Source organism: Chionomys nivalis, chromosome X, assembly GCF_950005125.1.
Source record: "Chionomys nivalis chromosome X, mChiNiv1.1, whole genome shotgun sequence".
Taxonomy (NCBI): domain Eukaryota; kingdom Metazoa; phylum Chordata; class Mammalia; order Rodentia; family Cricetidae; genus Chionomys; species Chionomys nivalis.
Window position 1 is genome coordinate 18039779 of NC_080112.1, and position 144179 is coordinate 18183957.

Sequence of the window (144179 nt, forward strand, 5' to 3'; positions counted from 1 at the left end):
CAAGGCTAACCCAGACTAAATAAGACCCTGCAAAAATATCATTTTACTCCTGTTTCAAACCAGTCAATTCCAGTTATAGCAAACACAGTGAGACAGTGCATTTCAAGAGTATGCGCACTGGATGCAGTCTCCCGCTTTAAAGACATTGCTGTGTGGAGTACCCTAATGGTCAGGAGGTCATTTTTTAGGTCTATGAGAGCTGGTCTTCTCTTGATACTATGTCTGGGAAAGGAAGTCTGTGCCTTCAACAAATATCTGTGTAACTAAGAACAAATCTGCCCTTCTCCTTTTGGTCATTTTCCAAAACCATTGGCCTGCCTCCTGGAAGCCAAGTACTCACTCTGGGATGTAGTACCCTCTGTGGTCTCAGGGTCATTTCCCCTGTTGGGGGATTGGGTACTGAGCAGTGCAATTGATCTTGGAGGTTAATCTTCAAAGGCTAGCGTGTGATATCCAACCTGACACCATGATCACGATGTCCTGTCACAGTGTTGAAGCTTTAAGTGCACCAAAGGTGGATGGCTGTGGTCCTAGTAGCTTACAATGTTGTTTTGTCGTGCACACGACCTTAGGAACTTGGACCTGCCCCTAACCGGCATGAGCTTGGAAGTGCTTTTGGGGGGTCACCAGTCAGTCAGGGCTTGACTGAAACCTCAACTTTGGTTTTGTGAGATTCCCGACAGAGCCCCACAGTGCTGTTCATTTTCAGATTGTGGTGGTGCTTTAAGCCGTTGGGTGAGAGTAGTTTGTTATGCCGTAGTGAGGAAACTAATGAGGTGCTGCCTACGTGTTGTTGGTGATTAAAATCACACAGGATTTTTTTTTAGTATATTTACTTTCTTGTTTTCCTTATCAACTGGCCACAGAGAACTATTCCTGAAGCCACAGATGCTATACAAGACAGACTTCTTTTTTTCTGGGCCCTATTCCAAACTAGCAGATTCTTGCTCAACACTGCAGCACACAAGCCTGAGGTAAAGTGTTTCGGTGTCCTCTTTTTAAAGCCAAGATGTGGGTATTTGTTCATCTTACAAACACTGTCTCGGTATGCCTTAGATTAGGTGATCACTAAAGTGTCACTCATTTCAAAGGCCCTGGTTTTGTTTGGGAACGATTTCTCATGCTCTGTCCAGCAAGTATGCTGCCAGGGGGTCTGGACTGGTTTCCATTTCCGCATCAATGGGAATAATGCCACCAATTCAAAAGAATGGGGCTATATGTTGGTAATCAAGATCCCTAAGAACTACTTAAGGATGTAAACCTGAGGTAAGAAGTGATACTGGGGGATGGAGAAATGGCTCTATGAGTAAAATGCTTGCTGCACAGACATGAAAGCCTGAGTTCAAATCCCCAGAACCAACACAAAAAACCAGGCCCAGTGACTTACACCAATGATCCCATTGCTGTGTCCGTGGAGACAGGAGTATCCCTGGGGCTTTCCGGCTAGCCAACCCAGCTGAATTGGCAAGCTCCGGGTCCAATGAGAGATGCTGTCTCAAAAACTAAGATGGAAAATGATTGAGGAAGACATACATGCACACACTCATGAACATGTACATACACACCTCAATATTCTTGCATACACAAAGTGATGTTATGTCGCCCTTCTCCTTGTGACAGTCAGGTGCCCAGGAACACATTGATTGTGAAAACAAGGAAGTGTCACAGAGAATCACATTGGTTTCTGGAGTAATCATCTGATTACAATGACCACCACTGCAGTCATTCTCTGAGATGCATGTTATGAGCATCGGCAACCTGCATCTTTAATTGCCAACGGTGTCACAAACCGCTCTATGGCTGGAGTGTCATTTTCAGTTTGCTATTACTATAGGTATGCACTTCTAGTGGTTTCCACTAGGCCTTTCATATTGCAATAGCCCTTTCCCGGAAGGTCAGAGAACCAATGTGTGATAGCTGCCATGTTCTGAACGTCTATTCTAACGATAGCTTTCTGACTATCAGGCTATTAGGATATAACTGAAGGGTGAGTTCGGGAGGCCGAGACGGATGTAAGTGAAGCTGGACTGATCATATGATCTCTACTCTTACCCGTGAGCCACAGTTACATTGTGCTTCCCCAGAAATGAGTGTCACTTCGGGGATGGTATTAAATAATCTCCGAATTCTGATGACTTACCATGATAATGTTATTTCTGTTTGACTGCACTGGGGGGGGGCATCCAGATTCTACATTATTTCTGAGTGTATCTATCTGTCATAGTTTTGAACTAGATTAGCGAGTGGGTTGCCCTGTCTTATACCTTTTTTTTTTTCTTCCTTAACAGAGTACTTAACACTGGGAATTTTAGAAGGAGCTTAGATTTTTTTCTTACAGGTTTAAAAGCTAACAAGACCAGGGTCAGGAGCTCATATCGGATGAAGTCTTTCTTGCTATGTCACAACATGCCAGAGGCAGCATCTGGCTAGAAGAATTGAAAGACAGCCAGCCTTACTCTATTTTGTTTCACTTTATTATATCGAGACAAAGTCTCATGATCTCGTGATGTAGCCCTGGCTGGTCTGGCATTATGTGGACCAGGCTGGCCTTAACTCAAAGAGCTCCCCCTTCTAAGTGCTGACACTGAAGATGTGTGCCATCACACCGGGTCAACCTCACTCTTAAAGCCAACCTGCCCTGCTGATTACTAACTCGCTCTAACATTGGCAGTCCGTCCAGGAATGGAGATCCCTCACGATATAATCATGTTTTAGAAGCACTACATCTCTGCTCTGGAGATGTTGCTGGTTGTACAAGGCCCTCCGCTCTATCTTCAGCATTAGGAAGTAAACCTCAAGGGACACATTCAAACTATAGCATCTTCTTGGCATGGGTTGGAGTCATTCAGTCATGCTGAATAAAAGCTATCAGCTTTGGGGGCTCATGGGGGCATACTGTGGCAGAACAGCCTTTTGACTATTGACTTTACTAAAAGATTATTAACGCCGTGGACATATAGACAACCAGTGGCTCAGTCAGGGCCTAAGCAAAGTTCAGCTCCAACACCGCAGGTAGGCGGACAGTACCGTGGGAAGTCGGATTAAAGTTTAGGCCTACAAGGCAGAGTTAAGCGGGGAGCTCCTTTGAGGTATCAGAGGAGGCCGCAAGGGTTTTCAGCATGAACCTACAGCCAGGCTGTCCTGGACTCCCCACTACCCAGGATGTTCATGTCTTGATTCTATTTCTCTGGAGACACCTGAATAATTCGCCCACCTTTATAGAGCATGGTTGGTTTCTCTAGTGACGGATCAGAGATCCACTTGGCAAAGGTTGGGACAACAGTTAACAGAGGAGTCATTTTGCAGTATAGCATGTATGACTGTTCCTCAAGGGCAAAGCCACAGCCATGTCTGGCAAACACAACAGTCACTAGAGAGGTGCCTAGGCTCTCCTTAGGAAATCAGTTCTAAAGTCACATCCTCAGGGCATACCAAGGTGGCCAAACAGTTCTTTGTGCGGTCGTTTACACTAACATAGAAGTCTCATTTCGGCTTCAGACGTCTTTCGGTGAGTAGGCCACACCCTGTCTGAGATTTGTCCTTAATTTAGAAGAAATCATCCTTGGGCTGTATCTCAGCTCACTGATCAACAGGCTGTAAAAAGCTCCTGTAATCTCTGGAATGAAACCGACTCCAGAGCCTTGCTATATTAAGCCCACACCAATGTTTAATTTAGCCTTGTTCTGCATAGACTCCCGGGGTCCTGCCTAAACACAGAGGGGGACATCCTGGAGATCATTCGGTAAAACACTGACACTCTTCTTGATTCCTTTTGGGGGCCAGTGAGAGACGGCGGTGCGCTGCGCCTTCTGATGAGGGTCAGCAGAGTTTCGTGAGCCCTCTACTCCTCTGAGATGACTGAAGCTCCTCCCAGTGATGAAGTGACCTCGTTGGACAGGAATGAAGGCTGCATTTCTGCTAATGAGACACCAGAATATTTAGAATATTTATGAGTCAAGAGACTGTGCTTCAGCAGAGTTTGAACATATGTGTTCCATTCCAATATTTGAAGGATGTTAAATTTACTTTTCTTTTCATAGACTAGCTTTATTTTTTATTTATTTTAAATTACTTTTTGTAATTCTTTTTTTTTTTTTAGACAAGGCCTACCAGTATCGCTTTGACTGTCCTGGGATTTACTATGTACAGCAGGCTAGCCTTGAACTTACAGAAACCTATCTGCCTCTACTTTCTGAATGCTGAGATTAAAGGCATGTGCCATTATACCCAGGTTTAAATGTATTATTTATGATTTACCAGTACAATTATATTCATTTATGATACACAATGTAACTATATATATGTACAGATTTGGAAATGATTAAATGAAGCTATCTATTACCCCCATATACTTGGGGGGTCAGAACATTTCAAACCTCTTCTCAGAGTCATTGCTGTAACCCCGACACTCAGAAAACCTAAGCAGGGGGATCTCCAATGTCATTATATGCTGTACAGCCAGACCCTGTCTCCAAAGTACAAAAACAAAAGCCACACTTTGAGCATTTTTTTTAGTGTATAGAATACAGTTATTACAATGTTTTATCACTAGCTGTGGTTGCCAGGTTACATCCTGGAACTCTTGCACACATTCCTCCTACGTAAGCACCTTTATAAGGCCTAACGAGCGTTCATCCCTTAACCTCGGGCCCAGTCCTTAGCAACCACCATTCTTTTCTCTCTGCTTCTATGAGGTCAATGCTATTTTTTAGTTAGAATCCACATGGGAGCGAGGTCATGCAGTATTTGCCATTCACTTAGCACAGCAGCCTCTAGCTTCACCCATGTTGTGGCAAATGACAGAAGTTCGTTTTCTTTTTCTTTCTTACAGAATTTCTTCTTTTGTCTCTCTATTTTTTTAAGGCAGGCTCTCACTTGAACTTACAATGACCCTTCTGCTTTCAATCCCTGACTGCTGGGGTTACAGCACCCCACCAAATTTCCTTCTTTTACAAGTCACAAGCAAAGTCCACTGTGCGTGTGCACCCATTTTCTTTATCCGTTCACTTACTAGTAGAACGCACTTAGACTGATTGTGGAGCTTGGTCATTGTAAATAATCCCACAGGGTTGCTAATTTCAATTCTTCCCGAGACAAACACAGCAGTGAGATTACAGGATCGTAAGATAGTTCGGTTTGGTGCGTTTTTGTTTGTTGGGTTTTGTTTTGAGAGCTCTCCATCTTGTTTTCTGTAATAGCTATACTGATTTACATTCTTAACAACAGTGTGTTCTTTTCCAAAAGTTCCCATTTGTGAACATCCTTGGCGACAGTTGTGTATGTGTATGTAGTCGGGTGTATGGGCACACTGTATGCACAAACATGTGGAAGCCAGAGGTCAACCACAGGTTGGGGGTGGAGTTGTTCATTAGGTGCCATCCTCCTTGTTGGGATTTTTTCAAAGAGTCTCTCACCTGGTTAGGGGAGGCTTAGTTGGCCAGTGAGTTCCCGTCCCTGTCTGCCCAGCAGAAGGATTACAGCAGGCACCCCCACACCTAGCTCCTTGGCGTGAGTTCTAAGGACCAACCTTCCATCCTCATGCTCTCGTGGCAAACGCTTTACCGACTGAGCTGTCTCCGAGCCCTGCATTTTTTTCTTTTTGCTTTTGTTATTTTTATTTTTTTTTTAATTTTTTTTTTTTTGTTTTTCGAGACAGGGTTTCTCTGTGGTTTTTGGAGCCTGTCCTGGAACTAGCTCTTGTAGACCAGGCTGGTCTCGAACTCACAGAGATCCGCCTGCCTCTGCCTCCCAAGTGCTGGGATTAAAGGCGTGCGCCACCACCGCCCGGCTATGCTTTTGTTATTTTTAAATAAGAGCAATTCCAATAGGTACTTAGTGTTGCAGTTTACCTGATGGCACGATTAAACTTGGGACTTCACTTTCTCAAACTCAGCTCCTGCTATCCTAAAAAGGTTCGGCTAACTTTATGTGGATTCTTTTTTTGTTTTTTACATGGAGCCTGGACATGACCACATCATTGTCTCCCTTAAGCCATCCAGCAGATTCCGAGACACCCAGTCATCAGTAATCGCTTCCTTAATCTGACTTCAGTGTTTGGAGAGAGCTTGATCGGAAGTTTGAACTCTGGTCCTCTTGAAGAGCAGTCAATGCTCTTAACAGTGAGCCATCTCTCCAGCCCCCAGTTTCAGCTTCCTTTCTGGGAACTTCTGGTAGCTGAGCTTTCTTTGGTTTTGATGCTTTTATCTCCCAAAGGGAATGCAAGATCCATGAGTACAATGTTCCGTTCACCATGTGTTATTATCCCATCTTTCTTTCAATGTGACGTCTCCAGACCACACACCCTTAGGTTTCCCCTGACCCAACTTATTGGGACCTGTTTCTTAAGTGGCCCCAGGATCCAGAATATTCTCTACTAACCTGTCTTTTCTTATAGGATCTTCCAGGGGAAATGATAGAGGGTCTTAGTCTGGGTGCCCGAACTGGCCATCTACTATAATCAGATTGGTGACGACCCTAACTGTCATCAAAGTGCCTTTATTCAGTAACTTATGGAAGCAGATGCAGAAACCCACAGTCAAGCACTGGGCCGAGCTCCAGGAGTCCTCCTGAAGTAAGGGAGGAGGGATTGTACCAGCCGGGGGAGTCAAGGCCATGAGGAAGAACCCACAGAGACAGCTGACGTGAACTTGTGGGAGCTCATGGAGTCTGGGCCAACAGATAAGGAGCCCGCATGGGACTGACCTAGATCCTCTGCGTGTGCGTGACAGTTATGTAGCTTGGTCTGTTTGTAAAGCTCCTAGCAGTGAGATCAAGACTGGTCTCGGGTGCCTAGCTGGCTTTTGGGAACGTGTTCCCCGTGCTGGATCACCTCACCCAGCATCTTTGCAGGGGGAGGAGCTCAGTCCTACCTCAACTTGATGTGCCATGCATAGTTCAAGCCCCTGAGAGGCCCGCCCTTTTCTGAATGGAGATGGAGGAGTGAATGGGGAAGGGGGTAAATGGGAGTGGGGGGTGGGAGGAGAGGAAGGAGGGGGAACTGTGGTTGGTATGTAAATGAGAAAATGTTAATGAAATAAAAATTAAATTAAAAGAGAAATTATGACAGGGCAGGAGAGATCAGCAGTTAAGACACATGCTTCTCATACAGAGGACCTGGGTTCAATCACCAAAATACACATAGTAGTTCCCAACTGACTGTAACTCCAGTGCCAGGTGCTCTAGCACCCAATTCTGGCCTCCAACGATGGTGGCTATAGGGGTGGCGAACCAACATTCATGCAGGCAATACACTCATCCGCACAAAACAAAAGGCAAAAGCTCACCTTATAAAAATCTAACATCACGTTTCTCACACTGACCGTTCTAGGTGGACCATTCAGCAGTATCGAGTGCCTCCTCATTGTGTCAAGGCCTCGAGACCCATGATATGGTTGTACCATTTTCTGTTTACATTGTCACTCCAGGCTCTGTGATTCGCTGCCTGCGACATCTGTCCATTTCTTACAGAAAGGGGCATGAAGGTCTCTCATAGTGGTAGCGGTTTACCTGTTTTTCTTAGCTATTCTATGAGTTTCTGCTTCGCATGTTAGGACTCTAAGCTGCCGTGTGCAAACACATTGAGGGCTGCTACGACTACAATTCCCCCCTCCTTCGATATACTTCCACTGCGTAGCCCTGGCTGTCCTGGAACTCTCTCTGCACTCCAAACTGGCCTTGAACTCCCAGAGATTCACCTGCCTCTGACTCCAGACTGAAGGCATGGGCCACCAGCCCTGGCTTGTATGTTTCCATTTAGAACTGATCCCATCGTCAGTATGGAATGCCCTTTTTGACCATGATAAATTTCTCTGCTCTAAAGTATGCTATTTGAAAATCACTACTGCTATCTTGGATTATTGTTAGTGTGGGATATCTTTTCCCCTCTCTTTACTTTCACATTCCATGTGCCTTATATTTAAATTAAGTTTCTTTTAGGTAATATGTAATTGTTTGATCCTGTCAACCTCTTTTAATTGTTGCACTTAGCTCAATGATGCTAAATATGATTACTGAAATATTTTCATCAATATTTAGCATATTTGCTACTGTTTCTTGTTACCCTTGCTGTTACACTGTCTTCTGGTTTATTTATCTGTCTATCTATCGTGTGTGTGTGTGTGTGTGTGTGTGTGTGTGTATGTGTGTGTGTGTGCATGGGTGAGTGTAATGGAGTTTTTTTTTTTATGTAGCCCAGGCTGGCTTCAGACTTGCAATCCTGCTTCAGTCTCCAGAGTAGTTAGTACAGCAGGCAAGTACCACCACACCCAGTCCTTGTGTGACTTTTCTTAAATTGTGTGTGTGTGTGTGCAGGTAAGAGGCTGACACTTGATATTTCCTCTGTAGCTCTCCATCTTGTTTCTTTTGAGGCAGAGGCTCTCACTGAACCAGGAGCTACTGACTGGCCAAGCTCATTGACCAGTGAGTTGCAAGATCTGCCTATCTCCCTCCCAGCCTACACAGCACTAAGGTTACAGATAAGAGCCACCACACATGGTTTTTTATATGGGCTCTGGGGATCTGAACTCATGCATGAGCAGCAGACGCTTTACCCACTGAGCCATCTCCCAGCCCAACTTTGAATATTCTTAATTGAAGTTCTCATAGTATTCCCCTTATTTCACCTCTCTGAGTATGTTCATTGTATTTCCTAGAGTTGGTAATAAATACGACAAATCTTTGTCCACTTGCAAATATCACAATATATTTTTCAGGTCATATAAATGTCTTATAGTGGGGAAATATTCCTAACCCCTCCCTCCTATTCTTTGTATCATCTCAACTCTACTAGTTATTTTTCTATAACTGTGATAAACACCATGACCAGAGCAACCTATAAAAGAAAGCCACACATTGGGCTTATGGTTCAAGAGGATTAGAGTTCATGATAGCAAAGAAAAGACATGGTAGCTGGAATAGCTGAGAGCTCACAACTCAAGCCACAAGCAAGAAGCAGAAAGAACACTGGGGATGATGGCAAGAATCTTTTAAAACCTCAAACCTCATTTCCAGTGGCACATCTCCTCCATCAAGGCTACACCTCCTAATCCTTCCCCAACAGCTCCACCAACTGGGGACCAAGCGCCCAAACATCTGAGCATAGGGAGGCCATTTTCCTTCGCATCCCCACAGCAACCACTCATTTCACTCCCACTGAACATACAAACATGAGTATACAGTTGCTACTGTTTTCTCGAACAAAAACGCTATCTGGTTTTTATTAATAATAAAATAAGAAAACTGACTTTTTATCTTGCTTTTGTGTGTTCCATAATCAGTCATCTTCCTTTTATACAGCTGAGTTTCTAACCTATATCATTTTCCTTCTCTCTAAAGAACTGATTTTGGTGTTCCCTCTGAGGGAACGGAATTGGCAATGCAGTCTTCCAATTTAGTTTGCTTGTGAAAGTCTTTAGTTTTCCCCTTTTGAAGAATAACTTCCCAGCATGCTAAGATCTAGATTATACTTTTCTCTTAGTATTTTAAACATGCCATTGTACTCTTGATTACACAGGTTTGGAGAAGTTAGATACAATGCCAGTCTTTGCTCACCAGCAGCTAAGGAAGATTTGTGTGTGTGTGTGTGTGTGTGTGTGTGAGAGAGAGAGAGAGAGAGAGAGAGAGAGAGAGAGAGAGAGAGAGAGAGAGAGAGAGAGAGAGGGAAAATGCAATCTTTGAGAATTCCATACATGTATACATTATATTTCAATCATATCTGTCCCCACTGCTCCTGAACTCCCCCAGATTCCTCCCCCTACCACTTCCTCTCAAATTTATGTCCTCTATTTTTTCCATTGCTTTTGATAACCCCAAGAGTCCAGTTAGTGCTGCTGGTATGCTCATGGGTATAGGACCATCCGCTGGAGCGTGAGTAACTTACCAGTGGCCACATTCCCCCATTAGAAAAAAGTGACTTTCCCTCCCTCAGCACCCATCAACTGCTAATAGCTCCTTAGTGAAGGCGGGGGGGGGGGCGGAGGGCTTCATAAGCCCCTCCCTTCCCTATGCTGGGATTTTGACAGGCTTGATCTTAACCAGTTAACCACTGCTACTGTGAATTCGCGAGCACAACAGCAGCGTCAGACGACAGCATCTCTATTCCCCCACTCTTCTACTCTTTCAGTCCGTTCTTCTACAAATGTTCCCTGAGCCTGTCCCATTTAAGGCTGGGCACTCACAGTGACTTCTCCTTAGCACTGAGTAATGCATCTCTGCACTGACTGCTGCCCACCACAGACAGAGGCTTCTCTAGGGGATTGAGAGCAGCATGAATGCAGTTTAACAATATGACCAGTTAAGAAAACAACTACGGGGGGGGGGGGGCTGGAGAAATGACTCAGTGTTAAGAGCACTGACTGCTCTTCCAGAGGTCCTGAGTTCAATTCCCAGCAACCACATGGTGGCTCACAGCCATCTATAATGAGACCCGGCGCTCCCTTCTGGCCTGCGGGCACACATGGAAGGAATGCTGTACACATAATAAATAAATAAATAAATCTTTAAAAAGAAAAAGAAAACTACAGTAGGCTCCTCCACCATGACTCTCTCTCTCTCTCTCTCTCACACACACACACACACACACACACACACACACACACACACACTGGGCTAATGACCAGGTTTAGAGTGATAGCCATGAATTCCTTCCTTTGTGTTTTTCCTCAGTCTTTGCTTCTGTTCATATATCATTTCCCTGATTTCATTTTGTTGTCTCTTGGTTCTCTAATTCATTGAGCCCCTTAGGATGGTGACTTGTATTGTCTGACAAGCAACTCATATCTGCCTATTTTTTTTCTCTTGTAAGTTCTGGTTTCAGAAGTTTCACTTACTGCTTTAGGGATGGGGGTGTAAGTCTGTATAGTGTGCTTGCCTAGTGTGTGCCAAGCTTTGCATCTGTCTCACGGGGTGAGGGAGAAAAGAGAAGAAAGAAGAGAGTAGAAAGAGAGAAGAGAAAGAGCAAGAGCGAGCGAGTAAGAGAGAAACAGACAGACAGATAAGAGAGAAGTGGTAGTGCTTTAAGTGCATCATATATCCCTGTTTATCTGTCCTCTTAGCTTTATTAGGATTTCAGCATCTAAAGTATTAGCTACCTCTCCAAGACCTTCTAGTCTGGTGTTGTTCAGGGAACATTTTAGCTATTCATGCTGGATAGAGTTTCTGGGTATCTCTCAAGCTTGTTTCTCGTTTTAATCCTTCCTGGGCTTGTAGTGTTCTGTCACAGGCTTCCCCCTGGTGTCTGCCTGTAGTATGGTAGCCACAGAAACGCTGTGCTAATTTATAGTCCTGGGCTGCCACCTCGTGTTACTGCACATCCCGGTGCCTGTATTTTGTTCAGTGACATCCTTATCTTGGACATTATTCTCATCCATGCTAAGATGGATGAGAATGGGAGAAACTAGTCCCTTAGTGAGCCCACCTTAAGAATCAGGCTCTAATATCTACATTATACTGTTTGGTCTCCCAAGTGGGAACTGGTTTTCTCCCGACTGTACTGTATTGCTCGGCTGGGGTGGGAAGAAGGTATTGGGAAGCTGGTCTCTGATGAGAGCGAATTTCATGACCTACTAACCTTAATTGCAGTTGCTTTATGTCCACCTGGGTGCGGAGCCTAACTGCTCTCTATACGTTTCAGAATAATTGTTCTTTATATTGTTCTTAATTCCACAACTCTGGGAGAGGCTTCTCTAGGATGTCCCATTCACCTTTTCATTTTGGCTCTTTTGGTTTTTTGCTTTTTTTTTTTTTTTTTTTTTTCTCGAGACAGGGTTTCTCCGTAGCTTTTTTTGGTTCCTGTCCTGGAACTAGCTCTTGTAGACCAGGCTGGTCTCGAACTCACAGAGATCCGCCTGCCTCTGCCTCCCGAGTGCTGGGATTAAAGGCGTGTGCCACCACCACCTGGCGGGTTTTTTTTCTTTGTTGCTGTTGTTATTGTTTTGTTTTGTTTTGTTTTGTTTTTTCAAGACAGGGTTTCTTATCCCTGGCTACCCTGGAACTTGGCTCTTTTGGTTTTTGAGACAGGGTCTAATGTAGCTCAGACTTGGCCTTATACACAATATGTAGCCAAGGATGACCTTGAATTCAACAATCCATCTGCCTTTACCTCCCAAGTACTAGATTACAGGTGGGTACCGCCACAGCCTGCTCCCATTCTGTAATCCTCATGACATAACCCAACCATCCACTCTATTTAGCAGAGAGAATATGACACCAGAGAGCTGTTGTTGATGCAATGTGGGAATTTTTGATTTAGGAGTGTGGTTGTGAAACACAATAATGACTACCGTTTACTTATTAGAGCACCTATTGGAACTATTGCTTTGAATGGTCAGATTAAATTCTCTGAACTGTTCTATAAAGCAAAAGCTAATAGATTTTTCTTTTTAAAAAGTTTAACCATTTTTTTAAATTACATTTGCCTGTGTGTGTGTATGTGTGTGTGTGAGTGTGTGTCTGTGTATACACATGTGGAAGTCAGAGAACCATTTTTAAAAATTAGTTATCTCCTCCTACCATACAGGTCCTGGGGACTGAACTCAGGCCATCAATGTTAGCAGCTTTTCTGCTAGAGCTAGCTGACTGGCCCTAGATTAGTTTTTGCACCCTTGCAGGGTGGGGTGCACATACCGCTGCATGCACACACAGAGGACCACGTGTGGATCTTAGTTTTCTCCTTCTACCATGCGGATCCTGGGGATTGAATTCAGGTTATGTGACATTGCAGCAAGCGCCTTTACCCACAAAACCATCTCACTGGCCCTGAATTCTAATTACAAGAAAGTAGAGCTCCAGTCACTGACTTCATAGGTTCATAGAGCTTCTAAAAATAGAGCCTTTCTGGTTGGAGAGTCTGGGTTCTTTTGCACTACCCTAGGGTTCAGGTGGAGGCTTCACTCCAGCCCCTAGTGTCCATGTACCCAAAGAGTCTAGAATGTTTGGATGGAAGCCCCACCACAAGTCCCCTCCACTAGAGTTGCCTCAGTCCACACTAGGCCCCCGAGAAAGCCCACCATTGGAGGCTCCACCCCCAGAGGACATTAAAGAGCCCCCCACCTCGTGAGTTCCCCTCGTGGTCTTCTCAACTTCTCCTGGAGCCACCCAGAAGTGCTTTGCTCAGAATAAAGCGGAATTTATTAATTCGGTTTGACTGGCTTCTGACGTCAGCGGTGATAGATTTCCATTAACACCTAGTCAATGCCAGGTTCACAATTTACATGCCTTGTTCCCCATGTGCTGGGCTCTAGACAGTGACTAAGAACTGTTTTTGAAACAGGAATTCCAGCAGAAGCCTGCCTTGCTATCCACTTTGAGCTGTGTGATAGGATGGTGATGGATGGAAGGCCTGATCTCCCATGTGATGAGACTTAGGGAAGTGATTAGGTTTAGATGAGGATTTGTTTTCTTGGTGTTTTTTTTTTAAATTGATTTTTATTGAGCTCTACATTTTTCTCTGCTCCCCTCCCTGCCTCTCCACTCTGCCTTCAACCCTCCTCCAAGGTCCCCATGCTCCCAATTTACTCAGGAGATCTTGTCTTTTTCTACTTTCCACTTCCCATGTAAATGCCCCTTGACGGAAGAATGGATAAGAAAAATGTGCTCCATTTACAAAATGGAGTAGATGGCTCAGTGGTTAAGAGTGCCGTTTGTGGCCCGATTGTGCTGAGATCCACAGGACCTGAGTTCAATTCCCGACTCCCACACGGTGGCTCGTAGCCATCTGTCCTGAGCTCCTGCGAAAAAAAAAGAAGCAGAAATATCTGGGCAGTGGTGGATCCCGGTACTTGGGAGGCAGAGTCAGGTGGATCTCTGTGCATTTGAGGCCAGCCTGGTCAATGGAGCGAGTTCCAGGGGAGGGTGAGGGGGGGAGGGGGAGGAGAAGCAGGAGGGTGAGGGGGAGAGGGGGAGGAGAGGGGGATGATAGGGGAGGGGTGGGGGAGGGGAAGGGAAAAGAGCTTCCAGAGTGTCAAAGCTCCAGAAGAAAGTTATGCATCACATTTTCTCGGATGATGTGGGGTGGCCAGCTGACAGCCAGCATGAAAACAGGGCCATCACCTTAAGGAACCATGAACACCAGACACTCAGCCAACCAAGAGCTTTTGGACTGGTAACCCCCCCCCCCCCACCGCTGAGATATGATACCATCTGTGTGGGCGCTGTTATTCAGCAGTATAAAAAAGAATGCGAGTAGTGACACCTGTTTTGCAGTCCAAGCTGTAGCTCAGGCCCTAGTTGGATTTCCTAGGTACCTGGATAGAAGGACTGGCCCTTGAGCCCGCGGATAAGAGAACTCTTCTCGGCTAGAAGTAAAATCAGCAGGTTATTATAGTAATTGGCAAATAGGTCACAGTGGTTAAAAAAATTGGTTCAAAACATGTAAGGACTACATATGAGCTGGAGTTATAGACAGGCTATTGTAAGCCACATGCTGTGGGTGCTGGGAATCGAACCCAGGTCCTCTGCAAGTGTTCTTAACTGCCAAGCCACCTCTCTGGCCCTGTCATCAATTTAAGCAGTCACTAAAGATGTTTACTAAATTGTGAACAAACACAATGTCATCTTATGACCGGGGCACTTAGCTTCATACACCTACTGTGTGTTAAAGGAAACTGGGAAGCAACTTGACAAAGGAACGTTGATTTACTGATAGTTTGGGCCAGTCCACAAAGAAAACTGTCTGGTTTCTCCAGCCTTCTCCAGGAACGCTGTTACAATTTTATTGAAAAGATGAAACAAAGTCAGAGAATTATGGGACTGTGAATTCAAGCTTGCTGAGCTGTGTGGATTTCCTGGCCTTCCCCTCCCAGCCCCAGCCTGAGATTCTTAGGGAAGTTTATAGCTCTTTGGGGAACCATTGTTTTCAGGAGTCCCATAGAAGAATGGAGCAGAATGTGTCTCTCTTCAGAATAGTTCCCAGTCTTGCAAGATTGTTACAGTTCCCCTGGTTTTGTGAAAATGTTTAAAATATGCCCGTGTCTGAAGCAAATATCATACACATTCTACATAAGATTCAAGATTAGAAGATAATGGGTTAGTGTCAGGGAGCCATGCAGAACCACCTCTCTGGGCTTCAGTTCCCTTTAGCAGGGCTGCCATAGCAATTCCATTCGGGTTGCTAGTTTCGAGACAAGGTCTTACTACATAAGTTCCAGGCTGAACTGAAACAAACCTTCTTGCTTTAATCTCCCAAATACTTGGACGATGGGCAAGAACCACCCCCCACCATGTCTCATTTAATTTGTTTCCATCCTGACAATTGCCCTCCTTCTTCAGGGGGAAGCAAGCAGGCACCACTACATGCTCCTTGAATCTCCTTACATCTGGGCGACCTTTTGGAAGGTGCCACCCCCCCCCGTTTTTTTTAGGTTTCAATATTTTATTCAAGTTTTATTTTAAGTGATATTAATTACAGCATTTGAAGGGGAGGAGCTAATTCCACACAAAATGGAAGACTCTCTAATGTACCCATTAAAGTGCTAAAAAAGAGTGGTGTGGTTTTAAAAGGTCACTTTAGATCCCTAGTGTTGTCATGGTGACCACAATTACCTGCCCAGCTTAAAGCTGTCTCATACTCTAGCGCAATGGAGGGGGGGGGAGGGAGGGAGGGAGGGAGGGAGGGAAGAGAAAAGAAAAAAAACCATGCCACAACACAAGGAAGAATGAAGTCCTAAATGATGGCTCCATTGGCCCACTCTCTCCACCCTAAAATGCACAAAGGAAATAGCTAACCAGAAGAGTGCTTTTGGTGTAAAACAGGAAACTAGGCAAGGACGGGAACAGGCCACAGAGATCTGCCTAAGAAAGGCCCTCTCACACAGGTGTGTGTGCACATGCTTCTCAGCAGTTAGCATGGAGACACCAAGGTTGCTCAGAAGGTCACAATTTCACTTGTGGACTCGATACAGATTTACAAAGGGCCCGCATATTCCGAGCTTCCACTTATGGCCTAGCATCTCTAGAGGGTCTCCTCCCCAGCCCACGTCTACAGCTAAAAGGACCCTTTCAGGAATGGGGTGTCTGCTGTACCTCTGAAATGGTAAACACCGGAAAGCCAAGTCATCCTTAACTTGGAGATCTAATATGGTATTTATCGATTCTTGCATCCCCAACATACAACATTAAAAACTTCACTAAATTCTGAAGGTAGCTATACTGCAAAATAGTTTTAAATTAACAATTGTACAATATTCATTTATGCTTGAAATTCTAGTCCTAGACCAAGCTTGTGGCCACCTGCATTGATGTTCTTGCCATCCAGCAGAGCTGACAGCGTCAGCTTGATACCTGGCTTGAGGGTCTGAGTGTACCCTAAGCCGATCAGGCTAGAGTTGTTCAATTTGGCCGAAAAGCAGGCATCAGGGTCGACCTGGTACTCGGCTGCTATCCCAAAGCCAGTGTTACTGTTCCCCGCTGTCCAGGCGAGATTGACAGCGGTCTCCAACTTCTTGTTCACCTTCTGGTAGATGGGGCCACCAAACTCTGTCCCATCATTCACATTACTATGAAGCTGGAATTCATCCGTCTTGTAGCCAACTGCAAAGTTGCTCTGGGTCACTGGGGACTTGGAGGTCTCAAAATTCATTTGGTAGCCAGCGAGCCAGCCCTCATAGCCAAGCACCAGGGTACGCCGGATCGAAGGCCCAACAATGTCAAAGTCCACATCACAGCCCAGGCTGATATGCTCCCTCTTGTACCCTGTCTGGATTTCAGCATTTTTTCCCAGTGTTAGGTGAGAAGGATGAGTCAAAGGTCAGCTTCAGCCCACGCGCGAGCTGGTCTTCCACAGTGATCTCGGTACCCAGGGTGTTGTCTGTGTTCCACTTTTCTGTAAATGTCAGGTGATACTCAGTCCATTGATACTTGGTTTCCAGACTGCCGTTCACTTTGGTGGTCTCTGTGTTGGCGGAGCCTGAGCTGGTAAATTCCAACCCATTCTCCGACTTCATTTTCAAATCAAGTTTTATTAAGCCAAAGCCATAGCCCTTGGGGAAGACATCCCTGGCAGACTTGCCAAGATCAGCATATGTGGGAGGCACAGCCATCTTCTTGGAGGGGTGCCACCTCCTTTGAGGGTCAGTCTCATTCCACCCCTGCCACAGTGAATCCTCTTGTCAGAAAACAGGATATGGAATGTACTAGGAACAGGGTGGGGTAGGGGAGCTGGAGGAAAGTACTAGGGTCACATTAAAAGAAAAACAGTTCATATGGAGGTCATTACAAGGCTTAAAATAAAACAGATAGTTAAATGAACCCCGACTTTGTTAAGACCCAAATAGTCAAAACCTGACAAAATCAGAGGAAAACATAAGCAATTGTCTTAGCTGATTGAGATGATTCCATGGGGCAAGATGTCTGCCACCAAACCCGAGGACCCGAGGATGATCCTCCAGACCCACGTGGGGAAAGAGAGAACCGATACACACAGGTTGTCCTCTGACCTCCCTGTATGTACCAAAGCAAACGTATGTGCATACACACAGGAGCAACGCTGTAAAAAGGAAAGCCTCGCTGGGCCAGCGAGGTGTTTCATAGGTAAAAGCACTTGCTGCACAAGCTTCGTCATCTGATCTATGGGCCCTACACTGGAATGGGAAAACCCACTTCTGAAGGTTACTGTCTGACTTCTGTATGCATTCTATGGTGTGTATATGGATTGCACCTATACACATGATAAATAGAGCTAAATAAGATGGGAGGTGGTGGTGCACGCCTTTGATCCCAGCACTCGGGAGGCAGAGGCTGTCAGATCTCTGTGAGTTTGAGGCCAGCCTGGTCTACAGAGTGAGTTCCAGGACAGCCAAGACTATACTGAGAAATCATGTCCCCCCCCCCCAAAAAAATAGAGCTAAATAATAAAAATTGGAAAAATAATGCCTTGTTAGACACAAAGAATTGGGCCTGCCCTAGTTTGACATAAATGCACTGAATTTTAACCATAGAAAATCCTCTAATTAAATTTATACTTTGTAACATATTTTAGAAACATTTTTTTAGAATAACAACAATGAACATAAAAGAACTTATCTATTGATACATGAGAATACTTCACATGTGCTGGCCCTATTTAATCAAAGTTATAACATGGCCATCAAAATACATCAGCCTAAAGAGAAATTTTTTAAAAGATTTATTTATTTATTATGTGTACAGTTTTTTCTCTGCATGTATGCCTGCAGGCCAGAAGAGGGCACCAGATCTCATTACAGACACTCGTAAGCCACCATGTGGCTCAGGACCTTTGGAAGAACAGGCAGCTCTTAATGGCTGAGCCATCTGTCCAGCCCCTAAAGAGGAATTTAAGTGAGCTCCCTGAGTCTGTTAAAAGCCTGACAAATTTACAGGAAACATAAAACATTAAGCATCTTTTAAAATTAAGCACTTTTTAATTTTTACTAAAAGTAGATCATCATTTTAAGAAAGATTATGCCTTGAACATAAAGCATTAAACAAACAACTTTGTAAGCAATGTCTTAGCCAGGCACTCAGGAGGCAGAGGCAGGTGAATATTAGTGAGTTCCAGGCCAACCTGGTCTACAGAGCGAGTTCAAGGACAGTCAAGACTGCTACATAATAAAATGCTTTCTCGAAAAAACAAAAACCAATCAAACAAACAAACAAAAAATGTCTTGGTTATGGTCAACTTTACCACCGTAATTTTATAATGCACATATATACCGAATTTGATATTAAGATATCTAATTTCCTACCATTATTTATAATACAATGTATTATCTGTTAACAATGGATTGATGATGAATGGTGGAAACAACCGATCTCAACACTGAGAAAAACGTATGTCTATTTCATAGGGTGCAAAGCCCAGACACTACTCAAAAGTATCTACATACAAGCCAGCAAATTAATTTTTATGGTTTAAATTTACATTTTAAATTGTCCTTCTATAAAGCAGACTATAAATTTTCTGTGCCTGTAAAATTTAATCAACCTTTAAATGCAAGACATTATCTTCCTGGCAAAACCCAATAAGATAGGCCTTTGTCTATCATATAGGCACCTAAATATTATATATAAAGGCATATCCTAATATTACTATGTGTAGGTGTTCGAATATCTTGTGATCCAAAGGAACTTAGAGAGATTTGACAAATGTATTGTCTTAGGGTTTCTAATGTTGGAATAAAGCATCACGACAATAATCAACTAGAAGAAGAAAGAATTTTAATTTACTTACACTTCTGTATCACAGTCCCTCACTGAGGGACATCAGGGAAGGAACCCAAGGATAGGATCTTGGGAGAAGGAACTAATATAGAGGAGTCCTACTTGTTAGCTTCCTTTCTTCCCTCCCTCTTTCCTTCCCTTCTTTCCTTCTTTCCTTCTTTCCTTCTTTCCTTCTTTCCTTCTTTCCTTCTTTCCTTCCTTCCTTCCTTCCTTCCTTCCTTTCTTCCTTCCTTTTTTTCTTTCTTTCTTGTTTGATTGTTTTCTTCGAGGCAGGGTTTTTCTGTGTAGCTTTGGAGCCTGTCCTAGAACTCACTCTGTAGACCAGGCTGGCCTCGAACTCACAGAGATCTGCCTGCCTCTGTCACAGGATTAAAGGCGTGAGCCACCACTGCCCGACTTTCAGCTTGTTTTCTTATACAACTCAGGACCACCTCTCCACGGTTGGTACCAACCTTTGTGGGATGGGCCCACCCACATCAAACATTAATTAAGAAAATGTGTCACAGAGTTGCCCACAGGCCATTCTGGCATCAGCATATTCTCAACTGAAGTTCCCTCTTCCAAAATGATTCTAGCCTGTGGCAAGCTGACAGAAAAACTAGTCATCACACATGTGCTATCTTTGTTTGTTTTACAGCCTGTATTAGTCGGGGTCTCTAGAAGAACAGAACCAACAGAATGAATATAGATAATATATCTTAATAGAATTTATTAAACCTGCTTACTTTGAAATAGTAACAACAGCTGTAATTGCTCAATCTGGGTGGCCCTGCCATCTGAGTCATCCCCACGAGGCTGACTCACACTAGAGAGGCTGACAACCTAATAGTTGCTAGGTCTGCAAGGCTGGATGGCTCGCACTCCCAATCTGGTGGCAAACATCTGGTGGGTTCCTGGAAAGCCACCAGTCCTCAGTCAACAGTAGAAGCCTGCAAGCTCCGGTTCTGACAGCGATGAAGGAATTAGCTACAGTAGCAACAGGGTAAATAAGCTTGCGGCAACAAGGCTGCCCTCAAAAGGCCATAATCTCCCGTCATGCCCTCTCTATCTGGGCTGCTGGTTTTCTCCGGTCTATTAAAGCAATCGGGGCAATTCAATGGCTTCCTACTAAGGTGATTCTAATTCGTGGCAAGTTGCCATCAAAATCAACTAGCACAAAGTTGTAATAAAAATCTCATCGTTAAGCCAGGTGTAATGGTCCATGCCTTTAATCCCAGCCTGGTCTGTTTAGTGGATTCCAGGATAGCCAGAACTACATAGTGAGACCCTATCTTAAAAAAACCAAACAGAACCAAAAAGCAAAGAACAAAGAACAAAACAAACAAAAAACCCAAGTCATTGTTTCTTAAACTTCTCTTGAGGAGATGCAAACTTTTACTCACCTGATGCAAGGCATCAACAACAGATCAAAGTAAATGATTCCACCAAAGTCTAGCTCGGCAAAACAATAAGTTTACTGCACATTCTTGTATAGCATGGATGCAGAGTCCTCACAGGAGCCTGGGTGATTCCCAAACAGCTGCCTCACTGAAGCATCTGATGATGGCTTCTCCACATCTGTTTAGATGCCTTCAGTTACCTTCCATTTTAGCACCTCCTGGGACCACATGAAGCTTGGGCAAAATGTCATAGCACTGGGAGGGAGGTAGATAGGAAAGAGCGGCTGGAATCTCCATCGAGGGTCTAATGACTTTCCTGAACTCCTTATACGAAGGACCATCAACGGGCTGGATCTTGAAGGTCTCTTGAAAGTAGTCATGACTTCTCTGATGAAGGTGGTGACATGGTTAGAGGACAGCATTCTACAATAGTAACATTTTACTCATATTGAGTAGAATAGCATCATACAAATACCGGGAAATTCCATTCATATTTATCATCAGTATATTTGAGACCTTCAGAAAAAGTAGCAATAGCCATAAGACACTTTCATTTTGTGACAGTCTCCCAATATTTCAGGTTGACCTTGAACTCTCTTTGTAGCCAAGGACAGCATTGAGTTCTTTTTGTTTTATTTTGCTTTTAGAGACATGGTTTCTCTCTGTGTGTAGCCCTGGCTGTCCTAGAACTCCTCTGTAGACCAAGCTGGCCTGTCTCCCAAGTGCTGGGTTTAAAGGCATGTGCTGCCACCACCTGGTGGCCTGGAATTCTTGATCCCCTTTACATCCATCTCTTTCTTGAGTGCTGAGACTTCAAGCATGTACCTCTATGCTATTACTTAAGAATCTTAATTTTTATCCCACAACACAGGCACCAACCAAATGACTATTTGGGCCTCAGATAGCATAGATAATTTATGTCATATCAACTGCTTCTACAAAGTTACTCCGGGACCAGAGAGATAGTTCAGTGAGGACGTAAGTATGATTGTCGCCAAGCCTGACGCAACTTGAGCGTAACTACAGAACGATGTGGGTTACCCTTCTGTATGCTGTGCATCTGTTTTATTATCATTGGTTAATAAAGAAGCTGCCTTGGCACGTGACAGTGTAGAATATAGCTGGGAAATCCAAGCAGAAGGAGAGAGGGAGAAAGAAGGTGGAGTCTGGGAGACACCAGCAGCTGTCAAAGAAGGAAGATGTATCTTGAGGTAACAAGGCACGAACTTCATGGTAAAATATAAACTAACAGAAATGAGTTCATTTAAGTTGTAAGAGCTAGTTAATTATAAGCCTAAGCTAATAAGCCAAGCAGTATGTAATTACTATTAAGCCTCTGAGTGGTTATTTTAAAAAGCAGCTGCCAGATCAGGCTGAACAAGAACCGTCCAGTTACAACAGAACCCAGGTGATGGGAGGGGAAAGCTGACTCCTACAAGGTGTCCCCTGGCTTCCACACATGCACTGTGTGACACTCCCCTGCATTGTCTCCCAAATAAATGTCTCAAACATATTATTATGCTTATTTAGTGTTTGTGGGGTGTATGTGTGTGTCTGAACCATGCACACACATGAAGGTCAGAGGACAATGTTTGGTTTTCTCTTTGTCCTAGGTAGGACTCAGGGATTGAACTCAGGTTACCCGGCTGAATGGCAAGTGCCTTTCCCCCTAATCCATCTCAACAGCCTCCAAATCATTTTTTTTTAATGACTTTCACTTCCCAAACATGGAAATAAATATTAAAGTAAAACCTGTCTAAGATTTTGGGAGATAAAAGTCATCACCGCACCAACTGTAGACTCTACAAGCTTCAGTGTTGAATTCCCTGGCAAGATATGCACACTGACGCAATAGCAGCATAAAGATTCTGAGAGTGACCGACTGTTTCCTGATTGGAGCTGAGGCCTGCTGCGTGGGAAGGAATACATGCCTGGCACCGTTGAACTAACCAAAATCCTATGGTTAGGGAGGTCACGGGCCCTATGAGGGAATTTCCTACTGATGTTTTGTTAAATGGACATGTTATCAAATTGTTCAGTGTCTCAATGTCTATAGACTGTAGCATGGTTAATAAAAACCCAGAGACAGATATTGGGGTTCAACCTGAAGATCAGAAAAGCAAAACAGCCAGCCGCTGACTCTTACCTCGACCTAAGGCCAAAATTGCAATTCTGCCTCCAGGAATCTCAGAATAAGACTGTATCTGAGAGCTGTCTCCTCCATCTTATATTCCTCTCTAGGGCTGGGATTAAAGGCGTGCACTAAATAAATAAAGGCATGCACTGCCTGGTTTCTATGGCAACTAGTGTGACTACTGGGAGTAAAGTTGTGTGTTACCACTGCCTGGTCTGTAAGGCTGACCAGGGCGGATGTTTTACTCTCTGATCTTCAGAAAAGCTTTATTTATTAAAATACAAATAAAATATCACTGCAGTAGACTAATGTAGCTCTCAGTCTTGGTTAGAGAAGTCTCTTTCGGCAGCAGATAACAGTCAAATAGGAATCCATAACTGGCCAAAGTAGAGATAAGTGACTACTGAGTACTTGGCTCCAATGAGACATCTCTGTCATGCCTGCCATGGCCCAGGGGACACTGAGGAATGGGGCATGTGGAAAGACACCGGGAAACAAAGGCTGGGGAGTAACGCAGTAGGGTACTGTCTCCTGGAAATGGCACGGCCATTGCGATCATGACCTCACAAGGCAGCCGTGGCTGCCTGCAGAGGGCCTAACAATTTAAAAGAAAAGAGTGAAAGAGGAGAATGACAGACATGATGACGGGAAAAGGACAGACTTGAGAGTGGGAGGGAAGAAGGGAGTCGGCAGGAACGGAAAGAGGATGGGAGGGGAGGATAAATGTCACCACCATGCATTGTATACAAATAGCATATGGTCAGAAACTATTTTAAATCTTAAAAAATAAAAATAATTTAAAATCTCATAGACATATAGTAGAACAAAATCTACGTAATCCTCACAACAAATGTGACTTAAATAGTTTATACCAACTGAGTTGTGACTGACAAATGAAAAGCATGGGGGCTGGAGACATGGCTGAGTGGTTAAGAGCACCGACTAGTCTTGCAGAGGCGGGGCTGGAGTCCTAGCATCTACATGATGACTCACAACATGGCCTTCTCAGGCACTGACTGCATGCATGTGGTACACATATATGCAGACAAAATAGCCACACATAGAAAATAAAAATAAATAAACCTTTTCAACAAATTTTTAAGCTCTAACAGTTGTAAAAGGAAAAGAGTAAACAAAATCTGGACTTTGTTGCCATGTAGCTAGACATTCAGCAAGCAGAGGCTGGAAAACAGCAGGCGTCTGTGGTTGTTTGTTTCTTTTTTACTCTTTTGGCTCTTCGGGAGGTTCTGTCACCCAACTTCCAAATAAATACATGGAGATTTATTTTTCCTTATGAATGCCTAGTCTTAGCTTGGCTTGTTTCTAGCCAGCTTTTCTAACTTCAATTACCCTGTCTACTTTTTGCATCTGGGCTTTTACATTTCTCTATTTCTGTATATCTTTTATTTCCTTCTTAATTTGTGACTGGCTGTGGGGCTGGCTGTCTGGGCCTGGCATACTCCTCTCCTTCTCCTTTTCTCCTTGATCTTCTCTTTTTCTCCTATTTATTCTCTCTGCTTGGCAGCACCACCTGTCCTTTCTCCTGTCTCGCTTTGGATGTTCAGCTCTTTATTAGACCTATCAAGAGTTTTAGACAGACAAAGAAACACAGCTTCACAGAGTTAAACAAAAGCAACATAAAAGAATGCAACACACAGCTTGACGGTGGTGGTGCAAGCCTTTAATCCCAGCACTTGGGAGACAGAGGCAGGCAGATCTCTGTGAGTTCGAGGCCAGCCTGGTCTACAAGAGCTAGTTCCAGGACAGCTACAGAGAAACCCTGTCTCAAAAAATCAAATAAAAAAGAGAATGCAACACAATCTTTGCATTATTAACCAGATGTTCCACAGCATAAAAAATGTAACACATCTTTAAATAATATAGGCATATTACACATACATTTACAAATTGGGGCCCAAAGCACAAAGAAAATCTTGTACTGTGGAAATTCAACCATCCAAATTATAAAGCTGAACACCTAGAGTGCTCTTCCCAAACAAGACCATATCAGCATCCCCAAAGTCCCTTTCGTTTATCATCAGCATGTATCCATAGGCAATTGATACCCAAGGATCAGAGAACCAGGACTATTGTCCTGCAGCTCGGAATTCTCCAGTACCTGAGGTTAACCAGTCATAGGTTTACTTCCTCTCTGCCTTGACTAAAGTTGTTACAGCAGTACTTAGATTTTTAAACCTGCCAAATCTTAAAAGAAATTCAGAAGCAAACTGGTAAAAAAATTATTTATTTACTATTTAGCTAAGCCAGAGACAAAGTCTCCTAGTTCCTCTTTACCTTTTCTTTAGTAATGCTATAATTCTATAGAAAAGATAGACTAGAGGCTAACATACATGTGTGCTAAGTTGTAAGAACTGTGTGAAGTCTCCCACTGGGAAGCAAAGTCATGGCTGACATGGCTGACGTCAAGGCTTTTCCTTCCACTAGAGTGAACTTCCTGGAAAACTTTACTTCTTTGGAGTTCATTGTTTCAATAGTAGAATAGTTGAAGGAAGGGACACAAAGGGCTCTTTAAAATTATCCCCTCTCCTGCCCAGTGTAGTTACAATTCCTGTTAGTAATTTTGTTTTTGAAAATATGGTTTGGAGGACTGGAGCAATGGTTCAGTGGTTAAGAGTACTGGCTGCTCTTGCAGGTGGCCCAGGTTCTTTTCCCACATCCACATGGTGGTTCACAACCTTCTGTCACTCCAATCCCAGAAATCCAATGCCCTCTTCTGGCCTCTGAGGGTACTGCATACACATGGTGCACAGACAAAATTCAGGCAAAAATACCCACACATATAAAAATTAATTAAAATAATATATACATGTATAAATGTGATTTTCATAAGTCATATGAAATTGCTATTTTGCAGTGCATTGTTCTTTTTCAATGAATTAAATATGTTTGCATCTCTGTTAATTTCTAATATAAAAAAATAAGTACAGCACAGATACAAAACTTCCAAGGGCTTTATTCCAGTTTGATAATGTAAAGAGGATTCTGGGAAAAATAAGTTTGAGAATTGCTGGTGTAACACAATAGAAGGGGGATATTTATAGGCCAAACTTGAATTGATATGGCATTCTTGTGCATATTTCAGTGACTTTGTAATTTTCATATGTAGCAGCATTTACTGTATATGTATATGTAGATTTGGGTATAAATGTTACTAGTGTCTGGTGGGAAATTTTTGAACACCATTCATTATTTATACTATCAAACATAATTTGTGGTAAACTGAAGTCCCAAATGTTTTTATACCTTCACCATTGAGCTGTTAGGCTACACACACACACACACACGACATCAGCTTTAGATTTCTGAAGGGGATAAAAAAAAAAAACCAAGACCCCTAACCCCATGGAAGTCAGGAGCAACACAATGTACCGCTCTGCAAAGTTGGCAGGATCATGGAACACACTTGGGGAACTGTACCGAAGTGAGAGCGCCATTATAAAGGTGACTATGTGTTCTACCCTGTAGTTTTCATTGCTTTGCCACTTCCCTTGGCTGAGCTCTAGAAAGTTCCCCACTCTTGAAAATGTAGGTGACCGAGTCATAGTCTTCTATCTTTTGACTCTTCACTTTTTCTTCCCCTTTGGTCCTTGATTAAATTTTCTTTGCCCCCAGGAGTTCTTATTGGTGATACAGTAAGTCATACCATTTATCCTCTTTAAAAAAAAAAAAAGAATGATTCAGGTTCACCCAAATCTGTTCTGATTTGTGGCACCACCGAGGACTTGAAGGATGAAGGTAATTATCATATCATCCATTTTACCTTACTTTGGTCCTGTGCAGAAACAACTGATCCTAGAGATGAGTAAGGGGATTGCCATAAACCCAATCTGATGACTGTCCCAGTGATACCTGCATTTCTGCTTGTGGTTTTGGTGCTTTCATGGTCAGCACAAGCCTGGCTGTCTAGCACAGAGCACCCATGGGATGAACGCTTGTTTCTCTCAGTAACAATCGCCACAAGGAATGCTTTGGTTCCACCTGAGAAGGGCAACAGTACACCATCACTCACTGTTTTATGGTCATCTCAACTCTCCAGACTTGTGTCTTAAGTGAGTCTTTAGAGGCCTGATCACCTTTGCCTTATAGCACACAGGACGCCATCTGTTGTACCAACGTCATGATTCTAAGTGAGAAAGATGGAGAAAGTAACCCAGGCACACTAGCAACACACTCACAAGACAAGAATGCGAGAAATCGATCCTCTACAAAATCGGGATCTTAGAAGAAAGTGAAAATGTGAATGGTCAAGTGTTCTGAGGTGTGCTCAAATCATCCTTGTGAGGCTCGATTATTATAGCCCAGTAAGAACTGCTAACAATAGGTGGGAGGGGCCCACAAGAAGTTAGTTGGCTTACTAGAAATTGCTGACAGCATGAACATTCTATTCTATATTTTGAGACAGAGTCTCATCGAATTGCCCAGGAAGACCATGACTTTTCAATCCTCTTGCCTCACCCCTTCCAAGTAGTTGGAATTGTAGGTCTCAGCCATCAGGCCTGGCCACACAACTTCTATTCGGTTTCTATTGCTACAAAACAAAGGATCAAAAGTTCAGCATCCAGCATCTTACAAGAGCACGAATGTGTTGTTGAACAGTTCTGTAGGTCAGATATCACAGCAATTATTTCTTCTGCCTAAAGTCTCATAAAATCAGTGCCAAGCTGCAACCATGATGCTGATTAACTGCATATTCAGTATTCTGGTTGATTTGGGGTGTCAACTTGACCGCTTAAAGAACACTCAGAATAGCCAGGCATTAACTAGTCTCAGGACTTCAACAAGCACTGAACTCAGCTCTTCCTTGCTGTAAGGGAAATCCAGGTGGTTTGGCATTCTATTTGGGTTTTGTCGTGAAACAAGATCTCACCATATGTTCCTGGCTGGCCTGGCATTACATATGTAGACAAGACCAGCCTCAAAGTGACTAAGGTTCACTTCTCTATGTGTCCCAAGTGCTGTTGATATTGGATTTAAATATTCAAGATGCTTCAGGTGTGTCTGTCTATGGGGGTGTTTCTGGGGCAGACTACTGCCTGTCTGTCTGTGGATACAGGGAAGAGGATTAACCCTTACTGTGGTTGAGTACCACGCAATTTAGTTAGAGACATGGATTGACTAACAAAAGGGATATGGTTCAGCGGGTAAAGATGCCATCAAACCAGATGACCCGAGTGAGTTTGATCTTCAGAACCTGAATAGTGAAATAGTGAAAGAAGACTCTCTCTCTCTCTCTCTCTCTCTCTCTCTCTCTCTCTCTCTCTCTCTCTCACACACACACACACACACACACACACACACACACACACACACTGTAATAAAAAAGGGGGAAGCAGAAAGGTGAAGTATTTGTCACATTTTCTGAGCACTGCAGTCCAGGCTCTCACTTCCACTCTTCCAATCAGACTCTGTGGCCCTTGATATTGGACTAAGAATCACAACTTCTGTGATTCTCACTAGATCCCGTGATCTCCACCTTGTTGTGGGACTTTTCAGTTTCCATGATCAAGTGAGTCAACTGTTCTACTAAATCTCCTTTTACACATCTCTCTGTATATCATTTTTGTTCTATTTCTGAAGAAATGGCTGAGACACGAGGCGAGCTGCTTTTTACCTTCACTTGGGTCATTAGACAGGTCTCATTTCTTACAGCTTGTGGGGCTCATTTCTTTGCCTTTTCACCTTAAGGCAACGTTGAGCGTCTAGGACCAAGACCAGCACCCCATGCATTTCTATCTATCTATCTATCTATCTATCTATCTATCTATCTATCTATCTATCTATCTATCTATCTATCTATTATTTAAAGATTTCTGCCTCCTTCCCGCCACCGCCTCCCATTTCCCTCCCCCTCCCCCAATCAAGTCCCCCTCCCTCATCAGCCCGAAGAACAGTCAGGGTTCCCTGCCCTTTGGGAAGTCCAAGGACCACCCACCTCCTTCCAGGTCTAGTAAGGTGAGCATCCAAACTGCCTAGGCTCCCACAGAGCCATTACGTGCAGTAGGATCAAAACCCAGTGCCATTGTTCTTGACTTCTCAGCAGTCCTCATTGTCTGCTATGTTCAACGAGTCTGGTTTTATCCCATGCTTTTTCAGACCCAGTCCAGCTAGCCTTGGTGAGTCCCCAATAGAACATCCTCATTGTCTCAGTATGTGGGTGCACCCCTCGTGGTCCTGAGTTCCTTGCTCCTGCTCTCTCTCCTTCTGCTCCTGATTTGGAGTTTGGGATTTCAGTCCGGTGCTCTGATGTGGGTCTCTGTCTCTGTCTCCTTTCATCGCCTGATGAAGGTTAATATCCAGGAGGATGACTATATGTTTTTCTTTGGGTTCACCTTATTTAGCTTCTCTAGGATCACAAATTATAGGCTCAATGTCCTTTATTTATGGCTAGAAACCAATTATGAGTGAGTACATCCCATGTTCCTCTTTTTGGACCCAGCAATACCACTCTTGGGAATATACCCAAGAGATGCCCTATCATACAACAAAAGTATATGTTCAACTATGTTCATAGCAACATTGTTTGTGATAGCCAGAACCTGGAAACAACCTAGATGTTCTTCAATGGAAGAATGGATGAAGAAAGTATGAAATATATACACATTAGAGTACTACTCAGCAGTAAAAAACAATGACTTCTTGAATTTTGCGTGCAAATGAACAGAAATAGAAAACACTATCCTGAGTGAGGTAAGCCACACCCCATCCATTTCTAAGATGCAATGCGGCATCTTTGTCACATGGTGAGAGATGGAGGTTATTTATGCATAGGCACGTAGAAAATGACTTTTATTCACTAGGATTGATGGCATAGTCACTGCCAAATGTTCAGTATGCCAGTGGTAGAGCCAAACTGTGAACCTTACATATGGTTCTGTGTCCCAGAGTGATTAATCAGCTTCTGAGTAGCAGGTTGATTATTTTGGCCTGCTTCCATCAAAGGAAAGGTAGCTATTTACACTTGAATTGACACTTATTCTTGTTATGAACTTTCTTTTTTACAGTATTTATACTTTTTAAAATGTGTATGTATGGGGGGGGAGGAAGTGAGGGAGAGAGAGAGATGTGTGTGTCAGTGCTCATGGAGGCCAGAAGAAGGGAAGGAAGTAGGGTTCTGTGGAGCTGGAATTTCAGGTGGCTGTGAGCTGCCCTTGGTGTTGGGACCCAAACTCGGGTCCTTGTGGAAGAGCAGCAAGTGCTTTTGTCCAGCTCTCCAGTTCTTGATATGAATTTTAATTCCCATCCACTGTATTATGAGAAAACCACTTGTGGTCTTAGAAAGGTGATAATGGCCATCAAGATATCCCTAATTATATCACTTTTAGACATGTAACTCACAAGAAAGGAAGCCCAGCAATGAGCATGTTCCCAGCTGTCACCGGTTTTTGTTACCATACTCCTGAGCTGGGCAGCTCGGTGAGCCGCGGAGTTAGTTACCTTCGGATACATCATTTATAGTTCTGCCTCGGGAGGCCAGGTTGAAAGAACCTGGAAGGTGGATGAAAGTTTCCTTCTAGCATCCAGGATATCTAATGGTTTCTTCAATAATCTAGTTCATGTCCTCAGCAAACAGTGTGGGGTTTCTGTCAGTGTTAATCCTTTTAACTGCTGTTTTGTTCAGACAGGTTCTTCCTGTGGAGACCAGGGTGGCCCACTGCTTACTTTATGTACAGAATGATCTCAAATTCAAGAAAATCCCCCTGCCTCATTCTCCCAAGTTCCAAGATTACAAACATGTGACATCATACCTGGCTTCAATATGAATCGGTTGTGAATTTTACTTAGTTTTGGCTTTGTATAGGTCACTACTTCAATAAATATTTTCACCAAGGAAATAAAAAAAAATTCACTGGATTCGTGCATGGTAGGATTTGACTATAATTCTATCATCACTTTGGAGGACTAACACAGGAGAATTATTAAATTGAAGTCAGCCTAAGTGATGTGAAAAATTTAAGGCCAGCCTAGGTTACATACTAATGCTAACTCAAGAAGAAGAAGAGGAGGAGGAGGAGGAGAAAGAGGAGGAGGAGGAGGAGAAGCAATCTTTACAGAAGTGCTCATCTGAACATTTTTGAAAGACCTAATCTATCTTTATCACAGTCATAAATGTGTTACTGTAAGTCAAAGAGTGAGAATATTTTTTCATATGAGACCGGATGCTACTATACAAGGAGCTAGGGAGGCCTGTGTGCAAGGTGTGGAGTCCTTTTTAGCACTCTTAGACTTTGTGACTAGAGATGATGGACATTTGCAGCAGTCAGATTCACACAGGACACTCACTGGCCCGGATGTTCAGTAAAGAGGGCTGGAGACAGCCCATAAAGCCAAGCACCATGACCTATTGAGTGAATATCTCTGGGCAATGGGAATACGAAATGGCTGGGAAAAAAAGATAGTTCTAAATACCAGAAATGACACTGGTGACGTGCTGCAAACAAGAGACTTGTCGTGATATTTCCACAATGAGACAAAAACATCAATCAGCAGAGGCGAGAGAAAAAGTCAACAAACCAAAGGTTATGCTTTTGAACAAAACACAAAGGACAAAAGCTTATTTTTAATAAGTGTAGTTTGAAGTAGTTTTCTTAACTATAGTTATCTTAGCAAACACGTGTTAGGAGACTTCAGCGTCCTCCTACTGTATTCTGGAACATACTAAACTATTTGTTCTATCTTGCAGACCGCAGTAGTAGCTGGATTCCATCTCAAGTGGTGGATCATTGTTGCAGAGAAAGCTGAAACAACATTTCTTCATGTTTCTTCTCAAGGAATTGAATTAAGTGGCGTCTTTTAAACCTGAAAATAAACATACATATCATGTAAAAAGAGATACCCAAAGAACCTGCACAGTAGGAAGTGCTGTGTGATTCAAAGCAGGGGCTCACCATCTGTGGGCATAGTCAGTACATCCCGGGTACCGTGTACTCTAGCCAATAGGAAAGGTGTCTACTGAGGATCAGTGCCCAGATCAAGACTACTGTGACAAAGGAAGGTTGAGTAGGCCTGGAAGGATGTGCCGAACACAGGTGACATCAACCTAAATATCTATGTCATCAGCCTGAACTATAAAGTGGGGGGCAGGGACTGAGCAACTCCCAGTAGGCGCTGTTCTCCACCCCTCAGCCAACCACTGCAGTGGGTCAACAGCTTGAAGACTTGTGGTCCCTCTGGGCACCCACCTTGCTGCTTCCTTGATGGCAAACTCAACAAACTTTATCTGGACTTCCAGGGGTCCCTGCACTTCTTCAAGCAGCTCAAAAAGCCTTCCATATTCTGGAGAGAATACAAGAAGACTTCAGTATTTCACAGAAATGAAGAGAATGGGTCTCGGTGGATCTGTGTGTACCTCAGTAACAAGCTTCATGGTCACAGATGTTCAGTGGTGTGTGTGTGTTCTAAATGCCTGTGCACAGATATGGATGCAGTTGTTACGAGCACTAACTAAGCAACACTGCAAATGCAAGATGGAGTCTATTGAGCTATTTTAGTCGAAGTAAAGGGTGACTGTACTCAATTAAGTAGAACACCTCGGTTGTGGCCAAGGCTCTCTCTCGTGGGGCAGTTTCGGGTTATTCTAATCATACAACTGGAGAAGCTTCAGAGAAGCCCCTCCCCCGTGGCAGAAGATGGGAACCGATGCGGAGACCCACCACTGGACAGTGGGCAGAGAGTGAGAGACTTTAGCACCCTCAGTCCTGAAGTTGATATATTTGTCCAAACCCTCCCGACAAGGCACAGTGCTCTCTGCAGAAGAGGAGGCAAAAAGAGTGAAAGAGACAAAGGTGGTGGATGACTCCAAGGAAACAGAATTTTCCAGACCCACCAGGACTGATGCACATTTGAACTTATGCATAAGACCTGCACAGGCCCTAAGCAGACGACATCCCTGTCTGGAGAGGGATAAGTAGTTACAAAGTTCTGCCCTTAACAAAGAAGCTATGTGTAACTAATTCCTTCTAACAAGAGGAAACTCACTTTTCTTCAGTGGAGTGTCACAGGGTATACCAACCACATTCCATGGAAGGCCCCCGACACAAAACAGATTCCATATTTTGTTTGTTTGGTTGGTTTTGATGTGGGCTGTGTGTGTACAATTGCTTTTTGTTTTGTTATTCCCTGTCTTATTGTTTTGTTCTTATTTTTTGTCTGAATTCTTTGTTTATTGTTTGAGAGACAGAGAGATGGAAAAATGTAACAGAAACAGGGATACTTCCCTTCTCCGTGTGTAGCCATGGTCCCAGTACTTACTCCGTCCATATCGCCGAATTTCCTTCATTAGCTGACGTTTTATTTCAGCATTAAATTTCTCACAGCTTATCAGGTTCCCAGTGGGCACATCTTCACCCCCAGGCAGGGCTGCAACACTGGGAGCACCTGCAGGGATCTCACTGCTAACCATTAATCCTGTAAACATGGCATCACCACCTTCAGGAAAGAGCCTGGCACGGCTAAGGTAAATGGATTTGTCAGAAGGAACCCACTTTGGGGAGCCTTTGATTGCTGTTGAATTGCCTTCCATCATACTGTCCTGGGCCTTCAGGCTGACAGTAGCACCTGGAAAGCAAAGGGAAAGGCTGAGCTGTGAAGTGGGTGGGCTCTGTCCCCCGACACAAGCATCCCTGTGCTCCCTGGGGTCTAAACGTATTTCAGAGGAGGAGAGAATACCGGAGAGAAACCTCACCCATAGCAGACCGATCCCAGGATACAGTGTAGCTTCTGGATTCCTGAACACACACACACACATACATACACACAAAAAAAATAGCTGGACAGGACAATGAAGAAACAAAATGTACAGATCTCTGGTGTGCATGGTTTAGTCTCACCTTGATGTACTTTAGAGGGTGAAAATATCACGTGGTGTGAACATGTAAGGTATTTCTAGGGGCTAGAGAGATGGCTCAGCAGTTAAGAGTGCTTATTTCCTTTGCAGAGGTCACAAGTCCAGTTCCAGCACCCACACTGAGTCACTCACCGTCACCTGTAACTCAAGCTCCAGAGGATATGAATCCTCTGGTTTCCGAGATCACCTGCATTCACACACACACACACACACACACACACACACACACACACTAACCAAAATAAAATAAAAAATAAATCTAAAAGAGATATTGCTGGGCGGCAGCACACACCTTTAATCCCAGCACTTGGGAGGCAGAGGAAGGGGAATCTCTGAGTTTGAAGCCACCCTGGTCTACAGAACGAGTTCCAGGACAGCCTGGATTGTTACACAGAGATACTCTTCCACGAAAAGTCAAAAAAGAAAATGAAAAGAATTTTAAAAACAAGCAAGCAAGAACAACAACAACAACAAAAGATATTGCCACCCCTTTACCCCAAATCCTAATCTGTGAATGATTTTTCTCTTCCTTCTCTTCTATGTGAATCTTCCCCTCCTACCTTGACGTTTGCTCAACTCCTGTGGGCCAGCCACCAGGCAGGATGTGGTGATAGCAATGACATAGACAAACAAGATCCCCCCTTGCCCTAGCAGAACTCGGAGTGCCATGAGGACATCAGGGAAGAACTGCGCTCAAACTTAATCATTGGGACTGGAGAGATGGTTCAAAAGTTAAGAGTGCTTGCCACTCTCCCAGACGACCTCAGCTCAGTTGGGAAGTTCACAACTACCTGTAACTCCAGTTTCAGGGGATCTAATCTCCTTTTCTTGTCTCCACACACACTGCCACAACATAGGACACACGTAAACTTAAAAAAATTAAAAGAAGTAGACAACACCGAGAAAGAGAAAGGGCAGAGAAGGCATTTTTGGTCCTTTGTGGTGGTCAATCTGGCCCGAGTAGACTACAAAGCAGTATACAAATGGTCTGGTTCAGAAAGCATTGCACGCTTAAGCACGTAAATAAAGAAAAAAGGAGAAAAATAGTGGCAAAGAGTCACCAGTAAGGAACAGAAATACAAAGTAGATCATGGAAACCCTGGTAAATGGCCATAAAGGAAGATGTGAACAGCTATGTGAAAACATGCTCCACATGAACAGTAATGTCATCTCAGAGCACTTGATGCCATGCACAGCAGTCTCTGCTGTAAAAGACGCGGAGTCAGGAGACCATGCAAAGTACAGTGTGAAGGAGAGGTAAGGACAGGAAAGAAGACACATGACTAGGTGCTGCGCGCAGGCCACGAGACACAGCACCTCCACCCTCTGCTAGAGTTTATCCCATCCACGGGCAGGAAGCTGCTTTAGATGATCTGTGTTGTGTAGGGCATGACATCGTGGTCATCTTTTCACATATGTCCCCTTCCACTTGCAAACACACTGGAATCTGTCTAGCCACAGGGGACCCGATTACCTTCTCCCTTTGCAATGACCAAGGCCTTAAGATGGGGTTCTCCCTCTTTTTCTTCTACTGGCTTTAGGGTCACAAGGCACCGCATTTTGTTTAATGGAGGATCCATGGCTTCTCCAGCACGGTCCTCTTCTTCTTCAGAGCATATAGCAAGCACCTCGCCTTTTTCAGCCATCATCTTTGTGTAGAAAACATAATCAACAGCTTTATTCCATCAGTTACAAAATCCAACCACACAACAAGGAAAAGGAAAAGAGAAAAACAAAGCGTCTGGGCTGGAGAGAGAGTTATGTGGTTACCTTTCTAGAGGACATGAGTTTCATTCCCAGCATTCATATGGTGTCTCCCAACTGTCTGGACCTCCAGTTCCAGAGCATCTGATGCCCTCATCTGGCTTCTGCCAGCAACAGGCATACAAATGGAGTACAAACATATATACAAGCAAAATACTCACACACATACAAAATAAACTAAACTAAAATACAATACAATAAACTAAAGCGAAGGTTCTGGGGTAACACTGTAGCTTAGAAGTTTCCTTTGTGTGATTGATTCCACAGTGAGAACAGTCAGGAAAACACAGGAACTCCAAAATGTGAAAAAAAAAAAACAACAAAAAAAAACAAGGCTATGTGGTTCATCTAAAGCTTATGACTCCTTGATTTTAAAAAAAGTGAAAATATTTAACCATTTAACTATTTTCAGTGCAGAAAATTTCATAATTTCAGTGTTAGATGGCCTCTGAGCTCAAAGGGGTCACAAGAAATGGAAGAATGAAGGAAAGAAGTGAATTTCTGAGGCAGGTTGAAAACTTTGGCAATGAGAGAGAGATCCCTCTGGGGGTGTGGTCGGGGAGTCAAACAGATACCATGGAAATGCAACAGTTAATAAACCAAACAAACATTTAACGGAGAGCATCTAGACCAAGCATAACAAAGAATTCCAGGGGTTAAATACAAGATAGAAGAATTATTGCACTCAAATAGCAAAAATCAAATTAAAAGAGCAGAGTCATCATGACCACAGCGTTCAGGGAACACTGGGACATGATCAAGAGATCAATCCTGGCTGGAGAGATGGTTCAGCTATCAAGAGCACTTGCTGCTCTTTCAGAGGACTCTGGCTTGATGCTCAGCATGCAAATGGTAGCCCACAGCTGTCTATAGCTCCAGTTCCAGGGGAGAGCGAATGCCTTTTCTGAGTTCTGTGTGCAGGTCCACACCTGATGCACATACATACATGCAGGTAAAACATTCACACACAAAATAAATATTTTTAAAAGACAACCATCCTATGAACTTTGGCCTTAAAAAATGAGCCAAGTTATAGTCTAAACACATAAACTCTATTCCACCAAAGTCCAGCAGAAAAATTTCCAAACCTTGGGAGAGATGTGGAAGAATGTGCAACCCTGACTAGACATGCCCAGAAAACCACCTCTCCGTGTCAGTTTATGGTTTTAATGAGGATGGAGCCAAACAAAGAAAAAAAATACTGAAAGCTGTATGGCAGAAGCTCCAAGTCAGGTACAAAGGTAAACCCATCAGAAGCAGAAGACCTCTGTGAAGAAATGCTAGAACCAGACCAAATACTGATAAACTTAAAGCCCTGTTGGTTTTCTTCTTCCACCACATGAGTCTCAGGAATCAAACTCGGGTCATCAGGCTTGGAAGCAAGCAAGCATCTCTGCTTACTGACATATCTCTCTGGTCAATATTTCAACTCTTGAAGTTAGTAACTAGCTGGGCTCCGTGGTACATGCCTTTAACCCCCCCATGCGGAAGATAAAAGCAGAGTGAGTTTGAGGCCAGCCTGGTCTACATAGTGAGTTCCAGGACAGCCAAGGCTATATAAAGGGACCCTGTCTCAAAAAATAAACAAAAAGCTGCATGGTAGTGGTGGCAGTGCTTGCCTTTAATCCCAATACGTGTGGGGGCAGAGGCAGGAGGATCTCAGTGAGTTCAAGTCCAATCTGGTTCAGGACATCCAGAGCTGTAAATCCTGTCGAGAGAGAGAGAGAGAGAGAGAGAGAGAGAGAGAGAGAGAGAGAGAGAGAGAGAGGAGAGAGGGAGGGAGGGAGGGAGGGAGGGAGGGAGGGAGGGAGGGAGGGAGAGGGAGGGAATTAAGGAAAGACTTCCATGTCATTATGTGTATATTCTCTCCCTCATTTTCTATCCTTAAAATCAGAAGAGAAATAAAGCCCTTCCATAATAAAGATGAACTTTAGCAATTCATCATCACCAAGATATTACCACTGAAGAGAGTTAATAGAATATTATACATAGAAGATAAGATATGCATCAATATAAAAGCCTGGGGAGTGAAAAACAGAAGAATAGAAATCTAAGTGGGAATTTTGAAAGGGGCAAATATTTTTATCTCAATAACCCACAAAGCTTTGAGATGAATATGGGAGAAATTAATACATACCTTATAAATAGAAATGATCTGAACTCTTTAACTACAATATGCAAATTGGATGAAGGGATTAAAAATAAGATCCAACTATTTCCTGTCTCAAGGAACTTCACTGTCAAGGATAAACAGAGACAGTGAACGTGAAAGTATGGAATACCACATTCCCAGGCAAACAGAATCTATGAAAGATCAAGAGTGGCTGTACTCATATCTGAAACACTGACCTCAAGGTGAAGGCTATCAAAAGAGATAAAGAAGATCACTGCATCTTAAGAAAGAGAACAATCCATCAAAAACCATGTAACAACTGTAAGTACACGCAGCAAATGTTGGTCACCTGATTCCATAGACTCAAAACTACCTACTACAGGTAGGTCCAGATACAATCAAAGTGGTTGTTTGAATACAGATTCTCATCAATCCATAGATCCATGAGACAAGAAAACCAATGAAGAAACTTCAGTGTTTAGCTGCACCACGGCTCAAGCCAGCTTTACAGACATGTACAGAATATTCCATCTAATAGCTAGGAAACACATTATTATTTTCAACAGCCTATGGAACATTCTACAAACAGATCACATTTTCTGCCATAGAGTGAGTCTTAATAGATACAAGTCTTACGTGTTATCAGAGAGTGGTGGTGGGAAATTAAAAGGCAAAGCAGAAGAAACAGTTACCCAAGAGGGAGCAGCCAATCTGGCCCCAGGGTTCATGCTTCTTAGAGCAACACACGGAAGCCAGACAGTAGGATTGCTACGGCAAATTCAAGGTCAGTCTCCTCTACTGATGAGACTATGGCTCAGAAGCAAAGCTCAGCAGACAAAAGAATGAAAAGACTACATAACCAGAAAACCAGAAGGCAGGGGTGAAATAGCAGACATTTTACTTCTGGTGTTTGAAGTGAAATAAAAATCAATACAATATAGAAAAAAACTACCTAATAAAATCTGTCCCTTCTGGGACACAAAATCAAAATGTCTTTTATTTGGTAAAATTTCTTAAAGCAAAATTGAAAACTTTCATATCCACAAGGCTTTTGTTAAGGAGTCCTCTTAAGGGGGTATAATATTTTAGGTAAAAATTCTAAAGGGGGTATAATATTATAAGCAAATTCTATCACAAACAGAAAAAATGAGTCAATTTTAAAGTATTTTGTGATGTCGATAGAAAGCTAATGACAATCAACATAAAATACATTAGAAGGAAACAAAACCATGGGGTACAATCTCTCCTGAAAATGGAGACAAGCATCTTAAATAAGCGATTAGCAAGCAAAATCCAAGCGTGGGTGGAAAGCCCGCAGCATGTCACGGTACAGTTCCGTGCACAGGCTGCTTTAACCTCAATCAACTTCAAGTGCAGGAAAGGGTTAGGGAAGTAGCTGCTCATTTAAAAGATGCCTTAACCTTCAAATCCTCTTCACGACTTGAAAGCAACTGAGAATACAGAACAACTTCTGTAACCCATTGAAGTGTTTCGACAGGAGACAGAATAGCCTGCTTTCTCTCATGTGACAGTCTAGACTTAGCAGTTTGTGTACACAACAGGAAGCAGCAGCAGGCTCATTTGGGTGGAAGAAGTGCAGTAGCAGGGGGGAAAGAGGGAGAGGGGAAGGGACTGCATGGAGAACAAGAGTAATGTGCAATAATGCATGAGGGATGCCATCTTGATGACACCCATTATTGTAGCACAAGCCATTGTCACAATTAACTAATAATAAAGTGTGTCTACAACAGAAACAAAAAACTAATCTGTGACAACATCAAATTCCATTTTAAAATACTAAGCAATTTCTCCCCCAAATTGCACACAATACAAGAATGCATACTCTCTATCCAACAATATGTTAAATATTCTAATAATATGGCAGTCAGAGCAATATGAAAACATAAAGGTCAGAAAAGAATTAATGCAAATATCATTACCCAAGGGACATTTATAATTGGACAGACCTTTTAAAATGACACAAAACCATTGCAGTTACTAAGTGATTTAGCCAAGTTTCTAGACCTAAGGACAAGAATCACAAGCCACCTGTATTTCTGTAGAGTAAACACGAACAGTTAGTAAATACACATCCAAGTATCAATGAAAGCATGCCCCAAATCTTTACCACCTAGTAATATACTGACAGACATGCTAATGCATTACATAGAAAGTATAAACCATCATTTACAGAAAGTGGATATTTCAGTAAATTGAAAAGAATAATCTTTACATGGAGTAGAAGTCAGTCTTTAAAACTCATTAACATCTATTCCTTCTAGAAAGATAATATCACATCTTTAGTCTGTCCATTTATTATTTATTTATTTATTTATTTATTTATTTATTTATTTATTTATTGCCCAGGCTGGCACAAAATTGCTAGGTAGTCCAGACAGTCCTTCAGCTTGCAATATTCCTCCTGCCTCAACCTCTCAGGTAGCTAGGAGTATAGTCTTGTACTAAAAGGCAATCCTAACTAAAGCTTTTCTTTTGAAGAAGAAGACCACTGGCCACAAAGATTGAATTTTAATTTTCATTCAACTAGAAGACATTAGTTCCACAGTGTTACTACTGGGCATGTTGACACATTCTTGCAATCCTAGCATTGGAGAGCCTATGGCAGGAGAATGCAGTTTGAGGCCAAGACCCCAACTGAAAACAGAAATTTAAAAGCAGAAAGGAGACAAAGAAGAAATTTAAAATTCTCTCCTTGGATGTGTGCATATATATCAATGCACATATGTCTAGAAAAAGAAGTGGAACTGTCCAGATGTGGTAATGTACATCTGTAACTTCAGCCCTAAAGAGGCTGGGGCAAGAGTGGAGTTGATAGCTCAGCTCTAAAGCAAATCTGAGGCCAGCCTGAGGGATATGAGAGCCTGAATCAAAAGAACTACAACAATAACAGCAGCAGCAGCAACAAATGAGCAGATTTCAGGATAGATGCAGAACCACAAACTACATTTTCAAAGACAAACATCCCAACAAAATTAGTGCAGGAAGTCAAAAACACAATGGTTCTCAGTCTCCCTCGTCATCAGAGAATTGCAAGTCCCGACACAGCGAGTGATCTATACCCTGCCACCTCAGTGGCAAAACTGGAAAACTGAGGGACAAAAAATCAACACACTGGAAGAAATAGGTGGCACCGTTGGAAGTTTCCCAAATTACTGGATTCAGGTGCCCAAGACAACAGCTAAAGGCTTATATAGAGCCCTTAGGGAAACATTCCCTCTGGACCAAAAGGATCCAGGTGGAATCTCCCACTCCATGGCTTAAGCTGAGCATCCTGGTATCTTTCTCTACACACAACCAACGTTCAGGAAAAGTGTTCACCTAAACCCCTAGGTCATAGCCACAGTTCTGAAGCTGGGTCTCTTGCATGACTGAGGTCAAGAATTCAAACAAGCTCTTTGGGCACATAACGCCACCCAGCTCAGCCTGCCTGGGCGCTGGGGTCGAATCCTCGGGGCAAGCGGGCCAGGCAGGAGTTCCTGTGTGTCAATAACCTGCCTGCACCAAGCAAGGTAGGCGCTTTGTTTACGAACTACCCAACCAGCACCGAGATCTGTTCTCGGCGCCAGGAGAGCCATCTTTAGGCATGGAGATCTGATCTCAGCACCAGGAGAGCCATCACTGGAGCACCAGGAGAGCCATCACTGGGGAGTACCATCACTGGGAAGGTACATCAGTAGGCAAGGAGACCTGATCCTGTAAAAGAAGATCCATAGGGGAGCACTCAGAGGAAGAGATGGGCAGGGGCCAATGCAAGAATTCACCCAACAATCTGAAAAACAATATGAAATCACCAGAACCCAGTGACCTCACAACAGGAGGACATGAACACCTTAATCAAGAAGAAGTAGAAAAAACTGACTTTATGAAAGTGATTGACGCCCTTAAACAGCATGTAAAAAATGCCCTTATAGAAATGGATGAGAAGTATAACAGAAAGTTTGAAGAATTGAGTAAATCAGTAAATGATACCCTAGGAAACCAAGGAAAAACAATCAAACAGATAATGGAAACAGTTCAAGACTTGAAAACTGAAATGGAGACAAAGAAGAAAACACAAACAGAGAACCGGCTGGACATGGAAAATCTAGGTAAACGAATAGAGACTACAGAAACAAGCATAACCAACAGAATACAAGAGATAGAAGAAAGAATCTCAGATTCTGAAGATACCATAGAGAAAATAAACACGCTGATCAAAGAAAACAGCAAGGCCAACAATCTCTCATCACAAAACATTCAGGAAATATGGGATACAATAAAAAGACCAAACCTAAGAATAATAGGAGTAGAAGAAGGGGAAGAAGCGCAGCTCAACGGTCCAGAAAATATATTTAATAAAATTATAGAAGAAAACTTTCCCAACCTAAAGAAAGATATACCTATGAAGGTTCAAGAAGCATACAGAACACCGAATAGGCTGGATCAAAAAAAAAAATCCCCTCGCCATATAATAATCAAAACACAAAGCATACAGAATAAAGAAAGAATATTAAGAGCTGCAAAGGAAAAAGGCCAAGTTACTTATCAAGGTAAACCGATCAGACTTACACCTGACTTCTCTATGGAAATCATGAAAGCCAGAAGGTCCTGGATAGATGTATTGCAGAAACTAAGAGACCGTGGATGCAAGCCCAGACTATTATACCCAGCCAAGCTTTCGTTCACTATAAATGGAGAAAACAAAATTTTCCAGGATAAAAACAAATTTAAACAATATGTAGCCACAAATCCAGCCTTACAGAAAGTAATAGAAGGAAAATCACTAACCAAGGAGTCCAACAATGACCACAATAACTCAGCTATCTAGAGACCCTTCACCAGTGCAACTCAAAGAAGGGAAACACACCAGCTCTACTACTAAAAAAGTGACCAGAGTTAACAACCACTGGTCATTAATATCACTTAATGTCAATGGACTCAACTCACCTATAAAAAGGCACAGGCTAAGAGATTGGATACGAAAACAGGACCCAACATTCTGCTGTTTACAAGAAACACACCTCAACCACAAAGACAGGCACCTACTCAGAGTAAAGGGCTGGGATAAGGCTTATCAAGCAAATGGACCTAAGAAACAAGCAGGTGTGGCCATACTAATTTCTAACAAAGTTGACTTCAAACTTAAATCAATCAGAAGAGATGGAGAGGGACATTTTCTACTCATAACAGGAACAGTTCATCAGGATGAAGTCTCAATCCTGAATATCTATGCCCCTAATATAAAAGCACCCATGTACGTAAAAGAAACATTGCTAAAACACAAGCCAGACATCAAATCGCACACACTAATAGTAGGAGACTTCAACACTCCTCTCTCACCAATGGACAGGTCAATTAGACAGAAACCTAACAGAGAAATAAGAGAATTAATGGAGGTAATGAATCAAATGGACTTAACAGACATCTATAGAATATTCCACCCAAATAGGAGAGAATATACCTTCTTCTCTGCAGCTCATGGAACCTTCTCAAAAATTGACCACATACTCAGTAACAAAGCAAACATCCAGAGTTACAAAAAAAATATTAGTAACCACCTGTATCTTATCAGATCACCATGGATTAAAGCTAGAATTCAACAACAATGCTACCCCCAGAAAGCCTACAAACTCTTGGAAACTGAACAGTCAACTACTGAACCATACCTGGATTAAGGAAGAAATAAAGAAAGAAATTAAAGTCTTCCTTGAATTCAATGAAAATAAAGAAACAACATACTCAAACTTATGGGACACTATGAAAGCAGTCCTAAGAGGAAAGTTCATAGCACTAAGTGCCCACTTAAAGAAAACAGAGAAAGCACACATTGGAGATTTAACAGCCCACCTGAAAGCTCTAGAAAAAAAAGAAGCAGACTCACCTAGGAGGAGTAGAAGACTGGAAATAATCAAACTGAGGGCTGAAATCAACAAAATAGAAACACAGAAAACAATTGAAAGAATCAATGAAACAAAAAGCTGGTTCCTGGAGAAAATCAACAAGATTGATAAACCCCTATCCAAACTAATCAAACGGCAGAGAGAGAATTTGCAAATTAATAAGATCAGAAATGAAAAGGGGGACATAACCACAGACACAGAGGAAATTAAGAGAATCATTAGATCTTACTACAAAAGCCTGTATGCCACAAAACTGGAAAATGTAAAAGAAATGGACACTTTTTTAGATAAATACCATATACCAAAGTTAAACCAGGACCAGGTGAACAACCTAAATAGACCTGTTAGTCGCAAAGAATTAGAAGCTGTTATCAAAAACCTCCCTTCCAAAAAAAGTCCAGGAACAGATGGTTTCAATGTGGAATTCTACCAGATCTTCCAAGAAGACCTAATACCTATACTCCTTAATGTATTTCACAATATAGAAATAGAGGAGTCATTGCCAAATTCCTTTTATGAAGCTACAGTAACTCTGATACCAAAACCACACAAAGACTCAGCCAAGAAAGAGAATTACAGGCCTATCTCACTCATGAACATCGACGTAAAAATCCTCAACAAAATACTGGCAAACCGAATCCAAGAACACATTAGAAAAATTATCCATTATGATCAAGTAGGCTTCATCCCAGAGATGCAGGGCTGGTTCAACATACGCAAATCTATCAATGTAATCCATCATATAAATAAACTGAAAGAAAAACCATATGATCGTTTCATTAGATGCTGAAAAAGCATTTGACAAAATTCAACATCCCTTTATGATAAAAGTCTTGGAGAGATTAGAGATACAAGGGTCATACCTAAATATAATTAAAGCTATTTACAGCAAGCCAACAGCTAACATCAAATTAAATGGAGAAAAACTTAAAGCCATCCCACTAAAATCAGGAACACGCCAAGGCTGTCCACTCTCTCCATACCTCTTCAATATAGTCCTTGAAGTTTTAGCAATAGCAATAAGACAACATAAGGGGATCAAGGGGATTCGAATTGGATAGGAAGAAGTTAAACTTGCATTATTTGCAGATGATATGATAGTGTACATAAGTGACCCCAAAAACTCCACCAAAGAACTCCTACAGCTGATAAACACCTTTAGCAATGTGGCAGGATACAAGATCAACTCCAAAAAATCAGTCGCCCTCTTATACACATAGGATATGGAAGCAGAGAGGGAAATAAGAGAATCATCACCTTTCACGATAGCCACAAACAGCATAAAATATCTTGGGGTAGCTCTAACCAAGGAAGTGAAAGATCTATTTGACAAGAACTTTAAGGCATTGAAGAAAGAAATTGAAGAGGATACCAGAAAATGGAGGAATCTCCCCTGCTCTTGGATTGGGAGGATCAACATAGTAAAAATGGCAATTCTACCAAAGGCAATCTATAGATTCAATGCAATCCCCATCAAGGTCCCATCAAAATTCTTCACAGATCTTGAGAGGACAATAATCAACTTTATATGGAAAAACAAAAAACCCAGGATAGCCAAAACAATCTTATACAATAAAGGAACCTCTGGAGGCATTACCATCCCTGACTTCAAACTCTATTACAGAGCTACAGTAATGAAAACAGCATGGTACTGGCATAAAAACAGAGCAGTCGACCAATGGAATCGTATAGAAGACCCGGATTTTAACCCACAAAACTATGAACACCTCATTTTCGATAAAGGAGCTAAAAGTATACAATGGAAGAAAGAAAGCATCTTCAACAAATGGTGCTGGCACAACTGGATGTCAACCTGTAGAAGAATGAAAATAGACCCATATCTATCACCATGCACAAAACTCAAGTCCAAATGGATCAAAGACCTCAATATCAATCTGAACACACTGAACCTAATAGAAGAAAAAATGGGAAGTACCCTACAACACATGGGCACAGGAGATCGCTTCCTATGTATAACCCCAACAACACAGACATTAAGGGCAACATTGAATAAATGGGACCTCCTGAAACTGAGAAGCTTCTGTAAAGCAAAGGACACTGTCACTAAGACAAAAAGGCAGCCTACTGACTGGGAGAAGATCTTCACCAACCCCACAACACACAAAGGTCTGATCTCCAAAATATATAAAGAACTCAAGAAACTAGACGTTAAAATGCTAAATAACCCAATTAAAAAAATGGGGCACTGATTTGAACAGAGAATTCTCAACAGAAGAAGTTCAAGTGGCCAAAAGACACTGAAGGTCATGCTCATCCTCCTTAGCGATCAGAGAAATGCAAATCAAAACAACTTTGAGATATCATCTTATACCTGTCAGAATGGCTAAAGTGAAAAACACCAAGGATAGCCTTTGCTGGAGAGGTTGCTGGTGGGAATGCAAACTTGTGCAACCACTTTGGAAATCAGTGTGGCGGTTTCTCAGGAAATTTGGGATCAACCTACCCCTGGACCCAGCAATAGCACTCTTGGGAATATACCCAAGAGATGCCCTATCATATGACAAAAGCATTTGTTCGACTATGTTCATAGCAGCATTATTTGTAATAGGCAGAACCTGGAAGCAACCTAGATGTCCTTCAATGGAAGAATGGATGAAGAAAGTGTGGAATATATATACATTAGAGTACTACTCTGCGGTAAAAAACAATGACTTCTAGAATTTTGCATGCAAATGGATGGAAATAGAAAATACTATCCTGAGTGAGGTAACCCAGATCCAAAAAGAAGATCATGGGATGTACTCACTCATAATTGGTTTCTAGCCGTGGATAGGGGCCACTGAGTCTATATTTTGTGATCCTAAAGAAGCTAAATAAGAGGGTGAGCCCAAGGAAAAACATATAGTTATCCTCCTGGCTATGGGAAGTAGACAAGATTGCTGGGCAAAAAATTGGAATCTTGGGGGTGGGGTGGGATGGGGGTAAGGGGAGATGGGGAGAGAAAAGTGTGAAGGAGAGGATGGGGGGAACTTGGGGAAACGGGATGATTGGAGATAAAGGAAGGTTGGATAGGTGAGCAGGGAAGCACATATCTTAGTTAAGGGAGCCACCTAAGGGTTGGCAAGAGACTTGAACCTGGAGTGGCTACCAGGTGCCAGGGCAATGTCCCCAGGTATTTCCTTGGGCAGCTGAGGATAGGGAACCTGAAATGACCCTATCCTATAGCCATACTGATGAGTATCTTGCACATCACCATAGAACCTTCATCTAGTGATGGATGGAGATAGAGACAGAGACCCACACTGGAGCACCGGACTGAGCTCCCAAGGTCCTAGCAAGGAGCAGAAGGAGGGAGAACATGAGCAAGGAAGGCAGGACCATGAGGGGTGCACCCACCCACTGAGACAGTGGGTCTGATCTATTGGGAGCTCACCAAGGCCAGCTGGACTGTGACTGAAAAAGCATGAGATAAAACCGGACTCTCTGAACATGGTGGACAATGAGAGCTGATGAGAGGCCAAGGACAATGGCACGGGGTTTTGATCCTACTTCATGTTCTGGATTTGTGGGAGCCTAGACAGTTTGGATGTTCACCTTCCTAGACCTGGATGGAGTTGAGAGGACCTTGGACTTTCCACAGGGCAGGAAATCCTGACTGCTCTTGGGGCTGGAGAGGGAGGAGAAGTAGAGTGGGGGGAGGGGGAGAGGGGTGGGAGGAGGAGGAGGGAAATGGGAGGCGGGGAGGAGGTGGAAAAATTTTTTTTCAATAAAAAAAAAATTCAAACAAAATCAACACCTAAGGGTAGTTGAGACATCCCCCCCCCCCAATATTACAAATTCGAGTCCCCAAGAAAAATCACTAGCCCTGGGTAGTTAAGTCAGGGTCCCAGCCTGGTTGAGTTCAAAGATCCAAGGAAAAGTGCCACCCCTGAGTAGAGCTGGGTCCATCATAGCTGGCGGTAAGGACCCAAGAAAAAACTGACACCTCTAGGGCCCAACATGACTCAATTCCATGACACAAGCAAAACTCACCCCCTCTGTAGCTGAGTCCAGGTCCTAGCTTGGCTGACTTTGAGCACATAAGGAAAACTCCCACCCCTGGGTTGATGAGATGCAGCCCAACATTGGCTGACTCAGAAAAAACCCCACCCCTTCTCAATAGACTAGGCCCTTCTCATAGTTAAGAACCCTTCTTCCAAGTGGAGACTTACGATGAAATCCTTTCCACTTTTAAAAGTAGCAGAAGAATCACGGAGAAGATAGCTGAAGAGAGGCTGAAAGGAACCCGTTGGGCCTCACTGACTCTCCTCCCACATCACAGAACTCTATCCTCCTCGGGATTCTGTGTGCATGCGCAGAGACAGAGCGTGCCACGAGCCGAGTGGTTACTGATTGGGCAGAAGTCCTTGAGAGATATGAAGGAGAACCCCACCAGAGGGAAGACCACCCAGGCCTACAAAAGAGTTGAGAGCTTGCAAGAAAGCCATTCTCTAGCTCTCAGAGGTGTCCTCAGAGAGCCATCGTAAATATCCTATGGCACAGGACCCCATGATAGACTGAGAATGCCCATCTTGGAGTTGCGTTCCATGCTAAATAACAGGGTACAGTGTATGCACCTCGGCGTTGAAATCCTGATACGGTGGAGCAGGCCTAGGGATTGTACAGTTGTGTTCAGTGTGGTTACCTGGAACTTTGTAGAAACCCATACTCTACACACTGGCCACTGGAGAACGCTCCCCTGGTGCGTCTGGAACCGAATGAAACGAGCAGCAAAACGAGCAGCACTAGTCTTGTCAAAGGACTCTGATTTATTAGTGGCCCAGAAGACCAGAAAGAAAGTTAACTGGCCAGCTACTGCTGCGGGGCTACTTGGGCTCTGCCCCGGTTGGGCCGTGGAGAAGCCATGGGCTACCGATTAAAACTTGCTACACATAAGCCTGGAGATCAGAAAAACTGGCTACTATCAGCCAAGAAAACTAGGAAGCTGGGCTTTTTTGTGTTCAGGAGCGCTCTGTAGACAGACTTCAGTGGCAATTGCCACAACAAGTATCTTTAAAGGAACCAGAATCTTTTTCACTGCGCAGGACAAAAGGGTGGTTTTGGAGCTGGTGATCAAAATTAGCTGTCATCCAGATGGATGCACAGAATGCGATAAACTTAATGGGTGGTGTTCTGTAGGTACGTCGAATATAACTGTGGTTTGGTTTGGTTTAGCACTCACTGTTCAAGAAGTCCTGTTTCTTTGATCATCTTCTGAATAGTTCTTCCTAATGGTCTGCAACTATCATTGTGGAGTTCTTTATCTTCATTCTCTCAATTTTTGTTTCATTTCCTTTTTCTCATTTACTGCATGTGTTTGTAATTTTCCCATCTTGGTGAATTGTCCCATTTATTAATACAGCAGGTCATTATTTGTTTCATGTGACCATTTCTGGCTTCATACCTATTTTGTCTTGTATTGTCAACAACCTCATTGTTGACGATCATATGCAACAAAGTAACTGTTTTTACCTTTTCATTTCCAATCTGCCTGTGACTTTGAATCTCAAATGTGCCCCTTGCACACAGCATATGGGTACGTAACGTTCTTTCATAAACCATCCCCCCAACATTCAACCAACATCTTGACACATAACTCTCACTATGCTATCCATCCACTTTAAGTCACACTTCAATGGCTTTTGGTAGCTGACATTTTCAAAATCATGCTTAAATATGTATAACATAAATTTGCTATTTCACCCATTTTCAGTGTGCAATTCAGTGACTTTGCATGCGCACTATTGTGCAACCATTATGACTCTTTCCAATTGTGTTTGACACACCAAGAGAAACTCTGGACTCTTTACCAACTCTGTATTATCCTCGCCTCCCAAGCCTTAACCTAAAAGCTAAAGGGAACCTGTGAGGGACCTTCACTGGAGTTACCTTCTGAGGATTTCTTTATATCTACCAGTTGCTGCGTTGTGTACGTGTGTTCCTTTCAGCCTGGAGAATGGTGGTACTGCAGGCAGTCCCGTATGTTTTTGTCTACCTGAGACTTTCTTAAATTCTCCCTCATTAGTTGAAGGTTTGTTTGGCTGGAGATAACATTCCTGATGGACAGTACTTCCCTTCCACTGCTCTAATCCACCCCCCCTCTCCCATTTCTGTGCAGTGCTGGGAACAGCACCCAGGGCGTTGTGCAGACTAGATAATACTCTCCCAGAGCTACATCCACAACTCCTTTCTCTTTTTAGCGTTTTCAGTGTTATTTTATTGCTTTTTGTCTTTCCATGCTTCTGATAAGAAAGCAAACTTTAAATTAGGGTGGGTCTCTTGTCTGTAACAAAATACTCTGGTGGTCTTCAGAATCTTCTGTCTCTTAATGGTTTGATTATGTCAGCGGCTCTCTTCCTCTGCTTTGCAGTTCCCTGGGTTGGATAGGTATACAGATAAACATTTATTATTAAATTGTTTATAAATGTTCTTTTACATTTAAAGGGGATATGATATAGATATAATTTCCATTGATATAAATCTTGGTTTACTAATACTAATTTAAGGTCATGCATATTTCTTATCTTGATTAAGATATTGTGATTGTGTAGTTCATTTAAAAATGTAATGTATAATTTAAAAATATAGGTTAATAGATAATCATCTATAATAGTCAAGCTTGTAGTCATGTTGGTTAGATTTTCTAGATATATGGAAATATATTTCAGTTAGATAGGCATTCTTCATATCTTTCAAATGCTACAGAAAATGGCATTTAAAATGTTTTAATAAGTTATGTTTTTTCATGACAATGAGACATGTCTGCTCCTGGCAGCACCAATCTACTTCAAGAGGAAGATGAGCATCGAAGAGGCTCCTTATGGAGTTTGATAGTCACTTGCTAAGAAACTGTTCTTGCCTGCACTGTTACATAAACTGGATACAAAGAACCCGCAGAGAGAGGACTGCTGAATTTGCCTAAAGGTGAGATGGTCCTTCGGGGTTTCTGATTCATGAAGGAGTCTGCGAGACATTCTGCAGGACACAAAAGAAAGTGACTGAACTGTCTTTAAAATTTCCTGCTTCATGAAAATGTTTGCTGGATACTATGGGCCTATAGGCTGAAGATGGATGCCCCAATGGTACAGAAGAACTTTGGGTGACTGTCCAGGCAGCAAGATATCTCTGTCATTTCTAGAGTTTTGGAAATTACTTACTTCTTGTTTACTTAGGTAATATTATATCCTTCTGGAGTCTTTGATGGAGTTGAAGAAGAGTTATAGTTTTCCTTTGTTATAATAAAAGATAAAATAGATATAAATATTGTAACTGTAATTCTTGCTTGATAACTGTTTTGTTATATGTAATTTTACTATGTTAAAGTTAAAGCCTTCCTTTTTGTTTAAACAGAAAAAGGGGAAATGGTGTAGGAGAGTCTTCTTTCTATGTGTTACTTTCATTAGTTGAATGAAGAAACTGCCTTGACCTTTTGATAGGGTGGCATTTAGGTAGGTGGAGTAGACAGAACAGAGTTCTGGGACAAAGGGCAGAGTGGCAGACACCATGATTCTCTTGCCTGAGACCGACGCTGGTTAGACTCATATGGGTAAGCCACAGTCAAGTGGCGATACACATTAATGAAAATGGGTTAGATCAAGATGTAAGAGTTGGCCAAGAAGAGGCTAGATATAATGGGACAGGCAGTAATTTAATTAATAAAATTTCTATGTGATTATTTCGGGGGCTAAGCTAGCCGGGTGGCAGGATGCGGCCCGCTCCTCTTATTACAGTTTGGGATTACTGGATCTTTAAATATTTTCTTTACATAGTCTTCACACTGCTTTCTCATCTTTTCTTCCATTAATCCTATTAACGTACACTATGGTGGTTTGAATTAGAATGGTTTCATAGGCTCATATAGGTAAATATTGGTCCCCATCTGGAAGAATTGTTTGGGAAGGACTAGGAGGTGTGATCTTGTTGGGACTGTGTTACTAGGGGTGGGCTTTGAGGTTTGCAAAGTCTACACCATTCCAGATTAGCTCTCTGTGCCTCTTAGGGAAGATAAGGATGTAAGCTCTCAAGCATTGCTCCAGTGCCATGCCTGGCTGCCTGCTGCCATGTGCCCACCATGATGGCTATGGGATTACCCTCTGAAATGGTAAGTCCCAATAAACGCTTTCTTCTATAAGTTGCCTTGGTCATAGGGTCTTGTCACAGAAAAGAAATGCAACTAAAACATACATTGTCATGCTTGATTGTGGCCCATAGGCTATGGTGAGTCTGTTAAACTCTGCTTACTGCTTTTCATTTTGTTTCGTTTTTGTAGTGAGGCTAGGAACCCAGGTCTTTGGACAGTTATATCCTCTGCTCTTTTCATTTTTCTTAACCCCAGTTTCTTTATGCTCCTCACACTGGATGATTTCTAACAAGTTTCTTCTGTCTTCTAAGATCTGCTGTTGAACTCTCTTCGGGAATTTTCCATGTCAGGCTTTCTACTTTTCAGGTCCATACCCTCTATTTGCTTCCTCTCTTTTTGTTTACCTATTCATTATCTTTATTTAACATAATCTTCCTGCTTTTATGCAGCTTTTTATCCATGTTTCCTTTAGCTCTTTGCTGTCTAAAATAGCTAACTTAAAGTGTCTCTATATTAAATCCAGTTACTATGCCATCTTAAAAACCATGGCTATATCTTGAAAAGGGTTGCACAAGTGTACACTGAAGCACCACCAAGCTCTCCTACTATGTTTCCATAGCTTTTCACGTTATTCCACTTTCATTTTGGTTATTACAAACCCAGAACAATACTCCAACTAAACACCCCATGCTAGCAAATAATGTGTTGCTGCTGTGTGACAAGACTTTTCCTAGGGAGAGTCTACATCTCTACTCACCCCAGGCCAAAGTAGAAACACCACCAAAGTCCAACATGATGAACCTTTGAGTTTTATTGAGATTATTTACAGAAATATGGATGAGGGGTTACTTACAGGAGCAGAAATGACTCAAAGACAGTGGCATTGCCAAAGCCCACCCCAGCATGGTTGACAGTTCACAAAGTTGGGAACCTGGAGCACACCACACAGCCTGCAGGCATCTCAACAGGTTGAAAACTGTCCATTCCAAGTGCTTCAGTCTATCTAAACCTTTTCCAGGTAGCTTCGCTGGTCTGTCTCTTCCAGGCAGCTGATCTGGTCTAAGGGTCTTCTTTGCAGCTTGTCTTTTCAGAGATTGACTCTTATTTACTCTGATGAGGAAGGGCCTAGTCAGTCTGGTCAGTTTCAGGGACTGCTTGAAGCTATTTTCTTTGTTTACCTTCTTTTAAGGAGCTTTCCTGAATGATGGAATTTTTTTCAATCTGGAAGGAACCTACTCAACAGCAGGTACTGTTTTTGTTGTTTCTCAATGGGGTGACATAGACTTCCAGGCATTATAGACTAGTGTTAATACTTGGCCATCCTCCAGAACTTGAAAATAAGATTCCATTCTTAAAGTAAGTCACAGAACATGGAAAAATCAAGCTGGTACTTACTTGGGAGCTTCATCCCTATTAGCTAGCATCCATGGGGCTAGAAGATGCTATGCATGTTGACGGAAAGTAATCCTCAAATCTCACTTAGATGCGAACCCTGCAAACTACAACAACGGGTGTGACAAGATGTGCCCACTTATGTAATAATGGCATGCTGTGGGAGTAGTCAATCACTTTCTGACTGGACCCAAGGCCACTCCATGAGAAGTAACCCATGCCCAGTACTGTGCAAGTAGCCAAGGACCTATGACTGGATAAGTCAAAGGTCCTAGGGAAGAAACTAATACTATTATTCTCCTCAATGGACATAGTATAAAATTTCTTACTAATGCCATGCTATACCCGTAGATCAGTGCACCCTCTCACCTCTCATCAGAGAAGCTTATTGCAGCAGATGGCACTTAACAGAGCTACTCCACTGCTCAACATGCAAAAAATAAGAGACTGGAGTACTCAGTCCTAAATGATAAATAATATATATATATATATATACATACATACATACATATATATATATATATAAAATCACTCCCCACAATGCTCAGGGATCTTTGGGGAAAGGGGAAAGAAAGACCATGAAAGCTAGAGAATAACACCAAGGAAACTGTCTTCCAGACGTAAAGAGCAGATACACAAATGAGTTAACAGCAATTGCAATAGCATGCAAAAGACCTGTGCAAGCTCCAACCAGACAAAATCCCAGCATGGAGGGGGAAAGGTAGACACGAAATTCTACCACTAGCTGAGGAGCTACTGGGCATCTGATAGTTGCTGGCACAAGAAGCGTCAGTTTTCTTTAAGGATGGGACTCCTGGGTAAGTTGACCACACACCAGGTCAGGCTGCACTCCTATGACCATCTGGGCCACACATACTGTACTTGATGGGTAAAGAATTAAAAAACGAAATCTCAAAGTTGGGTGGGAAGAGATGTGGGGTGGAAAGGGTAGGAATGGGAGGGCTTGGCAGGGGTGAGTATGTTCAAACTATATTTTATGAAATTCTCAAAGGAAAAAAGAGAAAAACCCTTTGGCTTTATTTCAGAGTTCCAATGAATTTGATTTTGGCAGTTTTCTCTCCCCAGTTACTTGCAATTGGGAGGGCCTGGCCTCCCCAGACCCTTCTGATATCACCATTCAGTCCTGTGAGTTACACTTCCAAGATCAACTCCTTTAACATTTAAAACAAATATACATTCATTTATGTAAATACATACATGTGCTTGTACCAAAATGTGCATTAAAAAAGTGAGTGGACAACAATTGGGAATTGGCTCTCTCATTTTACCATGTGAGTCCCAGGGATCAAATTTGGGTGACCAAGCTTGGTGGCAAGAGCCTTTACTGCTAAGCCATCTTATGGGCCCTCTTGTTAACATGTTAATTTGTTTGATAGTGTGTTGTAGAATATTTGTTTAAGTATGCAAAGATATGCTGCATTTGTTTAACTATGTAAAAAAAATGTGTTGCTGTTTTACCTTAATTGCCTAAGACACCTGATTGGTCTAATAAAAAGCTGACTAGGCAATAGCGAGGGAGAAGGTATAAGTGGGCAGGGAAAGTAAGTAGGAGGAGGAATTTAGGACATAAAGGAAGAAAGAAAAAGGGACACCAAGGAAATGCCAGGAACCAACCAGCTACACTTGGAGGAAGCAGAAAATTGGGTCATACATAATGAAAGAACGGTAAAAAGGCCCGAGGCAAAATGTAGATTAATAGAAACAGATTAAACTAAGTTAAAAGAGCTAGTGGGATAAGCCTAAGCTAAGGCTGAGCATTCATAATTAATAAGTCTCTATCTCTTTATTTGGGAGCTGGTTGGCGTACCAAAGAAAATTCTAACTACAATAATGTGCAATTGTTTTTCTGAAAGGAATGCCATGACAAGAGACATACAACTAGAAATGTATTTACCAATAAACTTTTGAAAATCAATAAAAGGATTTTATTTCATATATGCAAAGTGAAAATCTCTTTGATCACTTACATTTTTACAAATAAAAACAACAATACTGCTCCATATAAATTTTTATATAAACATCAAAGAAAATATACATATTATTTTTCCTTTTAGTGCTTCCAAAGCACAAAATGTCCAAGTCTACCTGAAGACTTTCTGTTGCCACATGCAAGAACAAGTGTCAGAGGTCAGTGCAGCCTCAGGTGCACTCTGCAATCTTTCTAGATCAATGGAAGAGCACTGGAGGTAGATTGCTTGGTTACTCTCCCTGCCCCTTCCCAGAGACAAATAAGTTACCTAAATAGCAGCTTTTTACTCTTTGATTCCAACTATCCTGAATATTGCATGGTTTAAAAGGCACAGCTAGAAATTGTGGAAAATTCTGTTGAGCATACGATGACCACTTCGATTCTACACGCCTACTTGTTCTACTGGACACAATGAGGACACTAGGCAGTGCTCTCCTTGCGGGTGGCCCCTGCCCACTCGGAAAAACGTCTGGAATGGTAACGCTCCAATGAGAGAACTCTATTAGCTGTAGGAGGAGCAGCAGTGCTGTGTGATTTCACAACGCTTTTCCTAACTGGAAAAATAAACAATGAAATAAAAAAATACTTTCGATTATAACTCTTAAGGCAGAAGCCCAGCTTTTACTTCCAGATAATCATTAAAAGCTCTAGTCAAGCGCTTTTCTTAGCCTGAGTTAGGTCATTCATTCCCTTCACTCAAACATTCTAGAGGGCTTCAGGAAGGTCCCATTCCAGCCTACAGCACAGAAAAGGTGTTTCTTTTTCCTCACTTGTCTTGGTATTAACATGATGATCTGCTGTTGATGTGATTCACATTGTTAAGAAGGGGATGGGAATCTATTTTTTCTAGTACCTTCTCAAGGTACTGAATTAAGACTCTTCTCTTAAACCTGAAAATATAAAGAAATATTATTGACCATCATAGAAGACTTGACAGTGTGCAGAGTGCTCTGTAGCGTGCAACCCAAAGGGAGTGTAAGTCACCATCATGCAAAGGTATGGCTTAGCAAATACGAGGGTCATTCTATCACACACACACACACACACACACACACACACACACACACACACACGCACACACTAGCTAGGAGCCATGAATCAGGACTCTGGTCTTTCCATCTGAACACGGTAGGAAGCAGCTTTAACTCTGAGTGGGGACAAGTGTTTTTTTTCACAGATTAAGGCAAAGCCTATCCCTCTCTTTGTCTTTCCGTGGATCCTACAACTAAAGTAAACAAAAGAAAAGAAAAACAATACCCAAAACAATTAAAAAACCTTTAGAAGTTTCGTTTATACCCACCTTGCAGCTTCCTTGATGGTGAACTCAACAAACTGTTTCTTCGTCTCCAGAGGTCCCTGCACTTCTTCAAGCAAAATGAAAATCCTTTCATACTCTGGTGATATTACAAAATTCAGTATTATAAAAATATGAATGAGAAATAAAATTCAATCATGCATCCTTAGAAATCATTCCTCATAGGTAGAAAGTCATAAGCACAGCTGGTATGTTAACCACTAAAATAAAAATGTCTACATACATTCATGAGAGAAATTCTTATAAACAGTACTCAAATGAGGTACACTGAACACCGGTTGCCCCAAACTGCCCTAACCCATGAAGCCTGTGAATTTATTACCATATATGCTTTATATGCTGATGGAATTAGATTATGGATATTGAGTTTGTCCTGGTTTATGCACAAGGGTTCAATGTAGCCGTAATATCCTTTTAAGATGGAATAGTATAGACATTTGATTGCTTCTGGAAGAGGGAGAATCAATTTGTTTGAGAGTATTGCCCATGGCAGTGGATGATCTTGTACCCAGGAGTGCATGGTAGATTCAACCAGTTACTAAAAATAGAGGAGAGGAAGTTGAGGGGGTGGGAGATGGAGTGGATCTAGAAGAGAGGAGCTGGGGATAAATATGATCAAAATATATTGTATACAGATCTCAAAGATTAATCTAAAATTATAATTTTTCCTTCCTTTTTTTTTTTTTTAAAAAAAGATAGGGTTTCTTTGTGTAGTCCTGGCTATACTGGAACTCTCTCTGGCCTCGAATCAGAACTCAGAGATCTATCTGCCTCTATCTCCCCAGGGCTAGGATTAAAGGTGTATGCCACCATCACCTGGCTAACAAATGGAATCTTAAAGGTCAGAGAGCTTAAGAACAGAAGTGGAAGCCAAAGGGAAAAAAGCATTCTGCTGCTGAGTTGATGCAGGAAGGGACCATGGGCCCAGCAAAGTGCAGCCAGTCTGCAGAAGCCAGAAGAGGCAAGGAAACAGACTCTGCCTTTATCCCCGAGAAGCAGCACTGGCCTGCCAGCTTGCCTTCACTTTAGTCCAGTGAAAAATAGTCTGAATTGCAGAGCTGTGAAGTAATAAGCTTGTGCTGTCTGAAGCGATGGGCATCTGGCAACTTGTTAAAGCAGCAAAACGAAACCACTGCAAGTTAAGGCCAGAAGAATCACTTTAAGTCATGTGAAAGCCCAAGACTGACCAAAAATTGTATGGCCAGACTCTACTCTGGGACTTAGGGTAGGGCTCAGTTGGTAGACCACCTGCCTAACAAGCATGAGACTCTGGGTCCAATCCTTAGCGGCGCCTTAATTGACTGTGGCAGCACATCCCTGTAGTGTGAGCACTATAGAGTGAGTTAGAGACAGGAAGATCAGGCAATACCAGCAGTCTGGACCACATAGAGAGTTCGAGGTCAGCCTGAGCTGTATGACAGCCTGTCTCAAAACCAATAGTAGAAATCTCTCGAGAATGATACAAGAGGGATTCTCCCATTGCATTTCTTAGAGATATTCCATCGTTACTTACTCCGTCCGAACTTTCGAACTTCCTTCATCAGCTGGTGCTTGATGTCGGCATTGATGCCTTGTGCCATCGCAGGAGTGATTTGCATTGAATTTGGCACAGTTTCCAAAGCAGACGCCATGGTGATTTTTCTGTCATCTACAGAAAGACTGCAGCTTTTGTCTCCTCCTAGGAGTAAATTATTACTAGGTTTGTGAATGAGTCCATCTTTCCTGAGACCAGTAAAGTCATCAGACAGTGAATCCAATTGGTTGGATATAAGGCCATGTTCTGCCACATTCATAAACTCTGCCGGAGCAGATTTTAATAAGAAGCCATCGGCTGCGCTTTGCCCATTTTCCATCTTCTCTTCATGGAGATCATGAATGACAGTGGCATCTGGAAAGCAAATTAAGAAGTTGAGCTGTGAAGTGAGCACATCGTATCAATCCCACAGGTACACCTCCATGATCCTCAGCTTCAAGGAAATGATGGCTTCCACTGATGAGGAGGACAGAGCAGATGGCGCTCTGAGACTCTTCCCACTATGAATGCATACAGAAATCAAGATGCTAACTAAGCACTCACAGGTCCCTGGCGCTCAGGGCTTAATGTCAACCTGTACACTTCGAAGTCACATATAAACTGCTACCCTTTCCTGAGTTTGAAGCCCTATGAATTGTGCATACCATGTGCTTCCTGGGTAAAGCAAATATTCTGAGATGCTCTACTAGGACGGAACAAATTCTCTGCCCCTCATCTGCTAAGCAACTGCCTATCTGTAGATGATTCTGCCCGGTTCCCTTTCGATGCCCTCCTAGGACGGAACAAATTCTCTGTCCCTCATCTGCTAAGCAACTGCCTATCTGTAGATGATTCTGCCCGGTTCCCTTTCGATGCCAGAGTAATTATTTTTCCGTTCTCAGGCCAATACCTCTATGCCATTTGCTTATCTTTTGCTGTGCCAGGCACCAGGGCAGCAGCTGAGAATCTGCAGTGAACAAGAAACAAAGGAACTGACCCTGCCTGCCCTTACAGAACCTACAGTGTCACGGGGCCATCGGAGAGGAACTAAGAATGAGCCAGGGCACCCTCAAAACTGCTTTCATTTGAGGAAAAACAGAAATAGGGCACGAGAGAGGGCTGCCAGGTGGTGGCAGGATCTTCTGGAAGGATGCCAAGTTGTAGCGAGGGCAGGAGTAAGCCAGGGGCAGCAGAGTGAAGCATGAGGAGGATATCTCTGGAACTGGAGGTAAGAGAGGATGGTGGTGTCAGGCTATGTGGAGCTGTGTGGACCAGGGTGAAGAGTCAGGCTGTATCCTGAAGGTTCAGAAATACGAAGGATGCATTTTCTGTATGAATGTGGCATGCTTGTATTTTTCTGTTGACATCTTCACTCGGACTTCAAATCGGGAGAGAAGATAGGTAGGAACTAAATAAGAATTAGATGCAGAGAGGCCATCTAAGAAGAGAAACTTGGTAAAACTTCATGGAAGTGAAGGAATGGAGAAAAACAGTAAGAAGCAGGAATTGGATTGAATGTCAGATTACCTCACCCTTTTAATGGGAGAAAGAGAATTTTAAAAATCATGGTCGTATGTCCAGGTGCCAGCATGAGAGTACGTGATACTCAGATCTTCCTGATTCTGGCTCAGTCACTTTAAGTTGGTCACTCAGCACCGACAATACAGTATGAGCAACACTACATTCTAATATAAGGTTTTTCAACTCTACCAATTCTTAAAGGTGACATAGCTTTTCCAGTAGAGTGAGAGATAACTTCACTAACTGCCATGCAGAAAGATGCCAGCAGAGCTCCTCTAGAGAGATGCAAAGCAGGCGTTTACTTGTACGACATCAAACATTATTGTCTGTTAGACACTGTCTGTGCTTAAATACAGGCTTGAGAGCAGAGGAACAAACTGTAATCTAGAGGTGTGAATATTAGGAGTTGTTCAAATAGAAATAGAGGAGGGCATGAGCAACTGAGCCCAAAACAATCGAGAGGGAAAGGCAATGTACGGAAAACACGAGTGATCTTGAGAATTGTTTCAGTGGGGTCAAGGAGAGAGACTCCAGATTTACCAGTTGAGTCACGAATAGGGGGCAACATCACAGAGAGCTCTTAATAGTGAACCTACTTAGACACTTAGTTTATCTTCCTATCTTTTGAAGTTGATGCAAATGGTTACAGCAGGCATGCTTAGAACTCCTCATTTTTGTACCAACATGTATTAATCACTAATTATGACATTAATACCACTTGTTAATTACTATAATTATTCATCTTCTTCCTCCACTCATATGGCTAAGACCACTGAGTCAGGGTCTCTGTCCTGGAAGGCCTGTTGTGCTTACCACAGATGCTCTAATTATGGTTTACTTAATCAACAACAAAAAAGGAGCCCAGAAAGACAGATAAAGGAAAAACAACCACTACTCTGTACCTGGATGTACAAGGGTGGGTTTCAGGAGGGTTGGACAAGATGGGAACCATGAAGCTGAGAGTGGTCCCTTTCCGCCCAGATGGTTGGTGATAGGAGGAGGTGTTTGTGGTTTCCTCAACAGCAGGGACATGCTCCGCCTTCTCTTAGATGACATAGGACTGTTGGGCTCTCCAGGACGCTTCACTTTGTTTTGTGGCCCCACCACAAACTCATCTGCTTCATCAATCATCATTCCCTAAAAAAAAACAATGAACATATTTCATTTAAAACACCAAGGCCTACTATGTACTCAAAAATGACAGTTATTATTGTATTCAACTAACACAACTGTGTACAGTCACACAACTCATGGAAAGAGCCATGTAGGCCTGGATGCCACCTTCAAAGAGTCTGCGCCAGCATAAGTCAGGGGGCTTCCCACCAATGCCTCATTTGCCTCTTTTACTGAATATGTTCCAGAACATTCAACAGTACCATTATGGGAAACAAGCGAGATCCATCTACACATAGGTCCTGATGTCATTTTTAGCTCAGATTTGTATACATCAGGCTAACAAGGATAGCGTTACAGTGAAAGTATCACAGACACAAAAATGGGTATACTACCTTCTTATCTTGCTTAAATGGATTGCCAAAAGTATGCAGTCTTTTTGGTTGATCCGGATCAATCTCTCGGAGTGGAGAAGCCAGCATCTTTAGATACTCCTGATAGTTGCCCATTTGTGCAACTGGGACACTATGAAGTGAATCTGCAAAATCAGCAGCAGAGAAATTAATACTTAGAGCTGAACTATATGGTCCTTTTGAAAGGACATTGTCATAGCTGGTTCAGCAATGTGTAGTTTAGCATTATCATCTGAAATCTCAAATCTAGTATCCCGGCATCTACCACCACCTTTAGGATCTAGCATCATCGTCATTTATACCAGTCAGTGGTCTACAGTCACTATACTGCCTACAGGCTCACTTCACAAGGACTAGAAACTCCTCTACTTCCCAACACCGCATAAAAATGGGCTGGCCTCCCGCATGCCATCATCTGAGTTCAAAACCCTGTGGACAGGGCAGGGAACCCTGACTGCTCTTGGGGCTGGAGAGGGAGGAGAAGAGGAGTGGGGGGAGGGGGAGAGGGAAATGGGAGGCGGGGAGGAGGCGGAAAATTTTTTTTCAATAAAAAATAATAATAATAATAAAAAAAAAACCTGTGGACATTCTGCACTCTGAAGCACTGAGGCTCCATGGTGTTCTAGTGTTCTCTGTTTTCTAAAAAAGATTCGTGTTCATTTTATGTGTCTGTTTTGCTTGCGGGTACATATGTGCACTGCACACAGGCCTGGTGTCTGCAGAGTCCAGAAGAAGGTGCCAGATCCCCTGGAACTGATGTCATGGACAGTTGGAAGCCACCCAACATGTAGGTGCTGGGAACTGAACCGGGGTCTCTTGTAAGAGTAACCAGGGCTCTTCAAGAGTGGGCCACTGCTCCAGCCCCTCTCTCTGTATTCTGGAGCAGGTTTGCATTCTTTAACCCAGGCTGGACTCAAATTCATAGACTCCTCCTGCCTCAGGCTCTTGAGTACTGAGCAACCATGCCCAGCTCCTCATGGTACTCTCTCGTCACAAAGAGAATGTTACCCTCTGAGGATTTGATTAAATACAAAAGTTCTCTTGCTAGGAAGCCTCTGTTCACACACACACACACAAAGTATAATATCAGAGAGTTGGCTAGGGGGTTGCTCATTTTTTTGTGGATAAGTAACCCCATTCAAAATTAACAAAATAAGATGAAGAAAAATTGCAAACCATCACAATATTCCTGTTTATCTGGAGTTCATGACTTTCGCGGGGAGTAGGTATTTGCTGCTGACTTTTTCCAAAGCCAGCTGGGCATGATCAATGTCTGAGTGTACAGGCTTGGAAATCTGACAGAACTAGGTTCCGCCACTTTGTAATGGGCTAACCCTGCCTGAGCAAGCTACTACAGTGCCCGCTCTTCATGTCAGTGCCTATCAGCTGAGCATAAAGTCAGTGTCTAGCTGAGAGTATGAGATTTGCAAGAGTGTGTACGCAGAACAATGGCAATGGCGGTATGGCATGCTGAATAATACACACCTGAGGGGAAGAGAATCAGGGAGATGGGGGGCTTGAGTGAATGGGAACACTGTGAGCATTAACACATTACAAAATAATTCTGCAATAAACGCTGTTATGCAAGTCATGTCTGCTATTAGCCTAAGAGCATTCCACTGTTCGGTTACCTTCATCTTGTCCAACAATAAACTTCCGTGTTCTCAATAGATTAGATCTCATTCTGGTCAGCTGGTCTAAAAGTCCTCTACGTGGAATATCGTAAGCATTTCTATATGTCTGAGGTTTCAAATCCTATGTTAAATGAAACAATCTAGGTTACTCCTAAGGCTTTTAAATAAAGAAATGTAATACCTAACCCTCTTAAAATCTTATTGAAGAGAATGATATTTAATACAGCTGATTATTGCTAATTTTTCCAAATAGAAAACCTTCTATTTCTTGTTCTGAATAATAACACATCCAGAAGTCATTAAAGTCACTGGGGAAATAATTTTCAAGCCTATCATTTAAAACTCCAAATCCCAAGGTTTAATATGCCTGTCTGTAGCTGTTTGGTAGGACTGCTGCTTGTCACCTAGATTGATTCCCCCAGCAGGCAGGGAGGTAGGCTGCAAGAGTCTCACTCCAGGATGACAACTGCAGACTGCACAGCCAGTGACATTGGCTGTGGGCCCAGCTGCAGTGCCTTTGGAGTCTGCTGCAGCCCTGAGCATGAGCCAGGCTGCTGATGGACAGGGCCTGAGAAGTACAGCATGGAGGCCAGCTCCGATCACACTCGCTTTCTCTGCGAGAATGCACGGGGCCAGGTTTCCTGCAGTCTGGCTGAGGCATTCTCTAAGGTGCACGGAGCCTACTTGTTACTAGTCTGTCTGTCGTAGGTGCTAGATCTACATGGTGGCCTGCCTACTGGAGTTTCCTTTCTAGTTTACTTTTTTTATAGCTGCTTACTTCCCATTCCTACCAACCAATGTATTTAGTACGCTTAATTTCATGTTGGTATCTGCTGGCAGAATAATCTCAAGATAGTTTCACTAAGCCGGGCGATGGTGGCGCACGCCTTTAATCCCAGCACTTGGGAGGCAGAGGCAGGCGGATCTCTGTGAGTTCGAGACCAGCCTGGTCTACAGAGCTAGTTCCAGGACAGGCTCCAACGCCACAGAGAAACCCTGTCTCGAAAAAACCAAAAAAAAAAAAAAAAAAAGATAGTTTCACTAATAATCATTAATTCCAAGCTGTGCATGGTAGTGCACACCTTTAATCCTAGCACTCGGAGGCAGAGGCAGGCGGATCTCTGAGCTTAAGATCAGCCTGGTCTACAAAGCTAGTTCCAGGACACACAGAGAAACTCTGTCTCAATAAACCAAAATACAACTACCAAAACAACAACTACTACTAAAGATGATAACAACTCCAAAATAGGCCATTATTTCAAACTAAAGCAACACAAACAGTGAACGGACCAGGCAAAGTCAGATTAAGGACGCCTTTTAGTGGCACAAGTTACCTTGTTGAAGAGCCCTATTTGGAAGCCAGCAAATTCTTTGGTAGTCAATTCCATCAGTCTCGGTGCATTTTCCCCTATGATTTCTTTCAACAGTTTTCTAAAGTTTTTATTGTGAGCCAAGGTCAGGCCACTTGCAGAATGATTTTTCACTTTGATACCAATCTCCTGGGGGGGTTTCTTCCCCACTGATGCTAGTATTCGCTCGGACTCTATTTTGGTCTAAAATGAAAGGACAGAACATGTTATCCAAATATCTACCACATCGTCATCATTTTATTATTTAAGAAAAATACTTTAAGAACCACACTGAACACTTTTCATGTGCGAATCACAGCACAACAGTTAAGTGAACAGTTCCCTATGCTTTCCTGTTCTACCACGGCAAACACAGAGGGGACTGGAAAGACAAATGGTTCATGCAAATTGTCTTTGGTAGTGTCAAAACTATGAACGAATCATGGAGTAAATAGAAACCATGGGCAAGAATTTCATTCATAGACATGAAAAAGCACATATTGTTACTGCAAAATCTAATCTAAATCAACACATTTGGTTTGGATCCAGACACAAAGGTTTAAAACTCTATGTTCATACATGTAACTTATTGCTTAAATTCAGATCATATAGACTGGCATTGTATTTGAAAACATTAAAAAATGATGTTTTTTTAAAAAAATTATATTATCCAATAAATCTTATAAAAATAAAGCTTAATTTAACAAATGTTACTAAGCAAATATTTTTAATGTCTACTCAGTAAGTTTATCATTAACAAACATTGGGAAATCCCCTTAATAGACATTGTATCAATTAATTTTCCTTGAATAAGTTAAAGCAGAGCATTTGGTATATTTTGTGTTTTAGATACATCTGAGATGGTTCAAGGAACACCGGTGATACAGATATTAAATTAACAATAAGAGAAACAGAAATTAGCAATAATCTTTTCTTTTTCTAAAAGACAAAATTCCATCAATGTTCAATAAGCTTAATAATTTTTTATTTCTTATGGATTGGCCAGAGATATTTATTTTCCTAAGTAATTATTTGGAATATATAGTATATACATATATATCTATATATATGCTTAAGCAAATTCTTAAGTCATGAAATATGAGACAATAATAGATACAGGGTCTGTTTCCTTGAATGACTTTGAAAGCTCATTCAATAAAAGAATACAGTTGTCCCAGAAGGTCCCAGCACTTGGATTAGTTTCAACTCTGTTCACTTTTCTTCCTTTGTGGCCATACCCTGACAAAGCCTTAAAGGCCAAACATAAACATCAAATTAAAAAAAAAATCAATAGATCAATAAAAAGATAAATAACCAAAGTCTTTACAACAACAACAACAAAAATCTATTAGCAGAGAGGAATGCGGGTTAGGGGGACTTGTTAGGTCAAAAATCTGGGCTTGCCTTTATTTTCTTTTGCACTTATGAGCACGCTGGACTAGTATGCTTCTGTAAGCTTTGGAAGGTGCTTTAAGGTTTTGGTCATTCCTAGCAAGGCCTGCCAGCATCCCAACTATGTAGGCCTATAGGTCCCTTAGGAAAATTTGAGATACTTTGCGTAATATTCAGTTTTCTAAAGGCCAAACTTGCAAACAGACTCAGCTGGAAATGCTGTGGTTGCTGCAAATGCTACTTCCTACTTAAAAAAATGTATGTGTGAATAAGAGCGTAACACTGCTGCATTAATTTATCACAGAACACAATTGTATGCAGCAGCGCTCTAACTCGGTAGTTTCCAATTATCTCCATCCTACAAGAATGGTCTAGGTACAAGTGAGAAATATGATAAGGAGGGCTGAGTGGAAGATGAGGTACTAATTAAGAGGGGCAGGCAAGGGACAAGGTGAACAATGGTGAATGAGGTGGGGTCTAAAGGAATAGACGAAGGGCAAGAGAGGAGGAAGAACTCCACTCTCCTGCTCCCCTCGGGGTCTATCACCCTCCAGGTTGAAGAACATTGGTCTCATGTCCGCCCTGCCGCTTCTCCAGGGAAAAGCAGGCAGCTGTTTATCTAAGGGCTGGCATGTGAGTTTAAGAACTTAACATGCTGCCTGAAAGCGATTTCAGGGAAGGCGTATTGAACCACACCAGACCTTGGTGTGCTGACTCACAAAAGGGGGAGGCTCTAGGCAAGTGAATTGAGGAGAGACTAGTTGGAGCACAGACAAAATATGACCCACAAGAGAACCCTGTGAAGCCTCTGCCCCTCTTCGGCCACAAAATATCAGCCAGCATATGGGCAGAAGAAACTGGCAGGCAGAAGGAGAAATGGTACAGCATCAAATGATACTGACAGACCCTTAACTGCATTTAATGGTGAAGCTAGAAGCCATAGAGAATCACATTATTACTAATCCATAAAGTGTAGAGATATATACACATTTAAGTTGAAAAGTTACAATTACACTAAAGAATAAGGAAATGCACTTCTGAGGGCAAAGGATTTTGGTTTGTTCGTTTTTACCAATACTACCTGTTGGCTGAGTTTTTTAAGGTAAGAGATAACACTGTAACTAAGTCCACAATCTAAATTATCTGATATCAGATTTGGAGCTCCCATCATCCTTAGTGCTTTCTTTAATGGCTATAAGGAAACAAAATACACAACAGTAAGAATAGAATAAATCTTAAATACTCAAAAGTTCAGTTATAAGGGGCAAGGGGACATGATTCATTTCTTAGAAGTCAAGGTGCTGCACATAAAACCAAACATGGAACATTAAAAAGTGGCAATGAAAATAGCAGAGAAGTAAGGAGCAGAAAAAAAAATCAGAAGAGACTGGGTAAGAAGAGCAACTAGCAGCCAATTCAAATAAGTACATTGCTTTCGGTCTTAACCCCCATCATTGACTCACTTCCCATAGCATATGATTGCAGAGCCCACACTTGCCATGGTAAATAGCAACACAGCCCACTTTCCCCTCCCAGCAATACCAATGGTCCCCTCGAAGACTCTGCCTTTTCACCTCTAGAAACTTGGCATTAAGTTAGGACAGCAACCCCCGAAACGGCCTCGATCGTCTCGATTAGGATTATATGACGAGTTCAGATCATTAGGCATCATTTTCTCAAAGTAGAAAAGCCAGAATGAGGCCACAACATGCTTTCTTCTTTATCGCCAACGCCCCCCCCCCATCAAGTGGTGTCAGGATGTAATTTAACTTCTTCCAAGTTTTGTTTATGTACTGAAAAGCCACATTGAGTTTCTAGAGCTCAAAAGGGAAGGTGATGTAACATGAATTGAGACATATTTGCTTTTACATTCCAGAACTACAGTTTTATAAGCTTAGTTTTTAATAAGAGAAACATAGATGTGCTTATAACAATGACCATGGCAGTTAAAACTAAAGGAAACAGAAACACAATGCTCTTTTGTGCGGCCATGTCATCTCCATACTCTTTCATATGGCTTGAGAAGACAGTGGCGACACAAATATTCGTAAAATAAGAAGAGTTAATCTTCTTGCAGGGGTAAAACTTTAAACTCCTTATTTCTTATGACAAGAATCATCAGTGACAGTTAATATATATGTACACACACAAATACATACTATTAAGTAGTATGGAGGCAGGGTTTTTAAGTAGCCGTCAAAAGCCTGTCGCCACTTCACATTTGGCTTAAGCTTGTGAACTTTAAACAAGTCATCTGTAACACAAAACCAAGGGATCATGTTAGTCCAGAGCCAGCTTACAAGATCTAAAATCAAGCAACTAACATGTAGAAATAGGAGCTGATTCAGGCCATATGAACATTTCATCGCAATTTATCTGGCTGTCCTTCCTGGTCGTTGTAGCTACCAAAGTTCCATATAGATGGTCTTCAAGTTACAATAGTTCAATTGAAGGCTTTTTTAAACCTAAAGATCGTGGGATACCCTGCCCTCTCTTAGGACTGGAGGGGGAAGAGGGAGGGTGAGTGGAGGAGTGGGAGGAAAATGGGAGGAGGTGGAAATTTTGAATGGTATTACTTATAAAGCAAAAAATAAAATGTTTGAAAAAAAAAAGATCGTGGGGCACCACCACAGCTGGCTTAATATGACTCTTGAACACCATGGACACCAATATAACTCAAGATATTTCCCTTAAATATGCAGACATTGCCTATCTTTTAATATATAAATATAATTATTTTAGTACTCTAAAAATACATATTATACATATGGCATGAAAACTTACAAACACCCTCTTTATTTCCTTCCAAGTGTGAGAAAAAGATTTCTACCTTACTAATTCAAACTGGTATCCCCAGCTATCAAATCTACCTGCCATCCATCCGTACTGTAAAGACAGCAGATAGTATCAGGTCATCCTCTATTGTTCCTCTAAGCTCCATTAGGGAAATATTTTACTTACAGAGGAAAAGAATGCATATGTTCTCTCCAAATAGGTCTATTCTTTAAAAAGTACTTTGGTTAGGAAAAGCAACCGGATATTTTCTTCTTTTTATTACCCTAATAAATTATTTACTCCCTGGGAAACAAATTCTAATAAATTTACAGTCATAAAAAGCAGGTCTTTTGTTCTTTTTAATTTTTGGCAGTAGAAAGCAAAAGAAATCAGAAGGTGTCCTTGATGGAAGCCCTCAGGCTTTTGACACACCACTCTTGTCTTGACAGGAAGCAATGAAATGCTACAGAAAGTCCCTGCTATCCTGTGCTGGTTCTTGAAGTCTTTTGAGAATTATGTGGAGGCTTGAAAAGTCTACAAGAGCTGGACTGGAGCTCAGTGGTATACCACTTGTCTAGTCTATGAAACGGCTTGTTTTTGATTCCCAGCACTGGGGAAAAAATGAGACAAGACATAGACTAAATCAGCTTCGACGCAAAGCGTTTGCCATTGCTCAGTGATGAAGAACACTAACTCGCTCCTCTTACAGAGGATCCGGGTTTGAGTCTCAGCTCAGAAGAGCATACAACTTTCCATACATGCAGTTCTTTTTTTTTTTTTTTTTTTTTTGGTTTTTCGAGACAGGGTTTCTCTGTGGCTTTGGAGCCTGTCCTGGAACTAGCTCTGTAGACCAGGCTGGTCTCGAACTCACAGAGATCCGCCTGCCTCTGCCTCCCAAGTGCTGGGATTAAAGGCGTGCGCCACCATCGCCCGGTCGATACATGCAGTTCTAGGGGAATCTGAAGTTCTCTTTTTGGCTTCTGCAAACATTAGGCATGCATGTGGTACATAGACAAACATGCAGGCAAAACACCTCTTATACAGAAAATAAATTCTCTTTTTCTAATTTATTTATTTATTATGTACACAGTGTTCTGTTTGCATGTATGCCTGCAAGACAGAAGAGGGCACCAGACATTCAGGCAAAACACCTCTATACATAAAGTAAGAAATTCTCATTTGTTTGTTTATTTATCTAGGATGCAGTGTTCTGTCTGCATGTATGCCTGAAGAGCAGAAGAGGGCACCAGGTCTCATCTCATTACAGATGGTTGTGAACTATCATGTAGTTGCTAGGAATTGAACTCAGGACCTCTGGAAGAGCAGTCAGCGCTCTTAACTTCTGAACCATCTCTCCAGCACCGCCCCTCCAGCTGCAAACAATAAATTCTTAAAAAGAAAATAAAAACTAAAGGTATTACTTATTCTGTTTTTCTGATCTGTTTACATCTAAAAGTCTCTACTATTTCCATCCTTGTCCACACAGAGAGCTTGAGGCCCGCTGGCAATAAGCAGTACTATAAGACAGAGAAGAAGCCTATAAACACTATCGTGTATTATTTGTCTTTCTCCTTGGTTTCCTAGCATGACATTCTCCAGCACAGTGCCAATAGTTAGCAAGAGTGGTTTGTACATAAATATTTTACTCGGGGAATAGGTCTTACGGCATATACTTTCATTATAAAAATAACAATAAAAGGGAAACTTTGGAAAGACATGAATAGGGCGTGTTTAGGGCAAAAATTGGAGTGATGTTTCATTGGTGTACACTCATGAATACTGCAGATTAAATATGTGTAGCTTTTGTATGCCAATCCCAGGGCAATAAAGTGGGTCAAAAGGACACTGAAAAATAGAAAAATAACAACAGTCTAAATGAAGATTACTCTGTTGTCTTTACTATGTATCGTGGAAATTGAGGACATTTTGGAAAAAAAGGATAGATTAATACATAAAATAGAGACATATTAGTAATTTAAGAAGGATTTATTTATTTCTATTTTAGGCATCTGGCTGTTTTGCCAACATGTATGTCAGTGTATCACATTCATGCAGTGCTCTCAGAGGCCAGTAGAGGATGTCAGATTCCTTGGAACTGGAGGTCAAAGTAGTTGTAAATTGGTAAACCTGTGTCTTCTGGAAGAGCAGCAAGGGCTCTTAAAGACTGGGCCACCTCCCCTGCCCTTTTATTGTAATCTTACTATCCTCTAACGTACAGCCTATACTCTTAGAAAGAACTTATGTTCAGGCTGGACTAAGAAACAAAATAACTTAAATATAAAAAGCAACCACGCTGATATATTTATGATGACCTACTTTCAAATTTCTTAAATAGGAACTTAAATACTGCCTTTTAAATACATCGTACATTAATAGTACTGTGATCAAATTTTTTAAAGGTTTCATCTTTTAAGCAAAAACTTAGAAACCCTCACATCCCCCCCAAAAGACCCTCAAAACTTTACAACTAGAAGGATGTAAAGAAGTATATTACTCTAAAAAGATACCGCTCTCCAAATGAAGGGTACACATTTTTAACAGCATTGAGTAATGGCTGCTTAAGTTGTTCCTTTAGAATTTTGTCATGGAATCAATCCATAACCTCTAAACCTGCTTAGTTGAATTGACTCTTGTACCTTTCTTTCTTCCTCACTCTGTTTTTAAAGTACGTAATATTCTGTGGAGGAAGGAGTGTAGTACAGTCAGTAGCCTCACAGAAGCCCTGGCTTCTAACAAAAGCCATCCAATTCCTCTCCAATAGCCTCACAGAAGCCCTGGCTTCTAACGAAAGCCATACAATTCCTCTCCAATAGCCCTAGTTTTGGAGCTAGAGAGACATTTGAGAAAGTGCTGTGTTTAGGGTTCCAGATAATCTCAGCAAGTTCCAGATAGACCAAGACACTGAGTTTCAAAAACAAAAGCGGAAGGTGATTCACAAACCCATCTGACATAGACCTATGGCCTTCACACATACACACACACACCACCTAGTTTTCTGAGAGCATTCAAACTCATCTACAGAAAAGCCAAGATTCTCAAAACTGGAGAAGAGAGGGTAAATAATGGAGTTTGCAAACGTGAGGAGCAGTTAAGGTCAGGTATCTAGCTCATCTATTTCAATTATAAGCAAAACAAGAAGAAAGTCAAAGAAAACAAAGTTCTATCTATCCAAATCAGTTTTCACACATTTATTTACGCTAGTATTGGTTATTCTTCGATGGAATTTGAACTTCTCATTAGTCTCCTATCTACTGGGTATTTTATTTTTTTTGCCATATTTTAAAGGTGACTAAGTAGCACATATATTTTACTCACCTAAAAGAGGAAGTAAAACTGGGTAGTTGTAAGGCATCACAAAGAGGTTTACACAAGTTAAAGTCGTACTAGCTTTTAAATAACCAAATGGATATCCAAGCTCATTGTATTTCCCACTGCTGGTGACAAACACCTAGGAAGAACAGGGAACAATGTACAGTTATGGCAGTCATTATTTTCTGTAAAGCCAAACTTACGGCAATACTCCACAGCAACATCTGTGGGCCAGCAATTCAGAAAATAGAGGAGGTATTTTTGCATAGGGTTATGTAAAAATAACATGCTAAATGGGCATATTCAAATTATAGCTATTCAATTATCTTACAAATTAAACCAGGTGATACAACAGCCACTCAGAGGCCACAGGGCACATCAACAATACCCAGAAATTCACTTGGTAGTGTAATGAAAAATGATGCTGAAATAGTATTAAGAATGCCAGCTTCCCAAAAGAACAAGGCATGATTACAGTAGACCTAGAAAAAAGGGACTATGGTTCCATGCCTAAAGCATACATTCCAAAAAGAAAGGCCATTTAAAAGACTGCGTAAAGAGTCCTCATGTGTACTGCTATTAAATCTTGCTGTTTCCTTTAGTCATTTTTCACTCAATAAGTAATTATAACCTATTACAAGACAGAAACTATTGCAAACTTTCTGAGGCAGCAAGGAGATGCTTCGCTTCAACCCCAAATGCATTTTCTTGGCTACATCAACTTAAAAGACTAGGACATGGGTTATACTCACATAACCATTTTTTGATTTATTTACTAGTACTCCTGAGTTGGTATGTACTATTTGTCAGCTTCCTTACACTTTATGCGCTGTGCCAGAGTCCTCCAGTCACCATGCTTTCTCTGTGTTCTTTGTGTAGACCCTGACTCAAATGAGTATAAGCTTTTAGAGGCCCGGTTCTATGCTTCCCAAAGTCCTTTGGTAGGATTCCTTAATGACAGCAATTCGTCATGCTTGTTTTTTGTAATGGCTATATAACCTACTGTTCAGGAAATTCCTCTTAAATCTATTTATTATGAAAATGTGCCAGTTATTGTGGCACATATCTTTAATTCCAGCACTTCGGTGGCAGAGGCAAGCAGATCTCTGCAAGTTCGAGAATAGTCTGGTCAACAGAGTGAATTTCAGGACAACCCGGGCTACATAGTGAGATCCTGTCTCAAAAAACAAAGAACCAAACAAACAAAAAAAAAAAAATAAGAGAAAGAAAAAGAAAGAAATCATAGCCGGGCGGTGGTGGCGCACACCTTTAATCCCAGCACTTGGGAGGCAGAGGCAGGTGGATCTCTGTGAGTTTGAGACCAGCCTGGTCTACAGAGCTAGTTCCAGGACAGACTCCAAAGCTGCAGAGAAACCCTGAATGAAAAACAAAACAAAAAACCCAAAAACCTCTCTTATGTAACTGATGACTCTATAAAACATTAGTGCTAAATATGATTCTAGATTTTTGTTGCAATTCAAACTTTAAACAGATAACTATAATAAAATAGAGTGTATTTTGTTTCCTAAGAAGGAGAAAGGATGCATCATGCAAAGTAAAAAAACAAATATGTGTGTGTGTAAGCGCAGGTGCATATGTATTTATAAGTGCACATGTATGTACGTGTGTATAGGCCTAGAAGTTAACGCTGTGCATTGTCTTCAATTACTCTCCACCTTATGTTCTGAGACATGATGTCTCGGTGAACCTGAAGCCCAACAATTCAGCTGGCCGGGCTGGCCAGAGAACTCCAGGTGCCCTGTCTCTACCTCTCTAGGCTGGAATGACAGCTACATGTTCTTGATGAGCGTTTAAAAATAGTGAGTGCTGGGGCTTGAACTGCAGTCCTCGTAGATGTGGGCAAGCCCCTGAGCAAGCCTGCTCCCAGCTCTAGAATAAGGTCTTAGGAAATGTCCTCTGGTTTGTTCTTATTCAGTCCCTCTGATCAATCAGATCAGATCACTAGAAGATCAGGACAAAGACTATGATATTTGAGAGGCTGTGGAGAAGTCAGGACAGATGTCTCAGGTTTCTTTTTTTTTTAATTTTTTTATAATTTATTTTTTATTTTGTGTTCATTGCCTACATGTATATCTATCTATATGAGGGTGTCAGAAGCCCAGGAACTGGAGTCACAGACATGTGTGAGTTGCCATGTTGGTGCTGGGAACTGAACCCAGGTCCCCTGGAAGAGCAGTCAGTGCTCTTAACGACTGAACCATCTCTCAAGCTCCTCTTGGGTTTCTTGAAGAAGATTTAGAAAGAGTATGCTATATAGAATGAAAGTTTATTTGAGAGAAAAGGTGTGATTTATAATTTTATTTAATTTTGTTGTAGAAATTCAAACCTCCTATTCAAACCAAAGTATTCAAAAGAAGAAGTTAGTCTTCTATTGCCTACATTTCTAGAATTTTAGGGGTAAGCAAGTACATGGCTTGGTGAATATTCCAGAAAAACGACCTACGTCAAGAAACCCAGCAAAACTGGCAACTCCTTCCTTCCCTTTCTGGCCACTACCCTGCAACCCTCAGGAAGAAACACTATTCTGCCTTCTGACGGAGGAAGTTAATTTCAGCTGTCTGAATAGAGAAAAGTACAAGTATACAATGGGTAATCTTTTTTGTTTGGCTTCTGTTCAATATTGTAGTTCTCAAACTTTTTAAATTTCTTTTTCTTTTTGGGCTGGGCGGTGGTGGCGCACGCCTTTAATCCCAGCACTCGGGAGGCAGAGGCAGGCGGATCTCTGTGAGTTCGAGGCCAGCCTGGTCTACAAGAGCTAGTTCCAGGACAGGCTCCAAAGCCACAGAGAAACCCTGTCTCAAAAAACCAAAATAATAATAATAATAATAATAAAATAAATAAATAAATTTCTTTTTCTTTTTGAACCAGATTTTTTCTGTGTATTAATCCTGGCTGTCCATGAAACTTGCCTGCCTCAGTCTCTCAAGTGCTGGGATTAAAGGCACATGCCACTACCACCCTGTAGTTTTGAAATTTTGTTTCTTACCCCTTCACATCCTTGACTCAAACTTGTTCCTTTTCTTTTGAACTAGCCTTAGTATCTTGAGAGAATTAAAGTAGCTTATAGATACAGTGCATCAGTGGTCGCACATTTTAGAACCAAACAGATGAGTGTCTGAAAGTGTTCCCTGTGTCAAGAGAACCTAAAAATTACTGACTGGTCCTGTAGCTCAGTCATAGAACGAACATCCTTGTAACGTGGAGCTTTTTTGTATCTAAATAAAAAAGCCACGATTTCAAAAGTCTAGAATTTTACAAGTCAAACCCAAGGACAAATCTATGAAGCCATGAGCAGATTCTTCTGACTGCAACACCGCACTTAGAAGAACGAGCGAATGGTACCCTACCCTGCACTTGCTCATCTCAGAAAATCCCAGTTGACCGACCCATCAGTGAGGCTTCTACTAACCACACTACTGTCTCACTGCATTATACTCATGCATAAAGGAAGCTCGAGTTTCTGGTTCTTGGCCCCAAATATACAGGACTTCTCATTTCTCTAGTTCAAAATAAGAACCCGAGAGTCTTGCTCATACCTTAATCGAATCACACCCCATAGCTTAATGATTCTTAAGCTGGGGAACAGATAAAAATGGGTCTACCCAACCCCAGCTCCTTGAATGCATGGGTTCATCAGATTCTACTTCCATAAATGGCAATGCACAGTATGCTAATGTTTCATACCTTTCTAAAATTATTCTCTTGGCTATGTTTTTTATTTGATAGCCTTTAAAAAATACAATGTAATTATTACCAAATTTAAAACATTTTAAAATAATTTTTGTAAAGATTTTACAGTTCTTATTTTTATTCATTTATTTTTATTCATTTTTATGTGTATGTGTATTTTGCCTGTATGTATGTATGTATGTATGTATGCATGTATGTATACCACAAGCATGTGTGGTGCTCATGGAGGCAAGAAGAGAACATCAGATCCCAGGAACTGGAGTTAGAGACGGCTGTGAACTACCACATGCCATGCCATGCCACACCACGTGGGTGCTGAGTCCTGAACCTGGATCCTCCGCAAGAGCATTAAGTGTTGTTTACCACTGGGCCATCTCACCAGACCCTTATTAGTCCTGGCTGTCCTGGAATTTACTCGGTAAACCAGGCTGGCCTTGAACTCAGGGATCTGCCTGTCTCTGACTTCCAAGTGCTAAGACTAAAGGCTTGGGCTACCACACCTGGCCAGTATGCATTCTTAACTACTGAGTTATCTCTCTAGACCCCCCCACACACACACACAATTTATAACCAATTCCCAGATCCCAGAATGAGTATAGACCTTTGGATAGTAGGTAAGGATAGCTACCTGCCAGCAAGTATGAGGAGATTTTCTTTCCAGGATGTACTGAGTTAAGGGAGAAGGTTCAAGTTCATATTTGTCAAAGGGCAGTTTATCTATAACCATTGGTTCACAATCGACACAGGAAAACCTCACAACAGGATGAGATGTTCGTGGAGGCTAAAAAAAAAAAAAAGGAGGAAATACGATCAGATATCAAGCAAACTCACAATTGTAACCATTCTGAAAGCCCTGTTACATTTTTGGCAAACCATCACTAAGATACAGATTAGTATTTGAAGAGTTTCTAGAACTTTAAGAATCACCATGGGGGCGGTGACTCAAGTTCTTCCCCTCTGACCCCTACTTGGGATTGGAAGAGGGAAGATGAGCTAAAGCAGAGCTAGAATTGCAGTGACATAATAACTGCATTGATTGTGTTAAAGTAACCCGTATGGTCCATAAGATGGACTCTCACATTCAAACCCATTTTGTGAGCTTTAAGCATTCCTGAGTGTCGGTCTTCGATATCAGGAGGTTAGATAATTGAGATACCACTGAACAAGGAGAACCTCTAAACTTTTCTAATGAGTTTAGGCTACTAAGAAGCAAATGGAAAACCAGCAAAGGTACGGAAGGACAACATACACAATGATAATACTCAGATGCCCTGGTCACAACTTCAGGGCCTCAAAGGGATTTTATAGCACTGCTCATACCCACAGGTTTGTGTGCTTTGGGTGCAACTTCAAAGGCCTGTGTGTTTGGGGCACCACAGTAGACTAAGGGAGAAGCGATTTTATCACCAGGTTTGTCTAACTAGAGAACACCACTGAGAGAAAGGGGGGCAAGGGTTCAGAAAGGTGGAAGGCCAGTACAAGCATGATGAAAGCGGCTTGGCTTCCTTCACGCAAAGGGGAAACGAATGCATTTGGCTTTATCATTTATAAACTTATAAATGCTTGAGAGTTGACAAAAACAGCTCTTGAGTGAACTACATGCCAGGGAATGGTAACACAAACTGTGTATAAGTTACTGGAAATTTCTATGATTTTTAGCTTTCCCTTCTTTTAGTTTTAATCAGTCTTGTGAACTGTCTCTGATTTCTTAGATCTGAATATCTTTTTAAAAAAAATCAATAAACACCTGAATGAAATCCCCTTGCTAGCAACAATGAAATGAATCTGCCACTAAAGGGGTTTGAAGGGGCGATGGGCTGACAGGTTTGCCACCTCAGAGCCCTGGGGGAGAGAAGAGGAATATTTTCCCTCACCCACAGAAGCCGATTAAAAGCTGTCTGTTCTTCAAACCTTGCATGACTTCTCCTGCAAATCTAAGAGCCCAAACTGGTAGCCTTGGAGAAAATACAAGTCACTGTGGAAATTGCTAGAACCTAAAATGCAAATTAACCTGAATCAGGCAAGTCGCGCACTAGAGGAGCAATGCTATGGTTGTATTCCCCATCCTTAGCCACAGATTACACAGGAACTGCTCAGGCCTTCTTTCCTTGAGGACAGGGAGCAGAGTGTTTTCCTAAACACTATCCCTGAAAAACAGTCAATTCAACTGGTACTAAGAGTAACTATAATATCCAATCCTCTTCTACCAAATGCAGTTACAAAGTTATCTACTTTGCTTATAGATAATTTTCTAAGCATTACTAATCATTGAAAAGTAAATGGCTCACCAGGGCATGACTGACTATAGGTACTTGGGAAACTGAGTAAGAGCAACTGTGAGTTCAAAGCCAGCCTGGACTACAATATGAGAGCCCTTCTTAAGTAAAAAAAAAAAAATGTGAATTCATATGAAACCAAAGTGCTTTGGGCTGGGCGATGGTGGCACACGCCTTTAATTCCAGCACTCGGGAGGCAGAGGCAGGCGGATCTCTGTGAGTTCGAGACCAGCCTGGTCTACAAGAGCTAGTTCCAGGACAGGCTCCAAAACCACAGAGAAACCCTGTCTCGAAAAACCAAAAAAAACAAACAAAAAAAAAAGTGCTTTGATTAATAACATGGAATCAATAGAGTTGTCTATCAATAGGTGGATAAATGATACATAATGGAATTTCAGCCATAAAAATGAAACTGTCGCTAGGTGTGGTAGTGCACGCCTTTAATCCCAGAACTTGGGAGGCAGAAGCAGGTGGCTCTCTGTGAATTTGAGGCCAGCCTGGTCTACAGAGTGTGTTCCAGGACAGCCAGGGCTACACAGAGAAACCCTGTCTCGAAACACCCCTCAAAAATGAGTCTGTCAGCCGGGCGGTGGTGGCGCACGCCTATAATCCCAGCACTTGGGAGGCAGAGGCAGGCGGATCTCTGTGAGTTCGAGACCAGCCTGGTCTACAAGAGCTAGTTCCAGGACAAGCTCCAAAACCACAGAGAAACTCTGTCTCGAAAAACCCAAAAAAAAAAAAAAAAAAAAAAAAAAAAAAATGAGTCTGTCAAATTTGTAGGATAATGGGTGCGACTAGAAAACACTTTATTAAGCAAGGTAACAAAGGCTCAGAAAGACATATGCTCTCTCTCATAGTGAATCCCAGGTTTTAATGGTTAAATATGCATATCTAGATGGGAGAGCTGGGTAGGTAAAGGCCAGGAAACTAGGAGCCGATCAGATGGGGAAAGAAGAGGCCTTAAAGAAGCAAGGTGGGGAAGGCAACAGAATACACGAGCTATTAAAATAGAAGGGGGAATGCTGGGAGCAAAAGGCTAACATGGGGACAGGGCAAAGGGCTGTTAAAGAGGAACACAGGACCCTCAACCAAAATGAAGCGTGTGTGACAACAGCGTAAGGAAGCCTGTTACTTTGCAAGCGAATTTTGAAAACTGAATAATACTCTAAGGTAACCGAAAGGAACCAGCAAGGAAGAAATGAAAGTGTATCTAAATAGAAGCGCACGTATTTTTATCTGCACTTCCCTTCAAGGACAGAAGACAGCTGTTTGTTCACATTTTTCTCTTGCTCTCATCATTGAGAGCAGCTGCCAACTGCCCATTTTTACATTTTCATGCCTTGAAGTAATATTGACTGCACAAACCAGTCTTCCATTATTTTTCATCGTATTGTCCGCAGTAAACACGATGACGTATTCAGTATAGGGCTATATCCGCTTAGAATGTGTGAAGCCCTAGGTTCAGCTCCCAACATTGCCATGAAAAAGCAAAACAAAACAAGCAAAGCAAACAACAAATAAATAAACAGTGTGAATGTTACTTGGAAAAATATATCTTTTAGGAGGAAGAAGACATTAATATAATGCCCTCCTAATTTGCTTTCAAATGCATCAAAATAGCCATATCCAAAAATAGCTTCTTCTATAAATTATAAAAATCAATAAAAATATTTCAAACTTTGATTACACACACACACACCAAGTAAATGTACAAAAATATAAATAAAAGCAATGCTTTAATATCCACATGGCAAAGGTAGCAGTACAAAAGACTAAAAGGTATGACAAAATAAAGATCCTCCTCCTTTGCTTTAAGGCAGAGAACTAGCTGTTCAATAAAAGATGGGAACCAAAGACTAGGGTTAAAAGCCTCTAGCTATTTCAAAAGCTTTACTGTCCTAAAATTAAAAAGCCAGATCAGTGCTTACCCTTTTTGTTTATAATACTTACTAGTGAAGGTAAATTCTGTTCTGGCCAAAAAGATTCTGGAATTGGCCAGTGTCCAACAGGAACGCCAGTTTTCGAATTAGGTCGCACATAGATGAGTTTATGGCAGCTATGCCATGGCTGGGCAGCAAATAAGTTGCTTGGCCTACACAGATCCATCAGTCCGTCTGCAAGAGAAATACGGGACAGGAGGCATGACTGTTTTTACAGTTTCTCATCTTGTGCACAACTTTCAGTTTCAGGCAAAGGACAAACTGAAATAAAAATATGGCTTAGGAAAAATGAAAGAAGGAAAAGGCAGTGACAGAGAGAGAGAATGTTAATCTAATTTGCCCTTGAACTCCATGCCTCTCACTATTCTTAATGTGCTCTGAAAATATGAAGTCGTGTGGAAAACTAGTGCAAAACTAGTTTTATATTTTTTTGAGACCTGGGCACAAAAACTAAGCACATCACAATACAACGGTCATTTTTCAAGAACTTATTTACCAAGTTAGGCAACGGAAATCATTTGTTCTCTGGGATTTACATCTTTGGGATCCCGCAAAATAGATCATAAATTCCATTTTTGCTCTACACTCAATGACCCCCAAAACAAAACATACGCTTCCTAAATTTCCTTGAACCTCGAGACTATGTTGGTGGTACAATCTGTGTATACATAGGAGTGGGGAATATAAAACAAACGGCTCAAGGCTGTTGAGAAAAAATACACCCCATTTTCTCCATGCACCATCAAAATTCTATGTCATCTGACCACATATAATGCAGAGGAATACACCATTAATGCATTTTAATTATTTAATTATTTAAATTAGCTTGCTTTTTTTTGCCCCTTCTGGGGGGGGGAAAACCTTATGTCATTATTTGCTAGTCTAAATTATAATTAGGAGGACATTTTAGTTACTTGGGTGTCAACTTTCTTAAATAACAGAAGATTTGATTTACTTATTTTGGCATTATTTTTAAAAAGTAATTACTTCAGATCAGGAGATTTTTCAGGGATTCACCAGGCTCTAGCAAAAACATAGAAATACATTTGAGAATCCCTCTCCAGTTGGGCACACGAGGCTGGGGATGCCCATCTTTCTGAGCAAAGTATTACTTTCTTTTATCGGATTCTTTGAGTCTACAGAACTTTGGACAAAGAGGAAAAACTGGCAACAGAAAGAAAATCTGAGCTACTTATATGACAGCAAATGCAGCCAGTATTTCCATTCCTCTTAATGTTAGGGCAGTAAACACAAAATGATGGGTGGGCAGTCGGTTGCCAGCGCTACAGCACACCCTTCCCTGTATGGTTGATTCAATATATGCTGTGAGGCCCCAGTCTCCTTTGGCAGATAGTCTTTTTTTTTTTTTTTTTTTTTTTTTGGTTTTTCAAGACAGGGTTTCTCTGTGTTGCTTTGGAACCTGTCCTGAAACTAGCTCTGTAGACCAGGCTGGCCTCAAACTCACAGAGATTCACTCTACCTCCCGACTGCCACTGCCTGGCTAAAATAGTCTTATCTTAAGAATCTAAGAAACTCCTGAAATTAGGCATAAAACTTTATGTATGTGGCTTAAGCCCTTTTCTCCAGGGAAAGGAATCTAGACTCTTTCAACAGTTTCTCAAAGGGATACAAAACCTAAAGAGTAAAACAAGTCAAGAAACATAAGATCAAAATTGTATCCCTTTTTTGCCATGTATAGTGAATCCCTTTGGCCTTACCAAAGGGAATCAGGGCAAGAAAATACCATGCATGGTAATAATAAAATCTCAGTTTTTTGGTCTCTAGGTCTCTCTCTCAGTCTCTTGGTCTGTGTGTGTCGTGTGGTATGGTGTGCTCTGTGTGTATGTGTGTTTGTGTCTATGTGTGTGGTATAGTGTTTGTGTGTGTGGTGTTACAGTGTGGTGTGTATATGTGTGTTTGTGTGTGGAGTGTATGTTTGTATGTATCTGTGTGGGGTAATATGGTGTGGTGCGTATGTTTGTGTGTATGCGTGTGGTGTGGTGTGGTATGGTGTGCTATCTGTGTGTTTGTGTGTACGTGTGTGGCGTGTTACAGTGTGGTGTGTATATGTGTGTTTGTGTGGAGTGTATGTTTGTATGTATCTGTGTGGGGTGATATGGTGTGCCGTGTATGTTTGTGTGTATGCGTGTGGTGTGATATGGTGTGCTATCTGTGTGTTTGTGTGTGGTGTGGTACAGTGTGGTGTGTATATGTGTGATTGTGTGTGTTGTGGTACAGTGTGGTGTGTGTATGTGTGTGGTATGGTACAGTGTGGTGTATGTGTATGGTATGGTGTGCTATGAGCTTGTGTGTGTTATGTGGTGTGTGTTGTGGTACAGTATGGTGTGTGTGTTTGTGTATATGTGTGTGATGTGGTACAGTATGGGGTGTGTGTATGTTTGTTTATATGTGTGTGGTGTGACATGGTGTGCTCTGTGTGTGTCATATGGTATGGCATGCTATATGTGTGGTATGGTATGGTGTGCTGTGTGTGTGTGTGTGTGCACACACCCATGCTAAGACAATGGAGAAGCAATAACAAAGAAGAACGCTTTAAGGAAGTCCTGGACGGTGTCACCATAATGTCATTTAGTACCCCTCTGATCCTTCTGAAACCCATTCAGAAACATCCATTTGACAAACCATCTGGAGCTTCACTATTGTTTAACTTCCTTATGCAAAATTAGCCAATGATTCTGTATTTTTAGATGCCAAATTTTCTGTAAGATCTCATTTGAAGAGAAAACAAAACATTCTGCAGTTAAAGAATGGTCAAGAAGATACCAATATACAACCTTACAGAATACTGTAAGTTCCTGAATAAACATTCACACTCTTTTGCTGTGGAATGGTAATTAACAGAGATTTCTATGTTTCTTTTGTTTTGTTTTGCTTTCTTCAAGACAGTTTGTTTTTCTCTGTGTAGCTTGAGAGCCTGTCCTGGAGCTCACTCTGTAGACCAGATTGGCTTCGAACTCGCAAAGATCCGCCTGCCTCTGCCTCCCAAGAGATGGGATTAAAGGTGTGCGCCACCACCACCTGGCTTAACAGAGATTTCATGAAGATACTTTAGCATATTTAGTGATCACAAGCGCCAAATCAGATCACTACTCAAGTGCCATACCATATTAGATATCCAAATATTCTGGGAAAAGATTGACAAAAGAATCAGTTTTAACTAAAAACTAGGGTTAGAAAAAGTACTAATTTTCTTAGGAAAATGTTTGCCATGAGATGGAGGTTGCGAGAATTTGCCCACCTAACACATGCATGGGTGAAGATGAAACATTAGTTGTTTAGATGGATGCTCATGATGACTGGAATGCACAAGGATACTGAAGATTCCACTGCCCCACGTGTTTAATATCTTTATTCTTCCATACAATATATTATGGTAAAAAAAGTATAGTTGCTTAAAAATGATTACTGTACCTTCTCCAACAGGAAGCGGATCTGGCCCTGTTTTTTCAAAATTAATAACTACACCACTCTGCACTTTTTGAACTAGTGATTCTAAACACTGATTCAACATTCTTTGTGTTCTTACACAGTAGGAGCGACCTATGCCAGAGAGAAAAATAAAGAGCACAAGTTTCATCAAATCAAACAGTGGTTCATAATACAAGTATTTGAAAGCCTAAAATAGGATTTAGAACAATCGTAACTACATTAGTAGGAATGTGGTATGAACAATGACCCTAAGCAGCAGAGTTCACAGACTGTAAAGGCAAGCAACCGAAGACTAGCTATGGCATTTAATAAGGGCTATACTCTCCTACCCCAACTTCTTCCTTCGGAAACCTGAAACAGCAGCCGTTACCTCCTGTGACTTCACACATCTGTGTGATGGCCGATTCATCAGTTGGTACACTCCCTAGTTGCTCTGGTTCGGTGGAAGCCACTCCAGGCAAGCGCAACACCAGGGCAAATAACCTTTGATCCCAACGAAAAGGTTCTTTGGTTAGTTCACTTCCAGGCAGAGGAGAATTCAAAGGAAGATGAAGCTGATAAGGCAAAATTTGGAAAGGTTCATCATAACAACCCGTACAAAAAACAAGAAGAGTTAAGAGTTAAAGGGTTCACTTTGCTTTCATGGAACACTACAGAATTAAGCCATCTCTCAAGGAGTACCAAGATAGATTTGGGCAAACTTTATTCTTAACTGGAAATACATGCCTCCCACAGAAATAGCTCTATGTTCTGTGCTATTTAGATAAAATTAAAAAAGAATTATATCTCACCTCTTCTTGAACGCTAGAAGTACTTGTTAGCTTGTTTCCATCTGTGATGGTAATTAAAATAGACGGCTCTAAGAAAAACGGATTTCTTCCCTAAAATACATTTAAAAAGCGTTAGAGCTGGGTAATGCCATACAACTGTACTTAGACGTCTACATTTGCCTGGCCAATGATCCCTCAAACATGACAACATTTTCCTTGATAAATAAGAAATAAAAGCCTCACCCATACTCGTGAACCCATTCACCTGAGTTCAAATCTTGGCACAGATTGGGGGTATACCTGTGGTATAGGCTCTGCAGCCTGGAGTCCACGTCTGGGGATATACTGAGAAGAGCGTTTAGGATAGAAAAGGACAAAGGTGGCAGCAGCAAGTGCTTCTCTGACCCCTTCTTTTATTTAGGGCTTTAAAAGTCTTGTATTAGATCTGGGGTGCACAGGGAGGAAGGGAGAAGAAGAGACGGAAGAGTGTCTCCATCTGACACCTTCCAGCATTTTGCAGCACCTGAGCGTATTCTCAGATTTCTGATGATCAAATGACAAGAAATTGTATTTATTGTAAAATCCATTGATGAGTTGATGTTTAAGAACCAAAAAAAGTTGACCGGGGCTGGGCTGTGGTGGCGCACACCTTTACGCCCAGCACTCAGGAGGCAGAGGCAGGTGGTTCTCTGTGAGTTCGAGACCAACCTGGTCTACGCAGCAAGTTTCAGGACAGCCAGGGCAAAAGAAAAATGAAGAAAAAAAAGGAACCAAAAAAGTTGGGTTTGCTTTGTGATTCTTATGAAATGTACATCTAAAAGGTGCATGAACCTCTTTTTGGTTGACACTACAGCTAACACAACTCTTGCCTAAACTCTGCACTCTGGTAAGTCATCAAAACAAATTAGCTGTACTCACTCAAAAATTGTTACCTGTCCATAATTGTCTATTCCAGATATTAATCTATTGAGATTTAACAAATCAAATGAGGATCTTAGAGCCTGACCAAGAGTAGTCAGTCCAGAAGCCTGAAGATTTTTCAGTTCGTTCATGAATGTGGCGTGATTTTCCTTCCAACCAGCCTGAAAAGCAAACATTGACAAAGAAACTCTCAATTATGCAACCAATAAGATAGAGCGCAAATAAGGACTAAATAACACAGTATCAAGCCTCTGACAAATTAATCCCTCTTTAAACTAATTCCATTCTATATCTCAACTATTCAAGTGGAACCAAAGTAAGCAGTCACTTTGCAAAAGTTCTACTAACTTTAATGATCAAAAGCAAAGAAGTCAAGCAAACAATACATTCATTCATGATAGCAGGCAGGAGGGCTTTGTTTCAAGAAGGTAATCTATATTCAGGCTCAGTCAAACCTACTCACACACATCAACCCCCTCATCTTAATGGTGGCAATGAGCAGATGAGCCTGGCATAAGGGCAGAGTAAACACCAATTGTTTTGTAAACGCACTGTCCTTGATGGGGGGGGGGGATCATTGAGGGTCTGAGCTACTGGAATTGTGATAACTAATATTCTTCTTGAGCAAATTTGCTTTTTAAATGACAATATAGAACTATCCACATAAGTGGCTGGAGAGATGGCTCAGTGGTTAAGAGCACCTGCTGTTCCTGCCAAAGACTCGGGTTTGGTTCCCAGCACATATACCGGGGAGGGGGGGGGCTCTCAACCAGCTCTAACTCCAGTTCCTAGAGACCAACATCCTCTTCTGGTTTCTGGGAGCACCTGCATGCAAGTGTGGCACATATACAGACAAGCAAGCACACATAAATACACATAGTTAAAAATCAATTGATCGGTAAATAAATAAAAAAGCCATATTTATTGGGAGACAATCCTGTTGGGACAATTAAAGATTCAGAAAGTCCCGAATCTAGAATAAGAAGGAAAAGAAAAGGTTTTGCAATGAAGTAACGGCTTCTAGACACCCCCAGAAGCTATAAATAGCAGCAAAGAGCCAAAACCTCAAGGTCAACAGCCAACTGTTGCTGTGATTAATTAGTTCGCAGAATTGGAGGAAGGAAAGGATTGTACTGCCCGGTCAACAGTGACTATAAAAACAAAGCAACAGTGAGGTCCAAGAAGAGAAGTCAAAAGACGGCGGTGGCAACTTTTAGTAAGACACAGAGGAGTGTGTCAGCGAAGGTGAATGCAGATGGCACAGCTTGGCCACATGGAAGAGCGAATGTCAGTCACTTGAGTCTGGAGGATCCTGAGGACAAGGATGATAAGCTGAACTCTGAAGGTACACTAACCAGGGCAGTGACAGTTAGAGTCCCAAAGAGCAAGCAATACAGAGATGTACCCGGTAATTTATGTTTACTATTTAGCTAAAGTCATAATGCCCATTATGAATACAACTACAGCAAACACTGTTCTAGTCTCATCGTCTCTCAAAGCACAATAAGACACAGAGGCTAAAAGAACAAATGAGCACAGTGTGAAGGGAGAAAGGACATTAGGACAAGCCTGAAGATGACATGTCTCATTGATGTGAGAAGAAGAAAAGACCATCAAAAGAAGAGAACAGTTCCTAAAAGGATGATCTTGCTGGAGAAGCACTAATAACATTATTAGTGCTCTGGATAGGATATATGGCTGAAGTCAAGGCTAATGGGATAATTTGGGCTCTGACTATTAAACGCTTTACACAGCACACTCAGGACTTTGGATTGCATCTGCAGCCCTGGGAAGAAGAACTCAGTGTTCTTTTTAATTAGGGGAGTGGTGTGATCAGATCTGCATTTTAGCAAGATCGGTCTGTTAGGAGCTGGAGACTAAATTGAGGGGTGGAGGGAAGACTGGAGCTTGAGGCAGGAAAACTGGTTTGGAGGCTGTTGCAGCAGCTAAGAACAGAAGTGAGGAAAGCCCAAGCCAGGGCGAAAGCCTGGGCTAGGGCGGCAGCCTGGGCTAGGGCGGCAGCCTGGGCTAGGGCGGCGAGGAGGAGAGGGGATAGCAAACTAGTGAGGGACTTCAAGAGGTGGTGGAGCTGGATGGGTTCAGCGCCGAATTTACTGGAATGGATGAGGGAAAAGGGGTCATGCGTTAGGTTTGGGTTTCCAGCTTGGGAAAACACGAACAATGGAATCTTTATTTCAGTCAGCAGTCTTAGTAACACTATAAATTTACCTTTCTACCTATATTAAGTGTTGAACTCGGAAAAGGCCACAGGACAGGTGTGACTAAAGAGAAATGACTGTTCTAATTTGGAAATCATTTTAAAACTCATCAGTATTGTCCAGTGTGGTAGGACCTGCTTTAGAAGCCCAGCACTCATATGGTGGAGACAGTGAAGCCAGACTACAAATGAAACCGAAGGCCAAGCTGGACTTAGCTCAAAAGGAGGGAGCAAGATGGCTCAGAAAGGAAAAGTGTTTGCCATCAAGCCTCGCCGCTTGAGCTCAAGTCCCACGACCGACGTTGTCCTATTACCTGCATATGTGTGCCATGACAAACACACACACACACACACACACATGAATAAATAAACAAAATGTGGGAGGGGGAAGGCTCTGCTGCTAAAGGCACCTTCTGCCAAGCTTGATGACCTGAGTCCAATCTTTAAGACCCACATGGTGGGGTGAGAGAAACACCTCTTAAAAGCTGTCCTTTGACCTCCACACGTACTCTGTGGCATGCTCGCATACCCCCCCCCAACTCCGGCACACGGCTAAATACATAAATAAACCATTAACTATTACCAATTTCAATGGGCAGCTGGGCTTGCTAGTTCGCCGCTGTAATTCAGCACTCAGTAGACTGAGGCAGGGCTGAAAGCTTGGAGCCAGCTTAATCTACAAACTGAGGGCTTGTCTCAAAAACAGTCAAACAAGAAACAAAATAGGGAGACAAACCAACAGGGATGTAGGGCCATGGTAGTGTTCGCCTAGCATGCACGAGGCACTGGGTTTGATCACCAGCAGCGGGTTAAGAAAGGAGTTGACAGAGGGGATCAACTCTCTGGCACTTAAAAGAATGCACGCATCCTGCCTTTTACAACTTACACACCTATTTGTCGGGATACTTACTCCTTAACATTTCCTTCCATAGCATAACTTGAAAGCATTGTACAAATGGTTTCAATGTCTAAATATCTAACATCTGTTTTAGGTCAGTTCTTAGCCTTTATATTGAATTGAACAATATGAAAAAATTTTAATGTCATTCCATACTTGAGTGCTACAATGTGTTGAAAGCAATGGGTTTCTTGATAGCTGCCTGGATCCTACTTCAAGAAAAAAAAAAAAAAGTAAATGGCCCTATATGTTTTCCATAAAGAAGAAGGGCTAGAAGATAAGAATTTAAAAATTTAGAAAACACTACTAATATAACTAATTCCTTCCTAAAAAGCCGTTATAAAGAAACAGCAGGAGAAAGTACATGTTAATATTCTCCATTCATTGCTTGAGGTTATAGCTTTCACAGTTCAATCCAGGAAAGCTAATGTGTCTTTTTCTTTTCAAAGTACAGATATTCAAACTCGGGTCTCTTGAATACTAAGTCCACACTCTACCACTGAGCCACAACCCCTAATGTTTCTTTTATCTGGACTGGGAACTGAACCTATGGCATCATGCATGCTGGACAAGCAGTATACCACCAAGCTGTATCCCCAACCAGGCATTTCTTTCAAATTATTCTACTTCTAAGACATTCTAAGACTCTTGTGTGAAATTACATATATATATATATATATATATATATATATTGGTTTTTCAAGACCAGGTTTCTCTATAGCTTTGGAGCTTGTCCTGGAACTAGCTCTTGTAGACCAGGCTGGCCTTGAACTCACAGAGATCCACCTGCCTCTCTCTCCCAAGTGCTGGGATTAAAGGTGTGTGCCACCACTGCCCGGCACTTCCATATTCTTGCAGAATTATGCTTACAAAGTACGTTCACGCTTCATAATGGCTCAGAACAATCCACCCAAATAGGTAGGTACATTATCATTCTATTTTGTTTGAACAAGCAAGGAAGGGGTGAGATTTGGTTCTTTTTCTGTGGAAGGAGCAATGATGACGAATAGAGGCACACGTGGCTACTCTATGGAGCACTTGAAATGCGCAGAGTCAAAATCAAGATGTGACATAAGAACAGAATCCATATAGGAGCTTTGCGTGGTGTCGAGGACAGAACCCAGGGATCTTCCCGTGCTAGGCAAGGAATCTACCACAGACTTACTTCCCCAGCTCTACACATGCGGTTTTGAGGATAGAGCCTCCTCCCCCAAATAATGCAAAATCTCAGTATTCATTTTATGCTGATTGTATTAAAATGATACCCTCTGAGACAAGTTCGGTTAAAATAAACTAATAAAGGGTTGGAGAAATGACTCAGTAGTTAGGAGTGCATACTGCTTTTGTAGAGGATACAAGCTGGATTCCAACAGCCCTGTGTGGTAGTGCACAACCACCTGTAACTCCAGCTCCGCAGGATCATCCCCCTCTGGCTTCTGAAGGCATATGGGCTCATAGGCACATACCCACATATAGACACACGTTTATGTAATTAAAGAATAAAATCTTTTCAAATGCACTAGCAAAGCTAGTAGGACACAGTCTAATGCAATCCAGGTAAGCTCCTGTTCTTTCTGTCTTAGCCTCCCAAGTGTTAAAACGAAATTTATATGCCACCACAAAGGGTTTTTTTAATGCTGCTACTTGAATATTTTAAATTGTATACGGCAGGCAATGTATTATTACTTTTGGTCACCGACAATCTGCCAGGGACTTGGAGGTCAGACATAAGGATTGGCCTTTGAGAGAACAGACAATGGAGTCATTACAGATTGCAGGGCCAGGGGAAATCAGATAAAACAATGCCTCTGAAAGACCAGTCTGGTAGCAACAACCAAAACAGACCAGAGGAAAGGAAAATGGAAGTCAGAAAAAGAAACTATATAGTAATCCAGGCTTGGCACAATCAGGGACAGAAGCAGAACAGGATAGAGGCAGAGTGAATTGAAAACCATATGAAATGCACAAGCCATGACTCAGTAATAGAGGGCAGGTCGAAAAGGGGAAGGAAGAGGACGACAGCGTTCCTATCCTGGGAGACCTAGAGAATGGAGGCTTCGGGTAAAGAAGTAACCTGGGATGATGAAATTCAAAGTTAAGCATTCCTTGTCTTCACAGATCAAGTTTTAAAGTTGTCTCGGAGATAATTCTGGTGGATAATGGCAGATAATATTTACCAGTGTTTATTCTCTAGAAACACACAAATGCAAAGTGTGGAATAAGATACAGATCATTCTTAGCTTAGCCTCAGAAGCACATACAAGGCAAGTGGTATTATTTATTTATTTATTTTGAGACACGGTTTCTCTGTAGCTTTGGAGCCTGTCCTGGAACTAGTTCTTGTAGACCAGGCTGGCCTCCAGTTCACAGAGATCCACCTGCCTCTGCCTCCCGAGAGCTGGTATTAAAGGCGTGCGCCACCACCGCCCAGCCGGCAAGTGGTATCATTATGTCCATTTTCTAGATGAAGACACTGAGGTTCATCCAGGCTAAGCCAGGATTTGAAGCAAGACAGCCTAACCTTAGAGCATCTCCCTCCCATAGAAGCCACTGCATACTCTTCCACATATTCTATATGCGACCCCATAGACAGGCTCTGCTAGATGAACTTCTAAGTTCAGGGTTAGTAGAGTTTTCAAATTTCATTTTCCCTAATGGCTAAGTACATAACACTTGAGGTGGGGGCAGTAAATTCAAAGTTATATGACCTTGGTCTAGCCCGTCATTGACTAACCTGGCATGTTCCAGAATAAGTGTCTGGGGCACTGTTTCTTCATCCAAGAAATGAAAGGGCTATAAAACCAATGCTAAGCCAGGCATGATAATACACGCCTTTAACCCCAGCACTCGAGAGGAAGAGACATCTAGGCAGTGAGTCTGAAATCAGTCTGGTCTACACAGAGAATTCAGGCCAGCCAGGGCTACACAGTGAGACCCTGTCTTAAATAAAAAACAACAACAAAAAACTAACATCCCTTCTGATTTTCATACCCCATAATATCACGCCCCATAACAATCCTTATAAACATTTATTTACCCTATAATTCTATGTCTTATAATAATCATTTAAGTAAAACTGACCAATAGAAGGAAAATACCTGCTGTCTTATAAAGTATGCTAATTTAGGCATTTAATTTAAATTTGCATAGCCAACTCAAAATATCTTTTCATATCAATAGAAAATTTCTGCATATCAGTGACCTCGGTTCTGTCCTGAGCTCTGCGTGACTGGTCACTAGCCACTTTTTCCCAGTTACACCAGCACACAGCAAAGAGAATCTCCTTAGAGTTGGAAAGCCTAAGAGGTTTCGCACCGACATCTTCTCTACCTTCTAACCTAACTGCTGGGTTTAGCACCAAGCAGCCAGTACTTCTTTCCCAGATATGCTAAAGCCTCTTTGAATTGCCTGCTTCGTTCTGACATGATATACTTATGAGGGAGGCTCTGTCCCTAAACAGACCAACAGGGGAGGGGGTATCAGTATGTAATATCTGAATCAGGAATAAAGGTGTTACTTAGAACTCGGAGCTGACTGTCATGGCTGATGCCTGTAATCCTTGCACTTGGAAAGGCTGAGGCAGGAGGAGACTGAGCTGGAGGCTAGCCAGACCCTGTCTCAAAAATACACAACCAAGGGACTCTCACTGGTTCTTGTGTCTACTTCTCCACTGGCTTCGAATGGAGGAGGGAAAAGAGAAGTATTTACCTGTCCTCACCTCCCACCCTCAAATCTCAGCATCCTGAACTGCATCCCATTTCTGAGTCCACTTCTCTCATGTAGGGTTGTTTGTAATAGAGGAACTCTGCCCTCTGTTAAACCATGCCAGGAAGTATAACCAAGTGAAGGAGTTAGAAGATCAACTGTGCTTGAAGGGGAGGGATGAGAGAGTGGCATTAGAGCCCTTTCTCAAAGCGTCTGTTCCATTTCTAAAGGTCATTTGTAAGCCTTTTCCAAAATATCAGTGACCTTGCTTGACTTAGCATAATTCATAAGTTTAATCAACACTGTTAACATTCCCATCCAAAGTAATGTATAAAGATTATTAAGCCAGCTACACTTAAATGTCCATGTAGGAAGTGTCCCTTACAGACTGTGCATAAACTGAGCAGCTATAAAGAGAAAAATAGATTATTGAGATTCTCTAGTATGGTTAGCTATTGAAAAGGTACCTGCAGTGGATCTTTTCAGAGAGAAGAAAAAACCCTTACGCCGGGCAGTGGTGGCTCACGCCTTTAATCCTAGCACTCGGGAGGCAGAGGCAGGCGGATCTCTGTGAGTTCAAGGCCAGCCTGGTCTATAAGAGCTAGTTCCGGGACGGGCACCAAAGTTACAGAGAAACCCTGTCTCAAAAAACCAAAAAAAAAAAAAAAACCCTTACATGTTACAGTTCTGTCACACAGCAGGCAGTGATCTCTCTAGAATAGCACAGCTTCCAATGTCCCCAACTTAATGCTGGGCCACTGCACTTACTCATGTGGGGGCACATTTGCTCCTCAACCTATCTTGACATTCTCCTGCTGGTCCAGTCCAAGACTCCCCAGCTGAGGAGAGCCCTTCATAGCGACCGAACAACAAGAGCTGCTGTTGACACCAGGGAGACAATACACGGTGCTTTCCCTCCTAGACACACATTTTGTTTTGCATGAAAGGAAATGAAATCAGCCTGCTAGTATTTGTTCTTCACAAGGGTATGCTAAAGAGCTATTCTAGACTTTGTGCATCTTTGTAGATGGTTACAAACTGGATGATTAACGGATTTGAGTATTTTCCCAGATGTCCCAAGTTAAAGCCACAGAGTCTAAATATAGCAGGGCCATCAATTCTCTTGTTGAAAGATAAACAGTTTTCCTTTTTTCCATCTGCTCTCCATAAGTTTAGGGAAAGCTGCTCTGCAGCAACCCAGACAATTGGAGTAAATCAATTGCAACAGTATTTTTTAACCAATTCACTTTCTTCTTCAATTTGATATCATATCATCTTTGTAATCACGAACAGTTTCGGTGTCAGTGAACTAATGAGTAAGATGGAATGATGTAAAAAGTGATCTCCCCAGCTTCTTCAAGCAACCTTCTCTCTCCAGAAGACAAATGGATTCTGTCTTGGTCCCTGCCCTTAGCTTTATGCCAAATACTTTAGCAACTTAAAACTTTCAGTGTCAAGAATTTTCTCCTCATCATTAAAATAGATTCCAATACTTCAATTCTCCACTCACACACCCCCACTTTGGGGGCTTGTTTTGGTTTGTTTTCGGGGGGAGGGTTTCAAAGTCCTTTTTGTAAAAATATTGATTTGTGCTTGGTGGTGGAAGCACATGCCATTAATCCCAGCACTCATTCGGGAGGCAGAGGCAGGTGGATCTCTGTGAATTCGAGGCCAGTCTGGTCTACAGAACAAGTTCCAGGACAGGTTCCAAAGCTACACAGAGAAACCCTGTCTCGATAAACCAAAAAGGAAAATGATTTGTTTCATCTTATTCATGTTTTGCGTGTTGATGTGTAGGGTACCATATGCATATATGGTGTACAGGGAGGCCAGAAGAGGGCATCGGATCCCTTAGAACTGGAGTTACAGATGGTTGGGAGCTGCCCTGTGATGCTGGGAACTGAACTCTGGTCCTCTGCAACAATGACAAGTACTCTTAAATTGCTGAGCCATCTCTCCAGCCCCGCTTTTAGCTTTTTTTTTTTTTTTTTTTTTTTTTTTTTTTTTTTTTTTTTTTTTTTTTTTTTATGAGGCAGGGTCTCATTCTGTAGCCCAAACTGCTCTGGAACTCAATATATAGAGTGGTCTGGTCTTAAACTCATGGCAGTCCTCCTGCCTCAGCTTCTGAAGCACATGAAGTTTCTAGACAGACCTAGAACTGTTTTTGGACTCCAGTCTCCATATAAGAGATGTATCGATAACTGAACACCGTGGCAGCTGAAATCACTAAAATAGCCATTTGAATTGTTTTCATCTAAGCTACCCATGAAGGGAGGTGTTAAACTTAGGAAGCCCACATTGGGAAAACACAAGATCATCACAAGAACGGAACTGTCACTTTGTGAACCTACCTCCTCCTAAAAGCCTCATTTCACATGACATTTTGCCACCCTCTGTGACACATTATTTCCTTCAATACTGAGCTATTTAACTTGGTTTTCTTTGTGAAGTTTTTCATTTTTTTTTTCTTATTTGATTTTAGCCTAGAACCTGCTATGTAGAAGAAGCTAGCCTCAAAGTCACAGAGAAGCGGTCTTTGGCTCTTGCATTGGACTCAAGGTACTGATACTTTTAGGAGGCTCAAAGAGTGCATTTCGTTACTCTTTGATTAGTATAGCTCTTTCTTACAACATACCTGTTTAAGGACGGACTGTGCAATTCTCTTGGATTTCTTTTTGTTTGAGTTACTTCTTGACGGCCTCTGTGTCTTTGAACTTGCTAAAATGTGAAAAGTTCATTCTAATTCACTTCTAAATGATTTCTCTGCTTGAGAACACAGAATGCTATCATTTCATGGGTACGACTACTGATGTCCATCCACGTGCTTCAGACAAGACAAAAAAAAAAAAAAAAAAAAACCAGGTGCTGGCGGAACTCACCTTTAATCCCAGCACTCAGGAGGGAGAGGATCTCTGTGAGTTTGAGGCCAGCCTGATCTACAAAGCGAGTGCCAGGACAGCCAGGGCTGTTACAGAGAAACCCTGTCTTGGGAAGAGGATGTGAATTTGGTTCCTAGAACTCACATCAGGGAGCTCACAACCCTTGCACCTCCAGCTGAGGAGATTGAGCACCCTCTTTTGACCTCTGTGGGCAGCTGCACTTAGATACAGAAACACACATACAAACAAACAAATCAGTAAACGTTTTTAAAAACTACTGTGCAAATTGCATGCACTTTTGTTTCAATATTGCTTTCAATATTAGACTTGTTTTTCAAGGAGTCTCACTATATAGCTCGGGCTAGCTTCAAACTCACAATCCATATGCCTTAGCCTTCTGACTACTTGAAAGTCAACTATGTGACATCCAGCCTAGCTACAGTGACATTTTTATGGAAAACATATACATAATAAAAATGCACAATAACGGCCTAGGGGAAAAGCACACATGGTCAGGAATGAGACTGAGCAATGCAAACAGAACAAGACAGCTGCCCAGAACAGAACAGCCATTTATGACTTTATAATATTACACAGCAACTCTTCCCAATGGACTACTTGCTTTTTTAAAAAAAAAATAACAAAAAAGTTATAAACTGATTTGCACAAAAAAAACAACATGTATTCATTGTTGAAAATCCACACATCAAAAGAAAATGAGTCTGTTCAATCGACCTTCACCACCTGGATTCTGAAGTAATCGTTGATAGGAGTCGTGTGAAAACCAGACTTTGTAGCAGCAAACAGAAACAGTATAAATTGGGGTGCCACTTGCCAACTTAAACAAGCGTGCCGTGGAACACATTAAGCACCCCAAGGAGCTACTTTCCAAAACTTCAAGTAATTTCTAAATCACCTGGAATTCCAATCCTCAATTACTCCATTTCCTGCCTTTCAGTCCTACAGTCTTCCTCAGGAAGGAACCATGGAAATAATCCAGTCGGATCCTTTCATTTAACAGATGAGGAAACTGACACCATAAAAGGTTAAGTGACTTGCCCAGGGGTCATGGGAGTAATTAGTAGCAGACTCAAGTTAAAAACCTAGGTCTCCTGCCTTCCCGCCCAGCAATGTTCACACGACTAAAACGGCACGAACTGCAGGAAATCGTGGCAGTGGAAAGTGTTGCTTTCCAGGCCGGATGTACTATGGCCAGGTTTTGAAATTTGCTTTATATAAAGATACCTAGGTACTGAATCTACTTTTAACATATAGCGTAAAAGCATCACATTGAAATGCAGTTTACACAGGGCATAGTGGCACACGCCTTTAAGTATAGCACCTGGGAGGGAGGAGTAGGCGAGTATCTCTGCGTTCAAGGCCAGCCTTGTCTGGGTAGCAAGTTCCAGGACAGTCAGGACTATAGAGAGACAGCTGTCTCAAAAAAAAAAAAAATGAATAGCTGGGCAGTGGTGGCGCATGCCTTTAATCCCAGCACTTGGGAGGCAGAGGCAGGCGGATCTCTGTGAGTTCGAGACCAGCCTGGTCTACAAGAGCTAGTTCCAGGACAGGAACCAAAAGCTACGGAGAAACCCTGTCTCGAAAAACCAAAAAAAAAAAAAAAAAATGAAATTTACAGTGTTAATATACCTGTGGAAAAGTTCATGGGAATGAAAGATCTGCTTTGTGCATTACTGGCATTCCTGTTTGAGAAATAAGGCAGAGGGATTCCTTGCCGTCCAATGCCATGGCTGAATTAAATGTTTGATACTGTCCCAGGAATCCCACAGTCTATTGCCTAGTTATGCAGGCTCTCTTCCACGGAGACAGAAATGCAGACACTGAGACTTCTCACTAAACAAATGTGTTTCTAGGCAACTTCGGGGGCCAATTTAAAGCAAACCATCTTGGTCTGGTTCAGGCTAATAAACCACTAAAGGTCATACTCCACTCCCTCCCCCATTCCCTTAGCAGCCTCTCTCCAGGCATTAGAAGAGCAGTTTAAAAGCACCTTCTGTCACATCACCCCCCCCCCCAAGTCACACCCTTAATGGGATACTTTCAGGCCACTTCCTTCCCTCTCCCTCCCCCACCCCAGGCCTCCAGTTGCCTGGCTGAGGATCTCTAGTTCCTTTGTTAAGTGAGGAGCTAAGAGTTGTGAGCAGAGGGGCGAGTCACACTCAGCAGGTCTAAGAGATGGTCTGGCTGTGTGTTAGACCAGAAATGATGGCGTATAAATTTATAGACAGACACATGGAGCAGTTCCCAGGGAGCTCTAAAAAACCAAGCAAGTTAGACTTGGCCCTGTAGGCATGGAGAGTCTTTGAAGGTTCTTGGGGAGGGTGATGTGATGAAATGAGATCTTAAAGAGAGCTAACATTCGGTGTGAGTGGAGAGAAGGACCATGGGAGGCCCCTGGTGGACCAATCTGACGGTTGGTATAGTGTTCAAAGCATTCAAACATTGAGCACATGGACTGAAGTAATGGCAGCAAAACCTAGTTGAAGATAGGCGTGTAGGAGGCATTTCAAAGGGATGACAGCTAGGTCACAGGAAAAAAAGATGGAAAGAAAGAATTAAAGCTGCATCATGGTTTGCTGTAAATCCTAAGTGATTAAAAGATGGGAGTACAGAAGGTTTTAGATCTGTGGATGCTCTACCCGTGACGGAAGACATATCAGAGTCAGCTGAGAGACCTGGGTGAAAAACACAAAGTGGGAAGCATCCGTGCAGACAGAATGGCTGAAACTATGAAAGGTGTAGGATGTGTGCCGGGCAGTGGTGGTGCACACCTTTAATCCCAGCACTCAGGAGGCAGAAGCAGGCGGATCTCTGTGAGTTCGAGACCAGCCTGGTCTACAAGAAAAAAACAGAAAGGAAGGAAGGAAGGAAGGAAGGAAGGAAGGAAGGAAGAAAAAAAGAAAGAAAGAAAGAAAGAAAGAAAGAAAGAAAGAAAGAAAGAAAGAAAGAAAGAAAGAGCGAGCAGGATGAGTTCATTCCACAAAGAAAAAACGAAAAAACTTAGGAGCTAAGATAGAAAAGCAGAGAAGCAGACTAGAGGAAGTGACAAGTTTCTGGAAGGAAGAGGCAGTTACTTTCAAATTTAGCTAAAGGCAAGGGGAAGAAACATTAGTAAACTCCTTGGGAAGTAATGCAAAAGCCCAAGGCATTCTTTTTTAATTTGTATTTCTTATTATTGTGCATGTGTGGAAGCCCACACGACACGGTGCAAATGTGGAGGTCAGAGGACAACTTTGGGAAGTCAGTTCTTTCCTTCTACCTTTAGTGGCTTCGGAGGCTCACACTCAGGTTGCCAGGCCTGTGACCTCAATGTTTTTGCCCAATAAAATCGCATCAGCCCTGTCCAAGTAGTTCTAAAGGAAAGAAACCCCAAGGCTTTAATAAACCATATTTTCTCAACAGTAGCATTCCTTGGCTGCACAAATAAAACTGTTGAGTCTTTTGTTCAAGAGCATTCACGTCCCAGAGTTTGGCTGCTGGTACTAAGTTTACCTGGTTATTCAAGCCAAGGGGCAGGATGTGAGTAATTAGAACAGCGGTTGTCAACCTTCCCGATGCTGCGACCCTTTAATACAGTTCCTCATGCTGTGCTGACCCCCAACCGTAACATTATTTTCATTGCTACTTCATAACTGTAATTTTGCTACTACTATGAATCAATATAAATATCTGATATGCAGGATATCTGATAAGCTAGCCCAGTGAATAGTCACTCACTGCCGTTGCCCCACCCGCGCCCCCTCCCTGCCCAAGGGACTGAGACCCACAGACTGAGAACTGCTGAATTAAAGCATGGCAAGTAGTAACGAGTGGTAGAATCAGGAGAATTTATACAAGGCTCTGCTTTTTCTGTGAGCCTATGGCACACTACCACAAAAGTCTGCACGTAGTGTTTTCCCAGTCAAGACCTCAGTGGTCATTCTGCCAGCATCTCCGGTTCTTCTTTGAAACCCTCCTCTCCATTGCAGGTCATCTAAATAAGTAAGAGAGAACTGTCTGTGTCTGGTGCACGCTTTGAGGAGCATGGGAGGTCTGGATGAAAGGAGGACCATACCAGCAGGGGAGGCAGAGTGACAAGTGTCTGGGGTTGGAGAGAGATGGTTCAGAGGTTTAATAGCACTGGCTGCTCTTCCCAGAGGTCCTGAGTTCAATTCCCAGCACCCACGTGGTGGCTCACAGCCATCTATAATGAGATCTGGTGCCCTCTTCTAGTGTGCAGGCGTACATGCAGGCAGAAGGCTGTATCCATAATAACTAAATAAATTTTAAAAGCAAAACAACAAAAATCCTGCTTCAACTACAGGTTACAGATTAGAAGACGTCTACCAAGCGTCTTCTGTGGATGGCTCTAAATGCTTTTCTTCCCTCTCAACAGTAATGTTTATCATTACTGGTAAAGCAATGAAACAGTCATTTCTAGCCATCTCTGAGTAAGCCAGTTTTGCCAAACACCGGGCCTCCTCAGCTTCCCCGCTTGCCAGAATAGACATAATGTACCCTATCTCAAGCTCCATCCGCTCCGCACCCGAATGACTCCACATATGTGCTAAAGAGGGGTCCAGCTGGGAGATATCAAAGACAGAATATGTACAATAATAGTCACCTAGAAGTAGCCAACCAGCCAACTAATAAAAATAACATTTGCCACAGTCATTTCCCCTTGCTGGGTGGTTCCTATGCTCTATCATCTTAGAAGAGTTTCTGGACTGGAGGCACGCGGCTATCAGCTGTGTTGGCTAGCCTCTCTGGGCCCCAGATAAACGTCTCTGACTTATCAACTAAGTGCTGATAATAATACCTTTGACACAGGCTGACAGGGGAGATAAACTAAATAAACACCTTATATTCACTGGCAAACTGCCCTGTATATAAGCCTTGCTCAGTAAGCGTCAGCTGCTATTATTAGAAAGTAAGAGTTTGAGTGCTCACTATTCCAAGGAAGCAGATACAAGTCAATTCATATCTAAACTATATGGCATGCCATACAGTCTAAACAACACATTTGACCATAAGATAGGATTTAGGAGGACCTAAACCTTGGCTATAAACTTTTCTTTCTAGTGCCGGGGCCTCACACACTCAATTAATCTAGCACTGAGCCCCACTCTAGCCCCTCCCACATCTTTTGCATGTTATTAGCAGGCTTATCTGTACTTGCGTCCTCATAATTACACATTTATCCTTTAAATTGGAGCCTTTATAGAAACAATGCAATCAGATGGCCCTGGAAACCCCATTAGGAAGTCAAATCCCCAGGAGGCAAAACTCCTAGGTACTTTCTTGCCAGGTGGACCACCCCACCACAAGGAATCACTCACTCCCCTTTCAGACTTCTGATGACTCCCCATGAGAAGACCGGGCTGTGTCAGGAGCATTAAAACCTCCGTGAGAAAACAATTCAAGCTCCCTTTTGTTTTTTAGGTTTGCACTATGCTGAGCTGAAAAGTGGATTCTTTATCCACTTTTCCCGGAGAATCTGGAGCCAAGTAGCTAGAGAACTCTAATAAGGGGCACAGTAAAGACCTTAATAAATACTTTAACAGCACTGAAAGCCTGAAACATTTAGTGTCACCAACGAAAACATGTTGCAAATGGAATCCTGAATTATCACAGTTAGATTCGTTCACATGTGTACTACATTATACTTAGCCCAGGAAAAAAATTCTAACCCAACCAGTTGGGTCAGCAACTGCATCCAAAAACCTAAGCAACCAAACTAGCTTTTGGTACAGCCAAGAATAGGATGCTTTCATATTTTGCCCCAGGGCCGAAGGTTATCGAGCCGTCAACTCTGAACTGTAAGATAACCTTTCGTGTATAAATGAGGCCTTTATGATGGTGTTCATTTTAAACAGGACTCTGAGAGAAAGGATCCTCCTCTTCAGAAACAATTTCCAGGGCCTGAACATCAGAAACTACCTTCAGAAAAAGGACAGAGTGGCCCTGCTCACAGAAATACAGTGTAAGTCACGTACGTCACTTTATATTTCCAGGCAGCCATGTTTTGTTTTGTTTTGTTTTTTTAAGTAAAGCTAAGAATGGTGATATGTGCCTGTATATCAGTCTTTAGAGGCCTCTAAACAGGTAGTTAGCAGCAGGAAAATCACTTGATCCCAGGGGTTCGAGGCCAGCCTAAGCAACATGGTAAGACCACACACACATACATACACACACTGAGACACACACCAAAAAAGAAAAAAAAATAACTGGATTATTATGGAATTTAACAAAAATAGAAGAAAAATATATTTGCATTGTCCAGCACACTTCTAAACCATCCCCTTTTGAAGGGCTCAGCAATCACACATGGCTTGTGGACGCTATGCTGAACAATAGAAAAATATAAAATTTTGGGCCACTGACATGGGTCAGTACTTATTCCCAGCCTGCCGACCACAGTCCTACCCCTGCCTCCACACAGTGGAAGGGGAGACCCAACACCCTCTGACCTCCACACATGCATCAGGGTGGCCTGTGCCAATGAGCACAAGGCCAACAGAAAAACACATAAGCCACTGTAAAACGTAGAACTAGCTGGCATATTTGAAAAAGACATGCCGACGCCTCTGCCATCTCAGCCCCTTGCTGTCTCTATTGGAGCCTTTTCCAAATCCTCACCCAGCACTGGAAGAGCCAAGCTCTGACAGAGAGTTCTGAGGAAGAAAGGGGGAGTGGAACAATGGATGTGTTTTTAACAAATCAAGCTGGAAACCCAAACTCATTACCAAGAATAAATACAATAGTTCTATGGCCGAGAACTATGGGTTAAAAGGCTTTCTTGGGGAGGAAGCTCTGGAAAGTCAATCATCACAGGCAACCCTCTAGTCAAGAGATAAGTATACCAGGCTTCCAACAACTACCCGTGGGCTTGGACTAGATCTCTTATGCACACTCTCTAAGGGAACAGGAGACTCCCGTTTAAAGATCTAAATGAAAGGAGTTATGTTTTCTTTATTCAGATCCCACCCCCATCCACATAGAGGCCCCTTCAATCTGGCCCTTCCCTAGAAAGCACATTTCTCCCCACAACATAGAACAGATGCCTTGTTCGGCTACTGTGGAACTAAGAACCCTGTGTTCTCGGCAGTTCGGATTCTCTTCCAGAAGCGAAGACAAACTGAAAAGGAAAATATTTGCCTTCTTACCTGCACCTGGCCCCTACATCCCCGATCCCAATGCCAAGATCAAATACTTTCAAGTAGCCAGCACTAACTGAAAAGCAGGCAACTTCAACTAAACCTCCTGCGTGCCACCACCTCGCCACTTCCTCTCCACAGTGGCCCTGCTTCGACAAGTGCTGTGAAATACTAAGCAAACAGACGCAGACAACAAAGCTCTTCTCTCCAAATCCCCCTCAGACACCTTCTTCTCAGGAGAAATATACAAACAGTAGCTTGTCAGTTTTAAAATTCCCGTGCCTTCTGTCTGCACGAGTCAGAATTCGGATGAGACCACCTGAGTTCTCAGAGAATTACATACCCTCACTCCTTCACCTCCAGCCCTTTGGTTGAGTCCAGCACTCTAGGACTCCCGCTCTCCCCTTGAGCTGGCTGTTTCTTGGTATTACCCTAGGTCTGTACAACAAAGCCCGGTTCACAGAGGTTGTTCAATAACTCTAAATGCATGCAGAGACTGCAGAAGTGGGGAGGTACTGTCAGACCATCCTTGGGAAGCACCATTTTGATCGTATCACTGCAGTGATAAAAGTTGCATTTCCCTGAAGAAAGAGATACTGCGGGCAGTGAGGGGAAATTAGCATTGTTAATGGTGATTACTATCTAGAGAGGTCTCAAAGATGGGGGTGAGGGGAGGAGGAGGCTTTTGTGTATACACATTGCCAGAAATATTCTTTCCTGTTGAGTACCTACTAAGACCTAGGGCCTCTCTAGTACTAGAGGTACAAATATCCCTGTGTTCAAATACACGCCTTTAAAATGCTCGTATTAGGGAGCTCAAAATGAACACTAACACAGTTAACATGCTAGGAGATGTGGATGTATCTTGGCAGCAAAACACTTGCCTAGCATGCATGAAGCCTTGGATTCTACCTCCAAAACCAACACCACACCACGTACCACACACACACCACACACACACACACACACACATAGTAATAAAGTGCTAAATGCAGAAGGCAGCAACGGAGAAAGTATTAAGAGAGCAGAGTTAGGGAATCACAAGGGGAGTTGGTAGAGTGCCTGGAGAGGCAGTGGGAAAGAGGAGCCAGATCACTTTGGAGAAGGTACATTGAAAGGTGGACGTTGACTGGGTGTGGCAGGCTGCAAACACGCCTTTAATTCTAGCACTCAGGAGGCTGAGGCAGACAGAATAGAGAGAAAAACGGAGCCCAATAGGGTGCCCCACGCCTGTAATCTCAGGAAACTGAGGCAGGAGGACTGTTCAAAATTCAAAGTCAGTCTGGGCTACCTAGCGATACCCTGGGTCAAACAAAACCAAATGAAGTTGAAATATGTCCAAGTTACAGAGAATGACATGTGCAATGACATGGAAGTGAGAGCTAAGTGAGCTTGGGGACGAGAGCTTCCTTTCTCCTGATGACTGGAGCCTGGGTTCATGTGAAAAGAAGAAAACCGAGAGACACTGTTGGAAAAGCAACACAGGTCCAGATCAAGGCCATTGCTAGTATCTAGCTCAAGGTTTGTGTGCTTTATTCTGACACCTAATATAGAATCCTGAAGGATTTGAAAATAATTTTTTCTCTTATTTTATTCAAGTTTTTGGAAACAGTATCTTACTCTGTAGCCCAGGCTATCTTGGAATTCACTATGCAATCCAAGACAGTTGAGAACTCATGTAAATCCTTCTGCCTCAGTCTTCCAAATGCTGTAATCACAGTAGTATGCCACCATGCTGGGTTTGGTTTGGGTTTGGAGACAAGGTATCAATATGCAGGTCAGGCTGTGGTTACAAGCATGAGCCACCATGCCCAATGTCTGTCAGATTTCTCATAGGAGAATAACTAGCTCATTTTCTTTAAAGACCAACAAACTTAGCAATGAAGGGGAAGAACGACTAGCTACCACAGTGACCCAGGTGACAAATGCTGACAATGAGTGGACACAAGAAAGGCTTGGGATACAATGCAGATGAATTAGTACAATGTCATCCATTTTCTCCTAGAATCTTCCAGCTGATCCATAATCTAAACGTTGTGTTTTAAAAATTACGCCTTTGCCAGAGACATAATCTTCTACAGTTAAATCTTTCTGTCTCTTTTTCTTGTTTCACAAGAACTGTTGTCAAATGTTTCACGTGGCTAGTGAAGAAGGAAAGTGAGACAGAAAGTCAAAATCAAGCTAGCCATGGTGGTACATACAGTTCATCCCAGCACCTGGGAGGCAAAGGCAGGCTAATCTCTGTGAGTTCAAAGCCAGCCTGGTCTTACATAAAGAATTTCAAGGCAGCCAGGGCAACATAGAGAAAGAGGGGAGGGCCAAACAAAATCATGGGGCCAACAATTCATCACCAACGTGAGTGTGCGCTGCTTTTGAGCATTTGGGGATTTTGAGTTTGAAAAGTGTCTTGCATTATTACCTAAGATGGCTCTCACAGGTTATGTTGCTGTTATTTCACCCCCAAAACATTTCTACGGATTCTTAGCCATCATAATAGAGGACTCCCTTAAAAGATGCTCCTTTAGCCAGGCCACAGTGGTGCATATCTTTAATCCCAGCACTTGGGAGGCAGAGGCAAATGGATCTCTTGAGTTCTAAGGCCAGCCTGGTCTACAAAGCGAGTTCCAGGACAGCCAGGACTGTTATACAAAGAAACTCCACATTGACCCCCCCTCCCCCAAAATAAGAGTTGATCCTGTAATCACCTAGTTAAAATCCTAAGAAATGTCTGTTACAGGTATCATTTCTTAAAAACTTTAGGTTTACTTCCTCAGTCTATAGGCCAGAATTCTTCCGCTTTCCAGTTCATATTGACAAAGGCGTGCAGACACCAATACGCAAAAGTAGCTACACAATGCGATAGAGAGCGACACCCAAGACAGTCGCTCACGTTTTCCAATGGGGTATGTTTTCAAATTACTGCTTTAGGGGGCTTCTTTGAAACATTACCTCCTCTTATTTATAACATACTTCTGACCACTATTTATACATGTATTTCAACTATTTCGGGAAAAGCGATTCTGGGTTATGTTAAAAATAATTTCCTATAAATAAAAATATTTTTAATGAAGTAGCTTCAAATATGAAACCACTTTGAATACTTTTAGTAGGAGAGAGCTCAGGCTAATGGCTTGCTTTCCTCTGACAAGCCCGCCTCTCTCGGTCACAGAATAAACGGAAATTATGATTCATAACAAAACAAAACATACAAGACAGCAGAATCTCAGCCAAGACCATTAAGAACTATGCCACAAAACCCCTCACACAACATTTTTAAAGCCCTGTACTATATTCTTCTTCTAAGGACACACTGGAAATTACGAAATACTAAACAGTGGTATCCTAGCTATGTACACTGAAAATATACTGCATATATATAAAGTGTTAATACTTGTAACACAATGTATGAAACATGTTTACAAAGCAACACTAACACAGATTTAACACACAATATTTTCAATTCTATGTGGTCCCTAAATCAAGCTGAATTCCACCCATTCAGAGTGCTGCAAAAGGAACAGGTATGAGCGATATTAAAAGAGCAGACAGCTATGTGCCAAGAGGTATGCCACACAAAGTTACTACGTCTTTGGTGAAATGCTATATATTACATACCCAACAGCACACGTTAGTGAAAAATTCCTGTTGCAATAATTTCTCCCACAGATTTGGTCTCAAAGCTTGTAAGTGGATATACTGGGAAGAGTTGCATGCCTGTTAAAAAGAAATCTCCCAAGCAAATGCACAATTCATGCCTATTACAGCTGCAACAGAAGAGGGCCTACCAGCAGAATAAAAGTCATTTGGAGGCATTTAAAGCTGGATATAATCCAGATCTGAGAAGTAAACTATTACACTGTTTCTGCAGCCCGGAGAATGTGAAAATAACACTCACTCCATCTATTCCGCAGAACAATTTGCTACCAATAAAACACTAGCAAACCATCACTTTGCTTAACGGGCCTCTGGCCCCTAGCAAACAGTGAAGTTTCAAGGAGGAACTAAAATGCCTGCTGACAATCAGAGAAGGACCTGTTTGTTAGCAGGTGTGAGAGAAAACAGACCTACAGGGTTCTCAGCCACTAGCAAGTGAAAATCTACACTGAACTTTGCAAAGAAAATATCACCAGAAGCTCTGAGGTTTCCGAATTTCTAAGCAAGCTACGACCCTAAAAAGCAAAAGAGCTAAGTTCTTACAGGCAGAGGAGAGAGGTGGGCTAGGCAGGAGGTAGTGTCCAAAAGAGAAATTCAGAAAACTCTTACCCAAATATGATCTATCAATAGTAATGTTGATAAAGGACAAGAATATTATTAGATTCTTAACCTTTCCTTTCACCCAGATAAAATGAAAACCCTGAAAAGGCTCGGGAAGACATAAAGACTAAGATGAAGTAATTAATAATTAAACATAGTATACTAAGTATTTTCTCACAGTTGACCTACAGGGAAAAGATATCAAAGGAGAGCTGGGCGGTGGTGGCGCACGCCTTTAATCCCAGTACTAGAGAGCCAGAGGCAGGCGGATCTCTGTGAGTTTGAGGCCAGCATGGTCTACAGAGAATGCTTCTTGTTTAAGGGGAAAAATGAAAATGAAAAGTGGTAGGATGAAAAGAGCTAAAGAGAAATTTTCAGTAAAATAATATTGAACAATTTCTTCTGTTCCATACAAATACTGAAAGCTTCGTAAACAAGTGACTAAGATACACAGCCATTGAAAAGTACATGGCAAACCGGGAGGTGGTGGCGCAGGCCTTTAATCCCAGCGCTTGGGAGGCAGAAGCAGGCAGATCTCTGTGAGTTCGAGACCAGCCTGGTCTACAAGAGCTAGTTCCAGGACAGGCTCCAAAGCTACAGAGAAACCCTGTCTCGAAAAACCAAAAACAAACAAAGTACGTGGCAATTCAGTATAATTCTCTGCATAAAAGAAGTAGGGAAAGCAGAGGATAACTAAGCACAGTGGCTGGGAATGTAGCTCAGGGCAGAACACTTGCCTAGCACTCAGAAGGGCCTGAGTTGTGTCCCTCACACTGAAGAAACTAGTAGGACCACGGGATTCAATTGCTAGACTTAACAAGATACAAGAATGGCTGTCAAAGTGGAGCAAAACAGTCTATTCCTTCCAAGGGAAAGACTGTAAACTGTGATGTAATTCTTTTCCTTCTCTCTCTCTCTCTCTCTCTCTCTCTCTCTCTCTCTCTCTCTCTCTTTGTGTGTGTGTGTGTGTGTGTGTGTGTCTCTCACTATATAACCATGACTGACCTAGAACATCCTGTGTAGACTACACTGACTACACTGGCCTCAAACTCATAAAGATCTTCCTCTGCCTTCTGAGTGCTGGGATTAAAGGCATGCAATACCATGACAGGCAGTCATGGAATTCCTATAACTCCAAAACTGTTTTAGGAACTGTTATGAGTCCGCACAAAATGCTCAGTAAGCTGTACCTTTAAAGAAAAAGATAAGGAAGTTCGAGACCAGCCTGGTCTACAAGAGCTAGTTCCAGGACAGGCTCCAAAGCTAGAGAAACCCTGTCTCAACAAATAAAACAAAAAGAAAAAGATAGGTCCACTGTTTTTGTAGCTTAGCCCCTCCACTGCTTCAAATTACTGAGTATATCTTCAAATAGGCACACTACAAATGGTATAGGCTCTTACTGTTGTCAAAAGATGTAAACATTTGGACTCTGATCTTATTTTATTTTTCTCCGGTGACGACAGAATGTTTGCAAAGCTTCCTATTTGTAAATGCTCCCTCCATCACTGAAACTTAGGTCTCCAACCCTATGCTCGCAATTATGTTAGCCCAGACTGGCCTGGAAAGCTGCCATTTTCTAAAAACATATGGCATTTTACAAGATGTCTAGTAGCTCGATTGGGGGGGGGTAGATAAATAAAAATTGAAAACAAAGCAATAAAGCCAGAATAGGGTTAGGAGGAACCTACAAATTAAACTTTTAATCAAAGCTGAGACTTACCAAATAAGTCTCTTGGCTTTCATTATGTCTGAAAGAATATTCTTTGGCTAACTTACTCACCTTGACAGTTATCTTTCATTAGAACAACCCACTAGACCAAGGCTTACAACACATCCAGACTGAACATCCTCTTAATTTACTGAGATGATTTGGGACGGAGAGAGAGGACACACGCACTGGCAAAAGACATCAGGGATAATGGTAACAACCTTCTAAAATTTCAACATGCAAGCTCGATCCTCATGCAGGATGATTTAACAGTTTGAGTTCCTCTTATCAAGCCACTACAGGCAAACCAGTTCTTTATCTCTTCATCATGGGAACACAAAAAACTACCCCACGGAGGCTAAGGGTCAGTCCCTGCGAATCAAATCATCGAATTTGACTAGTGTATCTGCTCTGAGTCCAATCGTGCCCTTGGCAAATCCCTATGCAGCTAAGAGCAAACCTAATTTCGGATGCAAATAGGTAGGCCAGCTCCCTGAACCTCTGGCCCCTGTTAAACCAGTTCCCTAAGAAGGTTCTGCGCAGGCACCTCCCCCCTCCCTGCCCCCCCCCCCCACATTTGGTGGTTTCTTTGCAGGAATTTCCAATGAAACAGCAACAGTCGCTAAGGTAACTGAGAGCCGGACTAAACCTGACTGAGCTGAGAGCAGAAAGGAGCTTGCAGTGTTTGGGAGCTGGGAGTAGCATAGGCTAGCCATTTCCGAAAGGGTGGGGGCACAGGAGGAGCGGGAGGGGCCGGGGCACGGGAGGGGTGGGAGGGGCGGGGGCGGGGTCCACGGGCTCGAATGCAAAGGAGCAGCTCCCAGAGGCCCGCTCTAGTGCCACCCTGCGCTGGGCAGGAAGAGGAGGGGAAGATGGGGTGGAGGAGAAGCCGACGGGAGCGGGAGGAGGGAGAGGAAGCCCGGGCAGGGCGGGCCGAGGGATGGAAGGAGGGTCCAGAGGAGGAGCTCGGGCAGCAGGAAAGCCCGCGCTGGGCTAGGAGCACGTTGGGGCGGAGTCCCAGGCGAAGGGGCCGCAGCCTCACCAAGGGCCTTGAGCCCTCCTTCCTTGGCCTCCTCCCCTCCCTCCTTTCCATCTCAGCAGCGCCCTCACCCTGCCTCCGGCTGCCTCATACAAAAGCAAAATGTCCGCCATCTTCCGAGGCAATCGCGGCTGTCGCGCTAGGAGCTCGGCCCTCCTGTGCCTTCTCTGCACGGGCTGCCCATTCTCGGGTCCCTCTCTGCGACCCCCCCCCGGCCGCCTCTGACCGCCCCTGCGCCCCCTGGCCTTTGGCGCCCGGCACCCAAGCCTGTCCCGCAGGGCGACGCAGGATCGCCACGGGCGGAGGCAAAAGGGGATCAGCAGCTCAGGCTGGCGGACGCGCTCGCTCTTCCCGCCCGCCGCACCCCCGCTGGCCTGTTTACCTTGATGCAGTACGGAGGCTCATCATAGGTGACCAGCATGTACCTGTCTCCGCGGCTGGCCGGGTCCCGGGCTCGCAGCTGCGGGGCGAGGGATGACGGAGGGATCGCGTAGGAAACGAGGGGAAGCGATACAAACGTTACAGAAGCACCTCAGTCCAACCCCCCCATCCCGCAGGAGCGACCCCCATCTCTCCTCTCCCCTCCTTTTACCTTCAAGAATAACTCCACAGCGCCTTTGGCAATGTCCAAATAGGAGGTGCCCAGGTCAGTGCGCTGGTTCATGGAGGCGGACGTATCTATGAGGAACAGCAGGATGGGCATCTTCCACTACACCTTTGGTTCTGGTCCCCACTCTCCCGGTCCCTTTGCCCTCGCTGCCACGTATGGCTACCCAAATCCTGAACTCTCGCAGAGCCAGGGAGCAAGAGGAAGGGGGAGATGGAATGGGATAGATGGGACCGCTCCTGGCCTCCTCTTTCTGCAGCCCCAACTCCTCTCCCTCCAAGGGAACTTGAAAGTGTGAGTGTGTGTAGGTCTCGGGGCCGTCCCTCTTCCCCTCTTCTGCCACCACCACTGCCTGCCGCTGCCGCTGCCAGGACTACTGCCGAAGCATCCGTCCACGCTCACTAGAGCGCTCGCCCCAGACTGAGAGCCCTCTCTGTTCACTGACACAACTTCTGTCTGCTCACCTACCATCAGTACCATGTGACCAGGACCCACGCCATTGGCTGCCAATTATGTTTAATTTGCATATTCATTAGATGACAGGGTAAGGGGAGGGACTTGGGTCAAGCCTCTGAGTTGAAGTTTGAACCCTTGCTGGAGGTAAGGGGCGGGAGAGTAAATGACCCTCTTTAAGCACAGATTCTCCTTTAAAGGATTGGGAAGCCGTTAAGGGTAATTTGTTTGGTCGTTTGGATGGATTTTCTTTTGTGCTTCAAAGATGGTGATTCGAAAGGAAGAGAGAATTGAGCAACAGTTGTACAGAAACAGATGTTTAGGCAGGCTGCACAGAAACGTTGTGCTAACTACAATCAATCAATCCTGCCAGTGGCTAAGACCAAAACATTTCAGTAGCAACAAACTTCGTTCCTGGCCAGACTTGCTCGAATTCCTTTAGCTTATTCCCTCTTCCTGATCAGTGTTTATGTGTCGTTTTCTCAGCTGTATTCGGCATGTAGCTACTTAAAAAGGATACTATCGCTGGAACAATTCCGCTAAGCTGTCTTTTTGTAAAGACAAGCTTTCTCAGGCTTTGAAACATTGGCCAGCCTGTGATACTTCAACCACTTCTGTGACATTATTTTTACCATGACTATTTTTGGGTAGGGCTGAATCACAGTAGAACATGTGAGGCCCCGGGTTCGATTCCCCTGCACCGCTGATGATGATAATGGTGATGATGATGCAAAGGATGTCTAGTGGTGTGCTGTGAACGTTGGAATCTTGGGATTCAATGAGTGTACTTTTTTTTTTTTTTTTTGGTTTTTCGAGACAGAATTTCACTGTAGTTTTAGAGCCTGTCCTGGAACTAGCTCCTATAGACCAGGCTGGCCTCGAACTCACAGAGATCCTCCTGCCTCTGCCTCCCTAGTGCTGGGATTAAAGGTGTGGGTCACCACCGCCTGGCTGAGTGTACAATTTCAATGAGAAGGCCACACACATATCTGCAAATGTTCTTTATATTGCTTGTAGACATCCTATGTATATGTTCTCTCTCTCTCTCTCTCTCTCTCTCTCCATATATATATATATATATATATATATACACACACACACACACACACACACATATTTATATCGTGTTTTCTGAGAAAGGGGATTTCAGAAGTGATTTTGTGGTAGTTTATAATCCACTGGCAAAAAAGTAATGCGAGGAAAAACACTGTGGAAACAATTGTCCATGGTCTAGAAGTTCGGGTTCCATGGGCAGAGAACAAGGTGTAAAGGAGGGAATCTGGGTTAGACAGAATGGGGTGGACAAAAGTCAACCAGAGGCCATACTATGCATGACACATTTCAGGCCAATGTGTTAAAATACAGAGAATTACTGGGGAAATGAGGGTGGAAAGACACGAAGAACCCCCATTTTCATTGTTTTCAGTAATATTGGAAAGGGGGCTGGGGACATTGTTCATTAGATAGGAATGCTTACTGCTCTTGCGGAGGACCCAGTTTGGTTCCCCAGCACACACGTGGAGTGACTCACAACTACCTAGTCAAGGTCTGGGGAATCCCATATCTTTTTCTGGCCTTTATGGGGAGCACGCACATGTGCACGCACACACACACACATACATACACACACAGACGTGCACATGTGCACATGTAATTGAAAATAAAAACAAATCATTAAGTATTGCTGAAGAAAGACAGTATCTACATGGGCTAGGATGCACATAAAAGTTTATGACCAGTGGATGCCTGTGTGCTAGTTTTTGTATTGCTTTGTAGTAAATTTTCACAAATTCAGCAGCTTAACACATACTTAAAGTGTTATCTCATGGTCTGATTTAGCTGGATTTCCTGCTCCGTCTCACAGAGCTGTGGGCAGGGTATTGGCCAGGCCACATTTCATCTGGGAGCTCAACTGGGAAAGAATCAGTTTGGTAAAGCTCAGGAAGGCTGTTGGCAGCATTCATCTCGTTATGACTGTACGCATATAGGCTGAAGGCCACCCACAGATCTGCCTGCTGCTAATGTCCCCTGCCACACAGCCCTCTCCATCACCTGTTCACAACGCAGCTGCTTCTTCAGGGCCAGCAGAGAAAACTCTCTCTCCAATCTGCTGACACAGAACCTTATATAATGTAACATAATCATGACAGTGACATTCATTACCATTTCTGTTGACTAGAAGCAAGTCACGGGTCCGAGGGAAAGAGTTTATACTGAACGCGTGCAGATCCTAGGGCTCATCTGAGAATTCTGCACAACTTTGGGCAAAGAGGGAACACGACCTAGGAACCAGTTTTGTCTGATTTAGTATTTTCATTAAAGTCATTTATAAATCATGGTAATAATTAATAATAATAAATAAGTCACTCTCATCTAGCCGAATAAATGTATTGGGTTGATTTATCATCTTTTGTTTGAATAAATTACAGTACTACTCATGAGGAGTTCACATTTTACTGTGACATTATTTATTCATTTGTATATAGGACTATTGAGGCATAATGTGCACATATGGCATTTAAAGATGACTTTGAGAAAATCTCCTGAGGGCTGGAGAGATGACTCAGTGGTAGAGCTTCTATTGCTCTTGCAGAATAGCTGGGTTCAGTTTCTAGCACTCAGTCCAGGCCTATAAGCACCTGTAACTCCAGCTACTGGGAATCTGACGGCTGTACGCATATGCATACACCCACATGCAGAAACACACACATACACGAAATTCAAAATAAAAATAAGTCTTAAAAGATCTCTTCTGCATTTCTCCCAGCTTTGCTTATGCCTTACTTTTCTAACCAACAAAGGATCTCTCTTTAAAATATCACACATTTAGTCTTACAAAAAGGGCCTTGGATGTGAATGCTGCGGTATCTTTCGAAAGTGACTTGCCAACATTAGCAAAGCGCAAACAGCTTCAGTCACATAATTTCCCAGCAGTTGAGGACATGCAGGTCCCGCAGGGTAGAGAGTCTTCCCTGGCAGGCAAACTCCTTATAATGTGTTTGCTTTCCTTCAAACAGGGCATGTTATGTATTCTTTTTTGGCATAAGCCCGACTTTAACTGCGGTGATACAAACCTAAAACTCTGAAAACCATGCACATCTCCTTATAAAGTGCAGAAGCGGCAACACACAAACAGTAGCAACTCAGTGGGTTGATGTACTTACTCAGATTTGAGAAGCCAAAACCCCAACTGGCTTTTTCAGTATGAACCCTATCGCTGTGCAGACCTCAGTGCTAAGCCCCTAGAGGTCCTTTCCGCATCTTTCCTTGCTACAGGCCATCCACTCCTAGGCTGCACTTTAAGTGCCTTGGATGGACTTGTCCCTCCTGTCAGAGCATAAACATTTTGAGAACACTCAAAGCCTACGACTGCCACCTGGTGCAAAGTACTTGCTCAATAAATGCTTGTTTTAAAATAAATTATCAAATTCCTCGTGGTTTTCATTCTTTCTTTGTCTTCTCAAGTGCTTGGGCACTATCACCACATCCTTTCCTAGGGCCATCCAGCCCTGTATCACTGTCCTCTCCCCTCCACTCTCCATCTGAGGGAGGTGTCCTTGTGATCTAGGACCTTGTGGATTTGGGCCCCAGTAAGGCCTCTGCAGACCAAACCCTTCCATTGTCACCTTGGCAGCTGGCCTTCTGTCCCTTACAAAGTCGTTTTGAGGAGTCTATAGCACACTGGTTATCTCCCTCTGTCAAATATTTACTATTTTACCAATTTCAGGTTTGTTTTAATTGCCAGCCTTTCGGAAAGTGAACGGATCTTTTCCATTGTGTCTCTGAGAACTGTCCAATCTTCTCAGTCTTCTCGTGCTCTTTGAACTTGTGCGCTCTTGAAAATCATTTCCTATTTCCTCACATCTCCGTTCATTGTGTGCTCTTTAGTTGCTAATAGGCTCTAAATTACTTTCCTCCCTCCCCATCATACGTCCTCGATCCAGATCTTCCTGGCTCATGTCTGGTACCACCAGATGCGTCCTAGGAAGGAATTCCTGACTTAATACTGCTGGTTCCCTTTGCGGAAATGCTAGCTGACCTGTGGCACATTTACATCTTATGTGCTTGGGCACAGTATGTGTGCTGCCCCCTAGAAGTGTTGGCTTGGTCCAGTATAAGCCTGTTTCACCTCTCATTTTCCACGCCACTAAGCATGCCCTAGTCATCACATCTTGGGAAGATTTGACTTCATCTCTCCAAAGTCTGCTTTTCATGGCTCAGAGAGGAATAAAATCTCCCCGCATGCTTTCTCTATATCCTCACATTCCTTTAGCCCATAGAGTCTGCTTCCTTTCTCTAGAACTCCATGGGAAACTGCTTAGCTGTCCTCAGTGGCCCAATTCTGAACAAGCCCAGTGGTCTGGCCTACATTGGTGGCGTTACTATTTTCCCGTTGCCTTTCTGAGTTCCCCTCCCCTCCCCACCTGGCTCATGAACATACTTTGGGGTTGTACTAGTGAGTAGACATAGTAGTAAATGCGGGGACAGTACTATACCGTTGAGATATCTCCCAATCCATCACCTTCCGTTTCTTCTATGCTATGGACTAAGTTGTTTGTTTGGTTTTCTTCCATGGCTGACATGTAAGCATAATCTGTCTCCCTTATTCTGTCCCACATCTTTTCTTCCCACTGCCCCCCCACACAACTGTGTTATTCCTGCTATCTTTATTCACATAGTCATTATTTCTTTGTTTTATTTAAAATTTCTTGAATGGGCCTTCTATATGAAAGGCAATGGAGGAACTGTAGCTATAAGAGCTTGGATTTTTGAGTTATTATTCTAACTTTTTGGAATATGTGGCTTTGGGTGTGTTATCTGACCTTGCTCTGTTCCTGCTTCATCATCTATATAATGCTAATCATAATAGCACCTCATATGAGATTTATGAATTAATATTTATAAAAGGTTTTATAGCTGAATCTAATGGTTCAGGTCTGTAATTCCAGCTACTTGGGAGTCTGAGGCAGATGACTGCACGTACAAGGCCTTGTAGGTCTACAGAAAGAGTTTTAAACTTGCCTGTGTAACTTAATGAGAGCCTTTTTCAAAATTATGTAAACACAAAATGGGCTGGGAATATAGTTCAGTAGTCGAGAACTACCATGCAGTAGGCACTGGGTTCAGTTGCCAGTACTGGAAAAATAATAAAAAGTTTATACTATGTACAGATTCAATAAAAGCAAGAATAGATATAGCCCGTGTCTTTATAAACCTTACATTCTCATGGAGGAATAAGCTAAAGCACAGATGCACTTTTTTTTTTTTTTTTTTTTTTTGGTTTTTCGAGACAGGGTTTCTCTGTGGTTTTGGAGCCTGTCCTGGAACTAGCTCTTGTAGACCAGGCTGGTCTCGAACTCACAGAGATCCGCCTGTCTCTGCCTCCCGAGTGCTGGGATTAAAGGCATGCGCCACCACCGCCAGGCGCAGATGCACTTTTATAGCAAGTGCTGTATGAGAAGAAGTACAGAATGTTCTAGAAGCACTGAGGAGGAGCCTATACTCTAGAAGTGGCAGTGGGGAGCAGAGGTTTCCTGAAGAATCTGACTTTGTCACTGACATGAACATAGACCATGAAGGAAGAGACCACTGGAGGCAGAGAAGGGAAGAATGGAATCCCAGGTAGAAAAGGGGGAGAGGAGTAAGATGATATGAGAGACTCAAAAGAACTTTTCGAAAACACAAGAGATTTGTGTAGCTACAGAGTAGGAGAGCCTGGATTGAGGAAGCAGGGAGAAAGGAAGTAGAAATGAACCTGGAAAACTAAGCAGGACCTAGGTGAGGTAGGGCTTAGCTCGCCCGGTTAGGAGTTGACTGCTGTCCTAGGGGCGTGAAGGGCCTACTGAAGAGTGATCCGCGGATTATGGTTTGGTGATATCATATTTGCAGTATGGTGACTGAGCTGTATGGAAACAGAAGCAGGATCCAGAAGACTTAAGCATTACTTCTGTAATGTAGGTGCAATAGATTTATGACTAAGGATTAGAGAGGAGTGAGCGGGTGCTGGGTGCACTGGAGCAGGAGAATATGATAAAGTCTTAACTCTGGATTGAATGTAGGTGTGAAAAAAAAACCTTGGGCTGAAGGACAAACAGTATTTTGGCTTGGGCAATAGGAACAAATGGGCTAAAGTGGGGACTAAGGCAGTAAATGGATTTATTCAGCAAACATTTAGCAGCATCTATGTGCCCAGCATTAGGGTATTTATTTATTTGTTTATTTATTTAATGTAAGTGGGTGTTTTGCCTGCATGTATGCTTGTACCATGTGAGTGCCTGGTGCCCAAGGAAGTCAGAAGAGAGCATTGGCTCCCCCAGGAACTGGAGTTACAGACAGTTGTGAGCCACCAGGTGGGTGCCGAAAATTGGAACCAGGTCCTCTGAAAGAGCAGCAAATGTTCATAACCACCGAGCAATCTCTCCAGGGCCCCCTCCCTGGATTGTTTTACAACGTAGATAGACATTCATTGACAGATAAAACAGGTCAAAGCCTTTGGGGCCAGATAGTATAAAACAAGGAGAGCTCTTGTTTATTAGTTGGAGATAAAAACTGTAGGAAAAGCTGAGTAAGGTAGAGAGGGCTAGTTTGTGTGAGGTGGGCAAGGTGTGTTTGAGTCCTCTGTTAGCCAATTAAGTAGAAATAACCGGGAAATAAGTTAGAATAGTAAAGTGTAAGGATAACACTCAGACAATGAATAAAGCGCCCAGCAGGATCAAACTGGTGGAAAGCGCTCCATCCCCTAAGCACACTCAAGTCAAGACACTTGCCCTCCGTGTATTTTAGCTCAGTTCCATAGTCCTGTCGGATAAGGCCTGTCCTTCCTCTTAGGTAAAGGTGAGGAGACTTGAGGCCCCTAAGCTGATTAGCTAGCTGCCTCTCTCAGAACCCAAGTGTCCCTTCTCTTTAATAATAGCAATAGGACAAATAGCTCAGAAACTCAAGATGCAGCCAAAGAAGCTCCAAAGAGGAAAGTAGGCCACTGGGACCTGGCTTTGGTTTCACTTGCTTGTAGACACCTGTCCATCCACTCCTTCCCCTAGGACCCTCTTTTCTGAAACACAATGGGAAGCTGGCTGGGGATGGTGACGGGAAGCCCGGAAATTTGAAGCAAGATTCAGGCATTTGCTGATCAAGGGCATTTAAGAGCCCATGACAAGGCCTAGCATAATCCCTTTTTAGCTACTCCCTTCTGCCTGGGGCCCAGGCATGGCAAGCTGTATGGACATTTATAGACCTGATTGCTCTAAGATGTGGCATAGGCTAAAAATAAAAATAGCTGGTGATGAAAGTTGGCCCAGTGCAGTCCCGACACAAGCTTCCCAGCGGGTTCTGCCACTTGGGTAACTTCCTGTCACAAGTATGGTGTAGGAGCCTCTGCACAAAACCCTTGAAATCTCCATCTTGCCTCTTCCTACCTACTGTAACATTCTCTTTCTAGCTCATACCCGGGGGCAGTGGCAGCATGCCCCCTGTGGTCCGTAGGGGCAGGGACACAGAAGGGAAAAGAATCCTACTCTGTGGGTGGTGGCACCAGGGTCACCTGGCAGTCTAAGTCCTGGTGGGGAGGCCTGGCCCAGACAGCCTTGGGCTTTCCTGCTTCCAGAAACCCAGAACTTTCTTTCAGTTCTTTCTTGCCCCTGGTGCACAAGGCTATCAAATCCTGCCAGATGTTTGCCCTTTAGATATTTTTCAATTTCATCTCCTTTCTGTCTCTCGCTCTCCTCCCCCTTCCCCCCTGCTTTAGTCAGCCTCTGCTGGATGACATTTCCTGGAGAGATATGAACCAAAAGTCCACTCACCCCAGATAAGGTTCGGGCAACAGGCCAAAGAAATGAGCCCACCCAAGTCTTAGTGACCCAGCGAGTTTATCAGGTTCCTTACAGAAGTCTGAGTGAGGAGTTACTTAAAGGAACACGAGACACCAAAAGGCCACCCCAGCATGGGTAACCACCCGAGAAAGCCGCATCCTTGGAGTGTTGAGTGCTGGGCAGCAATATACTCGGCATGAAACATTCCCTCCTAGGGAGAGTTGGGAGACTGAAAAGATGCTGATGAGGCTTGGGAACCACAGATTCTGGAGATTCACAAAGCACCCCGCCCCAAAGTTTTACAACTAGCAATGCTTGCTGGCAGAGGAACGTCTTCTGTCCTCTGGTTTCTGAACAGCTGATCTCTGACCAGTTGAGCTACATGCAAGTCATGTAGAGAGCTCTAAGAATGCCACTCACACTGGAGCGGGCTTCTCTGGTGATGCAGCTGCGTTTGTGTGTGTCCACACTGCTCTAAGGAGCCCTAATAACTTCACTGGTTCACTATGCCAGATCTGGATGGAGTTCTACCTTTGGTCTGCCATTGATACCCTCTCAGAGGTAAATACACATTTGTTTGCATCGCCTCATAAGAGACAAAGCTGCTTGGACAAAATATGTGGAAGAAATGCACTCACAAGGAGGAAACATTCATTTGGTTAGTGGTTACAGGTGTCAGTCTGGGCGCTGACTGAGGTTTCTGTCCCACCCGGTCCATCCATGGCTCCTCGGTCTACTCGGGTTTAAGCCTGTGGAGGCAGTACATGATGGCGGAGGATGTAGCAAGGAAAAGCCTCGTCACGTGGTGGACAGGAAGCACAAGTGTTGGGGGGGGGGTGTTATAACCAAGTCTTTCCCCTAAGGCTAAGTATGCTATAAATTCATAGATGAATTCATTCATTCATGATGTGACCGCCTTCCAAAGGCCCCGCCTCTGATTTCTGTTTTTGAGCTCCTGGTGCTGACACAGCGTTGCTTTTCTCTTTAACTTCTGGGGAAAAAAAAAAATCACTGGTGTGAAAAGTTTCTAACCAACTCTTACACCAAAGTATTTCCACTAATCACTGTGGTTTTTTTGAGACAGGGTTTCTCTATAGCTTTGGAGCCTGTTCTGGAACTCACTCTGTAGACCAGGCTGACCTCAAACTCACAGGCCTGTCTCCGCCTCCCAAGTGCTGGGATTAAAGGTGTGCCCCACTCTTCCTCCTCCTCCTCCTCCTCTTCCTCCTCCTCCTCCTCCTCTTCCTCCTCCTCCTCTTCCTCCTCTTCCTCCTCCTCCCCCTCCTCCTCTTCTTTCTTTCTTTCTTTCTTTCTTTCTTTCTTTCTTTCTTTCTTTCTTTCTTTCTTTCTCTTTCTTTTCTTTTCTATTTTTTTGTGGTTTTTCGAGACAAGGTTTCTCTGTGTTGCTTTGGAGCCTGTCCTGGAACTAGCTCTTGTAGACCAGGATGGCCTCAAACTCATCCAGATTTGCCTGGCTCTGCTTCACAAGTGCTGGGATTAAAGGCGTGCACCACCACCGCCCAGCTCGCTTTGCTTCTTTTATCATTCTTTTCTCTTCCTTATGGCTACTCTAAAGATCAACAGCTCTGACCCCTTGTTATGTTAAAGTGCATGATATGTGCTTTAAATGGGACAAGAACAGAATTGTGACTTGGCTGTACTTAGAAGCCAGTTTGTCACAAGTCACTTACTTTGTCTCAAATGTAGTCTTTCCGTTTTCTCCCTTGTCACTTGGAGACAAAAGTGCACTTGGCAATAGAGTTGCTTGTCTTTCCATGACCACCCAGGAAGTTACTTACTTTGTGTTTGGTTCATCAGATATTTCTTTAGGACTGCTTTCCTACATGTGCTACATGCTTGGGGTAAAGGGGCAAACAGGACATGATTCCTGTCTTGGGAAGCTACTACTCCACGGGAGAAGGCTGGGCAGATCATTTTCCAGATCAAATGGTAAATGCTGGAAGGGGCACATAAATACATACTGAGGGGGTGTAAGTTTTTCAGGCCCAACAAACCTCTCTGCCTACACAATAATCCAAATCAGACCAAATCAAACCTTCAGCCCCGCCCCCCCAGGAAGACCAGGAAACCACGAAGGGGGGGTGAGAACCGGAGAGAGACCACATGTTTGGTCTCTGGGGGACAGTTTAAATAGCCTGTGGGAGGGGTCGCCATTTGGCAGGCTTTCTTGGAGGTAGAGTCTGGACTGTGGCAAATCCCAGGGGAGGGGGCTTGAAATGGAACTTCCCAACCAACATTCCAAAATGGATGCCAGGGGCTGGAGTGACACTTTCAACCAAACATCCCAGACTTTTTTTTGATAAGGAGGTTAGGGGCTGAGGTGGCACTTCCAACCAAACGGGGAACATGAAGGTAGGACTTAGTTGATCATTTTCGTGCAAAGCCTCAGGAAGAAGTGGTACCCGAACTTGTCCTAAGACAAAGAAGAATTAGGAACAGACCAAAGAGATAAACATCTCCCAGGAAGAAAGAAATAGTAGGAGGAGTCAAGGTCTTAGGCTATGAAATTGTCCCTTCCTTTCCTAACCAGGGCACCGGCCCTCCCACAGCTGCTGGGAAGGTGGCCTGAATCCCCTTCTCTGGAAAATTGCTCGGAGGACTGGTAACTGCCTTGCATGGAGATCATTAAGCGTTATTACATCAACAGCCTGCCACATGCTACCACCCAACCTGAAGGCAATGACAGCCTAGCAAGGCCCCTTTGCTTTTGTGGTGTTAATCTGCTTTTGACATTCAGCTGAGACCTACATTCTTGCTCAGCTCTCTTCCCTGCCCTATTCTTTTCTCTTTACCCCATTCTTCCTGAAGGCTCTTCCATAACAAATTCTAAAAAAGCCAAATCCCTAACTTGAGCTTTGCTTATAGACAAGCTAGTGTGTTTACTAAACGTCTGTGCACTTAACATACCTTGAAATCGAGGTGAGTCAAAGACTAGATGGGAGATTAAATCCAGGGATCAGGCAAAAGCCAGAGTATAGAAACCCTGGCCCTGGATGTCCTTCAACCAAAGAAAGGTTAAAGAAAATATGGTACATTTACACAATGGAGTACTAATCAGATGTTAAAAACAATGACATCATGAAATCTGCAGGAAAATGGATGGAGCTAGAAAAAAAATCATCCCGAGTGAGGTAACCCAGACCCAGAAAGACAAACATGGTGTGTACTCACTCATAAGTGGATATTAGTGGTTAAGGAAATAATAATCAAGCTACAATCCACAGACTCGGGGAAGTTAGGTAAGAGGGCTCTAGGGGAGACGCATGGCCCTCCCTGGTGAGGGGAAATAGTATAGATTTTGTCGCTGGACTGTGGGCAGGTGGGGATAGGAGTAAGAGAGGTCAGATGAGGGACTTGGAGGAAAGAGTGCAGGGAGAGACAGTTGAAATTGGGGGACATGGGGGGCAGTGGGAACTTTCTGGAATCTATGAAGGTGACCCTAATGAGGACTCCTAAGGATGGAGGATACAGAGTCTGAGCTAGCACTATTTTGTAGCCACGCATGGCCTTCAGTGGAGAGACTGGGTTGCATTTGGTTGATTTATTGGCTGAGGGGGTCCCATGGAGATTACTAAACCCATACTGATGCTGGGACAGAGGGTCACTCTCTTAAAACTAACAGTGGGGCCCAAATGCCAAGGACAACATCCTCACAGCTCATTGAACGTAGAAGTCAAACTGGTACCCACATGGAACCTTCGCCCCCATGTTCTGGTCTCTTTGGTGTAAGAAGATACTCTGCAGGCTATGGAAAGAGAAACCTGGATAGCATCCCAGCCACAAAACCCTAGACCTGGGAGATGGTGACACAGAACTTGTGGGAGTGGTCAGCCAATGTTTGGTTTAACTTGAAGCCCATGCCTTGAGAGGGCGCACATACTGCACATGGCCTGGATGGCCGCGTACGGGAGACTGGATAGCCCAGAGACCTAGAGCTAGGGTAAAACCAAACATGACTGGCAAAGTAGTCAATGAAATGATTCCTAATGCTATTCTGCTGCACTCGTATATCAGTCAATGAAATGATTCCTAATGCTATTCTGCTGCACTCGTAGATCAGTGCCTTGTCCAGTTGTCGTCAGAGAGACTTCCCTCGGCAGTGGATGGGAGCGGGTACAGACACTCATACACAGACATTATGTGGAGAAAGTGTAAATTGGAGGTCTCCATTGGGTCCCTCCCCTCAGAGATTTGGGAACCCCATGGAAGAAAGGGAGGAAGGATTGTAGGGGCCAGAGAGGATGGAGGACACCAGAAGAACATGGCCCACTGAATCAACTAAGCATGGCTCACATGGGCTCACAGAGACTGAAGCAGCAGGCACAGGGCCTGCATGGGTCTGAACCAGGTTCTCTGTACATTATGGCTGTTAGCTTGGTCTTCTTGTGGGACTCCTAACAGTGGGAACGGGTGTGTCTCTGACTCTGTCTGGCCTGTTTTCCTTCTATTGGGTTGCTTTGTCAAGCCTTAATAAGAGGGCTTTTGCCTTGTCACATTATGTCTTGTTTTCTTATTGTGTCTTGGAGGCCTGCTCTTTTCTGAAGGGAAATGGGAAGTAGGTCTGAGGGAAAGGAAAGATACAGGAAGGCTGAGAGGAGCGAAAGGAAGAGAAAACTGTGGTTGGGATGTTTGTCTGAGAGAAGAATCTACTTTCAGTTAAGGAACCATGCAAGCAAAGGCACCCTGGCTCAGATGATCATGTCTACTACGCACTAAGCTGTGTGTGATTATACATTATATATACTATGTATTATATGTGCCTGGAACCCCAGCATTCAGGAGATACAGAAAGATCCGTCTAAGCTACATAGTGAGTGTGAGGCCAGCCTGAGTTACTTGAGAGACCCTGTATCAACTCACTCTAGTCCCCATACAAAAAGATAAACCTAGTGGGGTAGTGGTGGCACACGCCTTTAGTCCCAGCACTCAGGAGGCAGAGGCAGGCAAATCTCTGTGAGTTCAAGGCCAGCCTGGTCTTAAACCGTTTGAGTCGTTTAAAGTTTTCTATTCAAAAAACAAACTGAATCTTTAAGAGCTAGAGCATGCGTTTTGAAACCACACCCCTCACTATTGCTGAGCCAGCCTCCTGTTTTGGGACATTATCCTAGGGACTGTAAGGGCCACTGCCATCTTAATCAGAGTAGCTGCTCTACTCACAAGCGACCCTCAAGATCAGGCCTATTGACATTCTACTAAGTCAGACCTTAGAGAGGAACAGGAGACTCATTAGACCCCCATTGGAGATTCCAGTCGTGTGTTCCTACACCTCCCTCCCAGTTGACTATAATTCTGCCCAAGCTGCTCATGATCTTATGGTCTCAGGGGGTGCTAGGGTGTACAGTGTACAAGGTTAACTGAAGGGAAGGCGCCATCTACATGGCCATTGGGGAAATTGTCACCTATAGTAGGGAGAGACTCAATGTGACTGTTTAGGAAATCATCCACACTCTGTAAGCAAATTCAGTAAACACAGGGTTTCACCCAGATAGATCCACATAGAGCTATTAGTTTGTTCTCTATATGAGGTGAGTATGTAGACATTGGTTTACGTTTTCTTTGAGAGAAGTTAAAACAAAACTTCCCCACCCTTGAATAATGGAGCCTCCAATATCTTGACTGACTTACTCATTTAGGCTAAAGTCTTGGAAACGTTATATAGCTATTTCCTACAAATAGAAACGTTCCCTGTTGGAAGGAGGCTCATGAAGGATCAGAAAATAAAGTAATAAGTCTCAGGAAGTTTTGAAGCTTACAAGATTCACACCTGGCTCCAAAATTCTCATTTTGATGTATCAAATTCATTGGAGTGACAGCTCCAATGAACGCTCTTCCCACAATTAAGCCCAAACAAGGTACCATTAATTATTTTTAATTTTTTCAAAACTAATATGCAAAGTTCAAGTTGCTACATCGTTATTTTAATTTGTATTTATTTAATTAGTGTAGCCAAGCAGCTTGCATAAGTTTATGGGCTACTTCTATTTCATTTCCTATAAAGTAACCCATATCCTTTATTCATTTTCTCATTGAAGTTTGAATTTTAAAAATATTTTCCATGAGCTTGTTATACAGGAACACTACTGTTCCTGTATGTTGTAACTATTTAATCCAATTTATTAATACATGTTTTAACTTTGTTTATAATGCCAGCAACAATTTTTAATTTTTCTCCCATTAAGTTTGGTTCTCATATTCATAATGACTTCTGAATTTCTTGTCAGAAGTTAAAAGTTCTCCCTAATCTGGTGTCATAAATGCATTAAATATTTTCTCTTAGTACATTCATACTTTTGTTTTTTAATATTTATATCTGTATTCCAAAGGCAAAAAATGGGAAAAGGTGGATTACAACTTAAGTTTTTCAAAAGAAGGCATGCTATAAATTATATATATATGTGTGTGTGTGTGTGTGTGTGTGTGTTTGTTTGTTTGTTTTTTGAGACAGGGTTTCTCTGTGGTTTTGGAGCCTGTCCTGGAACTAGCTCTTGTAGACCAGGCTGGTCTTGAACTCACAGAGATACGTCTGCCTCTGCCTCCCGAGTGTTGGGATTAAAGGCGTGCGCCACCACCGCCAGGGTATAAATTATATTTTATACACGAAAAGGAAGTATCATTTAGTTGTTAGCTAGGATAAGGTAGGACTGAGATAAAAAGTATTCACCATTTTATGTGGAAAGAGATAGAAGAGACATTTGGTGTTCAATTTTTGTGCATCTGTATCATAAAATGTGTGAAAACGCACATTCCAGTGTCAACAGATGTTGCTATTGGATAAGGCCAAGAAAATGCTTTAAATGTCAGGAATGTGCTCCACGTGTATTAAGGGAAAAGGAATAGAATGGGGCAAACAATGAGACAGCATTTAGACATATGCATTGCACACAAATTCCCATCCGCTAACCACAAGGACTAAGGATACATAACTAGACCTAACATCAAATGCAGTTTACAACTCTTAGCTGAGTATGGAGATTGCAGACCTTTAATTCCAGCACTGAGGAGACAGAGCAGGTTACTCACCACAAAGTTCCAGGTCTCCCTGGTCTGCCTTGCAAGTTCCAGGCCAGAGAGGGCTATAGTGTGAGGCCCTATCTCAAAACAAACAGACAAATAAAATCCTCACAACACAAAGCATAAAAACCAAGTAGGCAGACCATTTCTTACTGTTTAAAGCAGATCAGACATGTGAACAGTTAATTGCTGCTTGACAAACAGAACAAATGAAGATTCTGATTAAATTAAATGTGTTCTAATAAGACACCCAAACATTTCAGGAAATAGCGTTTGTTTTATTTTATTTTATTAGCGTACGGAGAATTAGGTTTCATGATGGCATTTTTCAAACAAAACTTATTTTAGTTGTGTCCTTCCCCTTTTCTCCCTACCCTTCTCCCTCCCAATAACAGTTCCACTTTCATGTCTCAGGTTCCTTTTGCCCTTCTCCCTCTCCCCATCACTTCTTGTTCCCCTTGCATGGCCTCCATCTAGTTTAATAATCTATACCCTCTTGCAACCTCTTATTTACGTAGATAGAAACATTAAAGGTTAGGGTCTGCCCATTTTCCACCAAAGTACAGAAGATGCCTAAGAAGCTCCATTCAGTGGTGAGGGGCTAGCAACCGTTAATGGTTACTGGAGGATAGGATGTCACTTTCTAATGTAACCACCAAGAGTCGGGGTAGGTGAGAAGGGTTTCATAGGGAAAAGAAGAGGCATAACAGAGGGTAATGGGGTGAATATAATCAAATTGCGCTGTTCAGAAGTGTGCAATAGTCAAGAAATAAAACAAAATTAAGATCTGCCTATGAGAGAGAATATGGAATTTGTCTTTGTGAGTCTAGGTCATCTCCCTTTCCAGATCCATCCATTTCCCTGAAAATTTCATAAGCTTATTTTTTTTCTTTATGGCTGAATAATATCTCATTGTGTACATATGCCACATTTTCATTAGCCTCTCTTCTGTTGATGGGTTACTTGGCCATTCCTGTTCCCTTGCCATTGCAAATAACGCAAGTTGTTATAAACATGGGTACTCAAGCATTTCTGTGGCAGAACAGAGCCCTTTGACTATATGCACAGGAGTGACGGCTGAGTCATACAACAGTACTATTTTTAATGTGTTGAGGAACTTCCATAGTGGGGAGGGGGGAAGCATGTTTTTTAATACACCAGAGGAGCCGGGCGGTGGTGGCACACGCCTTTATTCCCAGCACTCGGGAGGCAGAGGCAGGCGGATCTCTGTGAGTTCGAGACCAGCCTGGTCTACAAGAGCTAGTTCCAGGACAGGCTCCAAAACCACAGAGAAACCCTGTCTCAAAAAACCAAAAAAAAAAAAAAAAAATACACCAGAGGAAACCTTTAGTTGTTCCTTATCACCCGAGGCTGTTTTCTAAATTTCCTGACTATCATAGTCACTTCAGGTAATGCTACAAAAAAACGCAGCAGACACAATTATAGTGCCAGTTACTAGATTGGGTTGGCTATTACCTGGTGAGGGTTTTTATTGACAGAATGCACAGACCATAAAAATCCATCCTTTTAATTTTTTAAAATTGCTTTGCCGTTCTAGGAATTGAATCCAGGGCCTTAGGCACACAAGGCAAATAGCACGACTGAGTTAAACCCCAGCCCAGAAATTCATCCATTTTAAAAGCTACAATCCTGTTGTATAGAGTATGTTTTATAACATATTATCCATCCATCACAGTCTCTAATTTCAGAACATTCCCAAAGGAATTATTTAGCTGTTATACTTCCCCATTTCCCCAAACTTCATCAGCCCTAAGCACTAGTTCTTTTTTTTTTAAAGATTTATTTATTATGTACACAACATTCTGCCTCCGTGTATGCCCGCACGCCAGAGGAGGGCGCAGGATCTCATTACAGATGGTTGTGAGCCACCATGTGGTTGCTGGGAATTGAACTCAGGATCTCTGGAAGAGTAACCAGTGCTCTTAACCTCTGAGCCATCTCTCCAGCCCCTAAGCACTAGTTCTGATTAGAGTTACATAATATGTAGCTTCTTGTGACTGGTTTTATTCTTTACCAACTGTTGTTTGCTTGTTTGTTTGTTTTTCAGGACAGGGTTTCTTTATGTAACAGCCCCGGCTGTCCTAAAACTCACTCTGTAGACCAGGCTGGCCTTGAGCCCAGAGATCCACCTGTCTTTGTGATGGAGGAAGGTCATTGGCTAATAAAGAAACTGCCTTGGCCCATCTGATAGGGCAGAATTTAGATAGGTGGAGTAAACAGAACAGAATGCTGGGAGGAAGAGGAAGTGAGCTCAGACTCGACAGCTCTGCTCTCTGGAGCAGACGCCATGCTCCCCTCTCCCCGGCAGACGCGATAAAGCTCCGACCCAGGATGGACGTAGGCTAGAATCTTCCCGGTAAGCGCTCCTTGGGGTGCTACACACATGAATAGAAATGGGCCAAGCAGTGTTTAAAAGAATACAGTTTGTGTGTCATTATTTTGGGGCATAAGCTAGCCAGGCAACCATGAGCCGGGCTGTGGGAAGAGGCCTGCAGCCCCTACTACAAAATGGCGCCCACGTGGATAACTGAATCTACAGAAAGCTTGAGAAAGCTTGGGAAAGAATAGAGTAAAGCATGTTTTCTTGGTAGCAACAATTTCTCGGGTCTGCTCTGCTTGCTAGAGGCAAGCAAGTGCTCTCATCTAAGAGAGGCTTCCTGACTCAGCTTCAGCTGTGAAACCTTGCAGCTCATTTAAGAGGTCCTGCCACGAAACACTTAAAACGGTGTTGGTGAAAAGCTGAAGGTATACTTTTCGGTTTTCAGCCGTAGCAGGAAAAAAGTTGTGCTGTTTTAAAATGCCGGCTTTGTGGGCCATCCTGCCAGGGCAAACTCTGACTGTTTGAGGCAGGAGGTCAGCTACAGAGAGAGCATTTGAGTGTTGTAGCTTGTTTGCTGGCAAGGACCTTGAAACACCACAGAGTTGTGGTGATAAACATGGCTACAGCTGGTTTCTCCGCCATGAGGCTGGAAAGCTAAGGAATGTGCTGGATCCAGCCGTCAAAGCCACGGCTTTCATCCTACTGATATTGCTCAGTAATTTAAAGGCTCGTGTGGTCAGAAAAAGAGAGAGATACAGTAAAGAGAGATTCAAAGACAAAGAAAACTTTAAATGATTTACAGTGTGTTTAAAAATATATACAGGCTGAAAGATAAAGTTCTTAAAAGTAAAATAAGGAAGAAAGAGAGTAGTTGGGTGTGGTAGTGCACACCTTTAATCCCAACACTTGGGAGGCAGAGGGAGACTGACCTCTGAAACTTCAAGGTGTGGTAGCACACGCCTTTAATCCCACTGCCTGGGAGGCAGAGACAGACAGATCTCTGTGAGTTCAAGGACAGCCTGGTCTAAAGAGTTATTCCAGGACGAAGATATACAGAAAATATAAAATAAAAGTAAAAGTAAACAAAATAGAGTTAAAATAAAGCTGCACAAAGATGGAAAATACACAGAGAATCTTGATACTGTATGCTATTATGCTCTCTTTGAATTGTTTTAATGCTGAGGAAGGAGCAACAGATGCTAAAAGATATTTGTTTATAAATGCTGCTGAACTAATCCAAGATAGATATTTTCAAAATACCTTGACTTCAGAATTTGAATCTAAGGATATGATACTTTGGAAAAGAGTTTCTTCTTTTGTTTTCACAGCAGATGAGACCCTGTGTATTTCTTCTATTTCAATATGGTATGATAAACCACGCCCTCCTGAAAGGTTGCTGTGAACACCTTCGAAAATTACTTTGCTCAACTGCCTACTGAGATGAACCTAGCAGACAGGTTATCCCATAAAAGACCTGAATAACTGCGCCCCCATTCAGCAGGAAGCAGTTTGGAGAGAAATAACTACGTCCATATTCCCAAATATTGTTTATAAATGTTCTTTTACATTTAAAGGGGGAGATGATATAGATGTGAATAATTTGCATTGATATGAATCTTGGTTTACTGATATTAATTTAAGGTCAATTTTATTATATGTGTATGTATTTCTGATATTGATTAAGGTATTGTGATTGTGTAGTTCGCTTAAAAATAATGTATATAGGTTGTTAATGGATAATTATCAATAATAGTCAAGCTTGTAATCATGTTAGATTTTCTAGATGTACATAGATATATTTTAGATAGGCATTCTTCATATCTTTCAAAGATTATAAAATAGGGCATTTTAAGTGTTTTAATAACTTAGGGTTTTTCATAACAATGAGACACGTCTGCTCCTGGCAGCACCAATCTACTTTCAGAAGAAGATGGGCATCAAAGAGGATCCTTATGGAGTTTGATAGCCATTTGGGCAAGAAACTGCTCTTGCCTGGACTATTGTATAAACTGGACATAGAGAACCCGCAGAGAGAGGACTACTGAACTTGCGTAAAGGTGAGATGATCTTTCGGGGTTCCTGATTCATGAAGGAGTCTGCGAGACATTCTGCAGGACATAGCAGATAGTGACTGAACTGACTTTGAAATTTCCTGCTTCATGGAAATGTGTGCTGGAAACTATGGGCCTTAAGGCCGAAGATGGATGCCCCAACGGTACAGAGAAACTTTGGGTGACTGTCAAGGCAGCGAGATGTCTCTGTCATTTCTAGAGTTTAGAAGTTGCTTATTTCTTGTTTGCTTAGGTAATATTATATCCTTCTGGAGTCTTTGATAGAGTTGAAGAATAGATAGTTATAGTTTTATTTAGTTATGATAAAGATAACATAGATGTAAATATTGTAACTGTAATTCTTACTTGATAACTGTTTTGCTATATGTAATTTTGCTATGTTAGAGCCTTTCCTTTTTGTTTAAACAGAAAAAGGGGAAATGATGGAGGAAGGTCATTGGCTAATAAAGAAACTGCCTTGGCCCATCTGATAGGGCAGAATTTAGATAGGTGGAGTAAACAGAACAGAATGCTGGGAGGAAGAGGAAGTGAGCTCAGACTCGACAGCTCTGCTCTCTGGAGCAGACGCCATGCTCCCCTCTCCCCGGCAGACGCGATAAAGCTCCGACCCAGGATGGACGTAGGCTAGAATCTTCCCGGTAAGCGCTCCTTGGGGTGCTACACACATGAATAGAAATGGGCCAAGCAGTGTTTAAAAGAATACAGTTTGTGTGTCATTATTTTGGGGCATAAGCTAGCCATGCGACCGGGAGCTGGGGCGGCAGGAACACAGCCCACAGCTCCTTCAACATCTTTGCCTCCTAAATGCTGGGATTAAAGGCAACACCACCACCACCTGACTCAGTTGGTCATTCTAAAGAGCAGGCAGTCAGTTCAGAATAATTGGGTAGCTATCTCAAGGCTTAAAATTGTAATAGTGAACCATTAGCATTGGCTAAGACATGGTTAGAAATTCAGATTTTCCAAACACTTCCCATTCCTACCCAATCACAACATCTTAAGAATGAACCCAGAAATTTGTTAGTCCTCCAGCCAACTTAAGTTTGAGACCTAATGTATATCTCAATACAATTGTTTACATGTGTGTGTGTGTGTGTGTGTGTATGTGTGTGTGTGTGTGTGTGTGTGCAAGCTTGCATGTGTGGAGATTAGAGTACAACCATATATGTGGGGGTCAAAGGGAATCAGTTCTTGTCCTGCAATGGTGGCACACATCTTTAATCCCAGCATTTGAGAGGCAGAGGCAGGTGGATCTCTGTGAGTTTGAAGCTAGCCTGGTATACTGAGGTTTCGTCCTGCCTGGTTCCCGCAGTCATTAAGTCCCAAAGAAATCACATAGAGTTCTACATTAATTATAAACTGATTGGCCTAGTATCTCAGGCTTCTTAGCAACTCTTTTTTTTTTTTTTTTTTTTTTTTTTTTGGTTTTTCGAGACAAGGTTTCTCTGTGATTTTGGAGCCTGTCCTGGAACTAGCTCTTGTAGACCAGGCTGGTCTCGAACTCACAGAGATCCGCCTGCCTCTGCCTCCCGAGTGCTGGGATTAAAGGCGTGCGCCACCACCGCCCGGCTCTTAGCAACTCTTATAACTTACATTAGACCATAATTTTTGTCTGTGTTAGCCACATAGCTTGGCACCTTTCTCCGTGGGGCAGTCACATCTTGCATCCTCTGTCACGATTGCAGACTGAAACTTCCCTCTTCCCATAATTCTTGTTGCCCTGCTTCTACTTCCTGCCTGGTTGCCCCACCTATACTCCTTGCCTGGCTACTGGCCAATCAGCGTTTATTTAAAATACAAGTGACAGGGTATAGACCAATGTCCCACAGCACTTACCCCTCTTTTTCAAACAAGAACTCTGAATCTAATCTCCTTTGTTTAGCTTTTCTACTGACCATTATCCATAACAACTTGTAACCAACATTCTAAACAAAGGCAATATCCATAATCCATTTTTTTGGGAATGTGGGCATAGTTTTCCAGGCTACTTCCTGCTAACTGGGGCTCTGATAATCTTATGTGTACCTAAAGAAAATTTAGAATTATAATCAAGTCCTGACTGGAGTATCCTGTGAGGTTTGATCATCTCAGCCAGCAGTCTTTAAACTGTTCTGGATATAGAACTCAGACATCTGGACCATTCCTCCTATTGGACATTTCTCAGGGGGTCTTCCTTGATCAAACCTGAGTTTTTTTTAATGCAGAATAAATCCACAGTCCCTCATTTCCTGTGGAAACAAAAGAAAAACCTCTTCTCCAAAGTAACATATTTTTACTTAAATTTTGATGTCAAGGCATTTTCAAAATATATATGTTGGATTAATCCAGCAGCATTTATAATCAAATGTCATTTAGCAGCTGTTGTTCCTTCCTAAGCATTCAAACAATTCACAAACAACACAATAGCATATAGTATCCAGACTCTCTGTGCATTTTTCATCTTTACATGGCTTTATTTTAACCGCCATTTCTTTTATTTTTATTTTTAATTTTTGGCTCTTTTTTTGGATTTTTCGAGACAGGGTTTCTCCGTAGCTTTTGGTTCCTGTCCTGGAACTACCTCTTGTAGACCAGGCTGGCCTCGAACGCACAGAGATCCACCTGCTTCTGTCTCCCGAGTGCTGGGATTAAAGGCATGAATTTTTGGTTTTTTGAGACAGGGTTTCTCTGTGAATCTTTGGTTGTCCTGGAACTCACTCTGTAGAACATGTTGTCCTTGAACTCACAGAAATCCGCCTGCCTCTGCTTACCAAGTGTTGGAATTAAAGGTGTGTGCCACCATACCTTGAACTCATGGAGATCTGTCTGTCTCTGTCTCCAAGTGTTGAGATTAAAGGTGGGTGCCACCACACCTTGAACTCATAGAGATCTGTCTGTCTTTTGAAGAGGCCAATCTGTATGCCAAGATTCTGGAGTAATGATAGTCATGTCCTTACCTGTGTCTAGTAATCCCTCAATTACAATGTCATTTATATGTACTCTTAGTTTTGGTCTTTGATCATTTATAAAAGTCTGCCAAAATATGCATTTCCTATTTCTTACTGGAATTTTTGACACATCCTCCAGGTCTATTCCATCATCCAGAACAGTATGGTTTTTTACAGTAGGCTTTGGATTGTTTAATTTTTCTGGTGAGACATTTTCTCCACAGTGACTGGGAATGACTGGGCCTTGTTTGACATCGGGGCCTGCAAGAGGTCCCCCAAGGAGTTTCTCAGTGGTATTGGGTTACTTTGTCTGTCTCTTGTTGACCTACACTCATTATTCCAGTGTTGCCCTTTGCCATACCTCCTGCATATACCAGAAGGCTGAGTCCTCCTCTTCTTGCCATACCTAGAGGAGACATTATTCCTAGGAATACCTTGTCTAAAGTCCCTTCTCAGATTTCCTGTTCTACTACAAGTAAAACATTTGGCATTGTGGTGTCTCTTCACACCATTGGAAATCACTTCTCCTACCCAAGCTTCAGTCAAATGTTTCAACATTCATTGTATGCAAGATCCATTCATCTATGGGTGCTGATCTAACCTTTAAAGGCCCAAGGATCTTCTTACATTCTAAGTTGGCATTTTCAAAATCTATGGATTCAATTAATACATGTCTAGCTTCAGGGTCTGTCACTCCTTTTTTTTTTTTTTTTTTGGTTTTTCGAGACAGGGTTTCTCTGTGGCTTTGGAGCCTGTCCTGGAACTAGCTCTTGTAGACCAGGCTGGTCTCGAACTCACAGAGATCCGCCTGCCTCTGCCTCCCAAGTGCTGGGATTAAAGGCGTGCGCCACCACCGCCCGGCTCAGGGTCTGTCACTCCTAATAGCACAACCTTAGTTAATTTTTTGTAAGAAGTCAGTAAAGGGTTCTCTCTGGCCCTGTTTAACCCTAATATATGACTCAGTTCTCGTTTTGCACCTTCTTACAACATTCTGGGCAGAATATTGTAATTCAGCACAGTCAGGACTGTCCCACAGAGAAACCCTGTCTTGAAAAACCAAAAACAAAAAAGAAAAGTGGGGGGCAGTTCTCTCCATCACCTTGTGGGATCCACTGACCAAACTCAGACCAGCAGACCTGCATTCAGGCGCCATCACTAGCTGAGCCATCTTGCAGGCTGTCATTGCATTTTATTTCATTTCATTTTAATTTATTCTTTGAAAATGTCGTACTTGTATACAATGTACTTTGATCATATCCACCCTTTATCACCTTCTCCAACTTCTTCCATAACCTCTTTATCACATCTCCTCCCAAATTCATATTGTTCTTTTATTTTGATTACTTTTTAACCTTCTGAGTGCAAGGTTAGCACATCTCTACATGCTTGAATGGGAGATCATTCACTGGGGAAATGGATACCTTTCCAGTGGTCACACACCTAAGGACAAGTGACTTCCCTACCAATGGTCAATAGCTCCTCAGCTAGAGGTGGAGCTTCAGGAACTCCTCCTAGTCCATGATAGAATATTTAGTTGGCTTAATCTTGCATAGGTCTTTGTATGTAACCCATGCAACTGTGAGTTCATGTGTACAACAGTATGTCACATTCAGAGGACAACATTTCATGGCACTTCTCCTTATTCTCTGGCTTTTTTATACCTTCTGCCTCCTCTTCCTAATGTTCCAGAATCTTGGTGGCCATGGGTGGGGTGGGGTGGGGTGAGGTGTGCTGATACAGATATCCCAAATAAGCACTCAGAGTTGCTTATTCTCAGTGTTTTGAACAGCAACATGTCACTGTGTTAACCACTACCGATTGCAATAAGCTTCCCCAATCAAGACTGGAAGCAAGATGAATCTGTGGATATAAACCTTCCTTAACCATGGTTTTTGAGCATGTTTACAGTATCAGGCATGAATTCCTTCCTGTGGAGCAAGCTTCAAATACAATAAAGAGAGTTCTTGGTTGTCTCCATGAACACCCTTGCCACTATTGTACCAGTGGGTACATATTGTCTGAAAGGTCAGTATTGTAGCACACAGGGTTCAGTCCTGGATAATAACTTTATTTTTTTTCTTTTTATGCAGTAAGTTGAATAGCACGTTCTAGCATTATGCAAACTAGCCATCTTAGAATAAAATAAAGCTGTCTCTTCTTTCTTTTTCTTTTTCTTTTTTTTTTTTTTTGACAGGGTTTCTCTGTTGCTTTGGAGCCTGTTCTGGAACTAGCTCTTGTAGACCAGGCTGGCCTCGAACTCAAAAAGATCCTCCTGCCTCTGCCTCCTGAGTGCTGGGATTAAAGGTGCGCGCCACCACTGCCCAGCTCTAAAACTGTCTTTTCTTATTCTTACTGAGATACCTCAAGCACCTTCTAGCATTAGCCAGAAAGGAGAGTTTTCTGGTTAGTTCAAGACTGATCTCTCCATGTCCTGCAACAAAAATATATGGCATCTTCAGCAATAGAGTCTTACCATCTAGTTAAAGTGGGCAACCAATAGCAGTGTCCTCTCTGATCAACAATTTGTAGGACGGTAACCTAAACCTACAACTGAGATTTTCATGAAAAGAACCCATGTATTCTGGAAGCAGCATTGTTCATTAGCATAGGTATTTCTGTTCAAACTCCTTTAGAAAAAGATATTTGTATTACCTTACAAACTACTTAAGTTTAGTAAGGCTTCTTCATATTCCTTAGTTTAGTTTACACATCACTACCGCTGTTTCACCTACCCATTGTTCTCATCCCTGCTTAAACCTTTAGCTCCCAATAGACTTCCTATGTATGTATATATATATATATATATATATATATATATATATATATAATCCCTTCTTATTGTATTATTTACTTGGATTGCAATTTCATAGGTTCTAGCCATGTGGTGGTGATACACACTTTTAATCCTAGCTCTCAAGAAGCAGAGGCAAGCAGATCTCTGAGTTGGAGGCCAGACTGGTCTACAGAGTGAGTTTCAGGACAGCCAAGGCTACACAGAGAAATCCTGTCTTGAAACCCAGCCCAGAAAAATAGAAGCCAAGTGGCTTCTTCATGCACACTTCATTGTTTTTAAGCTTCCCTGGCTCTTATTTCCCTATCACCATATCCCACTAACTATTTGAACTCTTCTGCCCCAGTACTGTCCCCTCTATTTTAACTTTAAATTGATTATAATCTTTCCTACTTAAATGCATCCCAACCCTAACATTAAGGGCCAGATTCTAGTTTCCTAGAACATATATACCCATGCTAAATGCACAAAAGATTTGAAGTCAGCATCCTTATGTAAGATAGAACATGTGGTCTTTGTCTCTTAGAGCCTGGGTGACTGCACTCAGTTTAATATTTTCCAGTTCCATCCATTTACCTGCAAATTTCCATGTTTTTACTATACATCAGCTGGTAGGTTTCTGTGTTGATTCCACACATGGTAGGAGAGGGCATCTCTGGAAATTTGTCCTCTGACATGTGCACTTTGACAGGCATGTCATATAGATACACACACTTAAAAATAAAAAACAATAAATTGTTTTCTGGATATCTGAGAACTAAGTACAAAAAGAAAATCATGGGCCGGGCGATGGTGGTGCACGCCTTTAATCCCAGCATTCGGGAGGCAGAGGCAGGCAGATCTCTGTGAGTTCGAGGCCAGCCTGGTCTACAGAGCTAGTTCCAGGACAGGCTCCAAAGCCACAGAGAAACCCTGTCTCGAAAAAAAAAAAAAGAAAGAAAATTAAAAAAAAGAAAATGATGAATTCATGGAGAACTGACATCCCTATAGATGGTGAAAATTATTTGCATTATAGCTATTTTCTCATCGGATACCTGAAGGGAAAAAATGACTTTTTTTCCCCTTTTGATGTGTGGCGACAGGGTCTTGCTCTGTAGTACAGGATGGTCTTGAGCTCAAACACTTAATCTTCCTGTCCCAGCTTCCCAAGTGCAGGGATTATAAGTATATGTCATTGTTCTCAGCAGGAAGAAACAGCTTTAAGGGTTGAAACGAATAATTGTCAACTCAAAATTTCTCTCTGGGAATGAAGGTGAAATCAAGACATTCTCAGTTGAAGATAAACTAAAAGCCTGTGCAGCCAGCAGGAAAGAATGATCACAGGAACTTCTATAAATAGACAGGAAATACAAAAATAAGTATCATTGTCAAGAAGAAAGAATAGAATGCACAAAAATAGGATATGTACGTTTTGTCCCCTCTTGAGTTTTCTAAATCATATTTCACGTTGAAGCAAAAATTCTAGCGCTACCTTGAGCTGGTCATCAATAAATGTGGAGGGAACTATTTAAGGCAGTTATAGGGGCTGAAATTATAGCTTTTTGGTAGTGCATTTGCCTAGCAAGCATAACACCCTTGGTTTAGAGTCAATACCACACAAAGAGAAAATTATATTCTAAACCAGGGAATGCAAAGGGACACAGGAAGCTAGATCTTCAACAGTTCACCTGAATTGGTACAATGACGACAGCGGGGATCCGTTATGTATGGATGGTAGAACACTTAAAGCAACCACAAACCTAAGCTGCAATGTTCTAGAGAAAACCAAAGTTAAATTCTCCAAATGTTCAAATTACCAATAGGAAGTTAGGAGCAATAAAAGCAAAACACCAGAGCCAGAGGATGTGTGAAAGAGTCAGTGTGCTCCATCCTAAACGAACACTTGCCGAACTGCAGAGCAAACGTGTCTGGGAAGCAAACACTAACACAGTGGAAAGGAGAAAGACAAACCCACGATTGTAGCTGGAATTTCAACAACTGATAGAGCAGCCAAGCAGAAAACTAGCAGGTGAAGAGGAGCTCAACAGCATCATCAACCCAAAGGATCTTAGCATCTATAGAAGATTCTGTTCAACACCGGCAGGGTGCACATTCTTTCTATATCACCTTGGAACATGACAGTAAGATACACAAGACTCTGGACCATAAAGCAAATGTCAAATCTGTAGAAGAATTGAAATAATTTACATTTTATTATCAACCATAATGAAATCTGCAGTTGATCCTAACCAAAAGTCCAAGTAGCAATCCCTAGTGAAATGAAGAAGAGAAACTAAACAAGAAAATTGCTAAGCATTTGGAAAATACAGCACATGCTTCTAAGTAATCTGCAGATCAAAGGAAGAGCCTCAAGGAAACAATTTTTTTTAAATCCCGAAGTGGCTTCAAGTGAAGTCTAGCAAATCACAATTTGTAAGATCCAGTTTTATAAATTAAGGAGAAAATGTCTTACAAATTATTCTTACACTAGAAAAATAAGGTATCAAATCAGCAATCTGAACCCCAATCTTAAAAGATCTAGAAAAACAAATCCTAAAACAAAGAAAGAAATATAAACGATAATGATCAGTAAGTCATGAAACTGAAAAAAACACATACACAATACTTAAATCAATGAAGTAAAACTGGGTCTAGTGGCTTACATTTACAATTTTAGTATTGGGGAAACTGAGGCAAAAGATCATCATGAGTTCTAGGCCAGCCTTGGCTACAGTGTCAGATCTTGTCTCAATAAAAGAAAAAGCCTAGTTGGTGGTGGTGGTACACACCTTTAGTCCCAGAACTCTGGAGGCAGAGGCAGGGGAATCTCTGTAAGTTTGAGGCCAGTCAGAACAGCTAGGGCTACACAGAGAAAAAAAAAACAAGGGAAAAAAGCCCAAATCAAAACTGGACAGACAAAAACCAAAACTCCATGAAACTAAACTTTATGAAGGTAACAAAATGAGAGAAAAGAAGAGAAAAGAGAAAGGATGAGAGCTAGAGTAAGAGAACAAATTGAGGGCCAGAGAGATGGCTCTGATGGTAAAGGTACTTGGCACCACTGTTCAATTCCCTGGACGCATATGTGGGAGGGAGAGAACTGGCACCTACAAGCTGTCCTTTGACCTCCATGTGCGTGCCGTGGCACTTGCACCTGCATCCATACACATATTCCTCAAAATCAATAAATCAAAATGTACGTTTTAAAAAGTGGCACTGTTGGAATTCGAACTCGAGGTTGGAGAGCCACTAGAGAAGGAGTTGCTAATGCCAAGAATGAAGCAAGGTGTATCATAACAGACTGTAGCCATTAAAGACTAGAAAGAAACACTACAAACAACTCCACATACACATGTATTTGGGCACTTAGTAAGATCAATCAGTTCCTGGGAAAAGCACAAGTTAGCCAAACTCAGTCAATGTGAACTAATTTAACCAGCACTGCAACTATGAAGGAAATTGCATTTGTAATTTTCAAATTCCCTAAAAAGACATCTCTTAGCCCAGATGGTCCTGTTGGAGAATTTTGCCAAGTGTTTTAATAAACAACTCACACTAATTAGCCAATATATCTTTCCAAAAAGAAAAAGGAAGGCTTTCACAATTTTTAAGAGTACAATTGTGGCATGACACCAAAACCAGAAGAAGATAGTTTAAGGACAAAAGCTCCAGAACACTGGTGCTTTTGAAATAAGTGTTTAATGTAGAAAGCAGCTGAGGAAGGCCTGATGTTGACCTTTCTCCTCCACAAGTATATGTGCATGCATTCACTCACACTCACATGCAAAGGCACCCAAACACCACGTGTACACACACACACACACACACACACACACACAACTACAGACTGGAAGAAAATATTTGGAAGTTTCTTATTGGACAAAGGACTAGTATATATATTAAATTTCAAAATTCAAAAAATTTAAAGCAAAAATTCAGTTTAAAACATGGGCAAAACACACAAAGGCATTTCAATAAGAGCATCTACAGATTAAAAAAAGCAGGGTGTGGTGGTGCACACCTTTAATCCAAGCACTTAGGAGGCAGAAGCAAGTGGATTTCTGTGAATTTGAGGCCAGCCTGGTCTACATAGTGAGTTCCAAGACAGCCAGGGCTAAAAAGGAAGACCAGATTTCAAAACCAAAGAAAGAAAGATTGTAAGAATCAAAAGACCTCGTGATCCTCCTGCCTCCACCTCCAGCAAAACCTACTGGTGTGTGCCACAAGGCTGACCATTCTCTCCATATCTATTCAATGTAATCCTCGAAGTTTTATCTAGAACAATAAGACAACAAAAAGAGATCAAGGGGATACAAATTGGAAAGGAAGACATCAAACTTTCACTACTTGCAGACGATATGATAGTATACATAAGCCACCCCAAAAATTCTACCCAGGAACTCCTACAGCTGATAAACACCTTCAGCAACATGGCAGGATACAAGATTAACTTAATCAGTAGCCTTCTTTATACAGATGATAAACTGGCTTAAAAAGAAATGAGGGAAACATCACCCTTTACAATAGCCATAAGTAATATAAAATATCTTGGGCAATTCTAACCAAACAAATGAAAGATCTGTATGATAAGAACTTTAAGTTGCTGAAGAAAAAAATTGAAGAAGACATCAGAATATGGAAAGGTCTCTCATGTTCTTGCTTAGGTAGAATTAACATAGTAAAAATGTCAATCTTACCAAAATCAAACTACATGTTCAATGCAATCCCCATCAAAATCCCTTCACAGTTCTTCACAGACCTCGAAAGAATGGTACTCAACTTCATATGGAAAAGCCAAAACCCAGGATAGCCAAAAACAATCCTGTACAATAAAGGAACTTCTGGAGGTATCACCATTCATGACTTCAAGCTCTACTATAGAGCTACAGTAATGAAAATAGCCTGGTATTGGCATAAGAACAGACAGGAAGAACAATGGAACAGAATCAAATACTTGGATATTAACACACACACCCAAAAAAGTACAAAAAAGTCAAAATTGTACAATGGAAAAAAGAAAGCATCTTCAACATATGGTGCTGGCATAACTGGCTGTGGACAAGTAGAAGAATGCAAATAGATCCATATCTATCCTCATGCACAAAACTCAAGTCCAAATGGATTAAAGACCACAGTGTAAATCCAATTACACTGAACCTGATAGAAGAGAAGGTGGAAGTAGCCTTGAACACATAGGCACAGGGAACCACTTCCTAAATATAGCACCAATAGCACAGACAATGAGAGCAACAATTAATAAATGATACAACCTCCTGAAACTGAGAAGCTTCTGTAGGGCAAAGAACACGGTCAACAAGACAAAACAGCAGCCTACAGAATGGGAAAAGATCTTCACCAACTCCACATCTGACAGAGGGCTGATCTCCAAAATATATAAAGACCTCAAGAAACTAGGCATCATAATGCCAAATAATTAAATTAAAAATGGAGCACATATCTAAACAAAGAATTCTTGATAGAAGAAACTCAAATGGCCAAAAGACATTTAAGGAATTGCTCAATATCTGTAGCCATCAAGGAAATGCAAATCAAAATGACTCTGGGATACCATTTTACACCAGTCAGAATGGCTAAGATCAAAAACACTGATGACAGCTTATGCTGGAGAGAATGTGGAGTAAGTGGTAGGAGTGCAAACTTGGACAGCCACTCTGGAAATCAGTATGGTGGTTTCTCAGAAAATTGGGAATCAACCTACCTCAAGACCTAGCAATACTACTCTTGGGCATATACCCAAAGGATGCTCAATCATACTACAAGGACACTTGTTCAACTATGTTCATAGCAGCATTATGCATAATAGCCAGAACCTGGAAACAACCTAGATGCCCCTCAATTGAAAAATGGATAAAGAAAATGTGGCACATTTACACGATGAAATAACTAGGCTACAATCCACAACCCCAGAGAAGCTAGGTAACAAGGAGAACCCTAAGAGAGACACGCATGGATGACCCTGGGAAGGGGAAATAGATAAGATCTCCTGAGTAAATTGGGAGCACGGGCAGGGGGGGGGGAAGGGAGGGAGGAGTGAAGGAGAGGTGGGGGAGGAGAACAGAAGGTATAGGAATGGTTGAATTGGGGGAGGGACAGGGAGAGAGAGCAAGCATCTTTTTTTGTTTGTTTGTTGTTTTTCAAGACAAGGTTTCTCTGCATAACAACCCTGGCTGTCCTGGTTGCTCTTAGCAACCAGACTGACCTTGAACTCATGGAGATACTCCTGCATTTGCCTTCTGAGTGCTGGGATTAAAGGCCTGCACCACCAACCCCCAGCAGGAAAGAGACATCTTGATAGAGGGAGCCATTTTGGGTTTAGGGAGAAATCTGGTGCTAGGGAAACTCCCAGGAATCCACAGGGGTGATCCCAGCTAAGACTCCTAGCAATAGTGGAGAGGGTGCCTGAACTGGCCTTCCCCAGTAATCAGATTAGTGACTACCATAGTTGTCATCATAGAACCTTCATCCAGAAAGTGATAGAAACAGATGCAGAGATCCACAGCTAACCACTGGACTGAGCTCCTGGAATTCATTTAAAGAGAGGGAGGAGGGATTATATGAGCAAAGGGGGTCAAGACCATAATGGGGAGACCGCAGAGACAGCTGACCCAAGCTAGTGGAAGAGCTCATGGACTCCAGACTGACAGCAGGAGGTGGGGGGGGAACCTGAACAGGATCAAACTAGGCCCTCAGAGTGTGGGTGACAGTTCTGTGTCTTAGGCAGTCTGTAGGTCCACTGGCAGTGGGACCAGGATTTATCCCTAGTGCATGAACTGGCTTTTTGGAGCCCATTCCCTATGGAGAGATACCTTGTTCAGCCTAGATCCTGGGGGGCAGGGTGCTTGGTCCTGCCTCAACTTGGAATGCCAGACTTAGTTGATTCCCCATGGAAGGCCTAACCCTCTGATGAGTGAATGGGGAGTTGGATTGGGAGAAGGTGGGGGAGGGAGCATGAGGAGGGGAGGGAGGGAACTGTGGTTGGTATATAAAATGAAAAAGAATTTTAAAAAAAGATTTATCTTATTTGCAAAAAAAAAAAGAAAGAAAGAAAGAAAAATGTAGTAAGAGCTGAGGGCCTCTTCCCACAGCCCGGCTCATGGCTGCCTGGCTAGCTTATGCCCCAAAATAACGACACACAAACTGTATTCTTTTAAACACTGCTTGGCCCATTTCTATTCATCTGTGTAGCACCCCAAGTGCGCTTACCGGGAAGATTCTAGCCTACGTCCATCCTGGGTCAGAGCTTCATCGCGTCTGCTCTGGAGAGGAGAGCATGGTGTCTGCTCCAGAGAGCAGAGCTGTCGATCGAGTCTGAGCTCACTTCCTCTTCCTCCCAGCATTCTATTCTGTTTACTCCACCTATCTAAATTCTGCCCTATCAGATGGGCCAAGGCAGTTTCTTTATTAGCCAATGACCTTCCTCCATCATTTCCCCTTTTTCTGTTTAAACAAAAAGGAAAGGCTCTAACATAGCAAAATTACATATAGCAAAACAGTTATCAAGTAAGAATTACAGTTACAATATTTACATCTATTTTATCTTTATCATAACTAAAGAAAACTATAACTATCTATCTATTCTTCAACTCTATCAAAGACTCCAGAAGGATATAATATTACCTAAGCAAACAAGAAATAAGCAACTTCTAAACTCTAGAAATGACAGAGACATCTCACTGCCTGGACAGTCACCCAAAGTTCCTCTGTACCGTTGGGGCATCCATCTTCGGCCTAAAGGTCCATAGTATCCAGAGACGTTTCCATGAAGCAGGAAATTTAAAGGCAGTTCAGTCACTATCTGCTGTGTCCTGCAAAATGTCTCGCAGACTCTTTCATGAATCAGGAACCCCGAAAGATCATCTCACCTTTAGGCAAGTTCAGCAGTCCTCTCTCTGCGGGTTCTTTGTGTCCAGTTTATAAAATAGTCCAGGCAAGAGCAGTTTCTTGCCCAAATGGCTATCAAACTCCATAAGGTGCCTCTTCGATGCCCATTTTCTTTCTTCTTGAAGTAGATTGGTGCTGCCAGGAGCAGACATGTCTCATTGTCATGAAAAACCTTAAGTTATTAAAACACTTAAAATGCCATATTTTATAATCTTTAAAAGATATGAAGAATGTCTATCTAAAATATATCTATGTACATCTAGAAAATCTAACTAACATGACTACAAACTTGACTATTATTGATAATTATCCATTAACAACCTATAGACATTACATTTTTAAGTGAACTACACAATCACAATACCTTAATCAATATCAGAAATACATATAATAAAATTGACCTTAAATTAATATCAGTAAACCAAGATTCATATCAATGCAAATTATTCACATCTATATCATCTCCCTCTTGAAATGTAAAAGAACATTTATAAACAATATTTGGGAATATGGGCGCAGTTATTTCTCTCCAAACTGCTTCCTGCTGAATGGGGGCGCTGTTAATCAAGTCTTTCATGGTATAACCTGTGTGCTAGGTTCCTCTCAGTCGGCAGTTGAGCAAAGTAATTTTTTGAAGGTGTTCACAGCAACCCTTCAGGAGGACGTGGTCTATCATACCATATCGTGATCAAAGAAGCAATCCACAGTGTCTCATCTTCTGTGAAAACAAAAGAAGAAACTCTTTTCCAAAGTATCATATCCTTAGATCCAAATTCTGAAGTCAAGGTATTTTGAAAATATCTATCTTGGATTAGTTCAGCAGCATTTATAAACAAATATCTTTTAGCATCTGTTACTCCTTCCTCAGCATTAAAACAATTCAAAGAGATCATAATAGCATACAGTATCAAGATTCTCTGTGTATTATCCATCTTTGTGCAGCTTTATTTTAACTCTATTTTGTTTACTTTTACTTTTATTTTATATTTTCTGTATATCTTCGTCCCGGAATAACTCTTTAGACCAGGCTGTCCTTGAACTCACAGAGATCTGTCTGTCTCTGCCTCCCAGGCAGTGGGATTAAAGGCGTGTGCTACCACACCTTGAAGTCTCAGAGGTCAATCTCCCTCTGCCTCCCAAGTGTTGGGCTTAAAGGTGTGTACTACCACATCCAACTACTTCCTTATTTTTGTTTTTTTACTTTTAAGAACTTTATCTTTCAGTCTGCATATATTTTTAAACACACTGTAAATCATTTAAAGTTTTCTTTGTCTTTGAATCTCTCTTTACTGTATATCTCTCTTTTTCTGACCACATGAGTCTTTAATTTACCAAGCAATATCAGTAGGACGAAAGCCGTGGCTTTGACGGCTGGATTCAGCACATTCCTTAGCTTTCCAGCCTCATGGCTGAGGTACTGGCTGTAGCCATGTTTATCACCACAACTCTGTGGCGTTTCAAGGTCCTTGCCAGCAAACAAGCTACAACATTCAAATGCTCTCTCTGTAGCTGACCTCCTGCCTCAAAGAGTCAGAGTTTGCCCTGGCAAGATGGCCCACAAAGCCGGCATTTTAAAACAGCACAACTTTTTTCCTGCTACGGCTGAAAACCGAAAAGCATGCCTTCAGCTTTTCACCAACACCGTTTTAAGTATTTCGTGGCAGGACCTCTTAAATGAGCTGCAAGGTTTCACAGCTGAAGCTGAGTCAGGAAGCCTCTCTTAGATGAGAGCACTTGCTTGCCTCTAGCAAGCAGAGCAGACCCGAGAAATTGCTGCTACCAAGAAAACACGCTTTACTCTATTCTTTCCCAAGCTTTCTCAGGCTTTCTGTGGATGCAGTTATCCACGTGGGCGCCATCTGTAGTAAGAGCTGAGGGCCTCTTCCCACAGCCCGGCTCATGGCTGCCTGGCTAGCTTATGCCCCAAAATAACGACACACAAACTGTATTCTTTTAAACACTGCTTGGCCCATTTCTATTCATCTGTGTAGCACCCCAAGTGCGCTTACCGGGAAGATTCTAGCCTACGTCCATCCTGGGTCAGAGCTTCATCGCGTCTGCTCTGGAGAGGAGAGCATGGTGTCTGCTCCAGAGAGCAGAGCTGTCGATCGAGTCTGAGCTCACTTCCTCTTCCTCCCAGCATTCTATTCTGTTTACTCCACCTATCTAAATTCTGCCCTATCAGATGGGCCAAGGCAGTTTCTTTATTAGCCAATGA

At 42.4% G+C, this 144179-nt stretch overlaps 2 protein-coding genes and 1 pseudogene across 3 annotated transcripts; all 3 read right to left on the reverse strand.

Annotated features, from left to right (window-relative positions):
• Positions 1-16183: 16183 nt before the first annotated feature.
• LOC130867834 (voltage-dependent anion-selective channel protein 1-like) lies at positions 16184-17038 on the reverse strand (annotated as a pseudogene).
• A 10106-nt stretch (positions 17039-27144) lies between these two features.
• On the reverse strand, positions 27145-35196 carry LOC130867508 (integrator complex subunit 6-like). The gene is made up of 4 exons (XM_057759549.1): positions 35025-35196; positions 32956-33261; positions 31887-31980; positions 27145-27235 (listed from the first exon to the last, which is right to left on the reverse strand). The coding sequence occupies exons 1-4, from the start codon at positions 35194-35196 to the stop codon at positions 27145-27147; spliced, it is 663 nt and encodes a 220-aa protein (XP_057615532.1).
• A 17055-nt stretch (positions 35197-52251) lies between these two features.
• Positions 52252-109084, reverse strand: LOC130867405 (integrator complex subunit 6-like). Of its 2 annotated transcripts, XM_057759372.1 has the most exons (18): positions 108642-109084; positions 108432-108509; positions 84203-84352; positions 83292-83381; positions 82871-83054; positions 82483-82611; positions 79061-79224; positions 75463-75615; positions 71130-71262; positions 67199-67293; positions 66121-66231; positions 63633-63851; positions 62296-62419; positions 60647-60789; positions 60041-60275; positions 57618-57992; positions 56090-56183; positions 52252-55679 (listed from the first exon to the last, which is right to left on the reverse strand). In XM_057759372.1, the coding sequence occupies exons 1-18, from the start codon at positions 108750-108752 to the stop codon at positions 55571-55573; spliced, it is 2697 nt and encodes an 898-aa protein (XP_057615355.1). In that variant the 5' UTR covers positions 108753-109084; the 3' UTR covers positions 52252-55570. The 2 variants fall into 2 exon arrangements, with proteins under 2 accessions (XP_057615355.1, XP_057615356.1); XM_057759373.1 differs by lacking the exon at positions 66121-66231.
• Between the last annotated feature and the right edge of the window lie 35095 nt (positions 109085-144179).

Excerpts from the sequence above, each read along its gene's own strand:
- LOC130867405 (XM_057759372.1), bottom strand. The coding sequence starts at position 108,752 with ATGCCCATCCTGCTGTTCCTCATAGATACGTCCGCCTCCATGAACCAG. Across the intron at positions 83,055-83,291 it reads CTTCTAGCGTTCAAGAAGAG|CTTCATCTTCCTTTGAATTC; the intron begins GTGAGATATAAT and ends TTGCCTTATCAG. Across the intron at positions 56,184-57,617 it reads AGTTCGAAAGTTCGGACGGA|AGTATGAAAGGATTTTCATT; the intron begins GTAAGTAACGAT and ends TAATATCACCAG.
- LOC130867508 (XM_057759549.1), bottom strand. The coding sequence starts at position 35,196 with ATGGCTGAAAAAGGCGAGGTGCTTGCTATATGCTCTGAAGAAGAAGAG. Across the intron at positions 31,981-32,955 it reads AATTCGGCGATATGGACGGA|AATATGGAAGGCTTTTTGAG; the intron begins GTAAGTACTGGG and ends TATTCTCTCCAG. Across the intron at positions 27,236-31,886 it reads GCCATCAAGGAAGCAGCAAG|CAATAGAAACCGAATAGAAG; the intron begins GTGGGTGCCCAG and ends TTTGTTTTGTAG.